Genomic DNA, 144,179 nt, shown 5'->3' on the forward strand with positions numbered 1-144,179 from the left:
CCAGAGTCGCCTTGATTTACGCCTTCTTCATTTTCCCTCCAGTAATGGTCGGCTGGTTCCCGAGCCCTCATAGGATGGTATTGAACATATGACCCTTCATAGAGGTTATTGGATTCTTCAGCACAACAAGATCCTGTAGGAATTATATGTCCCCTTTTACTTGCAGCAAAGCCAGTGTGACTTACCTTGGAGCAAATTTGTACAATCCTTTATTTGAATGTTTAAATTGGGATTTAAATGGATAAGGGCTTTCTTTTATTCATAATTGTCCCTTTTTCTGTCTGTCTTCTAATCTATCCATACATCTATCGCTTCATCTATACACCCTTTTTAAGTTTAATCAATGCAATGCAAGTCAATGGCTGCATCACAAACATCTGACAAATTGATAGAACTGCATCCACATACAATAAAGTTGGGATTCAAAAGGTCAGCTGGAAATGGGACAAAGCCCAGAGGAGTTCTCTTAAGGGCCAGTCGAGGTTTAATACACATCCATCACTTTTTATCATCTAATTAGTCGCTGGTGTGGCAGCCCCGACAACATTGGAGGGGAGCAGAATTATTGATCAGGTAAAGGATGGTATCTATCATTGCACCTCGGCATTGACATTGCAGCCATTTGGAAAACAGGGAAGACAATAAAACCGCAGCAAAGTAGGATGAGAATCAGGGGATGCCACTCCAAACAGAGGCCATTTGTCTTCAGCTGAGCCGTTGACTAATAGACTCATTCTGACTTTGCAGTGCAACGATTGGACAATTATACAACTGCTGGAAAATAGCTTTTAAATTATGAGGTGAAACAGAAAAGTGCAGTTTTTGACTATGACATTATGTCTTACAACAAGATAGCACTTAATATAAGTAAGTATAAGCGATAATCCAGGTGACCACATATATACCGATGCCCTGAGTGGTCATGATCAATATATTTTATAAAGACCAATTACATTCGAAAATAACTTAATTTTAGTGGCTTTCTCGTCCAATTAGCAGTCTGTATTGAATACATGATTCTGATTGGTCAAATCCCAACAACAACAGCGACTAATTCTCAACAACAAAAAAGACCCTAAGGACAACCACATAACCTAACTAAGGAACCTGTTGAAATGAGTCTGGCACATTTTACCTCTGCCTGTTGACACTGTGGCAAAATTGTTAATTTCCACCTCATGCTGGTCTTGAGAGTCCGGAAACCATAGCAGTTACTGAGCACAGATGTGAAAGCAGCCTGTTGACACTGTGGCAAATTGTTGGTTTCAATCGACGGCTGGTCTTGAGAGTCTGGAAATAATGACACTTATCGAGCACAGATTTGAGAGCAGCCTGTTGACACTGTGGCATAAACCTTAGTTTCCAACTCAGGCTGGTCTTGTGAGTCTGGAAATGATGTCAGTTACTGAATGCAGATGTGTGAGCAGCCTAAGGAGCAACTCTATCTGTGATGGGAAAAGTGAAGCGACATTTCCTGGTGGCAGAACTTTTAATTGTAGTAATATACTTCATACATGTATTTTATAAGACGGTCGAGAAGTCAAAAATAAATTTATGGCAACAGCTTGCACATTTTAAAGTTGTCTAATTTGGGAATTTGGACAAATATATTCTGTTTGAGTCTTTAAAGATTAAAGCTTGGAATATATGTCACTCTGTTATGTTACTTTTTAGAATTAAAAATTATACAGAGGAATGTAACATCTGTATGAAACTTAAATATTAGTTTTTAAAGTAGATTTGATTGGTGGTGACACAAAGGGTAAATAAATGCTATTCATTTGTGGGTGAGTGAGCACACTTCACGCGAGTACGCATTTAATGTATGTGTCAACTGGGGAACAAGCGAACACTGAAAAAAGCAGTGATAAATCACTTCACTGTTGTAAATGGCATTATCTGGTAATCTGACCCACAAGTGACCTCATGTGCAAAGTGCAACATGTTGAACAGCAAACTTTCTGAGTTAAGATATTATCCTATTATTGTAACCATAATTTACCATAATTTAAACAAGACAATCTCGATAACATATGTACATTGAAATAGATCTTATTTTCGGCGGCTAGAGTCCATATGAGGATTTCTCTCTGTTCAGTAAAAGACATGCAATTTAGGAATTCCTTTTCACAGTTCATATGCTCAATGGGAGACATGAATGTTGCCGTAACATGAATGAGTAGGAATGCTTGTTTCTTAACTAGAAGTTGTGTCCCAAAAAAGACAGCATCAGACAAATCAATTTAGGACAAACTTCAGCTTTACAGGCGCCACAAGTGTTGGAGTTTTTACATGTTAGAAAAAAACAGACTGCAACAATACAACAGTAAACTGCTGGCTGAGTTTGGTTCACTTCATGCTGGGGCACCTGAATTTGTTTTCTTTAAACTCTGCCAAACAAGCCTCCTGTCTTGGCCATATTTGGGGCAGCCTTTAAAATGGGACCGGCCTCTTTGTCGAGTCTCTCTTGAACTTTAGTTTTGGAAGTGTTATACAGGCTGCTCCTGAGTCAAGGACACGGCTGCATGCATCCCCTCTGAGATCTGCAATACTACAGCAAACAAACCAATGCTGTCAATCCCAGCATCAATTAGTCAATGTGACAGTTGACCCTGCTGAGTAGTGCAGGCGAGTCCAGCGATTCAAAATACAGCTTTCTAGCAACAGTTTTGGGCTAAAGTGACAGATTGGTTGTGAAGTTTCAAACGGCACACTCAGGAATTTAGAGTTTCCACAGATATGCAAGATTTTAACGAGAAGACGCTTGAAGTATCAGTGTGAGAGCGGAATATCTGCAGGTTCTGCAAAACTGGGCTCCCAGACTGCTGTTATTTGTTAATGCCAGATCAGAGGCAGAGTGAAGCAAGAAGGACCATAACACAAATCAGAACAACAACTACACACGTTTACAAAAAGAGTCCATCAATGCAAATTATTGTTGCAATATATCACAATCATGGGAAATTGAACATTGCACAGGAACAAGCTTTATAGCTAACAAATCAATATCCGTCAGCTCCGACAATTAGCTATAATTTGTTATTGCTGGAGATGCTTCTGCTTGTTTGGCCCGCAGTTCCTCTCTCACCTTATTTCTTGCTTTCAACAACAATCTGAAATATTCAAACATGTGCTGACGTTAAGAATATCATGTATAAATTCAATTTGAAGTACTTACATATCAGTAATTGATTCCTTGATTAAGTGTTTTCTCTGATGTGATCCAACATTTTGTCAAAGCAAAGTATGATAATAAAGGTTACAATGGTCAAATCTAATGTATCTATTGAAACTGTCTAAAGTAACCTTGGGATTATGTTTGAACTCACTTTCTCACTGAACTTTTACATATTCAACTCTAGTTTCACATTATTTTAGCCAAAATAATAAATTGATGACCTAAACTTTTATTTTGTTAAAAGACGTAGGTCATTCTTTACCCCAAAAATTGGTGACTTATTTAATGTTGATCGGGATCATAGATCGAGTTTCCCATCTAAGCCAAATAATATCCTTTTGGCTCTACAATCTACACAGGATGAGGAAAAAGGAAAGATTCCTTCAAATTGAGGCATCAGAGACTTCCTCATCATGACTTAATCATTCTGCAAAATCCAGTGTTACAATCAGAAGTTATGGACTCAAAACACAAAGTGTAACACTAGTCTATCACTCATAATGCACTACACTGTTAATAGAGATCACACGGCCCTACATGTTTGTTGAATTATCAAAAAACAAGCAATAACTGAGTGGACCAAAGTTATAATGGTTCTGATTTTTTTCTTCATTTTTTATTATTTTAATGTCATTTTTTTCAAGTCATATTTTTGGGGCATTTTTACCTTTTAGTGGATAAGACAGCTGGAGAGAGACAGGAAGTGTGGGGAGCAGAGAGAGAGGGAAGACATGCAGGAAGTGGACAAAGCCAGGAAATCAACACAACCCCTGTGGACTGAGGACTGCAAAAGTTGAACAACCTTGGCCATTCAAAAAAGACAAACAATCAAGATGTATGTCAGTCAGTGTGCTGGTGTTTGAGACATATAACTGGCATTATATATTTTATTTTAGTTATTTAGTTATTTGCTATAATTAGTTATCTTTTTGTTTTTTTTGTTTTTTATCCTGTTTTGAAAATTCAGCTAACAGAAATGTTTATGACGAAAAACTTTTCATGACTTTGTTAGCTTTTGTTTAAGATAACCTTGGACTGGACTATTATAACCAAACATCAATAAGATATTCATCATTTCACACACCAAAAAAAACCAACTTCTCTCTACAAACATCGCCTGATTTCTTTGTATCGTAGTACAGCTATACTGCGATACCTTTTTCACTGAACCACTGAGTATGTCTTAGTAAGTTTAATATTTTGACTACAACTTAACATTAGCATGTTAGCTTACGCAATCTAAGCACCGTTTTAACTGCGTCAACAAACCAATTCTCTCATCACTGTATGCAAAGCACTTAACTTCCCATCAAAATGTATATTGCATACCCAGGGTGCACTGCTGCAGAGTGCAACACATATTTACACACTATGTTTGTGTTAATACATCTTGGGTTGTGTTTATATGCAAGGCTCCAGGCTTCAGGTCTCTGGGTGCATGGAATTCTTGTCTTCGCTTGGCCCATATGCATTAACCAGATTTCTGATTATATTTGGTATGCTAACACAAAACTAAAGGCTCCCCTCTGAGGGTTGTGTGATACTGATCCAAATACATTTTCCAGGCACAGAAATATCTGACAGTCCTCATTGGTTGGCTGGATGTAAAGGAATGTTGTTGCAATAAATGTTTTGTTTCTGTTTGGTATTTCTGTTGAACTTCTTTTTCTGTAGAAGATTATTCTGCTCGAAATGATCATTTTTATTTTTTGGCATCTTAAAAAGCTCTTTAAGAAGTCTTTGTTTTTCCAATCTTCCTGTCGAGATGCTTCAAAGAAATTCATGAGGAAATTGCCTTCAAGTGTCACTCGAAGGCATGTTCCTCATGAATTTTGTTACCTCCATTAAACGCAGACAAGACTGTCAACTATACTGAGCCAGAGCACTGCACAGTGTCGAGTGTGGTTCATGTAACCTATTCATTTCTTTCATTCTTTCTTTTTTAACGAATAATTTCATAAAAATTTAACTAAATTTATGTACTTGATTGAGATTTTGTTAACCAATACTCATGTGGGCATTTAAATGAAAAACGGGCAATAAGTTTATCTTTTTTTAAACACTTAATTTTCATGTTTCTGCATTTCAGTCCAGAAGTGCCCCTTTTCATTTTATAATGTACACTCCTTTAATTATCTGATTCACAATTAATTATCAATTGTAGTCCACGTTGTAGTCCATAACTTCTGGAGGTTGCATTATCAACTATGTGCAATTACAAGCTTTAGGCATATATTTTCGACTGCTGATAGTTCAACTTTTCCGCATTTGGGTCCTACCAGATAACTGTTCCTTTTATTGCATGTAGTACACCCAGTCTGTTAATGTCAGGTCCCTGTTTCATACAACTGTATCTAATGCAGTTTAATGTGACTTTATAAGCAAAAAGTAATTCATAGGTATCATTACTGAAATACTCAGTGAGAAGACTTACTGCATTTGGGTCCATCCAGGAATTTGGTTCTTTTAAATTGTATGTTTTTCTTTGAATTGTCAGGGCAATCTAACATACAATGTATAACTCACTGTTATCCATTACTCATTCAAAGTCTTCAGTTGCACTGAATTTGGGTCCTACCAGAAATGTTCCATATTCTTCTGTGTACTACTTTGCCAGTTGTCTCTTAAATACTTAGCACGTCTTAAGTAGTTTGTTGTAACTGTGTGGTTTTTATCTCATTCAGAGGTTTATTATCAATATATGTACATATAGTAGCAAACAGTTTTTTTTAACCATTTAAATGTTTTGTTTTACTGCTATTGGGTCCGTCCAGAACTGTGATCCTTTTAAATTTATTTTGGACACTTCCTTCCTCATTGTCTGGGCTCCCTCATCCATATTTCACATAAATATAACACAGCTAATACACTGTCTTGTGACTGTGAAGACCATTACAATTTGCACCATTACAGACAAAAACACACATACTTGGAGTGTTATTTTTCTGCATTTGGGTCTTGCCAGAAATGTGTTTTTGTGATGTTATTTTGTACACCCTAGCTTTAATTGTCTTGGATCTCTCAAAAGTAAATTTTAACTAATGGATTTTGGCCTGTGTAGGTCCTGCCACCTAGTAAACTATCTCTGCTGTCAGCCCCACTGAAACAAAAGTGTTTAGCAGTGGCCACAGTACCCTGACTTATATTACACTGTGCAGTGTAACAGTGAGTACCTGCCAAAACCTCCCCACAATGGCCGTTCATCTCAGCTCTAGCAGACGGGCTCAGACTGTGGCAGGGTTCAGAATCAGGTCATTTCATATTAGCAGGCCCAAATCTCAAGGTGGTGCAGCAGCTTCAGAGCAGTAACTTTATTGAGAATGTGCCAGGGGCCTGGTGTATTTTGCATCAGCATCACAGTCACTGCGTGTGTGGTGCATGTACGGAACTTTGACAAGGATTATGTAGCAGTCTTTGGTTTATCATCAGAAGACTAATTTATACCAAAGAAAAAGAAACCAAGGCATTGATGGAGCTCTGTTGCTGTGTTGGTTCAACATAGAAGCAATGGGAAGTGTAGTTTAAGATGCAGTTTAGTCTTTAATCTCATCTGTGTTAACTGCCTGCAGGCTGTCCTGGCTGTATCCCCAGCTCAGTGCCACAGAACAGTACGCAGTGGCCACCAATCACTGGAGTACAGCTGCCTGGTTTACATTTAAAATCTAAATCCTCTAAAACTCTGATTATCTTTACTTGATAACAATCAGCAAGATGTTGAAAAAAAACTATTTCATTGATAAGGACTGAGTTGTTTTTAAATAGTCTTTACAGCTGTATTAATGTACAAACAGGGTAAAAACAAAGAACTTGCAGGACTGAAATAGGAACAAAATAAAATATGTTCTCTTGTGCTGCACTGGAATAAATTCAACTTATCACCTTGCAGACTTTAGAGGAAGCTGCTGTGATATTTCTAACAAATGATATGAATAATTTTGCATTAACACTGAATGGATATTGTCAGGATTGAGATTTATAATTGCAGTAGAGCTGCAGACACACTGGATGGTGGAGACATTTTTAATTCCAGGTGTAAATGTAATATGGATAATTCATATCTGAATGCAATCTGGACATGAGGTGAATGCTAATGCGAGCTGCACAGAGGCTTAGTGAGGCTCACAGTGATGAAGACTGTGGGTGTGCTGGTAGCCCATGGCTGGAAGGGTTTATTTGCGACTTATTTATATAAAACAAGAAGGTAGGAGGGGAGTTTTGAAGCCATGTGATAAAAGCTGAATACTCTTTGTTGATTTTGGGGGCAAGAAGTGATGTTTTTAAACCTTTATTAACACCTGTTGTGTGTACTTGAAGGTAGAACTGCTCATTTGTAATCGCCATGCAGCAAAAGCAATAAATTATCTCCTCAATATAACAGCTGTCGTGACTCAAACTAAACTTCAATAAACTCAATTCTTCCTGAGTGACTGCTTGTTTGTAAATGCAAATAGACGCAATCTGAGCTCTCAGCTTCCACAGGGGCCGACAATGTCTGAGCGATTTATGAATGGTTCAGATAACAGACGCAACAAAAGGGAAGATGAATCGGGTCAATATATTTTCCACAGCGCTCTGATAATAATTTATCATCAGCATTGAGTGGCGGCAACCATCTTAATACCACTCCACTTGTGTTGTCAACACTGGAGTGTTCTGCTGCACAGTCGGGGTGTCTGAGCATGCTCAGAAATCTCTGTCAGGGTGAGTCTTAGACAGACAGATAAACAGACAGACAGGTAGGACGTCTGATCACAGTGGAGATTTACAAACAGGGCAGTTCCTGTTAGAGAGCTCTCTGATTCCCCGAGTGGCAATTTACGAATGCAACAATTTCAGCAAACCCATTGAGTTCTCCCACGCTCTCTTGACTGCCAAACACCCAGTAACCATTGTTCTCCAAACACTTGTCTTCCCCCACACCCAGTCACCTGCATCACTCATATATGTACAGGTCTGGTTTGCAAATAACTTCATGTTTCATCATGACTGGGACATTAAAGTGAAACTAAATCAGATTTGACTTTTAGTAAGTTAGCATATACGACCATTTTAGTCGTGTGCTTGTCAAGATATTCAAGTTTAATGAAATAGGATACATATTACTGATACTGGACATTTATTTAGATGCCTCTTTATGATCTGCAAAAGCAATCTAAACCACCTGTAACATAATTGGTTATTTTGTTTCTGTTTGTTTTATTTTCTGTAAATGCTGCCACTGGGTAGGTTTCTGATGGGATGATTGACATTGTGCTGGAGAAACAGCTTTTGTTTACACTTTCCACTGCCATAAAAATAACCTTGGTGATACTTTAGACAGGAGGAATAGATTATCTTTTCAGAACAAGATCAGCAAAGTGATGAGAGGTAATTATTTGTCCACAGGGGGCGACAAAATCAACAAAAGTCAAAAGTTCCTCATGGGAGCTTGAGTGCTGCTGTACTGAGTATCAGTACAGCTGATGCACTGAGTATCAGTACAGCTGATGCTGTTATTCAGTATACCAGACCTCCTCCTGTAAGATATGGTTTACAGGTAACATATAGTATGTAAACTACTCTAAGCATCTAACAACTTATTTAAGGTGCATTTAATCATTTGATTCAGCCAACCCAGCTTGTAACTCAACTTAATTAAAGCCTCTATGTATTATGGATGTTTTTCTTTATATTACTTTCAGCTTCATATTTTTTATCATACAACCAGTGAAATAAGAGTTTGTTAATCACAAAAGTTTCAAAATCACACAGTCTAAATCGTAGATTTGACTACTCTTAAGGCTGATTTATACTTCTGCGTTGAATCAACGGCGTACCCTACGCCGGGGGTCCGCGTAGCTCCCGTACCTACGCCGTGGCCTACGCACGTAGCTGACGTGCACCTCCTCCAAAATGTAACTCCCCATAGAGCCGACGCGGACCGCAAGCTCTGTGATTGGTCCGCTCGGCGGCTTTGTCTTTCCCGCATTTACAACACTTCCGGGATGCCGGACATCGGCCGCACATCGGCCGTGTATTTCATCTCCTCCTCTCTATTCTTCATGTAATCATGTCTGTATGATAAACAGCAACATGTATCAGCTGTAGATTAACATAACACGCTCTGAAACTCTGTGGAAAAGTAAACAGAGATCGTAGCGGGACCGGAAGCAGGCGGCCGGCTATCAGAGAGACCGCACTGCCCTCATGCGTTTCGGCGGAGAATTGCTGCGCGACACAGACACACCGACGCACAAGTATGCGGGGCTCATGTCCGCGTCAGCCCCTGCTGCGTAGGGGAGACGCAGAAGTATAAATCAGCCTTTAAAGTGAAGTCATAACAACAAAAAAGGCCCAGTGGTGTTATACTCTATATTAGCAATAATGGAACGCCTCTTGTCCAATCGAATTACTCAGTAAGAACTGACGGTTGTATAATGTTCAACAGACCTTTTTCATACCATTAGAAAAAAAATAATTACAATAATAATTCATGCATGGCTGAAAATGTCAAATGCTGACTCATAAATTATTAGGTAACTATAACAAAACAAAGAGGCACCATACAGGCTCATCCTTATTATAATCTTATTTTTGCCTACTGTCAGTAAGTCTGAACCCATGAGCCAACAGTTTCTCAACCACACATCCAGTGATATCTGGCCACTTTGCATGTGTTGCAATGCACTTTTTGTCTTTTAGCTCAATTTTGGTCTCCACCGACTTCTGAGGAAAATAGCTGGCCAGGACCCAAATCCAGTACATTTTTTTGTGTTAAGCATACATTGTTCAGAACATGACACACCACAAGTATCAAAGTATATCAAGAAAAACGGTACATGTCCAAAAAAACGTGAAAATAATTGGGCCGTTGGTTTAGCTCAGGGGTTGAAGTGAGCCCCTTATACAGAGGCTGTAGTCCTTGTCACAGTGGTCACAGTGTTGCATGTCACCTCCCACTCCCTGTTTATACAAGCTGCAGATTTTGGCAAAAATTGACTGTATCATTGGAAACCACTTTTACGTTGATTTTGTTATAAAGAGTTCAGTTTAGCTGCTTTGATTTGAAACAGCACCTGCATTAACCATATTTCCATGTGCTTTAAAAATTAGATTTTCGTTAGGAAATTCAGAAGACATTTGCTCAGAACTGGTAGCTTCCTCTTATAGTTGATGTTCTCCGCCTGAATAAAAAAACAGCTTTTCCCTGTGTTGCTCTCCTTTGCAACACCAGAACAGAATGTCTTCATGTCAGCATTGGTTTGCATGCAGAGCCTATTATGAACAGTGGCAGAGGACACATTAAGTCAAGCAACATATATGAGTACATTTTTTCTTCATTTTAAACACAGGATTGTATGTGCATTACGTTGGATTACTGATGTGCAAGCCATGCATTGCAAATTATTCAGGACCCAGTACTTAGTGTGTCTCTGGCGCTCCTTGTGTGTTGTAGGTGTGTGATGAATGAGATTCTCTAACACAGGGAGACGTTTCAGTGGCGTGCAATTTTAAATCCCCATATTGCAGCAACAAAGTGTACAAGTTAAGGTCTGGTGAATATGCACACCACTAATTATAGTCTGCAGCCATGTATAATAAATCCAGTGTATAATATGTGCAAAGCAGTATCCTGGTCTTCAGCAGAATGCAGAACACAGGCTTGCTCTCTTGCATTTAGAAACACACAGAGGGGGATTAGACACCTCATGACTCAACATCCTAATGCCAAACAGGGTGTTGCTCATTATCCAGTTTGATTCATGTAACCTGCTTTTGCATTTATCAGATAAACTTATTCTTTTTTTTATTTTGTAAACTAACTTATGCAATTATACTCCACAGAAAACCAACAGGGTGCAGACATGAGCTTTCTGTAGAATGTTATCTCTGTCAAAATCGTCTTTCTGAGATGGACTTCTTCGTGGGAAACTTTCTACACTAAGAAACAATTTTGACTGTAATAAGCTCTCCAATATTCCAGCACTGTAATTCCAAATCTCTGCAAGTTAAACCAAGAATTGCAGCTTTCCAAAGGGGGGATTTCAGATGAGGAAATCGGACGTTTATAGCCCTACTTGTGCACGGATAGAGGAGGAAAAAAAGTGGGTGTACACAAGTTGTGCTGTGTGGCTCCACAGTGCTTCAGTTCAGATGAGCTCACCCAGCCGATGCGCACATCGTAGGAGCCGAGCAATGTGAGAAGAGCGCGAGGACGGCGAGCTGCAGCCGTGTAGACAGAGGGAAGAGTGGATGTTTTTTGCGCAAAAGGTTGCCTACTTTGCACTACACAAAGTCCACAGAGAAAGAGAGAGAGGGGGAGAGCGTAAGGGACTGCTGGAGAGAGTCAATGGATTTGTAGATTGCCTGGATGGATGTGAATCCACTCTTGTATCGCGGACTGGACTGGACGAGAAAAAGCACACTTTGAACACTTCATTTTCTTCTTGTTTATATTTCTCTTTCTTTACAAAATGCCAGGATTTCCTTCATCATCACACTCAGTCCAATTCAAGCCAGGCTGCTCATTTGGAAGGATGCCAGACCTCCAGCCTCTCAAATCTGCAAGTTCAGTCCAATAAATTGTGACATTGTCTGTCAGCCTTTGGAATAAGAAATCGATACTGAAGAAAAGGGGACGCGATATTCTTCCGGAATTTTAACGATCTGTTTCCTCAGCTATCCTTATAAATATGCGATTTTGCTTGGAATAGCTTGGTTCGGTCCAGCTTCACGCTTTTTTTTTCTTTCAAAGCTGGAGCAGCGCTGATAGTGACTGATTATTGCTGTTGATTTTTTTGTCCATGCAAGACTCGGGGTGGAAACATGTCTGGCCACTTCTTTGAGGGGATCACTGCTATCAGATATGGCATTTTGGTCCAGCACTTCAGTTTTTACGTCTAAAGTGCCCAGGAAAATCTTATTCATGTTCACCCTCTCCCTCTCTGTCACCTACTTGTTCTACAGCTTGATGAGCTGCTACAACTCGCTGCAGTTCCCCCTGCAAGAGAACTACGCGTATCAGGGGAGGCTGGTGACGGAGGAGGCAACTTTTGTGACATTGAGGGAGAAACTTTACTCAGCGTCTCCGGGCTTGAACCAATTCGCTGAGGCCGAGGGGACCACCGTGGTGTCCGGCGTGAAGGAGCATGCCGAGGCCGAGCAGAGGACCGTGGAGTGGATTAGGACTCAGGCGTCTCCGACGAAATCTGCGGCGGCGGTTTATCACACCAGCGCGCAGGAAAGGGAGCACCAGGAATTCAGCACCACGGACAGCGAACTCAGGGTGAACTGCACCATGGATTACGGAGAGAAGAAACTTCCCCAAGCCATCATCATCGGGGTGAAGAAAGGGGGGACCCGAGCCCTACTGGAGGCTCTCAGGGTGCACCCCGACGTCAGAGCCGTGGGGAACGAACCCCATTTCTTTGATAGGAACTACGAGAGGGGGCTGGACTGGTACCGGTGAGTTATCATTTGTTTAGATTTGGCACGTTTCAAAGGTTTTCTTCTGCTTCTCATCAACAAAAGAAACCCTTTTTCTTTTAAATGTTTCCCAGAAGTGAGGAGTTTGGGAATAAACTTGCATGAGGCAGAGACTTGAAAGCAGTTTGAGGGATTGATAAGCCATTAAAATGGGGAATATTTCTGACTACCTGGTTGCCAAAGTTAATGGAAACTTTGGAATCAATCTGCACTTATTTTATCAAAACATCACAGCTGCAACAACACAAAATTAAGTCTTTACATTCTGTGTCATTCCCCTAGTTTCTAATTGATTTCCATGGAAGGTAACCGGCTGGAGAAGGGGGAAAGCTCTTCAAAAAATCAGAGTCATAACAAAATTAAGAATTGATGCACACATAATTTCTGAATAACTTTGGTATAGTCCTTTAACTAAGTATTAAAATTCCCACACCTGGAACAGTGTATGAACCCAAGCAGTTGTACACTTACACACATTTTAACCCTGCTTTATCTAAATGAGAAAGTTTTTATACATAAAATATTAAACATATTAGACGATCCACTACCATCTGAATGAAATATGACATTTTTTTTGTAACATAAAAAAAAAAATGAAACCATACCACACACGTCAACTGATATGAATTTTTTATGAAGCTGGGACCTTTAGTTACACAGTAGTTGTACAATGTAGAGGCACAAAACACCAAAGGAAGAGGGCAAGATTAGTTCAAAGTCTGCTTAAATATCTTCATTGTGTCTCATTTCTATTATATTTGTCTAAATTAAGTCACTTTGTAGTGCATAAAGTAGAATTATGTGGAAATAAAATACATACCACACTAAATTTGATGTACGTTGATAGTTTTAAGATGACAAAAGGGCTTGTTAGCCAGCCAGTTATAGTATAGTATTCATTTACATTTGCAGCTTTATGTCATACCTGTCTTAGTGCATGTCACATTTATAATATTCTTGATCTTTCCTTTCCTGGTGTTAACTCTGTTTTATCGTACAAGTGCAACACTGTCACTCACAGTAGTCCACATTCAACCCAAATCTTCAATACTCAAATGTAACATGTGATAGTGCTGTCAGTTGTGTGTTTTTTAAACTCCTCTGGGTGTGTTTTGGTTCTCATATGATTCACATTGTGATTGTTGACTTTCACTTTGAGTTTATCACCCTGTGTGCTCCCCAGTTCATCATCGCCGTGTTTACAGAAGAAGGAAAAAAATCAATCTGAGGGTTCATTCATGGTCAGTTGGTCATGGCTGTGTTAGGCGCTGTTCTCACATAATGATGTTTGACTCAAGATTTCTCTAACTGAGTCAATGAGCTGATGAGAATGCTGCTGACTCAAAAGTCCCTCTTATGTTTTCCTCCCGTAGAACCGGGGGTCTGTCACACCCGGTGTTTGGCTTCTTTTTTTTTTCGGAGCATCTGCTTTCATCTTTGCTGCATAGACATGGGAGCTCTCGGCTGTTCATTTAGCTTGTGTTAATGCAAGCTGTTTCATTACGCTGTCGGTGAAAGGCTCATTAGACAGGAAGATGACATGCTTACATAAATAATAATAAGTGTGCTCGTGGGTTTCAGGGCCCTTGAGCCGAACAAATCCCCGATGGGGCCTTCATTTTTATACTGTTGTCCTGTGTGGAGGGCTGCGTTCAGGACACAAAGTCACACAGAAGCCTCAATTTGCAACCATCTAAAATTAATTGTTTAACAGTTAAGAATAATCATGAGTCAAGACTACACACTGATATCAAAATCCATTCATCCCACGTTTGTTTGTTTGTTTATTTGTATGTTCTAAATGATACATTATACTGCCTCCTGCTCGGGCTAATGTGCTCTTAATGGAAGTGAAATTATGATCAGTTACAGATATTTGCAGCCATTTGACATTGGTGGAGTATAATGAGAGCAGTCGTCTCACAGAAATGTGATTCATAAATTTGGGGGCCTATCTTCGTGAACACCTGCTTCATGTGATGACAGATGTGATAGTCTAAGTACGGTAAACGTATCCTGAAGGCATAATGTATGCCCATTAATGTTCTGAAGCACAGCTTTCAGGTTGATGTCAATACTGTGATTCCAAAGGTGTCTGTGCTTGTGCCAGTTTGTTTTGTCCTCTGCAGTTTATTAGTGATCTGGAGACAGAATCAGGATGTTTGTGATGTTGTTGTTTGCGTCTTTGGGGGACTACATTCCTGCTACTTCCATTGAGTCTTTTAGCTGTGAATTATATGGATTCATTTGATTCATTGAGCCTGGCCTGGAGCCTTTTGCCTCTGCAGTGTTGTGTGGTTCACTGGAGGTCTCGGACAGAAGAGATAGTCCACAGTTTAATCTTTAAATACAGAATTGGGAAACATTTTTCTGCCACTTTCAGCTGAACATCACCTTCTGCTCAGGACACATCATGTAAAATACGACTCCTCTCTGTCCGAGAGCTTTACAGTAAATTTCTTTTTCACTTTCACTTTTGTACAACCAAGCCAAAGCATCATAAAAAATCTGCTTCCTCCAAGGATGTTATCATTACCCTGTCTGACATGGCCAAACAGCAGTAACAGCGGTAGAAAACAGGTTATATACGTGTGCTTTTTGTAGGCAGCAGCAAACGCCCACTCCCATCTGGCAGAGACTGTATGTGAGGAGGTAAAACAACCGGCAGGCTCCTGCTGGAGTAAATAGAAGCAGAGACTTGCAAGTTCATAGAGTCAAAGAGTTGCTTTTAAGAGGGCCTGTTAAAATAAGTGTACTTAATCAAGTCTCAAGTGTCGTGACATTTAAAAAAATGAATCCAAAAGTGTCAACAGTCATCGGCATATAGAATTTCAAATTGTTGTGATTTAATCTAAAATCTACAGCTTAAAATAAAAAGAGGAGACAGATTGAAATATTAAAACACGTTCACCTTCAAGCCTGCTTATGCTTTCATTTGAAAACACAAACAGATATGCTGTCAAATTTGTAATTTAGCATTTGTTCTTAACTCCTCTTAAATTTGCAGTTAGTTCTTGACCAGAAGCAAATGTTTTACAATACTATTACTTTTTCAAAGCTCATGCTAACCAACTTAAAAATTGCTTTCATATGACTTAAAGCTCCTGCTAAGATTTTTTTCTAGCTGGCTATGAAGCATACAAAAGACAATACTGATACCTCTATGTTACCAACAAGTGCAAAGAAGTCCATTGGCGATAAGTCTCATAATTTATTTTAGGTAATTTCACACAAAACAAAAGTCCCTCACAGGAGCTTTAAGGCCCACATGAGGAGTTTTTAGCTGGTCATCAAATAGACTGTTATGAATACCAAAATGTCCTTATTATTTACTTAAGCAGAAATCAGCAGCAACATTGACTATTTCTTTATGGCTGTTGTTAAACAAACAAGTTATATATAGGACAAAGCAACTTTTAAAAAGAACAGAGAAGAAGAAGTAAAGGAGATACTCACAGGGAGTGATACATTGCATTGCTGGAAGAAAAGAGGATACTTTTTTTTTTATTCAGGAAACTGTGCTTTTATGAGTCGGACAGTTAGCGAAGGTATTAGTCACCACCTTTTTTCAGCACAGGGGGTGCCTATAATCAACCCAAACAAGCTCTTTACAGGAGCTTTAAGTTGCATGAAATTGTACTCGGATAGAAAAGATTGTACATTTTTTCTGCAACTGAGCAAAAGTTGGTAAAAAACTGTAGTTTAGGGGTGCTGGTGGCCTAGCGGTCTGAGCGCCCCACGTACGGAGGCTGCGGTCCTCGACGCAGGGATCGCTGGTTCGATTCCCAGCCGTTCGACCAATTTCTGCATGTCTTCCTCTGCTCTCTGCTCCCCACATTTACTGTCTCTCTTCAGCTGTCCAATAAAATAAAGGCAAAAGGCCAAAAAATAGAACTTAAAAAAAAGAAATAAACTGTAGTTTAAAGTACCCCCCAGTTGAGCTATTTTGGATGTAAATGTTTAATATTATGTTGTAGTTATTGTGTACTTGGTCTCAGAGGTTATTTGAACAGTTTTAATGTAGCCTGTGAAGTATTTCTTATCATCATCCCCTCTGGATGTGGCACCAGGAGGATAAAGTCTCTTCCACAAAAAAAGTTCCATTCCCATTTAAGTTCTGCAAAAGTCCAGCACATCTAAAATTCACATCAGGATCCAAAGTTTATCGAGCGTCTGCTCTGAGCCTCCTTAGACAGGCCCAGATTGGTGATTGGTGCTGCTTGCCTGTTTTTCAGCGCTCTTGGACAGTTCCTGCAGTGTGTTTTGGGCTTCCTTGAACAAGCAATTAGCAATGTAGCGCCATCATTAGCGTTCACAGAGGACTTTGAACAGCCAATTGGCGCTTCTAATGTTGTCTCTATTTTCTGAGTAAAGAGGATGAGCCACCGCCGCGAGGATTTAACTTATGTGTTCTCCTGAGTGTGCCTCAACCTGGTGTTAACGTCCGTTCTGGGACTGGAAACATTTGATGCATTATGACCAAAACAGCAAATGTTTCTCCGGCTCTGTGCCAACATTCGGGGAAAGATAATGTGCCTCATAAATTATGCTAAATGATATCATTGGTTATCGATCATACATGAGGAGTTTTAGTTCTGGGGCGGCCTAATTAGAGCTCATTAGAGAGGTTTTGTGCTTTGTTGTTGTGGCAGTTTTTCTAAAAAGTAAACTAATAGTTTTTGTGTCAGTGTTTAAAAATGATGTTTGAAATGAGAAACATTAAAAATTGAAGATAAATTGCTGTTTGACTTGCTGTCATATATTAGTAATCACTGGAAAACAAGAAAACAGGGTATCATTTCATCAAATATGAATAGAATACGTTTCTGTCAACAGATGAGCTATTTTCTGATTTAAAAAATGGTTCGACTATCACATTACAAAATGAGAAAATAGTTTCATCCAAGCACTTTAACATTTGAGTCATTTGGCAGATTAACAGTGGCAGTATCAGCCCACCACGCTGTTAAAACACCATTGTGAATAGTGTCAGATTGTCTGTTTTTAGATTAATTCCACTTGAAAAGCACGTGTGACCGGATCAAATAATACAGCGGGAGGCGTGAGGTTTCTCATCTAGTGCGACTCAATGGTTATCTGCTCTGCATTGATGTGTGAACCGGACAGTCAGCAGAGTGGGAGCAGTTCTATCAGTCTTTTCACAGAGAGGAAGAATGTTTTTTTTTCAACACTGGAAGAGTCCGGGAAGGAGCTAATGGTTTGAGAAATACAGCATGTTATAATGAAATTATGTCGCAAATATGCGACAGAGTCATCCTTAATGTTAAAGCATGAATGTCTCCTCTGAGCTAAAGTCTGATGTAATGAAAATTTAATTTCATTCTGTGTGTGTTTGTATTCTCACCTTTGACTTGTGTTACAATCAGTTGATGTGCGTGCCAGGGGCGCAAAGTTGAACTGAAAAATTCTCCACACAGGAGCCAGAAATACAGCTACATCATCTCAGAAGCAAAGACGCACTGGGTTGTATCAAAGTCCATATGAAATTCATCAAAAATCAATGCTGCTTTGAAACACTGATCTTAAAATTTGCAGGAGCTCTGCTTTTGTGTCACTTCTTTTCGCTCCAGTGTACTATATCATATATTTCCATTTTAATGAAATCCACATGGAAGACAGTCTTCTTTATGTGCAACGCAGGTGGAAATCTCACGGAAGTATGCAAAATGTGCTGCATTCAAGAAGAAAGCACGATACAGGATATTAGCTTTAAATTACGGTAAAGTTTTTCAAATTAAAAAATTTGAGAGGTGTAGATAAACGCCCTTTACGTTAATATAACACACAATGTAAGCCTTACTCGTACTCATAAAACAGTGAAATGTCCATCAGTTTAATCAAAGTGTGTGAGCAGCCCTATAAAGAGATTAACACTTGTGTCAAGTCCAACATCATTTTCCAAAAGCCATAAATTTTATCATAAAACCTCTCTGTGTAAGACATTACAGGATGTAAAACCAATTCACTGTACTTAAAAGAAAAATACACCACGGCGAGAGCTTACACTGCAAAGTAACAGATGAAAAGACGAGTCAGTGATGTAACGAACATGAGTGTAGATCCCGCATTCGAAAGCACAAGCAGCTGATCTGTCAGTGAATGCACCACAGCTGCCACCTTCAGTAGCACCGAGTCGCACCGCAGACTCTGTGGGTTTGACCCGGTGTTAAAGGATTTATTGCCAAGCTCACCTGTTTATGAGGTGAGCACATCATTTATCAAACTCACGGCACCACAGTCGGGACCTGGCAGCACTAAATTAAAAAGGATATTATAAGGAGAAAAATACGAAGCAACAGCAGGTTTGACTCAAAACAACTTTGTTGCGGGGAAGTTTTGTGACTTTCGTCGCACTGCAACAGAATCCTGATTTACAAGCTTTAAAAAAAGTGTTGTAAAAACCAATAAAAAAGGGAAGGTAGTCAACGGATATTTGGATATGTCTGGTCAAATTGGAGAAGCCTGCAAAGGTCGGCAATGCATAGTGCAGACTATGCATCCTTGTTTCCTCTGGTTGGTATTAATTCTGGAGATAAATCAGCAAACGGCGAACAGGAACCAAAGTTCTGCAGAGGTTTGCAAGCTCTAATATCTCTGTGTTATTAAAATGACATCTTAACCCCTTTGCAATAAAAGCTGAGGGGATGTTCCTATAAATCTTTGGAGTGGTGTTCTTATCCTCTCAGGCCTGTGTCCCTGTGCTGAGATATGAATTGCTGGTAGTTTCCAGCTGTGATTAGTCCCAGCAGACATTGTTTTGAACCCTGCATACTCCCAAACTTTCTTTTTTTTTGCAGCTGAGTTTTTCAAGTCATCTTTTTTTAATAATTTGTAAGATGTAGCCCGTTAAAAGAAAGTCAAAAGGAGTCCTACCATTTCCAAGGACGTCTCTCTTTGTGTGATTTGTAATGCGCTGCAATCAATAGATCCTGCACCACTACTAAACTTTTACTTCAGCCAAGGGCAGCACATTCACTCCTCACCTTAACACAAAAATGGATCCTTTCTTTAGCACTGTATTTTGAAGAATTTCGAGCTACTTTTTGTGAAATATTAAAGTCTATTCATAGAGGCAGTGTCAGTGTATCATCTGATTCAGCTGCTGGGGGACTTTAAAGGAACAGCGTGTGCTCGCAGCGCGGGCTTTTGTGTACCTTCAACCTCCGGTCGTAAGACAGGGCCACGAGGAGGTGTGTAATGTAGACACGGATCCACTGCGGAGCCCAGCAGCACAAAGTCTAAATCCAGCGTTTATCCCTTGTTTAGCCCTGCTTTCCCTCTCTCAGCTGCTCCACGGGCAGCTTAGCCCCTGACTCATGCCACCTGACTGGGAGCCTGTGACTCCACTCAGTGGGGAGATTGTGGAAAAAAGAGTAAGGTGGGCCAGATCCAGGAGTAGGCCGGATGCCATCCCTTCCAGCTGGGGCCTGGGCTGCTGCTGCTGCAGTGGCTCCCTGTCCTGCGCCTTCTCGACGTGGCAGAATCTGCCGACGCCTGATAAGACGGCGCCAAGACTCACAAGGACACACCTCCGAGTGCGCCGATGCCAGTGCTGCAGTTGTGGAATTAAACTTTTTAATTAGCAGCATACCCCTGTGCTTTCGAGAGAGTGGACCGCTTCAATTCAGTCTCTCATTCCACACCCTCTTTCCACTTGATTAAACTCCCAAGCATCGTGGAGCTCCAAGGTTCGAGCTACCACAGGAGCAATCATGTTTGTTTCTTGTTTGAGCATCTCTTTAGATGCAGCACAGCATGGGGAAATTACTCATTATATCCTTTGGCCAGATAAAGGAAGCCTTTCTCTCCAGCTCCTCCTCACAAAGTAACATACAGATCAATGTGATGAAGAAGAGTTATTCTGTACATACAAGTTGAATCATCAATATATTATGTCATCTTCTCCGGGACGTGAGTTCCTCTCTTAGTCAATCCTCAGTGATTATCAGACGTTCAGTTGATTGCTGAGTGTACTGATGGAGCAGCAGAGAGTGACAGGGCAAGGTGACATTGTTGAAGATTTCAAGTAATTGTATGAATTTATATGAGACCATAATGGTGTGTGTATGCTGCTTATTCAGCTCATACATTTATTATTTCAGTGGAAGTCAGTCTTTATGTTAATGTGCAGAAACATGTCTGAACATGTCGGTGGCTCTGCTCGGGCAGTCACGGGAAAAATTGATGAAAGGTTGCTTTTTAAAATGATCTTATATTTTACATAACTTCATTTAACGCACAGTCTTAAGTCAATGCCCTGTTATCTCTCAAGAAGTATCTTTGTACTCACAGAAGTCTCTGTTTCGCAATTCCAGCCATATTTGGCTGAGCTAAGCTACCTGGCTGCTCCCAGTAGCTAGTTAGCTAGGCTTAAAACTACAAGGACCAGGCATCACTGACTACTGTGCAAAAACACAACTTTATAACACATAGAAACCAAAAAATAATCTGAATTAAATTTACGTGTGTTTTTGTGATGAACATGCAGCTAGCTATGCTAACACTTGCACTTCTAAGTGTAGCTTTAGTAAGCTAAGTCTCTCAGTTAGCTGTGCAGCTATCGGTAGTATTAGCTGACTGCCAGCTGTCAGGCTTTGAATACAGAGTGTTGTTAGCTACAGAGCTTAGTTAGCTCTGGCGCTATGACTGGAACTTTTAAACTTCCTCATCTTAACATGAAATTCATTTCCTAGTAAGGTTTATTTATGGTTTAACTGAAGAAGAATCAGTTTCTGGTTTTCATGACTCTCTCGTCAATAATAAGCTTCGCCCCAAGAAGTTGTCACTCTCAATTTGTTTTTCTTTTGCAGTTGTTTTGCATGTATGAGTGTTCTTGGATTTGCATCATTAATATATTTGCAGCACGTCTGTTATTAATGCAGTGTTTGTCTATTTGTATCTAATCAGCAGGAGCTTTATTTAAGACTTTTGAATTTGTCAATAAATTTCCATTATTTCTGAACTTGCAGCATGCTCACCAAGATCCTTTGGGCTGTTGAAGATTGGTTTGCCTTGTGGGCCAATCTAAGGCATGGTTGCATGGGTTGAACATAAGAGAAATAATAAAATATATATCCTTCATCCACAGTTTGCATAGAGCTGAGATTTGACCATATCACAACTTGTGATATGGACTTGTACAAGTTCAAGTTCAGATTAGTTTATTAGCATGAACAGGTCAGTGGTCTTGTTGCCAAAGATGTGTACAGAACAAATTTTACAATCATAATACATATTTTCATATTTTACACCGATAATTCATATTTTATCAAAATGTTTATATCTTCATTAAAACTATCTTCTCATTTTGCATCTGCATAAAAATCAGACAGTATGGACTCATTTGCTGTGTGATATTACTGAAAATTGGAGGAGACTTTGTTGCACAACAAGCTTTCCCAATTAGCTTCCAGTTTCTACAGATGGACCATCACAGATTTCCTCAAATGCATCAATTGGTATTGAATTGATGGATCTCAGGTAGAATGCTCTTTTTCTAATGCCCAAATTTGATTTGAATTTCAACAAACGAAACCACAAAGCTTGAACTATTTCAGCACAGCTAATTAGTACAACCATTTAAGTGCTTTTCTGCAGGTTTCACTTTGTCTGCAAATTATATGGTGGATCAACACTATACAGTACAGAGTGCTGAATTACCTCGCTAGGACTTTTTTTTTTCTTTCAATGGTGTTTTGTTTTGGCTGAATAGAGGCTCCCTTTCTCATTCCATTCCAGCATTACAGATTGGTTTGATCTTATTCTAGCGACTTCTATTGTAACGTGAGAATTATGGATGAAGTAATACTGCTCCATCCTTTTAGCATATGGTGGGAGAAAAAAAAGTCTCTTGAGCAGTTAATGGGTATAGCCAATTTCATCCTGCCGTTGGTCCTGTTCAGAATTCATGTGCATTCCTCCTCTCCCTCACACACACATCTATCTCTTTCTCTTGCCCTGCTGTAGCTACACTCCGATGCTTTCAAGTGGAAGTCTATTTTACTTATGGTGAGAATTTAATTCACCATTTTTTTTCCTCCTTCCATTGCTATGAAGTGGCCTCGGGTTATGGTTCACCATCAACTCTCATATCCACTTTATTTTTGTGTCCATCAAAAGAGCCTGATAAAATTCAGAGCAGCCTTCTCCTGCATTTTTGACGGAGTGGAGGGGAGGACTTAGGCTTGTGTTTTTGTTCCACGACATGGTCAGATTGTCTGAAAATGAAAGACATTGCTTCGGCTGTTAAATTATTTATTTTGGTCCCGAAATAAAGTATAAGCTCAAGTCATTTTATGCTCAAAGGGATTCATCTCTCCCAAAAGATTATTTGCATGCAACAGAATTGCCGTGATGTGCTTTTAGTCTGGAGGAACAATGATTCTGTTCCTGCAGAGCGCTGCTTTACAGACGTCTTTAAATCTCTGCAAATAAGACTACCTAGGGACAAACACGCGTGTCAATCATACTTGTCAAGATTCCAATTTCCCTTCCACATCTCCTGGAGCACTTGCATCGCTCTTGCTCCTTATTGGCTGCGAGGGATGTGGTCTCATGACACAAGCTGATGCATTTGTTCAGTCAAAGGGAAAACCCTGACAGGAATGGTCATGGAGCCAAGATACAGGGACTGCTGGGAGTATGTTTCAAATGTGTGTCCATGAGCTGATAGGTGCCTCTGTACTGTGTTTCGCTGAGGGGAGGGGGGAACGGAAATGTTTGCCATTCCCAGTAGTATCGGCAGCATTATTTGATGACCATTATGTGAGAGACATATGCAGAAATATGCAGTATATGGCTTTTTATTCCATCAAGGAAACCATGGCTATTTTGTGTTAGAGCATAAATTAGCATCTCGCACTGGCTACTGCACACAGATGCCACTTCAGCCATTTCTTTAAAAAGTGAAAAGTTAGGACCATTTATTGAGGTGATCTTTGGAGCCACTGCATCTCGCGCTCCTCACAGCATCTACAGTTCTGCAACAACCTGACAGACTTAATTCAATTACGGGTGTGTGATGTGCTGAGACTCCGGAGGTGCGAGCTAATTCCTCTGTTTACACCCCTGAGTCACTGTCACAAACAAAGACAAACACATTCATTGGCTTCCAGGATCGTGTTTGCTGTGATTGTCCCATCGCCTTTGAAGTTTCTCATCGCTTTATGTTGTTTACTTATTCATGCTCTTTCTTTCCCTGAAATCACCATGGGGTATTCCGTTAGAATAATTTTAGCACAGTGTGAAACAATGTATGAGCCGAGTATTAGATGTGTAAACTGCACTCAACACTCTTCTTACATACTGTAGAGACACAGCCAGAGTGGATTGTCTGGCGCTTTGAGAGGAATTTATTATCAGCAAAATCCTGATTTGGTAACTTTTGTGTTGAAACATATTACTGACTTTGCATGTTGGAAGTCATTAACACACTGTGGTACACTAAACTCCTCTGAGACTTGGATTAAGCCAGTGAAATTCAAAAGGACACTCTCAGGGATTATGCTAATTGCTAACTGATATATCAAGAGGTGATTGTTTTCCCTGGGTGATTTGGATTGTTTGCGTTGGAGATTTATGAGGGAGAGTCAACGTGTTGTGACTTTCTAACAGGGTAGTTACCTGCTGCCAACCATGGAGCTAAGTCATGCCTTGTGAGGCCGCTGATATGTGTGATTTATTGTCCCCCATGCATAATGCACAAGGCAACCACTCGCAATTAAATCAGCAATGAAAAGTGATTCATACAAGGGGGAAACCTGGTTGGGTTAAAATATCGCTGATAACACAGTGTTACTGTTGCTCCAAGGCTAATGTGGCTAATAGACCATATTCCCACAGCAGCTATCTTCTATGGGTGGGAAGCTTGAATATTGTTAGCATGTCTTTCTACTGTCTCAGGTCCTTAGTTATATAAACATTGACAAACTGACGTCATTTCACTGCTCCCTAAATGATGAAGAGCTCAAACTCCACACAAACTGAGCGTTAGAGCTAACGTTAGCATTCAGCCACTTCCTATTTGGTACATGAATATATGTGAAAATCACACACTATATGTTGGGAAAGGTGACATGTTTGCTCAAGCGACATTATTTTTTTTTTATAGCTAACTACTTCAAGCTAGGGTTGGTAGTCACGGAAAACTAGCATGAATTTGAATTTAGCATTTCCTCAGGACTCCGTCTAATCCCTCCCCCCCTCCCCTCGGAGCTCCTCCAAAACAACACCCCCACTAACATGCACGAGCGCCGCTGATTAGCAACCATATGATCGTGACTGATTCAAAACCGGTCCTCAGCACATCGTTGGTGTTTTGCACTACGTCAAGTCATGTCTTACTCAGCGGTAAGAAAACACCAAAACATTATCATAGTGAAAGTTAAAAAACACAAACAAACATGGCTATTGTAGGTAATCACAACTTTCATGCTAGCATTATCCATTTGTACCGGTGACACAACATCAGGAGAAAAGCTATAATACATATAATACATCTAAATTTTCTGTAGGACTTACTAAATGTCATTAATTTTTTTGCTTGCCAGAGCCCCCGGGGTGAGAGCTTTTTAGACTCTGATCTGGACTACAGTCCTGAGCAAAGCACCTCATTGGGTCAGATGGGACAGGCCCAAGGTCCAGCGAGAGGGGCGGTATAAATAGAGGCAGGGGCAGGGGACGGGGACTCAGAGTGCATGCCGGGGAAATGTAGATGCAGAAGGCGGGCAGAATGGCAGGACGGGATTTGATTGGTTTCATGAATTGGACCCTTAAGGCAGGGATTGGTTGGTGTTTTCCCAGGTTTACTCCGGCTCTAGATAGCAGCTTTTTTTCGTTCTTTTTTAAGAGCACATTATGTATCGATTGCCATTGGGACATAAAGGTCATTTTAACCAGTATAACAAAAAGTGTATCTAAATCTGACTACCAACCCCAGCTTTAAGTAGTGCTAACATTAATGTTGCTGTCTGTTTTAACTTCTGGTACGCTCACCAAAAATACAAGGTTTCAGTTCTGTACAAGCAGACACCGTTGTAATTAGGGTTTAACCAACAGCTTCCTGTTCAGACATTTAACTTGATTCATAAGTCTTGTTTAACGAGATGTCAATGCTTATGCCATGCTTCTGTGACATCACCAATCAACTACAATGATCACTAGTAGAGACAATGACCAGAATCATCAGGTTTGTACTGTATGTATTGTCTGTGAGCCTCTACTCTCTCAGATAGATGAAATGTGGAAAATGCCTCCAAACTTTTTTTGTTAGCTTTTAAAGTTTGTCTGTAAGCAATGACTTCATTACCATGAAATATAAAAACCCGGGCCAAAATCCAGCGTGTTTTTATTTGAAGAGACTGTCAGGGACAAAAGTGAAAAAACAGAGCAGTCTGCTCTCAGGCTGCTGCAGGATTAAGATCCTTGACTTCTTCTCTCTGCTTCTTTTTTTCATAAAGAAGTTCATGTGAACTGCACTGGGTAAGTCGCTGCATGCATTTAAAGTACGTCCATGGTGAATCTCCCGATAGTCGCTTTCTACTCTGATCGACCTCTGGTTTGTCTCATGTCTACAAGAAAGGAGGAGGCAGAATCCTAAGTATGAATTGATTTTTGAGTGAGCATACATTTACTTTTAAACACCTGCAGAACACAGTGGGGGCTGTGCAGTGCAGCAAACAGGCCGTCTTAATTGATTTGAGTAATGAACAAGGACACGCTCTCTGTCTTGTGGCTCAAGGTTACCGTGCCATCACAGTCCTACGCTCTCTTGTCCTCAGGTCTTTATGAAAAAAGGACAGAGTTACCATGAATGTGTATCTGGGCCGAGGTGAGAAGGTAGCTGCTGTGACTAATGGGTTTATTTAATTCAATTTATGGCTCAGCCGCTGCATCATATGAGACATACTGGTCACTGGAAGATTGAGGTTTCTTCATGAAAGAAAGGGAGATTAACCCTCGTTTTCAAAAGGGCAGAATACACTCTCATGTCATGCTGGATTTTAATGCCACGATAGCTGGATGTAGAAATCTGCAGAACTAAATGAATATAGGTTTGTGGTGAAATTGAGGCTCTCTGGCTTATTTCGTATGAGCCTTCTAATCAGTGTCACACTGGAGCTATGCTCTCCAAGCTGGGAATCTGTAATAAATGAGAGCTTTGTCAACATGTCCACTGTTTTATGCAGGGAGGGAGTGTCTAAAGAGCATATTTGTCCATGCAGATGTTTAGCATTCACTGCTATCTCTTTCATCTATTTTGTATCTCCATGGATTCAGGGCAGCATTCTGTTTTTCCACCCTCAGCATACTACAATAATTAATAATCCTTAATGCTATTTATGCTGACTACATGTCAGACCATATCTGCCTCTTAACACATTGTCTCTATTTAACATTTCCTAAATTTCTGATATGATCTGCAGAATACAAATGAAGTCGTCCCTGCAGCAGCAGCAGCAGCAGCAGCAGCAGCCGGCTCTGCATTGTCTCACCTCTTAGCCCGTTGCTTTCTCTTAAATTTGATTTGTGGAACACCTTGTTTTACAGGAATACAGGAATAAACACCCAACCGATGCTCTGCACTTTGGGTAAACTCAAGAAAGGCCTCTGGGTTGAGAAATTTAATGTGCCATGGTAATTACTTAAGCAATGCCAGAGGAGGGAATTTCACACCTTGAGTTTAATAATATAGAGTGTGATTTGTCGTGGTTGTAATGTGCATATGTTATTTCAATGGCTTTGATGTTGCATTGTCACATTTGAACAGATGGATCTTTACACACTGGTACAATAACAGCTATGAAACATCATCCATTTGTGTCATTTAAGTGTACGTGGTACCTACCTGTATGGATTCTTTATGCAAAGTTTGGCCGTAATTACTAGACTTAGGATATTTGCATGTGTTTTATAGAGTCTGAGGTCTACTCATGCAACATACATTAACATAACGCAATAACACTTCCTCAGCATTACTTCAGAACACCCATACATATAAAAATATGCCATTAAAACCCCTTCCACAGGGTGTTTACTGCACCACTATTTTCACTGCGGAATCATTAGCTTCTCTGCTGTGGAGGCTCTAGAGCACTGCTTCCCCATGTCCTGCCAGCTAGCTGATTGCAAGTAATTGCCTTCACCTGGCGTCCCAGGTGTGCACCACTTCCTGATTACATGTTCAGAGTGAAAACCAGCAGGCATTCAGGTCCAGAGGGCTTAGATTGAGAACTACTATCTTAAACACTCATCTACTTTCAAACCGATCTACTCTAATTGCTCTCCAGCCAAATCAGCAAGTGTTTCCTTTTAAAAACACTGCTTTGTGTTATATTTCTTCACAAAGGCAGTCAGATCAGTGTCAATAAAGAATCAGAAATTATTATTCTTTTATGTTTGCTTTTCTTTAGTCCTCAGAGGAATGTCTGCAGAGGCGTGGTGGCAATTTATTCACAGTAATAATGAAACAGTGGGTTGCACCGACACTTTGACATCCAAGAGGCCGTGCCCCCTACCCTGCATAAGTGCTAACCCACAGAGTCAGACATGGCTCTTTTTCTCTATGACATCACTGCTTTTTGTTTCCACAGCCGTTTTTCCCTGACATGTGAAAGCTGAAAATCTCAAAAGCGGAACACTGTCCTCGCAAGTTCTGTCAATTTTTTCAAAGTCTGAGGAGAAATCGTGTGGTGAAAATTAATGTTATTTTTCAGACTCCCGTTGTTTGACGCAATTATAGAGAAAGAATGTACGGTCTTTGAGCTAAGAGCACAAAAAAGAGGGAGAGATTTGAGACTTCCAGCTACTACACAGTATATGATGGAATATCAGTAACCAGAGAAAGTAGAGTGTAGAGAACATAATGTCATGAGTTACTCATTTTAAGTTTTTGTATTATCTTTGTGTTGAAATCTGTCTTTGATTTCCTGTTTTATTTTTTGTTCTATTGTGTTTCCTGTTTTATTTTGTAGTTCTTACCCCTGTGTGTCTGCTTTAATTTGACTTCCTACCCTTGTGTGTTTCCCTCCACTTTGATTGCGCCTGATTAGTTTCACCTGTGTCCTGTGTCCACACCTGTTGCTCGTTACCAAGGGTGCATTTAGTCTCTGTGCGTCATCTCGTGTTCCCTGCATCTATCTAGTTCCAGTGTTCCTCTTGATTTCTTTCTCGTGTTTTTGAGTGTTTTCAACACTTTTTGGACATTTTAAAGTATATTTTGTTGATCTTTTGGCTTTTTGTTGTTTTGTAAATTAATCTCAAAGTCCTCATGTGGGTCTTCCCTCCTTGTTTTCATCCTACATGATGGACAAAAGATTCCTTATTTGGAAGGCACAGTGTGTGGTTTATAAAAATGATAAAATAAGTGTGTATTCACATTTAAATGTAGCCTCACTGTCCCACACAGACGCAATTAAACCTCCTTGCCATGGAAGAGCTTAATATGTAGTAATAAATGCCATTATTGAGGATGATTGAGCCTTTTTCGTTTAGTGAATTTGAAATCAATGCGCTGATATTTGTTCTAAATATTAAAGTGAAACACATTTATGTTTAGTTTACACATCAAAACTTGAAAACTTGCAAGATGAGATTCTTAATCAGAAGACACTCCTATACATGCACAGGACAAGTTCAGCAAAGATCAGAGAGGTTCCAGTTTGTCCACAGAGGCACCAAAACAACACTAACAAAAAGTTCCTCACGAGAAATTTTAAAGCTACTGTGAGGAGTTTTTATCTAGTTATGAAATAGATTGAAATGAACAGCAATACCTCTTTAGGAAATATTAAAGCCAACAGGACCATCAGTGACAAATTGAAAACCTCTATATTGCGAGGGGGTAGGTGTCAGACAAGGTGATTGGCGGCACTCAAAAATACCCAGTGAAGAAATATTTGACTGTTAAAAACAAAAGGATGTGATGTTTTTTTTCATGAATTAAGCATGTACAGAAGAAGATTAACAAAATATAAGCGGTATCACTTTGTCCACAGGGGGCGCCAAAATCAACACCAAATAAGAAGTTACTCACAGGAACTTTAAAATATGACATACAATGAAAAATGTGAATAAATGCTTCCTGCAAAGATTAGCGAATCTCTCACATATTTTAAAGTATGTGTTTTGCTATCATGTACCACAAAGCCTTATGCAAAATGAGATCTGCATGAAAAATCCCCACTTCATCGCAATTAGATTGTGCATAATGGGGACATTACAACTCCATGCAAATAAGACACTGCTTTATAAGCACGGGTTGGGCGCTCACACTTACCATGCAACCTTTAACAGATCGGATGAAGCCCCAATTTTTCAGCTATCTTTTTATAATGTTATAAGTTTTGGAAGTAAATGCAATAGCTAGCTTGCATGATGAGTAAGGAAGGAAAAAGATTGAAACGAAAATTTGGAGATAAGGACCCAGAGGACACACTAACACACACACATAGTGCAAAACATGCTGCGAGACAGAGGGAGGCATGGGTTTTGTCGACTAAATGATTAAAAATGGTCACCCTGGCTAGACGGCCCCAGAATTACTATTGAGAATTATTATTAATATTTACATTATCCGAGGCCTGAAATGCTGGTCATATGTTGTATTTGACTTTTAGCACAGACTACCCGCCACTAGAAGAGGCTGTAGCCTCAGTTAATGGCTACTGCTATAATGCCCTACTACCTGGATGTAAACACACATAGATGACAGATGGCTTCTAGCAGCACAGTGTAGTTTGGCAGTATTATGATTTAGAAAATCAAGAAACTTGTTCGTAAGCTGTTTCTCATAAACTGGCATGTTGCTACTGGACTGGAAAAACTAGTAAAAGCCTGTGGATGTCAAGCTGCAAGGAGAACCAAAGGCTGGTGGAGCTAGCTCTGCCAACATTAGCCACACTTGGCAAACCAATTTGACATTGTTTACCTGTAAAAGCTATGATCTTGTATTTTGTTGTGTTACATAATTTTATTTCTGATCATTTTCTAAGTTTCAGGTTTTTTTCACTTCATCACTATGTTAGTTCTCCTTCCATATCTTGTCTTATTTCAACCTATAGAGTTGACTTAATCTTCATGATGGTTTATATAACATTTTCATTAATTTCTTTCAATATGCCTTGAGCCTTGAACTCACCGTCAACTTATATATAGTGAGAACAGTGGCACTGTGTGACTACATCAAAGTGTATAGGCTTGTGCAAACATCGTGCGTTGACAGATAGATCAAATGGATGTGAGTGGGAGTCAGGAGACTGTTTGAAATTGTGGGGGTTGCAGTCTTTAGTCCATTGTTTGCTTAAAGTGATTGCTCCAAGGAAGTACAGTAAGTTCAAGATCAAGATCACAATAACAGAGAGTTTGTATAGAAGTCACACATTCCGTGTTTTCCGCCTTTGTGTATGATTTTAAGTATAATTTTGAAGATTTGAACATGACTGAATGTCTCTCAAGTCATTACTTCATCGTAATTATTTAAAACAAAGGTGATTGAGTCAATTACTCAATGATGAAAGCTCTTGCATTTGTTTTTTTTTCTCGAGTGAAGCAAACAGGGTGTCATACCTCTATCCCAGGAATAATCACAAGAGGCATATCCATCACTCGGCAGTGGTTGGTTCGATAAAGAGAGTAGGCGGAATCAGAACTGTTTTCTCTAGTCTCTGCTGAGTTGGGAGTCAGCGGTTACTATGGCAAAACAAACAAAGAAAAAAATCAATGACTAGAGGTGAGAAATCTTCAAAGCCCTGTTACGTCTTTGAACAAGAAACAAACTTGATGCAGATAAAGACTACTGGTCAAAACAAATGGGTAAAAGGTGCAAATTGTGGTTATATAGTCATATTTCCCATAATAAATAGTAACAAAATTAACAGGTGTCTTTACACTTGGGTCCTTTCGACTGTGATAATAGTGTGGCTATAGATACTACCATGCCGGATTATTAGCAGGTGGACTATTTTTCCAGATATCCCCATTGGGTCTGATGTCAGAGTGCTCAACTTTGCATAAACATGTTCACAGCTGAGTTATAGCTGGTCTGTGCAGATCATTTCTTATTCATAAACACATACTGTAACAGGGTTACTATGTAACATAAAGGATTTCATCATCAGGCTTCATAACGCCTCTTCAGAAACTAATGGGTGACGTCACAGAGACTGTGTTCATGGTTGAAGCTGTCTATGATGCTAACCAGCAGCATGTTAGCATTGTAATTGTAGGTAATGCAGTGTAAACTACCATGGCTGTGGATTTGTATTCCTTCTAAAGAAACAAAAAAGTTGTCCACATTAAAGTTCATCACATTCACATGGCGGCCATGATTGTAAGCTAAAATACTAGGTATAATCCAGCTTTGTTAATGGTTGTAAGTCATATAAATTGAGGGTCACTGCTGCTGCTTTTTAATTTATAAGCAACTACACCAATGAAAGTTGAAATCTGAATCTTATAACTCGATAGCTTCACTAAGACAGTAGCTATTGCAGCTAATCACTTGCTAATATCAATGTTATCTAGGAGATGGATAAAAGATGATATTTTAGTGTCAGAGGACACAACAAGAAAGGCATTTCTCCCAAACGTTTACCAAGATGTAGCTGAATGCTAGTTTTAGCAAATGTTAGCTAATGTAAGCTAAAGGCCTATCAAATGCTGTTTTTCCTTTGAAGTATGGCCAGATTTGCCCACAGGTTTTCACTATTCATGGATTCTGAAGCAGCAAAATTATATTGATTGCCTTCATACCCTTCACAGCACACTAGCATTTGAGCTTTCAAACCTAACAGCGACATCAGAGTAAAATGGCCACTGACTGAACATGGGGAACAGTTTTTTTCCCCCCCTGACCATCATCAGATGAAAGTGGTCTCATGTTACATGACGCCCAACTGTACAATGTTTTAACGGCTCTTGTGGTCTCTGAAACATGATACTGGACTTCCATGTTGCCTTCATGTGTTTGACAGGAACCTTTGCATATGATGTCAGCCTCCTTTTTCCAGTGTTGTGGTTTGTTTGTTTGTTTGTTTCGGAGCAAGTTCAGGGCCTTAGCTGGCCTCTTTGTTACCGCATTCCCTAATGTCTTGATTTAATGCACTCTCAGAGGTCAGATATTGTGCTGGCAGCCACAGACCACTTCCTTCAACACCGCCCCATTAATAACAGCAAATAAATCAGGGCGCACAGGGTGAATTTCCTCACTTGCATATTGGAGCTATTTGGGAGTGCTACAGGGACATCTTTATTACATGGAGGAGATATTGCCAAGCATCTGTTTACACCTCAATCCCACGTCCAAAATGGGCGGTGTATGTCCAAATTAATTAAAGGTACTATTCCCTGCGGTATACTTACATTTGCATTCCATTAGAAAACCTCAGGGGGCCACAAATTGATTTGGGAAAGATTCATAAGAGCCTGTAATGTTCACTCACTCTGCAAACTCCCGCAACCGATGATTCTTTCCTGGAAAAAAAAAAAAAGCATTTCATACTTTCTGGGAGTCATTTCCTAAAAAAGAAACACTAAAAAAACCCACCCTATTTTGAGGCTGTGCTGTGTATCTTGCAACACAAACTGAAATGTACGGTGGCCCTGAAGTGCAAATCATAACAGCATTTCAGAAAACACAACAGCAAATCAGAAAACGCTACGGCAAATCAGAAAACACAAAGGCAAATCAGAAAACACAACGTCAAATCAAAAACACAACGGCGAATCAGAAACACAACGGCAAATCAGAAAACACAATGGCAAATCAGAAACACAACGGCGAATCAGAAACACAGCGGCAAATCAGAAAACACAACGGCACCAGAAGAAGTAGGTACACTCAGTCCAATCAGCGAAGAGTCATGTACCCGGAGGGTTCCTTCTTCTTCCAGTTTGGTTAATGCCGTTGTGTTTTCTGATTTGCCGTAATGTTTTCTGATTTGCCGTAGTGTTTTTTGATTTGCCGTTGTGTTTTCTGATTTGCCGTTGTGTTTTTTGATTTGCCGTAGTGTTTTCTGTTTTGCCGTTGTGTTTTTTTATGTGTTTTTTGATTTGCCGTTGTGTTTTCTGATTTGCCGTTGTGTTTTTTGATTTGCCGTTGTGTTTTCTGATTTGCAGTAGTGTTTTTTGATTTGCCGTTGTGTTTTTTGATTTGCTTCCACTCAAGCATCTGTTTACACCTCAATCCCACGTCCAAAATGGGCGGTGTATGTCCAAATTAATTAAAGGTACTATTCCCTGCGGTATACTTACATTTGCATTCCATTAGAAAACCTCAGGGGGCCACAAATTGATTCGGGAAAGATTCATAAGAGCCTGTAATGTTCACTCACTCTGCAAACTCCCGCAACCGATGATTCTTTCCTGGAAAAAAAAAAAAAGCATTTCATACTTTCTGGGAGTCATTTCCTAAAAAAGAAACACTAAAAAAACCCACCCTATTTTGAGGCTGTGCTGTGTATCTTGCAACACAAACTGAAATGTACGGTGGCCCTGAAGTGCAAATCATAACAGCATTTCAGAAAACACAACAGCAAATCAGAAAACGCTACGGCAAATCAGAAAACACAAAGGCAAATCAGAAAACACAACGTCAAATCAAAAAACACAACGGCGAATCAGAAACACAACGGCAAATCAGAAAACACAATGGCAAATCAGAAACACAACGGCGAATCAGAAACACAGCGGCAAATCAGAAAACACAACGGCACCAGAAGAAGTAGGTACACTCAGTCCAATCAGCGAAGAGTCATGTACCCGGAGGGTTCCTTCTTCTTCCAGTTTGGTTAATACCGTTGTGTTTTCTGATTTGCCGTAATGTTTTCTGATTTGCCGTAGTGTTTCCTTTAATTTGCTGTTGTGTTTTCTGTTTTGCCGTTGTGTTTTTTGATTTGCCGTTGTGTTTTCTAATTTGCCGTTTTGTTTTTTTAATTGCCGTTGTTTTTTGATTTGCCCTAGTGTTTTCTGTTTTGCCATTGTGTTTTTTTATGTGTTTTTTGATTTGCCGTTGTGTTTTCTGATTTGCCGTTGTGTTTTTTGATTTGCCGTTGTGTTTTCTGATTTGCAGTAGTGTTTTTTGATTTGCCGTTGTGTTTTTTGATTTGCTGTTGTGTTTTCTGATTTGCTGTAGTATTCTCTGATATGCAGTTGTGATTTGCACTTCAGGGCCACCGTAGAAATGACAGTAAAGTGCTCATATGTGGAGCAGCATTAGCACTTCAGGTTTTGTAACTAACCTGTTTGAAATGAAACAAAAGGGGAAATGAGTCACTCTCAATGAGCAGTGCAGTGGCAGGGATTTGTGTTTGCAGCAGCCAGCTTCCTGCATATACATACCAGATTTGTTCTCATCCTCATTATCAGAAGAACTATTATAATTCCATGTGTGAATCTCAATACGGCCGCGTTAAATCACTCTAAAGTGACCACCTTTCCTTTTTTTTTAAATATTGTAAATGTACCATCAAAACCTGCATGTGTCTTTCGAGATTAGACTTTGAATTACACCAACATATATGAATAAATGCATGAACATACACGGGACAGTGCTTCCATGCTTACACAGTCATTTATATTGTTTATGTACCATTAATCTCCGGCAGCATTCTCCCCTTCACTTTTCACATGAAAGCATAAATTGCTGCGGGCTACTGTCATGCAACAACAGCTTCTACTGTCCACACTGTTCGCAGAAAAGCAGGCATCATAGCCACATAACTGCTCCCTTAAAGCAAAGGGATCATTCCAGAAGAGAATAATATATATACATATGACACCGCAGTTCATGGTTGGAGGGATTTTATTATACAGAATTATGATTTTGTTGAAATTTATTTTGCCTTCAGAGGAATATTAATTTCAGCGGTAATCAAAGACTCTGCATTAATTACATCCGTGAACAAAGGGATCTTGTTGATGGCGATAAACACCATCAAAGTTAGTGCAGAAACTTAATGCAAATAGGATCCTTGAGAGATAATTGTGCCTTAGTATGTGTTTGTGTGTGGGGGTGTGTGTGTGCTGGCATAGGGACAGTGGGCTATATATGGGAAGTCAATGATTCTGTGATGAATCACGCTTTTCTCAAAGAAAACCAAACATGTTGGTCTGCCCAACTGAATTATCAACATCATTAGCCATTCTATTTTTTCTCCTCCTGCTATTAAAAATGAACAAACCCACTATAGCTGCAAAACTTGGCAGCAGGGGCTTCGTCTTGATTCGTAAGGCAGCCAATGAAACATCTTGGCGGGGGCGGGCATTCTCTCAGATGTTAAGACGTATGAATTATGCAAAGAGCAGCTCTTCCAGTTATCACTATATGGGGAAGTCTTTATAGCATAGGAGGAAGCAGGTGTGATTACATGGTAGTGCGAACAATCAAGTATTACAAAAAACTGTCCAATTGTCATCTTTTTTTCACTTGTTCAATCACAGTAATCTCATTACAACCCTGCAGTCAGCTTAAGTGGATGCTAAGAATACAACTGAGAGAGTGCGAGTGAATGGATCTTATGTTTTCACTTCTATGCTCAGCTAAATTATGCACTGGAGCATTGTTTATCCATCAAACCAGGCCCTGTTCCAGCAATCCACTCACAAAGAAATTCAGAATTAATTGGCAACACCAAAGTAGAGACGGAGCAAACAGGCAACTTTTTTTTCCTCTCCTCTGTCCATGATGCAAATATTATCCTGTGTGTGGGGTAAAGAAAAAAGAAGCAAGAACTTGCATGTCTTTTGAGTCCCGTCCCCTCTCGGTTCTTATGCCAAAACTCGGTAGAGTCTTTAACCTCCCCAACCCCGGCTCCCCACGGCTCTGGCATGAATATCCTAACTAAAACGAATGCAGTAGTGAGCTGCGATTGAGAAGCTCAATGAAGGATTGTGAATGAGCAGTGTGGTAATTGAGGTCTGCTGCAGTTCTCCGTCCTCCCTCTGATCTGAGGGACAGGAAGGGAATGGGAGTCGGAGAAAAGGGGGGGAGGGCAGCGGAGCTTACTCAGCAGAAGAACCTATTTGAAGTAGTGACACACAGCACCCTTTACCTTTTGCTCCTGTAATAGCTCTTTAAAGGGACTTGCTGAGATAGATTGCGTGTGGCTTACCTATTTTTAAAAGTTACTCTTCAGCTGCGCTATCAGCAGAGTGCTGTTCAAGCCCCGAGCGTGTGTGTGTGTGTGTGTGTGTGTGTTTACTCATGAGTACTCAACACAGTGACAAATGCTTTCACTTTGACTAATAAATCATTGAAGGTCTGATGTGCATCGATGGGAGCATGGTGTCAGTTTTGATACTTGATTAGCATTTCTGTCACTTCGCCTTACGTTTAACATAACTCCAGCTGTGCGACTCAATTCACACTGCCCATGGGCGCCACTATGACGAGCCATTCCTCAAAGTGACAGCCTGTCTTAGCAGCATGTCAAAGCGTGAGTAAATTTCAATGAATATCTGAAACAAATAAGCATTCTGCACATAACGCGTATATTGAAGGTTATTTGCAGAGTTAATACAACAATTAGAATTAATTCATTAGAGAGAGAGTTTAACTGTACAAAAGTGAACAGTCTCTATGAGAGCGGAGGATAACTTACTGTTGTGTTTGTTTGTTCACTGTTTCATTTACCCTTAGTCCTTTTGTTTTAGAGAATGTTAGAACCATCTCACCCACATTGTCTTGAAGGAAGCAGATTTTCCCTGAGTATAAGAGTCAAAAACACACTTATAACTATAACTTGTTGACTGAATATTTGATTAAAGGCTCTGAGTTTTCAGAGCTGCAGTTCTTGCTTTCTCCTCTGGGCAGCTTACATTTCAGGGAGAGATAAAAAAAAATACACTTATCCATCATTTACGTTTACTCTACATTTTTTGTTTGCGAAGATGTAAAAACGTACAAACACATGCAGGGTTAGTATTACAGTGGGAATTTTTTTTCTAAAGCTTGAAACTCTTACAACTAAAACAGGATGGTGAAATAAGTGATGTTCCGGACGGGGCATATGTTACAAGCTAAATGCTGTGTTCTGAGTTTTCACAGCTTTCAACATATCAACATTTATTTGTGAGATTATTTGTTATGTTAAAAGACATGTTTTGAGTTGTTCTGCAGAATGGCAAATTGTTTAAGTCAGGTGTTCCTAAACTTTTTAGTCCAGGACCTCAAACACAACAGCACTGGAGAGACCCCTGTTGTCCTGAAATGTTGCTCACAGCTGCACACAGGAACTAATAAGCCAATCCCAAAACCTCCAGTATGTATTATATTTTAAAAAAGGCTAGAAGCAGCGTAATTTCCACAGGTATTAACATGACAGTAACATCTGTTTATTTTGGCTTCTTAGTGCTGTAGTCAGATAGATTTCAGCAAACTTTAGTGTGAGATACAGTGAAACTGAGACTCAGAAACAAAGAGAATGTATGGTTTTATCTAAAATGAAGCTTCAAATGTTGTATATATTCTTACAAAAAAGGATAAAATATGCAATTTAAAAAATTCTAAATTTATATTTTTGTTTTAGTACGGCATCTCGCAATGCTCTAATAAGTGTCTCACGACCCACAGTGGGTTCCCGACCCCCACTTTTGGACACACTGGTTTAGGTATTAAAACAAGGACTCACATAGGATTTTCTTGTCCTTTAAACATACTGTAAAAGTCAGTGAATCAGACGCACTTTTAATGCCTCAGTATACAAAGCAGAGAGGTCTATTATTGCACTATGGTATGGATGAGATTACTATCACGATGATCCAATGCAGTCTAAAAAAACATTGATTTATTGATTTATTGGAATTGAGGAGACTCCCTGCATCATTCAAGTCACCACGCTTCCCTGATTTCATGTTTGCCTCAGTTTCTCACGCCACTCCCGGTTAAATATAGACACTCCGGCATGCCAAAGTCCCTAAAGATCAGCCGTTTCCGAAAGCCTGGAACCAACAGTCATGACACGTTAAAAGCTGCAAATCACACGTCCTGCCTGTTCTAGCGTTCCATGAACAGACCTTCTTAATGCTTCCTGTATGTTTTACACTCGTGTTTTATTTATTTACAGTATGACTCATTGATTAAAGTCAGCTGTTTGCGTGCCCAGTAATGTAGAAATTGCAGCGTGTATGATGTTAAATAGCATGCAGTATGAGGCTCATACTCCCCTCAGAGTATTATGTAAACAGCATGCCGCTGTACAGATATGGGAATTAGCATCCTGCCATAGCGTATGTTAACCTGCGCTGGGCTCAGTCCTCCCCATCTGTTAAACCGCGCTCTGCAGAACAGTGAGGGAGACAAATCTGTGTGTGACACTCGCTCATATTAACAGTGTAATTTAAGTGTTACCTCTCGAACAATACCTGCCTCTCTCTGTTGACAACAAGCAGCTTTAAGTCTCACATTCATCATATTCAAGTTATTTTCTGTTTCCCTTTTGTGAATATGTCAAAAGTTATCAAATGAGAAGTGTAAATGCCATTTGAAAAGAATGAATCCTGGTTTGAGCCAAAGCACAAAGCCTGGGAAAATAATTTGAAAATGCAAACGCCCGCGCAAAAATAATGCTCACTTAGCTGATAAAATAACACCCGCACATTGTTGACCCTCTTTCTTTCAGAGTGAATATATATCACACATTGAGCATTGAAAACTGCTCTATTTGGATGTTTGAAGGATCAGAGTTAATGTACCCATGACCTTTGAATCCAACTGTTTTATTGCATTAAGTGCAGGGGCGACGTATCCATGCACACTGTTTAATATGGTAATTAGAGGATATGTTTTTGTAAACCTTCATTCTTGTCCTAATTCATGCTGGCTGTGTGATATCCGTCTGTGGTATCATCCTCCTCCTCCTGCACAGCCACTGTTAACAGTGACACTGTCACAGCAGTGCCAGAGGTGCAAATGCACTTAACCCTTTCTCAGACCTACATACCACCGTGCAATTATTTTCTCATTCACTCAGGGACTAGCACGCCCTGCATTGAATCTATAAGTTACCTTAGATTCAACACCAATCAAATCCACTCTGACTCAGTCATACCACGATTTTCCAGGCCACCTTAACAGCCTCATTTGACAGCAGCATCTCTGAAAAAGTTGCATTTATTATTATGTCTCTATGAAATTACAGTCACTGATGAATACTGAAACATTGGATGCATTCAGTAGCATTACTTTTCATTTTACAAACAGAGTTCTAGATGATAAATGCTCTACAAAAATATGCTTTAATTCTTGTATCATCTGCATATTTACAGATCCACTGACACCATTCACACATAAGTGGAAATTAGGTGTTAGTGAATAGCTAACCGTTTCAAAATCTGGAGAATTGATTTTAAAAAGTCACTTTAAGAAATCAAATTCTGTCTTTAGTAGCGTTGTAATACTGCAGAGTCTGAAAAGATTCTGTAGTATGGAGAAGGATCTAAAAATCCCTGTTGTAACGTGCATTTCATCAAGTAATGCACCTGTTTTATTTTTCTATCCATAACTCTAGCAAGGCAGTAATTAAATCTACTAACTATATTTTTATTTATTTAGAGTATGATGAGCATCTTGATCACATGATGAATATGAACCTACATAAAGTCTTGATATTTGGAGCTAAATTAATGCTGTAAAAACTTGTATAATAAACACCAATGTTGGCACACATGTCTATTGTTCCCTTTGCTGCAGGCATTTGTTTCATAAATGTTCTGATCAGTGTGATTACTTTGATCCTGTCTTCTCAGAACTTACTGGAGAAAAATAAAAAGTCCTCCTTTTGAAATGCTGAGCTGATCAATGTATGAGACCCAGTTTTCCATGGCAACAACAAAGCCACTTCCTCACTCCGCTAGCCAGCTAATCAAAATCAGCTCTTGACACTGCACAACAAATTAGCCAGAGAACTACCCTTGAATCAAGGAAAGTAATGAGTCTGGCTGCGTGCAACGATATTCAGCTGAAGAATGTTTCATGTAATTTGCCGCTCTCTGATGGCAGGGGAATGGGTCTGGATGTGAATGCAGATTGAGCTGAAAACTCCAGAAATCTCTTTTATTGTGATGACAAGACACTGACACTTTAAACCGCTGTGTAGTTTAGTAATATTTCCACATAATAGTGGGAAAGATGAACGTTAACATTTATAAGCATTTGGGGAATTAGCATAAGTACCAAGCTAATCTAAAAGTTAAATCTACTAGATAGCAAACAAGTTAACGCTAATGACTTGGAATTATATAGAAAATTAAATCTGTAGGTGTTATTCTCCTTAATGCACCACTGTGGTCTTAAAACCCACGCAATGACATTACACCTGCTCAGTGATTAATGTTTTGACATAATTCATACAATAATGTTCCCTAATGACACCAGGGACTAAAAATAGCTTTGTAAAAAGAGAATTTACAGTCCGGTCTAATATTGCAGGCTGTCTGCAAAAGCACATTCTAGACACATTATTGTTTTATTCTGATATCAGTGATGCTGTCCACACTCTACACAATCCATATTTTTAAGGCTTGAAGTCTTATTCTCTTTATTTCTTTATTTATTAGGATCCCCATTAGTTTCCACATTGTGGTTGCTAGTCTTCCTGGGGTCCAAGACTCTAAGACTGTATAATCCCTTTTTTACGCTACCAGTGCTGCAAAATGTGCAGAAAAGATTAACAGATGTACAGCAAATGTATTATAAAGTATTGGTGATAAAGTGAGCCATGATGACATATTGACGTAGTTGGGTGTCTCATAGTCGTAACAGTTGTATTTAAACAAAATCAATATAACATGAAATAACAACATGACTTTCATGGTGGTGGTTTGGTTAATTTTCAACCCCATTCAGCCATATCTGCCTATGAGTTAAAGTGAATGCCTCTCGAACGTAACATGGAAACATGGTTGAAGGCTTCTGAAAAGATGCGATCAGTGGACACAGGCCATCAGCCATATTATTCTTATTTTGCACTGGCACAAATTTTCTATCCAAAACCAGTTCACTTGTTCAAGTGCGCAAAAATGTTCTCTGGTCAGCTGACTCTGAGTTGAAGATAGTTTAACTTTTGGAATCTAGCAACAGGTAGCACTGGTGAAAAGCACACTGAAATTCAGGATCAGGGTGCCGCCAGTGCAAAAACACCAATAGTGGTCACAGGCCCTGATTGAGGCATTTCTTTTCTTAGTGGGCACAGGCCCTGATGAATTATATATTTTCTTAGTGGAAACAGGCCCTGATTGAGGAGTTCTTTTCTTAGTGGACACAGGCCCTGATGGTGGATTTTCTTTTCTTAGTGGACATTTTATAGTTCACTACTTTCAAATTTGTAGAAATATCCAAATTCATCCCCTCGTGTGAGAATGATTATTTTTGATTGATTGTAAGCATTATAGTTTCCAAAAATATATACAGTACAATTTCCAATTTCCTGACACTCTAAACCCTGATGTTTTTAGCATAACTAGCATGTTAACCCAAAGTTGAAGAGGACATTACTGTCTATCACAACTGGCACATTAAGGAAGAACAGTTACACTTACTTGAGGTCAAAGAAGTAACAGACACTGCAATAATTTCTTACATAGACCGATTAAGATTCTCTTCTGGTTTTGTTAGTCGACTTAGCAGAATGTGAAAAACCTCACCGCACACGCCTGTGGTTGGTGTTTTTTCTCTGATTTGCTTCCAGACTTGGTCAGAGAATACTCTGTGGGGCTTGACCCTTGCTTTAAGGCGTCTGACCTACATTTTATTGAACAAAGTAAATCTTCTTTGCCCTTCCCTCTGAAGGCCTCCGAATCAGAAGCATAATAGACAAAAAAGAAGAAACGGTTTTAAAGGGAATGAAAAAAGCCCTTATGTATGGTGTCCTCTTGCCGTAGCTGCATTATAATGATATCTTAGCGTGTCCTTTGTTTTGGACATGGTGCTGCAACTACAGACTGAAACACTTCATTTAAATTGTGGCCGTATCGCAGCGGCCAGCCTGTGAAGTCAGTCAGTCTGAGATGAAAGCATGACATAGCTTTCAAATCTTCTCATCTTTAGAACAAAGACACATCAGACTGCAACACAGAAGTCTGCAGTCTGTGGTAAATCACAGCGTCTTTGTGTTTCAGCAGCTTGTGCTGTCCAGACTTTACACTCAAGAGCATTGGATAATTAATCTCAAAGGTTTAAAACCATTGCAACACGGCAAAATTATACAATTAATTGAAATGTATAAAGTATACTCTGACAAAATTCAATTTCTTGTAGAGGTCATCATTTAAAAAAAAAAAAAAAGCCTTGAGTCCTCCATAAAGAAAAACAGTAAAATGTTAAATAGATTCTTTTGGACCATTTACAGTGTGTCTGCACTGCTGTTGACTGTGGCAACAGTAATAGCATTTTAGGGCTTGCAGCTGTACATCTACCCTGCTGTTCCACTCTCTGACAGGTTTACAGGCACAAATGCATTAACCCAACACTGAAAGGAAGAGCTGAGTCTGCCAGTCCTCAGTCTGATTTTCTTAAACTGATGTCATACCAGACAAAGATTCACACTTTCATGTTGAATGAGTGCTGAGATCTTTGTTGTGTCTGCTCTGCTGCCCAGACATGTTTCTGTTTTGGCGGGAACAAAAGAACAGTTGTAGGGTTTGGGGGGGAAAAAAGAAAAACATTGGCTTATTTACACTACAATTATGTAAATTAAATTATTTAATTCCCAGTCCAATGTGTAATATCACAATCTGTAAAGGTAAAAATGAAATGCCAGTTAGCTGAAGCCCCGTTCACACATGCAAATGTTACTGATAATTAGATCCTAGTCACAATAACTGGTTGCTATCCTTAAATAGTAACTGATCCTGATAAAATGAGTTAGTCATTTAGGAATGTAACTTAATCTCACTTCATTAATATACCTGTATCTCACCTGTATTTTGCTAATTATTTCCCTGAAAGCAGACTCAACGGCAGATATGAGAAGCATGTCTTCAACAACATACCACAGTCAGTCTCTTTAGTCCTTCCTGGTCTACATATTTTGGAGCTGGCAGAGATATAAAATCAAGCTTTGGTTGTTTTGATGGAGTTGTTCCTCCTTGGTCCACTGAGCTATGGTAAGCTGCTCCTGCTCTTCTGGCAACTAGCATCTTGTATGGTTAGGTCATGTTTTATGGCAAAGGGCTGCAGGTCAAATCAAACCTGGTCCACTGCATGGCCTTTGTACATGGTATGTGCAAATACACCACAAAGCCCAATTGGCTTAATTATTGTATAATAATCCTGCAAAGCAAGAATAGACATTGAAATTGGTCTTTCCATTTAGACATCATACTCTGTTATAAATCCTTACAAATATTTCAAGTTGTATTTTTACTCTCTAAATAAAACTAATAATTATTAATTTAGCATTAAAATAATATTGTTTAGGCTTTTTTTTTTGGAAGAAAACATTGCAACTAATTTAGTTTTGGTTGTGGTGCACCAATAAATAAAAGCAAAGTAAAAAAGGACCACCTTTAAAACACTTCCTCTCCCTCTGCACTCACTCTTTGTCCTTTATCATTTCAAATGGAGTATAATTTCATTATTGAATAATTTATTTCTCAGGACAGCATAGCTGTAGAGCTGCAATGCCAATTTGGTCACTGTTAACAGCACTGAAGGTCATATATTCCGAGTAATTGTTACTCAAAGTTTTTGTAATTATATTGTTGAATAGCTAATTAAAAACCCTTGTTATAGAGGCTGAGATATTCCTTTATTGACCTCCCCTCCATGGACTTCCTCTACTCCTGTCATTCATTAAAAAAAGCTTTGCAGGAATACACACACACACACGCACACACGCACACACCAGACATGTCTGCTCGCACGTCATGCTGGTTTAATAAGAGATAGCATAGAATTAGAGAAAAGACAATACTGGGTGTTTGCACTCCCCCATGCTGGGGTAATGGCCTGGGGAAGCTGATTAAATACCAGGAGAGCTGCTGTCCAACCAGCTTAATCTGGACAATACAGTATGTGGGTGAACACTATTCCATAGTGTTCACACCCGCCTATACCTAAGAATGAAATTAGCCACACATCCCACACACTCAAGTCTTCTCTGTCTCTGCAACTCCTTTACATGCTCCTTGTCTGACACAGCAATCCAACACATTGTTGAGAGCTTTAAGTGTTAACTTTGCACATTGTGTTATTCAGGGAAGAGCAGCCAATAAGCACCTTACCCGCCTAGAAGAATCCCCTGAGAACATTTCTGCCTGCACCTACAGTAGGTAGAACCAGCAGTGAGAATGTAGTCTTCCACGTAGCGGTGTGAAAAAGTGGGAGGGGATGTGAGGTTCTGAAAATAAATCTCCCGATGAGTAAAAAGACTAAGTGAACAAAGGTGGAGAGCTCACCCACTGTTTGTGACTTTTATCCAGAGAACACATGTGACAGATGATGCTCATTCAACTAGCTGTGTTTTGGAAGTGAAGTGATAATTCGGGAAGTGACAAGACTGCTGTGTATCCAATAAATTGTCTCACAGCAGCCCTGCAGCTTTCTAACTTGTGCTATTAGCTTATAATATGAAATTTTAGAGCAAACATTCCAGTACTTTAAAATACAATCAATCAGCTAAAGAGCAGCCATACTGTGTATAACATGAACTAACTTAAACCACACCTGCAAACAATGTGAGTAACACAGAGCTCTTGCTGGTTAAGGCACAAGGCATACAAGGACATCCCAAAAGTAATTATTTAAGAAGTAGTACTTTCTGCAATCAGAACTGACAATAAATGCAGCATTCAGCCAGTCCTCTTCTCCATCCTGCATCTAATCCTCACAAGCCTCCTAGTCAGCTATCACCATGTCAGCTGGTTAACATTATCATCGCTAAATCTTTTGAGACTGATAACCAGAAAAGCTGATTGGAAGTGCGTCTTCAAAATATGTTTCTGGCACTCTTCAAGAAATTCTCACACAAACACAAATGCATCTTGAAGTGTTCTGATATTTCTCAGTTAGCTAAATTACGTGGTAAATTAGCCCCATGTGTACCATTGTATAGCCTCGCTTGTGTACCAGTTCTCCATCTGGTCTTAATAATGGAGCCAAGCTTACCAGCATCACCTGTGTATACAACAAATGCTTTCAACAAGTATCTTGATCAACTTTACCTATAACAACAAAGAACTTTCCCTGTGATTACCGTAAAATTTGGCGTATAAGATGCAATTTAAATACAAAGAGAGGTATCTTATTGTGCTACGGTATATTACCCAGAAGATTCTCCCCCATTAGTACCTGATCAGGCATTTAAAGAAATACACTCCTGAATTTGAGACAACACATGACCAGTAGAGTGCAGTGACGCTAGCCTCTGGGAATTGGTCTGGGGTAGTCGGACATTGCTCGCGCGAGTTACAGCTAATATACTTGCATGACACGTCCATACCTCATAACTATACAGAGTCTACCTCTACCAAGCTCAACTACCGTACAGGTAGCTAACAGGATAGCAGAAACAGATGGTGCTATAAAGAGCTTGACAGCTGCACAGACACTGCATGTTATGGACCTTGTTGAAAGCACGTAGGAAGACAGATTAAACCTTTTGGGACATCCACAAAAACTGACTGCGGTACTTTATTAGCTTTACAACACCAAGATGCATAATAATAAACTGACAGATTTGACGATTTTAACTGCTAGACTAGATATTGTTAGAGTGGTGTACACTTTTTTAGCAATGCAATTGGACTAGCAAAGAGAGGGCCCAACAAATCATCTCTCATGTTACTGGTTTGTCATTATGAAAATGAAAAATATGATTATCCTTTTTTTTTAATATGACAGTTTGATGTCTCTGTACTTACACATAAATAGGGGAAGAAGAGGAAGCTAAAGACCCTGTTTGCCCCTCCCTCACACTGTCATGGCTCAAAGCTGCTGCTGTACTTTAAGAGGTACACTGTCCTGTTTGCCGGGCTTAACAACCACACCATATATTTCCTGTCACCGTGACCAGGGGGTTCTTTACAGACACCTCAATGTGTGTAGCCCGTGATGCTATAGAAAGAGCCAGAAAGCTGTAGCAGCTGATCCTTTTTCATTTCAGTGCACTCAGCACGTTGGGCCCATAATGCCTTGAGTGCTTGCCTGAGCTACATGACATCATTCAGCTCAGCCACTCTCCGATTCGAGTTCCCCCTCCGATTTCCAGGGTAACGAGAACAGAAAACGGGAAGAGAAAAAGGTAGAAAAGGGTTGGTTTTTTTTGGAAAGTAGGCAGGCGAAAGCTTGCCCGCGGCAGAGCACACCAGAAAGCTCTCTGTGGTACACACTAATCTGGCCACCCACTAGTTGTGACCTATGTATTCCCTGTGTGAGCGGCATACTCTGGGACAAGCCCACCCTTCCATCACTGTCATGGGCTGCACTAATGAGAGCCAGAGGGCGCGAGGTCAACGACTTAGCTGATTTGCCTGCTGATAAGTGAGCGCTAGGAGGTAGAGCAGTAAAAAAAAACTAAGAGGACTTCTCTGCATTTGCCAGACCATATCCCAATTTGCCATTTCTTAAAAAAAAAAGGTTAAAATGACTTCACACCATGGCCTTGTTTCACTACCTCCGGTGCAACCAAACTGAGCCGATAACTAAAATGCTGGTAATATTACATTTTCATTATTTAGAGAACACGATGCAGCCATCGCTGTAATCATACCTCAGATAATTTTTTTTAACTTTAAGCAGGGTTTGGTGCATTAAAGACCTTCTTCTCTGCATTACTGTTTGTTATTCTTAATGGCACAATAAGGGATTTGAGAGTTAAATTGCCACTCACTAACTTCAGCATGCCACTCACATAGGTAAGTGATAACAGCCCACAAAACTCATTTACATGTGATTATGCAGCTGTTACTGTAGGAAAGAAAGAATAGCTGTCTAACTTTAAGCTTGTAATTACAAAGCAATTTGCTTTGTATAAACTGACATGGTATACTGGAAGCTGTGTACAGAATTAATTAAAGAAAGAGGTGTTGTTGTGAGGTACTATTTTTTTCTTTGTTCACACCTCACCAATCTTCACATTTTTCTATTAAATGAAGTGTGTTTTTCACCTGCAGCCCTCTAAAGGGCACAGGTGTGACTTCTCACTTTTCTTTGAGAACATAGGACTACATTTCAACACTATGGTTGTGGATAAAGTGGGAAAAAGTGGAGCAATTATCCAATACCAGATAGTGCTGAGATTTTGTTGTTACCTACTATGGATGGCTACTAATCCTCATGTAACCATCTTGTTTTGCTCTGTTTTTACAATTTCAAGAAAATAATCAAGTTGTTAATTTATTAAAGCTTCCTAAAATTAAACACAACCGTTGAGGAAGAGAAGTTTCAGGCAGATTTGAGATGAGACTGTAGTTCACCAGCATTCACAGTGGCCATTTTCCTCTGACATCCTACTCCAGGGGGAAGCTCAAATGCCGTTATAACACTGGTACTACTGTTTTTCAGTGTTTGCAAATAGTGTACATGTAGAGAATGGAATGGAATGAAGTTAATATTAAGAAGGCCACTGGGCCATCATTGAGGAACACTAAAGGCCTTTTGAATAACTAAAGTTAACGCTAGCTTCTGTAAAACTACTCTCTCGCTTACTTTAAGGGGCTGTTGCACGACACAGCTGTAGAGGTTTCAAATTGTAGCTGATAATAAATATGCTTATAAAACTAATATTACCTAGGAATTTGTTAAATGATAAAAAATAGGTATATACTAATAGCCATTGGAACTTAGCATCAAACTGTTCTCTAGCTAGTGTCAGTGTTAGCTAGAAATGTACACCTTGCCTATTGTACTGAGTGACACAAGCAAACAGTAAAAAAACATAGCAAAGACAAATGTTAGCTAGGTATTGTTTAAATGCTATCAGTAGCTGATGACTGTTAGCATGAAAGTGGTTAAATGCTTACAACGGCAATTGGCAGTAAGCATCATAATACTCCGTGGCTAATGTTACTGTTTTCTATTGTAACAATTGGCTAGGCATATATCTGACTAACAGTAAATTAACCTAGCTAATAATAATATTAATAATAGTAATAGTAATAATAATAATACTACATTTTATTTATAAAAGCGCTTTAAAAGTTTATCTAAGAATGTATGATGAAGAGGAGGGGACCAAGCACTGAACCCTGGGGGACACCATGAGAGAGGCGGGCTGTGCGTGACTTGAACGTATGTTGGCTGAGAATTGGTTAAATGCTGACGGCAGCAAGGTGTTAATTTACCTAGATAATAAGACAGATGTGAATCACTTACAAGCTGTCATATTAACAAGGCAAGAGGCTACATTTTTTTATGGGATAAGTAAATGCAGGCTAATTTAGTGATGAACTTGTTAAATGCTGTTAGCTTTCTGGGCCTAGCTATTTTACAATTCAACATGTCCCAATTCCCTCTGATTTTAAAAACCCATTGTTTTTATAGCTGTGACTGAGAGGACGTAAAAATATTATATATATCATTATAAGAAATGATCAGATCCTCTACATCGATACAATTTGCAACCTTAGCTTTTAGCACCTGAACATTAGAATAAGCTGGGAAAATAGACAGAGGAAAAAGATGCTGTGTGAACGTGGTGTCTGATGTCATATCCTGCCATTACACACTTAATGTCTTTCTTTTGGCAAGACATTGAATATTGGCAGTTCTCAGGAAGACTGGCAGCAGCAGTGATCAATTAGGTCATGTGGTGTCAGGGGGAGACAGCCGAGCCTAGAGGCAGCCCGTCCATCAGGGAGTATGGCAGCTATCCCAGGACACACAGGACTATGTCTGCACTACCTCCACACGTGTGCATAAATAGAGCGCTTGTTTGAATTAGTTGGTGCCTCCCTTGAAGTTTATTCAATTTTTAGAGCGCTTAGTGTCATTAGAAGGTGGTTAAATAATGCAGCAGGTACACAGAGAAGAGGAGGTTTTTGTGCTGCCACTCAGAGGATTTGCAAACATCTCTGAAAGATTTAACAGTTCCCTCAGAAGCTTTTACATCAGAACTGTTTCAGCCGACTTCACAAGAAGCTCAGGCAGGCATCGTTTTTTTTGTAGCTTTTTGAGAGGGTCTCTGTTTGGTAGGGGGGCTGTGAGGGAGATGTAGTTCAAAGTTTCAATGAATAATCAAAAGATAAACTAAATAGAAAATGTCCAAAAGCCACCCATAATCAGCATAACTTACTTCACTCAGCCACGTTAACAGAGTAGACGATATGCAGTAAAAGGTGTAAACTCATTTTGGAATTAATGCTGCGATCATTGCACTGATTTATTCTTGCAGGAGGACCGAGATAACATATGCCTCTGCAGGTGGTGTTTGTTATGAACCCGCCTAGCAGCAAGACTATAAAACTAAATCCATTAAAATTGCCTCTCTGTGTTTTTTTGGTATTGAATATACAAACATGATGAAGCTGCAGCAGAGAAATTAAACACTGTCAATAAAGAATGTTTCTTTAAAATGCTTTTTAGATTTGTATCTCCACCATATTGGAATATATTTCAGATATGATTACCCTAAATATGAGCACATAGGTTATTTTGTTTTTGTTAGTTTTTTTGAACAAGAAGCTTTCCCTTAAAATCAATGATAGTTACATTTTTAAAAATGTTCTGTCCCCAAACTGCATCTGAAATTACATTTAGGTTTTGAATTTCAGGTTTCTGAACTTGAGGCCTCATTTTGCTGAAAGTGTTTTGGAAATTGCAGCACTTTTTACTTGTCAGCCATTGTAGAATGTGAGCCTCGAGATAAATATTAAATAAAATACCTTAAATACACCTATCCTTGTCACCAGAAAGGTCAGAAATATTTTTTTACCACCTGCCTGAAGAAAAAAAAGGAAATTTTAATTGTACTTCTTTTTTTGAATATTTGCAGATCAAATTTAAAAGATTAAAAATGTATTTGACCTACACATTGTTAATCAACTTAAAAAAGACCTATAAATATGTCATGTTGCTCTGGAATGCTCTGATGAATTTACAGGATTTTGTGGCATTTAATTCACTAAAGGTTAAATTAACATTATTTTTTTAAGTTCAAAATTGATAGAATATGTTCGCACATCAAGTACGAAACCTGGTAGTTGGTTCCCAAAACTTAAAAAAAGGAGATATTTAGCAATTGTGTTTAAGTACTCGTTGGTTTGGGAAAGTAACACATAGCCGAGGTACTAAAATAATAAAATAATTAATATTGCGTTTGACTCCCTAGACTGTAAGTCTATAGTGACTTTTAATCTTAACATATAGTGATATTTTCACAACCTGCCTATTGTTTTCCTGGGATCATTTTCCCTGTGTGTATGTTATTGCCAGCCCATGAATGATACATGCACATGCAGTGCTGCAGGGGCTCTTTGATAGTGACCCCACATCGCCTCGCTCCCAGGACTGGAAGGAAAGGGAGAAGAAAGTGGCAGCCTGTAACAGTGTTGACATTTTAGAGTGAGTGATCCACAACAGATGTCTGTTAATGGTGTGTTGTGTTTCATGAAAATCTGTTGTTTCCTCGCAGCCCGGCTCGGGTCAGCTGAGCCACGCTCGCAGAGGTGATGCTTCACCAAGCAGTACAAATCAGCTTTCCATTTCACTCTGCATGAAGGATGCTGTTCGAAAAAGGATTTCTGGTTGATGAGTGGCTGCTTCCCATGATGGAAATGCAAGTCAGTCATACTTCCATTTCCATGAGCAGCAGCCACACGGGCATTGTCTCACGTTGCTATCATTGTGGATTAATGTTTTGCTGGTGAAAGTCTACACAGAGCATCCCACCTGCAGAGGGTTTGGTAATCAGTGTTAAGGACAGGAGAAATGGGAGCTATTAAATGGAGTTTATTAAACATGAAGCAAAGCGCTTTTCTGCACCTCCACACCCTTTGTGAAAAGGCCATCGGTGTGAATAAACCTTTGTAGCGTTTACCTGGAGTCTCTATGTTTTCATCATTTGTCATTTTTTTATTTTAATATCATTATAATGTTATCAAAATTAACTTTTTACTTCACTTCTATTGTAGTTATCTAAAGCTGTGGATGACCCTAGATGGCTTTGCATTTAAATATGTTTTGCTCTTGTTTTACAGCAAACTCTTATTTTTGCAAATATTTTTGAATCTTATGTTATTGTATTTAAGCATTTCATGTTGAAGTGTTATACAATGTACAAAAAACTAGACCTTAAAAGGTTAGATGTTGATCTTACAGTCCTGACTGTCCTCCTAATGACAGTCTCTACAGTTCGTCCATTCAACCAGCTGATAATGACAATATTAGCATCAATTGTCACGTCTTGATCTCCAGTGGTTAGCAAAATCCCAGTGCATGAAAAGTCATGAGTGTAGGAGTACAGTGGATGGATCGGTCAAACACAAGACCCTATGACCCCAGCTCAATGACCAGTGTTTGTGTCCTGAGTGCAGCTTAACCCAAATCAAAATTCAGTAATTTAAACTCACTCTCAAATAAGTTTACTAAAATTAGGTATTTAAATGATGAAAATAAAAAATAACCTACTCTAAGTTGACATAACTTCAGTTATCATCACTTCCGTAAAATAACTTTCACGAAGGAAAAGGGACTTGTGTAATATCATGGGAATTTTACTAAAGTTAGATAGACTTATGCGAAGTTAACGTTACTAAAGTATCACTGTCATTTTTGTGAAGTTCATGGAACATGCAAAAGTAACTTCTACAAAGTTACCGTAACATACGTAGATTTAACGTAACAAATGTAAACGTAACTAATCGAAAGCAAGTGTAACTGATTCGAAGTTAACACAACTTATTTGTGAAGTTCATGGGACACTCAAAAGTAATTGTAACTGCTAAAAAAGAACCGTAACACACAAAGAGTTAACGTAACGAATGTAAACATAACTACTCAAAAGCAAGTGCAACCGATTCGAAGTAAAGGAACTTAACGTTAGTCATGTAAAAACAACTAAGCTAGCTAATCTGAAGTCAACATAATCAAATTATAACCTGTTTTTTAACCTCTAATAACGAACGAAAAATAAACTTTTCAGAAAAAAGAGGCCTTGAACACAAAACAGTCAAATAATAACTACATATAACCACAGCATACGGATGCGAGAAACATTCCTACGACGTGTATTTTTTTTTTTTAAGTTTGACCGCAGCCCCATTGAAATGAATGGGGAAGACAGAGTTTTTGGCCTATACTGCAGCCAGCCACTAGGGGGTGCAGTTTTTGTGGTGGCCTCACTTCGAGCCGAGCAAGATGACGTCCATTTTATATACAGTCTATGGTTACATTAACGGTACCCTTGACAAATAATACACTCTAGTTTTTATATTTGGAGGCATGGAAATTTGACCAACCCTATACTCTGTGTGGAAATGTTCAATAGTTGTGTAGTAAGTTGGATAATCTATTGTTTCTCCATAACGCCCCAAAAATAAATATTTTACTGTAGCTGAAGATTGTCTCTCAATTGTTACTTTAAAGAAAACAAAATTTCACAAAATGTGTGGATTGTATTAGTACATTGTACTAAGTCATATACAAAGTATCATTGCCCAAATAATGAAATGATGATCGTGGTAGAGAATGAAGATAATTTCTAATCACAATAATTGTAAGGTGTGACATAAGGCAAGTTATTCAGTCATTTGAAGTCTGTTTTTTGTCTTCATTGTATAACTATTATCACATTAGCATAACAACCTTTGTCAGTGTGAAGTCCAGTCTGGCTCTAGGTGTGCATTATCATGTCTGTGCATTTAGATTTAACTGAGTTAGGACTCTGAGAAACAACGCTAAGGGGGGAGAAGCCAAGCAATTCTTTTTTTCACCTTCCTCAACACCCACACACATGTGCCCTGGGCAATATCCTGCGTCACAGTTATACCACAAATCTTACCACTGGGTCCCTGAGCTGAGATACTCTATGAATACAAAAGCTTACCTTCTGGATTACACTTAATTTGTGCCATTTATCCTCTGGGAGAAGATGTATTTTCTTGAAGAGCATGGGATAAATCATAATGATGAGAGTAATGTCGGCAGATTGGAATAACATATGAAAGTATTCCTGCTCAGGTATTCAGGCACAATAGGGCTTAATGGATTTTTCTTCCATTGCAAACTGTGATTCTTTGCAGATTATTGGCTTTAATTAAAATTTGGGGTATTTTCTTGTTCTAATTTCTGATTGTTAACATGTTTCAGATTGCAGCTTATGAGTCTTCTCCCAGCTATCTTGTTGTGTGAAGAAGAATTCACACATTCTCTGCCTTCATGCATACAGATAAAAGCAACACAGGACATTATCCCGCCAAAGGTCCAAAATACTAATTACCTGCTGTTTACTGGGCTTTGTTCACCCCACCTTTTCTTGGGACAATCAATAATTACACACAAAGGCCAGGGGAATGAAATCGCCCTGATAACCATTAGCATGAAACTATGAAGTTCATTAGCGATTCTGCCAGCGTAGTGTGCAATATCCAATATCGGAGACGACTAGCTCTGTTATCCCTTTGTCTTTTGTTCTCAGCCCGACGTTCACGGCACACTAGACGGTATTCTGTGACAATTCATTACCTCCCCCACACAACATACAGGCTAATATATGGCCCCCTCACAGCAAGCGGAGTTGTTTTTGATACATTTTAATGCAGGGAGCACATGTTCTCTCCCTCATTCATCACTATTTTTAATACTGATGTGACAGTTTCTGCGATCTGGAGTGACGTGATTTGTGCAGATGTTACACTTCCATACTTAGAAAGGAGAATAGAATTACAGTAATGATGGTTGTGATTACAGCATGAGGTGAGGCTGGTTATTTATGTGCCTCGTGATTATTCATGTGGCTTCTGTGCATCGGTATCATCTTTTCCATGTGATGTTTACATGAAGATCACAGGAATCACACGTTTTCCTTAGTGAAACAGCCTTAAAATTACATTTTAGACATTTAAATGGATTCTTATGAGAAACTAACATGTAGTACGGAGGTAAGACTTTAAGAATAATTTAACTAATGTTTTGTTTTGTGTCTGTTTTAAAATGATAATAAAAAAAAAAAGCAGAGAGGATGATTTGATTTTGTTAAACCAGAGATGTTGCGCCTCAGCGTGCATACTGTGTACTTTCTTCTTCCTGAACTTGTTATTGTGTCACACCAGCCTGCTCCGGCTGCCTGCTCTGACATTACACTGCATGACTGGCTCCCTATGGCAGCCCACCAGAGAGCTCCTTTCAAACGGGGATGGACGACACACAAAGGGACCGAGCATGCAGAAAATAAATAAATTAAGAGATATGTTAAAAATTTACTATCCCCCCCCCCCCTTCTCCCACAAATGACCAAGGGGCCTTAAACAAGCACTATAGGCGGCAAAGTAGGCCACTGCTGAGGATCACTTGAGCCTTGCTTGTTCTTGGCCGAGTGCAACGACAGAAAACAGAGGTAGAAGCTGCACATCAGCTGCGAGACATTATCTGGACGGAGGTAAACTACTTGATTCTCTGTGTGAAAAAAAACACCAAAGCATTCATTATGTATTCAGGGCCCTTGTTTATTATGTGTGTGTGTTGTTCTTTTCACACTCTGAACATGAACCCACTGCACCACTTTAATTAGCTTGTGTGGGCACATTTACATTGACTGAATATTTATATTGAACTGCATCCTTGTCAAAATATCTGATTAATTAGAGTAATTATATGCACATGCTGCTCATTAAATCAAGTTAACTGATTCAACTCAGCTGAATCCCAATATCTGAATCCTTGGAATAATTTTACTTAGTTTTTAAGAGTGGGAATACTCTGGCAGGTTAAGGAGGAGCCTGTTTTCACTTCTTCATGTATGAAGAGTCAATTTTGCTGAGGTGGGATCAGACTCACTTCAAAGTTTTACAAGTTGTGAGATGATTCATGTGGATAAAAAAATCCACCATGAGTTTCTCTGTTTCCTTGATGTGAAGTAAAACTTTCTCATTTTGGCCACTCATTGAGTTCAATGAAGGTATCATCACAGAGCAGAGCCAGGTGTGTGCCTGATTGCTCCTGATTAGGAACAGCTGTGGGGAGCTTATATATATTCTTAGACTCCATTTCCCTGTGCTGACTCACTAGCTCACCTTCAGAGGTAGTGAGAGGCCCTTTCCACGAAACCTCTCTGTCAATTTGCCCTCTCTTTTCGTGTCTCATAAAGAGAACAGTTTTGTTGAAGTTGGGCAGGTCTTTGTTGAGGGGTTGTCCTGGATCTCCCTTATACCTTAGTTTCCTGTTAGGTGCTCTGTTGCATTGACTTAGTTTCTACCTTATCATTGTAAAGCTTTGTTTAGGTTGAGTCTCTATGTTAATTTTCTCTATTTTCTTTATTCCCTCTCCATCGCTTTAGTGGTTATTTCTTTTGGAATAACTTCAAGATCCCTCATGGTCTGCACTCGGATCCAACACCCCCTCATCTTAAGACCTCATGTTATTTATTTGGGCTGGGAACTTATGTTAAGATGAGACCAAGTAACGGCTAAATTCCACCAGATCCGTGTCCAGTACATCTCTGATCGATCACGGCACCGGATCTGAGGTTTCTATTCTAGTCAATGTGTTAACTTCCACTGGATCCACTCCGTTGCGTTCCCGCCTGCGTCTCTGATCCGGCAGGCTGGAGCCCTCCAGATCAGATATGTAAGATGTGTTCTATTTTGGCCAGATGCCGGCGCACGACACATGAATCTGCACAGAGCAGATCGAGCGGGACAGGAAGTCAGGCACCAAGACAAAATTAAAACATCCGGCTAATTTTCAGAATAAAACACTTTCGTTTTTTACATAACTACAACAGCAAACAGTCATGATGAGCTGAGCCAGGCCTGGAGTCAACAGGTCAAAGGTTTTCAGACGACCATAAAGACAATAAGGATAAAGAGAGGAGTCGGATAATTGTTGATTCAGTTTTTACGGCAGGGAAACCTCGGTCACATGACCCCAGCTGTCTGGCAGTCCTTCTCCGTGCTGCGTTTCAAAAATGCAACCGGTGGGTGTTGACGGACGAGAGAGCACAGAGCCGGACCGTAGCGGCTTGGACACGGATCTGGTGGAAGTCCAGTGTTGGAAGTTTGAGAGAGCAAGTCTCACTATGCTGGATCTGCAAGCAGTTTATAGACAACGATGCAAGACGCTAAAAACTGCTTATTGTTGAAGATGTTACGAGTCAAAAGGGTTCAAAACATCTGATTTTAGTTTTATTTTATAAGCGTGTCCTTTTTTTTCATTGAAGTAAATTGAGTATCAAAATGGTCCCTTGAAAGAATGGCTCTTCAATTTAAAAAAGTGGTTTCAAAATAGCATTTCTCTCAAGATTTCACAAACATAAATGTTACAGAATCACACAGTTTTATGAGAGAAAAAATTCTGTTCTTGTTTTTCTGAATGAAGATCTTTATCTTGGAATCATGGGAACATTTGTATGACCAAATAAAGTTATTTTCTGTCTTTTGTGAAGTGATGAGATACCAGTACCTTTTAAAAAAAAAAAAAAAAAAAAAAAATCCAAATGGAAGCTCCCATCTAGATCACTTTAGGAAGCAAACGTGCCCCACCATTGTAGTTAAATCCAACTTTATTTGGATCGGGTTTATGGAACATACTAGATGGTATTGTTATAAGTTCATTGATTTTGCACTGGCACTTCAGGGCTTTTCAGTTCTTCAGACATAAAGCCTTTTCAGATCTGGTGGATGTTGCAGTGTTTCTCCAGGATCAGCCAAGCCAATATGACTTGCTTTATGGATATAAGATGATGCATTCTAGCTGGCTAGCTACCAGTGGTTGCTTGGGTGAAACATTTTGGAGGGGGTTGCAGTAGTTAGGAGGACTAACAGCCAAGGAACTTTCCACTAGCTTAGCTACCGAAACTTTGAAACAGCAAACAGGGAAAACACAACACATCCAGTTAGCAGGAGTGAGCCCCAGGTGGAAGATTGTCCTCTATGACACACCACTGCTACTTCTGTGGGTGTGCTTAAAGTTTTCATATCTACTGCCAGCTGTGCCGCTGTTTAGCTGTACCAGTATGTGCATAAAGGACCAATCAGGTTAGAGAATGGTGACACTTAGAGAGCTGTGCAGAAGGCTGTTGTTCGCCTGGTGCAAAACTGAAGGCAGCCAATGAAAGAGAAGCCTCAGGCCAGCTGACTGGCGAAAGTTTCAGAACTTGCATACACAACTTTTTTGGCCGGCACCTTGCAACCAGCAAGTAAATGACCAATAGAGCATTTTAGCGGTGAAACGCCACTGCTAGTTGGGCAGTGACTTCAGAGATAATTAATTACTTACATTTCTGGATACTGAGGGAGGCGATCTGAGGGCTTGCATCTCTTTAATTCAGAAAGACAAAGCAGATTTCCATTACTTGAAAAAATAAAAAATTCTCGGAATAACGAGATGCATATCTTTTTAATGCAGAAAGAGAGAGCACATTTTTTCCCGAAGTGTGCTTTAATATGTCTGAACTGAGACAGATAAATTGATGCATCACATGCAAACAACAAGTTTACAAGTGTGAAATATCCAGTAGAGAACTGAGGATTAAAACTCTTGTTCTATGTTAAGGTCTGCCTTTTACATTTATTTTTAAAGCAGCATTCATGCACTTCCCCCTCTTCTTTCCATCCTCTGCTGTCTGAAGGGATAAAGACATTTTCTGTACGTGGTAATGCTCTGCTGGTTTTTCCTTTTTCTTTCTCCTTCTTTTTTTCTTGAATGCCTCTAACTCCCGGAAAACCTATTGGAAGGCACGGTCCGTGTAAAGTGTTAAATGTGGTGAATGTTTCTCAGAGAACCACATGTCAGAAGCACAGAGAGGAATCTTAATTTATCACAAGGGGAAGGCCTTTTCACCTCTTTATCAGCCGCTGAAGGGATATTAAAGAACTTGTACTTTATTACCAGCAACTTAAGGAGAGAATAAATCTTTGTCAGTCAATTAATGTTACTTTGTACTGTTTAGATACTTCTCAGACAAGATTCTGGCTGTTTTCGAAATCGCCTACTATACTAGTAGTATGTGCTGATTTGGCCAAAATTCAGTAAGTAGTATGTGAACAAGAGCAAAATCTGCAGTATGCCCAAACTACCCGGACTACTACTGATTCAAGAATATTTCTCAGTATGCATCAGACCAGTCTCCCTCGAGTACTGTTTCCCACAATGCACAGCGCTAACGTCTTGCTTCTTTTTTTGAAGGGGGGTACTCAGTTTTAGGTGAATGAAATGATTGAATTCCATATAAACCACTTTTTAATTATAAATCACGCTAAAGAAGCAGTTTAGCTATCAGCTTGGTTGTTGTTTACTTCCGTTTTCCCGATACCGGAAATCCAGCGATGCCTGTCCCAGCATACTGCAGAACAGATCCAACAGAACAGTCAAACTACATATTACTCTTCAAATATACTTACTGCATACTACATTCGTAGTACATAGCAGGCGGTTAAATAGCACACAAGTGAACAATCCAATTGTTATGCGTTTGTAATTTTTTAAAGGTGCTACCTTGAGCTGCAGAACAAGTTAAAATGTCATCATAACAAGAGTAAGATATGAAAAAGTAGCGAGGTCAACAATTAGAAGTGTGAGACTGTGTTGATGCCCCGAGGCCTTTTGGTCTGGGTTTGAAAAATGTGTCCTGAATTCAACTCCTGAACATGCTTAAGCAAGAACTCCACACCCTAATTAAGAAACACTTTCTATGTAAAGCAGGAAAAAACAATACTTTCCAGCAGAAATATATCACTCCAAACAGATGTCCATCTTTGCCCCCCAAAGGCTGTTTTCCTAGTTCTAGCTCTGCTTCTAACTTTCAAAGTGAAAAAGATAATTTAGTGAGTGCCAGGGGAAGCCTTGCCTCACTCTAGTAAACCTGTGTCTTTCAAGTTTCCCTCTTCGCAGTCTCTGCACTAAATCAAATGAGCACACTTCTCTTCTTCGCCTCTCCTGAGACATATTTTGTTTCACTTTTCTGAAAATCACTCAGTTTAGTCAGGGTTTGAGAGTGTTGTTTACTGCTCCAGCAACACTGCTTGGGAAGAAAACCCTGTTACGGAACAAATGTACACGTTCAAACAGAATTAAGCAACCAAATCAGCCTTTCCTTTTTCTTTGTGTTTTTGCAGAAGCAGCCAGTGAAGTCTGCTTTGGGTGTTATCACTAATGACCGTATGGGATGCCCAAAGATAACCTTTAGTTGTCTTTGTCTGGTTGCATACTTGATGAGAGACAAAGAGTGTCTCAAGAACAGAGGAGATGTTAAAGTGCTCAGCATACCCTTCCTCTGACACTATCTCAAGTGAGACTTACGGCAAGTGGCCAAGAACAGAGTGTTCAAAACATGGCGGCAAACGGAGAGATAACATTCATCAAGGAGAAAAATAGGAGCCTCCTTCAGAGTCGTTCATCATCACCTCGCCGTGCTACTTAGAGTCCAGACGACACTGATTACTGTTTGCTAAGAGCGTTTGAAACCTGAAACCAGAATAATTAAATGATTCTATCTCTCTATCTGAAAATCTTTTCAATTTCTCCATTACTGCAGAGCCACTGAAGTAAACAGTCATGTTAAAACAGTCTGGAGTCTGCCTGCTGAGGATCATGGTGGGCTTGCATTTTGGACCATATTAACACAGTATGTCAGGTTGTATGCTAAACAACCCTCCTCCCTTGATTCCTGTTGCTCTTAGCTACAAATAGCTACAACATTTTGGTGTTAAAGCCACTGTTACCTTAAAGAACTTGTTGCCTCATACTTAAAGTTAACTGTTGGGAGTGAAGTCTCGACCCCCGAGCCAGGTTCCCAGCTTGCCCAGGTTCACATCCTTCTTAGGAATTGTTTAGCTAAGTGAGTGGTTGAATGCTAATGTTAGCTGTTGTGTAGTACCTAATGAGATAAAGTATGATGTTTTACACCACAATGTAATCACAATTGCATTTTCTTTTCAGTTGTCAAAAAAATGGATGGAAAATGATACCAATGTGACAAAGTAGTCAGACATTACAACACTATTTGAGCTCCTCATTCGAGTGTGATGTCAGAAAAAAATGGCCGCCATTTGAGTATGATGAATGGACACCAAGAGACCTCAAAACTGGTGGGTAGCATTGGTTAAGATGTAGTATATGAGGATTAAAATGGTGGGGCCATAGGGGATGTAAAAAAAAAAAAAAGTATTCAGCCATCTTATATTGTTACAAATTAAAACTCTAAAATTGAAATGAATCGACTAAATGTACACCATATATACTAAATAATAATAAAAATAAAATTAATTAATTAATTAAATAAATAAATAAATAAATAAATAAATACATTAACCTCCATTGCATTTGCAAGTGCTCAAAAAGCTAGCAAACATATGAAAACCTCAAAGATTTGTTAATATTTCAATTAAGAGACGGCACTCATGGACTCACAATTCAAGACAAAATATGTCTTACTTATTTGAAATAGGAGTAGAGGAGCTTTTTAAGAAAAATTAAGCCAAATCAGATTTCAAAGTGCTTGTGCCAATATATGTTTTGCTTGGTTTTAGCGATTGCATGGCTTTAGGACAGTGATGATGATGCAGTGTTAAGGTTTATGAATTCTAAAAGCAACTTGAAGCAAAAAATACTGTGAATTATTTCAACACAGGAAGATGTACAATAAAAAAGTCAACCAAAACCCAAATAATAGATGAGAGAAATAGAGAAGTACATCAAAACTTCAATTTTAAATTCATTCCTCATGAATTTTAAGGCAATGTTGTCAAGCTTAAAGGGAATGCAAAACCTCTGTAGTCCCACAGAGACGTTTTTGTGCAGTCGTGTTCTTAAAAAATGTTATACGAAAATTGTAAATATTTAATACAGGAAGAAGAATTTGACAGTTATTGAGAACTTTTATACCCATAAAGGATTCGAGGGTAGGCAATGAAAAGACGCTATATTCTTTTATCTGAAATCCTCTTCAGATGGAAAAAGAGAACTACACTTCGATCCTGTGACCTCATTAATTACTCGAGCACATATCAGCTAAGATGCGCGACCATTACCAACACAAACATAAAGACACACCAGTCCTGACCCGAGTGCTTCCATGCCATTAAGCATACTGGGGATCAGAGAGGAGCGTGGAGCAGCCCTTTGCTTTTAGCGCCTTTTCACCCCAGGCATATTGTTACAATGGCAGAACACTATTTTTTTTTTAGTCCCCGTCATATTCAAGGGATATTTTCAGCTGAACTGAGAGGAAGTATCTCTGTGAAAACACTCCCTGTTCTGTAAAAACTAAAGCAATGCAATAAATAAATAAAACCACATACTGGTTTGCAGTCCCCCCCAGTCTGAAGTTAAATGACTGTACTGTAGTACATCTCATGTTTGCAGGTAGGACAATGTAGGAACCCTCTTTTGACGAAGCAATGAGATGTTGATGGCTTGAGCAGCAGCTAAAATTGCTTACTTGCTCACTTCTTTTCAGTGTTTATCCATTCAGTCTCCCCATCCCACCTGGATAAACCGGGAATCTATGTGCCAGTTTGAAGAGGGGTTAGCCCTGCTTGACAGTTTTCCTATGGCTTTTTAAAATGACAAATGCCATGAAAGAATCTGGGGGCTCTAACAGGTAATTAAAATAGGAGGGCAGCTCGCTCCCTGATGTCAGAGGGATTTGGTTATCAGCTCAGCAAGGTGCAATGAAAAGAGTCTCAGAGCGCCATAGTCTTAACCGTTCCCTCCTTGCACTCGGGCATGAGTTGCAGTTTTCAGACAAGGTTGCCATCCCGGTGCCCATGACTCGATCATTAGAAGGTCAGACGCACACAAGACGAGACAGATTGTGCAGCCACCTCTCAACAGGACTCATCTCATCTCGTTTACAGCACAGTGGGTTGCTTTCACAGTGCTATGCCCAGGAATGTGACATGGCTAACACTGACAACTGGAAATGTACATAAAACGCAGTGAGAAACCAGGCGTTCCGTTCCGCCCGGTGGAAAAAAAAAAAAAATCCGTTTTGAGATGCAAATTTTCCTCTCCCTCACATTTCTGACAGTGTTGTCACATGGCTGAGTTCTGCTCCTGGAGCTTTCTGCCTAATGATGCTGCCGCTGATGAGGTAGAGTTTGATGACATACTAGTTAGTGTCCACTGAACGTGAGCACTTTACATTCGACAGTATATGCAGAGAGCTGATAATGAAAGGGTGATAAGTTTTCCAACATGCATTTGAAAACCTACTGGGGGCATTTGATTCAGGTGGAAAGGCGGTAGAATGGTTGTAGATTTTACTCTAAAATGGCTGAGAAGTGGCTAAAAGCTAACATTAACATGTGTAGAATAAAATGAGACAAGAGTCCTCTGTCCTGCTAATTGCCAACTGTAACTGTAAGAAATCAGGTATTTGTTGTATCTGACCAAGTCTTTAAACACTGCCATGAAACACACTTTATACATGTCTTCTTCGGAGTTGTCACTTTCTCTATCCTGTGGCTTTTTCGGTCCTGTTTTAGCTGAGCTATTTTCCTCCCCTCCTTTTCTTAAATTCTTTTTTGCCACTATAGACAGACTGGAGTTGACTATACCAGACCTCCTTTTTCAGATTGTTATAGTTGTGTTTAGTCTTCTAGTTTGAGGTTATAGCTGCAAGCTGTTCATAAGAGCAGTCTGCTATTAAGAGATAACAGACTGCAGAATGTTGTAATTGGCCAATCAAAATTGAGTTTTTAATACAGCCATGCAATATGAAGAAAACAGCATAGAATGCATCAAATCATCAATAAAAAAGTTGTATTAAGTCTAGTAAGTTTAAAAGAGTTAAGTTAAGTATTGTGAGTTTGCCTGCATCAGCCCTTTAAATTGAACAAATGTTTGAGGAGGGCACAACATCCTTGAAGATTTTCAAAGACACACTTGACTCAGACTTCAGTGATGTGGGTACTGTGTCAGGTGTGCGGGGGCGTACACTGTAGTGTCTCACAGCAGGACTAAAGTTCATCAGCCCTGCATCTCAGTGATTGTTTGATATTCCACCTTCACGCTAGATCACAAAATATCGCCGAGTGTTTCCCTGACAGTTTCCTGTGAAGGATGGACATGTGAGGTAAAAAGGTCTCCCCGGTGTATCAGACTATTTGTGGAAGCAAAGCTGTGATTCAGACTCCTGATTCAACCCTCCATTTGCATGTCTTTGAAGGGAAAAGAGACACTCTTATTTTGTTGAGGATTCATGCTTGCACTTACAATGATCTGAAACATCCTGAGTGTTCTTTTTTTTAACCTGACCAACTCTTAGCAAGTGGTTTTGGTTGTTAGGATTTACTCTGCAGTGACTCAGTGTATGAAGCACACACATGACACTGCACTCTGTAAATTACAAAGCAGGGTGTCATAAGAAAAGTGCTACATCACCAAGAAGAGAAAAAAAGTGGTGCTCTGTTCATGGATACCTTTGGGGAGTAATTAAATCCATGCGAATGAAGCGACTAAGTATTTAATTATAACGGTTGTACACCACAAGGCACTACTCCTTCTAACTGAATTGATGTTTAAATAAATTCAATGTCTGGTGTTTAACACAGACTGTTTGTTTCTCATCAATTTCCATCCTCATGTCCTGGTCTGATTTTGACTATTGTCTCTTTCTGCGTCAGTTTTGTTATATCAGCATGACCCAAACTGTCCTAGATGAATGTACCATTAAAGTTTATAGAAAAGAGGCTTTAAAAGATGGGGAAGGGAACAAAAAATACCTCCTTTTCTATCCAGTTTTTATTCCCCAAACCCTCCCTCTAATACTTTTTTTTTTCTCTCTCTCTTGCTTTTAGTTTTTATATGACAACCCCCTCTTCTGCCTCTCCCCGCTTATAAAGCTTTTAAACGAGGATAGCGCCTGCCCAGGGCACGGATGGCCCATGTGGGAGCAGGGTTTGGTGACCTCAGGTGATTTTGAGCACCTGGCTCTCAGAGGAGACGTGCAAGGGGCAGCGGCTGTAAAAAAAAAAAATGTTTTCTCCCCGTTGCTTTTCGACAGACGTGAGTGAGCAGCAGACCCACTTTTCTGTGACTGCTACTGATGAATTCTTTTTCTTCTCAACCAGTCCCTCATGAGCCTTTGATCACTGTGTCTATTTTTACAGTCTTTCATTGTCACCAAGAAGTAAAACCAATAGAACACATAAAGAGACCATTATTTTTGCAGTATGGAAATAAAGTGGATCTCAGGCTTATCTGGGATGTTTGACATCAGCCATGTAAATTAGTGATGGTATATTCATCTATATTTCCTGTCTCGGACTGCCTTCAGGGTCTGTTTGATGCCAAGCAGACAGAACATCACAGCGTCATGAAAGACACAGCGCATGGCTTATTCAGGATCTCCATCAGAAGATATTTTGAAATCATGAGGTTGTTTCTTGGCGTCAAGTTTTCTGCTGATTGCGGAATTTATGTATCTGGCACAAAACCATATTACTTGCACGCTGCTATGTTTTGGTAGAGAATATTTGTTTTCAAAAACTGAATCCATATTTTCCTAGGATTCATTTAGTTACACCTCATTTGTTTGAGGACACATAACGCGCTCAATTAGTTGGTATTTTTCTGCTATCATTTATTTACGAGTACACTATGAGGCTATGAAAGAGCCGTCATTAAAATACACCACTATAGTAAAGACTGCAAGAACCCTTGGACTCATCCTGTAAGCACCTTACCCCTCATTGTGTTCCAGCTGACAGTGATGCATGCCGGGAATTTTTTGTCCACACTGATAAAGCAGAGTCCATCAGACCTTCTGTTATCCCCTATGGTAGGTACTCTGTCCATCACAGTACTCTGGACACTTTTCTCCTATTACTGGGTCTAAGCTTTCAGAAATAGTATCAAAGATGAAAGCGTCTATGTCTTGTGTCTGAGTTAATTATGGCAACTATTTCAGATTCAGTGTTAGTCTCGGTCTTTTAGATGAAAATGCATCAGTTGAGTCACATTTTTATGATTTTTGCCCTTTTTCGTTATTTCAGCTTTAGTTGACGTCAGCTAAAAATATTTTAGTCATTACATTTTAGTCATTACCTCCAGTCAACATGTTTTCTCTCTTTAAACTAATAAACATTTCTCATTTAAAATTGGTATGCATTTTTTACTAAGTGTTTAAATCTGCAGAGCAACATTTCACTGTCAACACATTTAATTGTATAATATCTAGATTCAATACCTTAGTTGGGAGCCTAGACTGTTCCACAAGAAAAACTCCTAACTTGTCCTAACAACAAAACTACATAACATATTATAGTAAGACAACGCATTTTGTAAAAGGCATTTGTCTTGTGATATTTTTCCTGCAATAGCTTTACAGACGTCCTGGCAAATTTTGTTACTTTGGAACAGAGGAATGCCACAAACAACACACTGAACCATTTTCAACACATAGTAGGAGCTGGTATTTTTATAAAGTAAAATCCAAGCATAGAAACCACTCTTCTTAGAGTTACCAACAACCTTTTAATGGCTTCTGCTGATTGGTTCTGTCAGTTGTTCTTCTGGATCTCAATGATTCCTCTTACATTGACGATCACAGCATTTTGCAGTTTGAAGGACTGAGTGGGTATTTCAGGGATGCCTTTACAATGGTTCTTCCCATTCTTGTTTAACAGGAAGTTCTGTGTCTCTATTAATAACCTCATGTCATATTTTCACACCTATCAATTGCGGTGTCCCTTTTGGTGTCAGTTTTGGGACCCATTCTAATTTCCCTGTTCATGCTCCCCCTAGGAATATTAAAAGGCACTTGAGGAGTTGTCATGATGTGTTGAATCTGGTGACCCATATGGATAAGGTTGGTAGTGTTTTTCTGGGCTAAAGACTACATTTCCCATGAGCATCGTCACCCACTGCAATCAATTTATGTCTCTTGCCAAAGTGTGCATTTGTTGTGGAAGCAAATTAATAAAAACAGATCTTCTTTTCAATACCACCTTCCTTTTTTTGAGATGACCTGTTACAGGAGTGATGAAGTAATGTACTGATTTGTACTTTTGTACCACTCCTTACTACCAAGCTCTACCAGACACTTTTATTTTTGCTGTTTTGTCCTCATAAGCGCTTTGTAATGAGAGTTTGTAAAAGAATCCACCCCCTAATGTTTTCCACTTGTTGTTCAACATTATACCTGACTGTCTCACCACATGGGAGCTGACAAAACCCTGATTTAGATGTCATAACCAGCTGTGTTCACTATGCTTTGGTGCTAAAGCAGCATTGGCATATCAAAGCGGTCAAGCGTGGCATTAGTTTCCCAAATTCCCCTGAATTTGTCGGGTTTTAAAGGATTACAAGGAAGTACACAGCTCAATGTTGCTCTAAAAAAAGAAATCCAGATTTTGAATTTGTAATGATACAGCCCCCTCTTTAAATCTGTGGCTGCAATTTAATGTCTTGTAATCTTCTCAGGTTATGTATCACTGGTAAGACCCAGACTCCCAAATACTGTCAAGCAGTGCCCTAAAAGTAAAGCATGAGATTCTCAGAGAAACCTCGCCGTAAAGAGGAAAGCAAAATCAGTGTTTGTAATGAGTCTCCTGCTATCTGTCTAGACAAAATGCTATCAAAGATTAATAAAAAAACTCATAGGGTAAGCTGTGATTTTTGGCCGAAAAGGATAAGCCATCAATTCATGACTCATCTGCATGACACTCTCATTTCTTTTATTGTGAGACGAGATTATTTCCATAATAGCACAAGTTAGGAGGAAATGATGGTATTTCCCTTCAGGCTTTTCAAATAAAGCCTTTCCCTGTGAAAATGTAAACACATGACTTAATGTACATTATCCTTCATAGCCAGGCTCATAAATAAACTCATGAAGGTTTACAGCTCCACAACGATCCATTAAAAGCTACCCCTCTCTCTCGAAGCTACTCCTCATTAATACTTGCTGAAAATTTTCATAGCGTTAGCATTTAAGCAGCAGTTAGCAATTAAGGTCAATGTAGGGACAGGCACAGTAAATTAGCTTGTGGCTCTGAGAGGTGTGATATGTTGCTTCAGTCCAATCAATGAATATTCTGTGTTGACGTTCCAGAAAACAAACAAACAATTCATCATATTGATCTGTTCCTCATTAACACATTAGCTTTGCCTGGTGCTACATTTTGTTTTTATGAAATATTGCACCTCTCAAACATGGTTCAAAATGTCTGTTGGCTCCGTATGAAGATGCTTCAATTATATTCTGGATATAGTCTTAGAATTATAGCTGTCAGCAGGAGCTTAGGTTACTTACTGCCATCTTGATTGCAGCCAAATACTGCTCTAGTATTCCTCCATTGATGGAGCTATTTGTTGTATGCTTGTAAAAGTAATGATTTTTTTAAGCAGGCACTAAACTGAGGACGTATCAACTGTTAGGGACAAACAATAAAAAACACTGCAGTGGAAATTAATGGCAGACTGTCATTGTTGTAATAAAACTCAAAGGAATTCACTCTTTACTGATTTTTTTAATGTCATGTTATGATCTTATGAGGTTGTTTCTCATTTTCAGTCATGCAAAAGCCAACTAAGTTGTTGCAGCAACAGCTAATTGTAGAATAATGAGCTCAGAATATCTGTGAATATTGTTTGACAAAACTTGATTAAATACATAAGTGAATGTGCATAAAGTTTGTATTTCATGTTTCTGCAAACATCACATCCATTCCTTAACACGTTAAAACGGTCCTTTTAATGAACTGATTGAGTTCATAATATAAAAGATCATTTAAAAGGATGTAAACATTTAAGACCATTAATTCACAATATTTTAAAATCATACTTGTACTGTTTAAGTGTATTTGTGTAGATTTTAAAGATACAATTTAGTTGAAATCGAGGTGAATTCAGTTTGGTACATCCAAGACCTGATTTCACCCACATTTTAGCCAGCTAACTTATGGTCATGACATCAACATATTTCTAAATGTGATTAATCACTTAAAGCTGGGGTTGGTAGTCCCGGAAAACTAGCATGAATTTGAATGTAGCATTTCCTCAGGACTCCAGCTAACCCCTCCCCTCCTCCCTCTGAGCTCCTCCAAAACGACCCCCCCACCCCCACACTCACATGCACGAGCGCCGCTGACTTGCGACCATATGATCGTGACTGATTCAAAACCGGTCCTCACCAAAAAATTATCGTAGTGAAAGTTAAAAACACAAACAAATATGGCTGCTGTTAGTACTCACAACTGTCATGCTAGCATTATCTAGTTGTACTGGTGACACGATATCAGGAGAAAAGCTATAATAATATAACACTGTAACAGCTCTACTGTTTGTTAAACGTGTTCAGTGTAGATGCTCTTGATTCCTACAGTGTCAACAGTCAGTGAAGGCATCAGGAGACTGAGGTGTAGAGAGTGCGAGCGGGAGAGAGGAGAGACAAGAGAAGTTTTTCATCATTCAAACATTGATTGTTGCTTTGTTGGTTGGCGTGATCACGGCCGACAGTGACCGGTTATTAAAACTAAACGTGTTCACGAATCGGCTCGTCATCACTACAGCGTCTGGACGGATGCTACAGTACATATACTGTTCTGTAGGACTTACTATATGTCATTCATTCTTCTGCTTGTCAGAGCCCCCGTGGTGAGAGCTTTTTAGACTCTGATCCGGACTACAGTCCTGAGCAAAGCACCTCATCGGGTCGGAGGGGACAGGCCCGAGGTCGAGCGAGAGGGGCAGTCAGTTGAGTCAGGGGAAGCAGAGGCAGGAGACGGGGACGAGGAGTGAACGCCGGGGAAATGTACGCGCAGGAGGCGGGCAGAACGGCAGGATGGGATTTGAATGGTTTAAAATTTTGGCACCCAAAAAACGGTGATTTGTTGGTGTTTTCCCAGGTTTACTCCGGCTGTAGATAGCAGCTTTTTTTGGTTCTTTTTTAAGAACACATTATGTATTGATTGCCATCAGGACATAAAGATCATTTTAACCAGTATAACAAAAAGTGGATCTAAATCTGATTACCAACCCCAGCTTTAATTTCAATACTTAATATTGATTATCCCATTTTTAATTGCATGTTTAAAATTCCTTTTATTATTAATTTTAGAACAGTTTTAAGTCTATATTAACAATATCAAGCAATTATATATTTCTTGGTTTGGGAATTAAATACTATGAAATATCCTTAACGGACTTGACTTCCAAATTTATTATCACATAGATACTGAAGTGCTTCATCAGCGTGGTCTGAAACCATGACTTGGAGTTAAGCTTGAAAGTTCTCATTCTATGAGATACAGTGTTAAATATATCGGCACTGTTGGGCAAAATCCTGTATCTCCATATCAAATCATTTAACAGTGACGATATATTGCAATATATTCTGCAGGAGTACATGTTTGAAATGTTCAGCACATTTAATGAAGAGAGTGCAAACAAACAACATCAACCCATTACCGCCTTTGACTTTGGGTGTTGTTAAAGATTGGGGAATGTGAAGTTAACAAGAAAACAAAATGGATGAATCTGAAATATCATTGTTACTAAAGCCCAAGATCCACAGGATGCGTCGCGTTACGTTACGGCTTAGCCGCGCACGTCGCAGCAAATAGGTTCCCATTCAAGTCAATGCTCTAGAGTCCACAGGGCGCGCTGCGGCGCGTCTCAGCTCCGTCTCTGGGAGCTACAGGGGAGCTGCTTTCAACATTCAAGAAGAAGAAAGTGGACTGCACATGCTCAGGTACTTAGACGGCATGGCAAAAAAAATATGAAGGTGGAAAGACTCAATGCCGATAAAGTTAATAAATGTGTTGCAAAATAAGAGCTTGAATAGGTCTCAGTGGCTGGCTTTAATTAATTTTAAAATGTTCAGTGGGTAATTTGAAAGCAACAACCTTTAAACCTCACATCTGCTGATTTTTCACAACCATACAACACATCTATACATGAACCTGTTTTTATATCCTTTATTTCTATTCAAGTAATTTTTTCCTCCAGTAAACAGATGGCCCTGGTATAAACCTTTCTTAATGTCACCATGGTAACCACATAGCAAAGGTGCAAACTTATCCCTCCGCCTGGTCTTGGTGGATATGAGGTTTGTGCAGGTTTATATACACAGGATATGGACATATATTGCTTCGTCTTCTTTCTTCTTCTTCTTTTTTTTTTTTTTTAAATATGGCCACAATTGTCTGCAGACATGTCAGCGACTGTGTGTTCACACGCCTTTTATCATGGCTGCCAAGCACATTTTTCATTTTGCCATGCCATTTAATTTCTGCCAGATGATGTGATAAGAGTTTAAAAGTGCTTTTGACAACCCCATGATGGATGAGAGGAGTAAATAAGCCCTGTGGCACACTTCCGGAATGGAAGTCTGGAGTGACTTGCAAAGAAAAATGCAGAAAACAGCATTGTTGCAAAGAAGATCAGTGATTTAATCACCAACTTCTGACCTCAAGAGTCACTCGATTAAACCAGCTCAACTCAGGCGAACTGCATGAAGACAGAGTTTAAATTAAAAGCAGCATTCAAGATGTTCTTTATTTTACAGCTCTGTTTCATATTCAATCAAGTGAGCAGATCTCCCACAAATATTCACGCCTTTTACTGTCATCACAGTAACAGAAAAATCAATGCATTCACATCTATTAGTGTCACTGCTGCAGCGGATTATTTACTTACACCAATTAGCAGACTGAGAGGGAAATGGAAGAGGCCCATCAAACAAAAGCACACGTCCAACCAAGTGTGGCTCAGTCAAAGATGATTTTTAGCTACAGGCTCGGACGTCAGAATAAAACATCAAAGAAAAGTAGTTTGTGACAAGTACAAACACCGCTGTAGACAAATCTTAAGAGTGTACGTGCAGTTTTCCAGAGCACTCCTGCTACTGTACCGCCCTCCTGCTGAGTCAAAACGTAATCTTTAAGATATGCACCGTTTTCCTGCGATCATACCCTCTCAAAGGGCCATATTGTTTTGCTTGAATAGCCCACGTCTTTGTGTCTCTATCGCTATGTGAACAATCCATTACTTGGTCAAATGCGCTGTTTTGGAAGAGAAGACAAACATCTATTTTTAATGATATTGTTTGTTTCCAGCTCTCTCTATCGTTCCTTCTCTGGAGTGCTATCCCTGCTGGTGTGTTGTACGTATGGCATCATATAATCCACATGCAAGTTGTTGTTTTTTGTATGAAAATCTGTCTTTTAATGTGGCTGAGTGATTAACCTGTGAAGCTCCAGGCAGAGGGAGATGATTGTCTTACTGAACTGACAAACGGCATCAATTATTCAGTATCTGCTGTGTTGACTGCTACAGGCTGGAGATCACTGTTGCATTCTTTGTTTAGTTGTAGCTTTTACTGCACATAAACTCAGTGCTGCACAAAGAACATCAGATATCTAAGAAAATAGCCTCTGGAGCATCTGGGATCCCAAAAGTATCTTTTTTTGAAGAACCAATACAAAGACAAAGCCTTTTTAATTATTCAGGACTATATAACCATATCATTTGCAACCATAATGATTTGATTTAGATACTCAGTGAGTCGGAGCTTAGAAAATAAAGGCACACAGACAGTGTGTGTACATTAGTGCATTTCAGCAGAACTGTCAAATGACTTCTAGCACCAGCCAAACCAATAAGAACACTCAATTTGAATATTGACATCCCACTGTGTAAACAATCTACACACTTAGCCTTTGTTAAGTCCGTTTTAATCTCAAAAAGGCAGCAACTCCTCAGTCTAAATGATCCAGCTAGCTTAGCTCCCTAATCACCTTATTTTCTCAATATAAAGATGGACAATGCACCTATTTCCCCTCTTAATGTACAAAAATGAAGCCAAATACCCTTGAGACACTGACATATTGCATGCCGTGGGTAAAGACGTTTGTGACTAGAGTATGCGGTTGTAGAGCAGCAGTATTGATAACCCGCCTCTATCAGCTATCCTAAACCATACTTGACTTAGCATCAAACAGTAAAGATCCGTTGAGTCGGCACAGTCCACACCAGAACAAAGCCCCCACAATCCATTTGAGGCAGACACCCACGGTTGTGGAAATTTCAATGACCTGTGTGTTATTGTTACGTCTCTCTTGCTGTTCCTCTTTTGTTCTGCTAATCTGGTAAACAGAGCACAGCAGGAGTCACATTTTGTCAACAACGCTGTTAATCAAGACTCTTTTATATAGCATTAAATAGCAAATTAAGCCAAGGACTGACAAAACACCAATTGTTTTTCAATGTGGTTGTTGTTAAACAGAACTTTGATAGTTAATCGGGATTCATCTCATTGCATGTTTGCGACATCCATGTGCGGTCAGTCTGATTAGCTGCCCCTGTATGCTTAGCTCATAGGTGTTAGCTGAAACAGGAAGTACCTTGGTGATACTTAAATTCTGTTTGTATCACCAGTGCATATCAGTTTTTAAAAAAAAAGTCCTAGATGACAGTTGATGATTTAAAACAAAAAAGTGCCATTGAAAAGTTTGGTAGTATCATTATTTTCCATAATGGCAGCAGCAGGCAGCAGGAAGACACTGAGGCAGCTGAACTACAGTGCACCAAAAAGGACAAAATTGCACACTATGTTAAAGTTAATATGACATTTATTTCATCGGGATGAATATTTGAAGGCTGACAGACCTCATTAAAACTACATGTCTGCGAAAAATAAACACTCAGACATAAATCAGCACGAGAAGAACAAAGTCTAGAGACAGAAATATGTTTGGATATATAGTTGTGCTGTATTTTTATTACATAGTTTGATCCATGAATAAACTGTTGGATAAGAGCCAGTCAGAAGGGGAATTCATTGTTTTGGCTTCACTTTTCAGGAACTACCATGTCGCCCATTGTTTATACTGTATATATGGAGAATAGATAACCTAATTTTTCTGTACCTCTAGCTCTTACTTTTTTCCTTTAAGTGCTCACTATATGCCAGATTTTAGCTTTAATATAACCAAGCATTAGAATAAGTTAAGATTCTCTGCAGACAGAATATTAATGTCAGAGAAGTATAAATATGAGATAACTTCTACGCCATTCATTATTTCAGGAGTGTGCAGAACAAGAACTGAGGGTACATGTTAAATTGGTCTTGCTAGTTAGAACAAATTGTACAAATTTAATTCACTGTGGCTGTGTCTATATTGGCAGTGTTAGCAGTTGATTTTAAACCTGAACAAAGGTTAATCAAGCACAGGGCTGTATGGTTTGCATGACAGTCCCTGATATTAAGATTCATTACACATTGTTTGCTGTAAATGAGTCAATCAACCTCTGTTATAAATTTGATTGATTGTGCATTCATTGATATATGTTTTTTTTTTTAAGATCTTAGTGCCCCTTACCTGTTATTTTTCTCAGCTGGAAAACAAGAGAGACAAATACCTAGGACCAGTGGTCTGTTTTAATGGCCAGGAAAGGGCACGCTTGGTATTTCTTTATTTTTCTACCTTATAAAGGCCATGTGTTGCGCAAAATGAAGGGCACCAACAAGCAAGCGAGATAAAAAAGTGACCGAGAGGTCACGGGAAGTGCTCCCTCTGTGATATGTACATGTTATGACCATAGGAAGCACTGTAGTGAAAAGACTTGACAATCGTTGAGGCTGGAAAGGTCAGAGGCTTTGATTTGAGCTAACTGATGTCGTGTGCCAGGTCTGCAGAGTTCCTCAAACTCACAGCTCTGACTGTACGGCTGATTAATTGCAACAAAATGGAAGTGACCTGATAACCTAATGTCTCTAGTATCACTCTCTGGCATATTTATCTTTAATTGGCTGGAATGAAGTTCGGGCCTTGATCCATGATGTATTTAAGGTGACATTTAACTCCTTTGACTGACATTTTTCTTCACAAGATTTTATGAACTGGTCCTATCAGAACATCTATCAAAACACTTCTGCCTATGCAGGTAATAGCCTCCCCACCTCCTTTGTGCAATCCATGAAATAGCTCTACTGTGAAGAACTGACAGCTGTTAAGACAAGATATATTCTAATGTGAACGTACAACAAGTAGTTCATGCAAGTGCAGGGGAGAATGAAAACACAGGATAACCTTTAACAAAATAAAGACAGATTTATTTCCTCTGTGGCCTGCGGATATACCAAAGAGGTGGAACGTCAATCTGCTGCAAAAACATGGCTGCAAGACAGGAGCATAAGCATTTGTCCTCCTTTCTTACCATCATCTTCTTACCAGGCCTTGACAGATTTAAAAATACCCTTGGATTTGTAATTGTAATGCAGAACAGGAAGGCTATTTCATCTCTTTATGTGGAGAGAGCTATTCCCTATAGAAATCCTCAGTACGTTGATCAGTCTCTGCTGGCTCTTATTCTAATGACTATGAGTCTCTGTGACATGTTCAGTCAATCTGCTGAAATAACAAGGTAAGAAAGTAATGTGCACAACTCTTATCTTTGGCAGAGCAAGCTACAGCTGTGGCGCTAATGAGAGAATACATAAAACTCTTAGACTCGGTGAGAGGCAGCTGGTTGATTAGTACAACAGCAGTGACCTTGGTCTGGTGGCTGCTTTAAGTGGACAAAAGATGCATGTTCAACAACAGGCAAAGGCCACAGCCATTAGTTTGAGAGTGAAATATTGTCACTAGTTATTTTGTCAGCTCACAAAAACAATCTAATATCTCAGACAAGTTTGACATTTGGAGGGAAAACTTTGTATTGCCTTCTTGACAAATTTCAGTTGAGATTGATTGATTGAGTTATGTTTTTATTTTAAACATGTAAATGAAAACAAGGATAAAAAGTCAACAAGTTCCACCATTAAAACACTGAAACATTTCAGATCTATCTGTAAGCGTAGCTTAGCATAAGGTGCGGAAATGCTAAACAAAGCTGGCCTGGTATAGTTGATACAAGATACCCAGACACACTGGTGAAATTTCTCTTCCTAACAAATAAAGTGTTATATTTTTTTATTTTTCAGAATAATGGAAGCTTAAGCTTGGCTTAGCTTAACTTACCTTAGCATAAAGTCTGGAAAAATGGATAAGCCATACAAGCTTTCATACCAAAGTTAACCAAAGCTACTTAAAACTTCCCTTTTAAGTGGACTTATTAACAAATTAAACATGTTTCTGTGATAATAAAGACAAAACAGAAGCATTTGGTTAGCTTAGCTTAGCTATAAGTTAAATCGGTTTAAATACAGGCACATTTCCGTAGCCTAGCTTAGCTTAAAGGTTTTAAGTGCTCTTGAAGAGCTAACCTGGCTTTTTCCAAAGGATACAAAAGCCACCCAGCACAACTTTTTGAAACTTTCTTAAAGTAAGATGGGTTTAATATGTACAAACAGACGTGTCAACATTGAAGGTGTGGGGTTTGGGTGCAAAAATGACACTTCTTGTTGTTTCAACACTTTAAGTTGGTAGGTGTTCATTGCAGCTCATGTGACTCCATGTTCATCTGTGTTATTCATTCTAACATAGAAGCAAAAAATGTCCAATGATTTAATCCGACACTGTTCAGTTCCCCCTAAAAACAAGAGCACTCTATGACATCATATTACTTATTTTGGAATTGACATAAGCCATGTCAATGTGGCTAAATGTTTACAATTTCCTGTTTGATCTCAGAGGAGATGACACAACTAAATGATTTGGACACAGATAATGAAAGCAGAGCAATGCCACAGATTTAAGTGTCAGCACAGCTGTTAATTATTGAAAGCATTGTCCCTGGGGGGATATTGAAGAAGACTAGTGTTCAGCATATTTAGGACAGCTTATGTTAATTGAAACAAAACAGTGACAGTTAGCTTGGTGCTACTCCCTTGCCAAGAATGGAGATTGTCTTGGCAGATGATGTATTACATTTAAATCAAATTTAGAGGTCACTAAAACAACTTCATTCATGTTGTCCCAGCATAAACTTGGCTGGCTTGGTTACAATAAAGAAGTGCTTTTATTGTATTTACAATCAAGTCCAATGCCAGATTATAAAAAGAAAAAGTTTAATTTAAAAAATGTTCTGTCAGCTGGGAGTCAGGGTGCTCTGCTGTGAGAGCTTATAGTGTGTCTTTTGTGTTATTGCTATAGTTGAATACTGCCAAAAGGAACAACAATGATGTGTCCTAACAGGTATTCAGAACAAAATCAGAACTCCTTCTATTACTAACAGTACCGTTGGCATTCGGGACCTAAACACAGCTCATTCCAGCTGAGACAGAGTGTCAGTGTCACAGGCAGATTGGGCGCAGAGGAATATGTATTCAGCCCGCAGCCATGTGCTTCTCTGTCACGGTCAGGCCAGATGACAGCCAGACGGGACACTCTGTCATTCAGCTCACAGCGGAGGTGGAGGATTGTCTGGGGCCAAGAAACACGCTCTTATAATACAGCAATAAGGAGTGTCATATCATCAAAACACCACAAAACAATCGCTCTGCAAATGAAAGTTACCTTGAACAGAACTTTAAAGATGTAATGGTGGAGGAAAGGGGGTAGTTTGATTTGCATAATTGGTGGAAGTTATTTGGGTGGAGGCAGCGACCTCTGATTCATTGTTTCTAAAACTCGTCCCCAAAATAGTTTATGTCCAATCATGGTTTAGCAAATATAGGGAGGGCAACCCTGTGGTGCTTTACATTTTTATGATATCAGAAAAACAGAACTGAGGAAGAACTGACAGAGTTCGCATTAGCTTAAACTTGCAAAAACGTCAGGCTAGCTAGCACAAGCAGATCTGTTAGCCCATAGCAGCCAATTTTGATGACAATGTCAGCTTTGTTTACTTCTATGTGAAAAATTTGGAAGCACTGGTCCAAATATGACTGTGATTGTCCAGTTAAATCTGCAACTGTTCAATCTGCATATGCTAAGAATAAAGCATGATACGCATTTAAATAAAAGGGCTGCATGGCTTTGCAGGCTTTGCAAAGCCATGCTTTGAGGCCATGCTTTGAGGCTGTTTGCTTTCTGTGGTTTGCAACCACAGAAAGCAAACAGCCTCAATTATCAGGAGATACATTTAAATGATGAGTAGTGAACAGGTGTTTCTGCAGATTAGAATCCTGACAGGGTGAGCAGGACCCCAACACTGATTTGAAAATGCTTTATTTATACAGCTAAAAAAAATGAAGTTGCCCTTTATTTTCCAAGGCTGGTACACTTCCATGGCAACAGTATTAACATATCAGCCCACGTGCAATTAACATCTGACTTAACATTTAATTCCCCTCACAGTGAAAACATAAGCCTGCTCACCTGTAATAAATCACACTAAACTTGACATTTACATTCACAGCAAAAATTAAACAGCATTTTTTTCATTTGCATTTGTAACTGATGCATGAAAAGACTGCAATACCTAATTTAAGGTCTTTAAATCAGTTCACTATTTTTTTCCCCTCAACCAGTCCGACAACACAAAGCCAATTTTGCCCTCTTTTATTTGTGTTTGCTGCAGTTCGGTCCTCTGTTATTTGATCGATGTCTCTTTCACCGAGCTCTCCATGTCTTTTAACCTCTCTTGCTGCTTCTGCGCTCTTTTCCTCCTCCTCTTATTCTTTTTTTGCTGGTGACTGGTCCGCAATTATCCACAAGAGTAATATTACCACCACGTTTTTGCCACAGTGTCAACAGGAAGGGGGGAATATGCCAAATTCCTTTCTGTGAATTGATTTGATGTACATGATCAGGCTGTTTGCTTTGTTGTTGAGCAGTGATCACAGTTGTTGTGAGGTTTTGACCAAAAAGAATCAAATGTATATATAGAATCTTTCTTTTTGGTATTAAACTATAGTTTAACACACTGCATGCAGGAAGTTGCAATGAGACAAAATTTTGATTACTGCAAAATTGTCATGAGTTACTTTAGTTTAGTTTGTTTTCTTTGTATTGTAATCTGTCATTCACTTCTTCTTTTATTTTGTAGATTTACTTGTGTTTTATTTCTTGTAATCTCCCTTTTTGTATTTGTAATGAGTTGTTTGTCTTTTATTTTGTAGTTCTTGATCACTGTGTGTCTGCTGTAGTTTTAATTCCTGTCCTTGTGTGTTTCCCTCCACTACCCTCGTTAGTTTCACCTGTGTCTACACCTGTTGCTCGTTACCTCGTGTGTTGAGGGTGCTTCTCAAAGCTCTAAACTGCAGTCTCCTCACTCCTCGCTCCTCTGCCGAACCGGAAGTACTTACTGACGCGCCATTTTAACTTGTGTCCCAAAGCTCTTAACGTTGCTGGAGGAGTGAGGAGCGAGGAGCAAGGAGACTGATCCGAGGAGGGATAATCGAGGAAACACGAGAGCAGACTTTGCAGAAGTCTTTTCTCTGACAGACACGCCCCCTTATCGGATATCACTCACTGATTGGATGCTGCAGTGGCTCGGACTTAACCGAAACTTAACATCAGCTGAGTTTAATAACAGAGAAAGACGGACCTAAAAACGGTCTCTAAGGGTGTCCTGAAACAGATCAGAAACATACGTCGGTTTCTAAACAGCCTGTATGTGAGGAGCTGAGATTAAAAAGTGTTTGATGTGAGTTTTAAAAACAAAATACTGATTGCAAAATCAGAAATTCAATATAACAGAGGATGGATTATGTTATATCTGATTGTTTTTGTCAGATTCACTGTCTAACGAAATAGAGTAATAGAGTCTAACATCATTGATAGAATATATATCAATGATCAGTTATTCCTCCTGTTAGTTTCCCCATTTGTTCTCATTTTCTTCATGAAGAGAAGTCTGACAGTAGTTTGTCTGTTAGTAAAAACACTTGTTATATTTCCTATCAGGTTAATACAGTTTCATACGAGGCTGATCATTAATGAGCACGAGGTTTGAAAAGAGTTGGATGGTTTATATTTTCCCTTGAAATAATAAATTAATTTAATAATGAGGCATTTTACTGGTGAATCGATCCGTGATGCTTTAGGACAGAATAAACAGAGAGCAGATTCTCTTCATGTGCAGGTGTGTGTTAAACAGGTAAACACAGAGACAGAGCTCTGTTACTGTTTATATTTATCAGAGTTATTACAGTGAACATGTGTGCAGACACAAACAGCTGTTAAAGCCGTCATGTGACGCTCTGGAGGAGAGGATGTCTCATTTCTCTAAATACAAATATCCTCTCTCCTCTCGTTTCATTTTCTCGCATCTCTGGTGGGCGGGACTAAGACGCGAGGAAAAGACGCGAGGATGGACGTTTAGAGCTTTGAGAAGCACCCTTAGTCTCTTTTTTTCTCCCTTGTGTTGTTGGATCTTGTGTCTTTATCTGCAGCTTCCTCATGTTTTTCCTCGTGCGCCCTATGGCTTTTGTTCGTTTGGACCATTTTGGATTTTGCTTATGGACATTTTTTTTAATCAGTTTTAGTTTATCTTTTGCCTTTTTGTTCTTTTGTTTGACAAACCTAGACAATTCTGCACATGGGTCCTCCTATGTTTTTTTATGTTATGTGACGAAAAATGAAGCTGATTGGTTCTTAATTATATCCTCTAAATGTTTTTTTTATATGTATATTCTTACAAATGCACCACATATAGAATTGCTGCATACTATTTGACCCTTTTTACTGCTCCTTTAGACTAAACTCAACATCTGCTCTGAGAATAACAAGGAAATATCATGGGCACGCTATATTTCTAAATACTTATCTAACCAGCATGCTAAGTGTCTCATTTGATTACTGGCATGACATCAAAAAATACAGTTTAGGATTACAAAATTAACCTTTTGAGGTATACAAACACACTTGTTCGACATTTTAATTACATGCAGCATTCAGTGTGTGTGCTATAAACCCAGCAGCTCAAAAAGTTCCTGGGTTTGTCAGCGACTTGGGTTTGGCCTCAAGTAGCACTTTTGATATTTAAAAGGATTCTGCCTGCGTTTCAGAGAAAACGAACCCAATTTCATTCGAGCAAGCTGCCTCTCTTAGTAAATAAAGTAAAGAGAACATTTTTAAGCGTGGGAGCACTTAAAGAACATAAATAATTACAGGCTTTGTCAGGAATGTCTGACAATGTGGTCATGAGATGGGGTTTGCTTGTCACAAGCTGCACATTAAGTCGTTTGGAAAGAGACTTGCACCATATCTTTATCCATCATATAAGTCTCTTTTTCAGACTGAATCAGTGAGTCCTAAAAATGTCTAAAGCGTCAGTATGGATAATTTAATTCCCTTGTTTTTTAGGTTATAGACGAGGCCAGTGTGAGTAACAAAATGTAGAAAAGAAGTGTGCTTGTTTGCAGACATGCCGTTATCATGATGGGAGCGCACATTTTTTGCTCAAACGCTCAAACGAATACAAACAGAGGAAAAGCTAAATTCATATGAGGCTTATCTTAACTCCCTCTGACAGGCCTGAGGCTGGTCACTTCAAGGCTTTTTGTTTGAGGCGTCAACATCCTCAGCTGAGAGAAATAATGAACATCCAGAAGGAGAATAAAGCATCATTTAATAGCCTTCTGTCTTGCTGAGGTAAAAGTCAATGTGGAGGCTATTTATAATGAGGCAATCATCAGGTGGACCTCGTGATAATATTGTTTCTCATAATGTGCCCTGAAATTCTCCCCTGGCTCACAAATCCTCCCCCCAAACGAGCTGCAGTACTCTTACCGAGCTCGTTACAAAAAGGGGGAAAAAAAACAAACATGCAACACACTCAACACACTGCATGCCTCTGCTGTGTGTGTGTGTGTGTGTGTGTGTGTGTGTGTGTGTGTGTGTGTGTGTGTGTGTGTGTGTGTGTGTGTGTGTGTGTGTGTGTGTGTGTGAGTGTGTGAGAGAGTGTGAGAGTCTGTGAATACCAACATGAATCATGCAAATTGCCGAAGGTTGTGCTCACGACATTCAGCTCGGCCTGTAAAGATTAGTGGTGCCTGTTGACTTGACAACGTACATTTTAAATGTGATCACGTGATCGACTAAGCAGAGGATTAATTGAGGAGAAAATTCTTTCTGACAGGCTTTTAACTGCTTCGCTCCGATATAAAAACTGTCCATTAAAAGCATTAATAACTCTATACCCCCCGTTTGAGTTCATCTGAGATTATCCCTGTTGAAAAACACTCTTAGTTTTATAATTTCTTCGAGACACAAGTGGTGGCGGAGGCCAACTGTTTGAAATTTCCTGTTTCAAGCGTGAAGCATTAATCCTTGTTGTGTGAAAGATGACTGCAGTGTGTAATGATATTAATTACAACAACATCTGCTCAGAGAAACTGCACGAACTGACAAAAAATGAACGCTCTGTGAATCCAATTCTTCTAAAATGAAACAAATACACCGAATTATGTTCTGCAGTAGTAATAGTGTGAAGAACACTGAGGAGTATGATTCAAAACACTGTCTGGTGCTCTTTTTATTCCACGATTCAAGACTCAAACTCTGTGGACACTTGCACATTTCATCCAAAACTTTCCTTACCTAAACTGCAAGTGTTAATCTGTCGCAATAACAGCTTCTGGGAAGGATTTTCACAAGATTTCTGGGATTAAGCTGCAGGGATTTTGTCCCAATCAGCCACAAGAGTTTGATGTTGGTCTCTGATGTTGGGTGATAAGGTCAGGCTTCCAGTTGTCCAGTTCTGGCCATCCAAAAGGCATTGGATAGGGCTGAGATGAAGGTTCTGTGCTCACCAGTCAACTGGATCTGATTTTCTGGATTGTAGAACAATGATTTGGAACAATAATTTGCTGCCTGCTTTAGTCCAAAAAGTTAATGTCCTTAGAAAACTTCTCATAGACCAGCACTCAGAATGAAATGTTACATTTTGACATCCAAAACTAGCGCCATTACTCTCTCTTAGACAAACAAATGTTGGTACCTCATGTTTGTTCCATCCATGTTCTTGGGCCAATCCTACCATAACAGCTTTTCTCATTATACTCTGTTTCATTGTTCTTTATTCATTTCTGTTAAAAACACTTTCTGATGTTTTAAGGATCTATTTTCTTGAATGCACATTTTACCATTAACATCTCTAAAACCTGAGAGGAGCTCAGTATACATAAAAAGGAAAACCGTATGGTCCAAGTAGCACCACTCAAAAGAACATAAACAACAGTCCTCCTGTCAACAGATTCCTCAGGAAAAAAAAGGTGTTACACCCCACGCTTAGATCATTTTCAACCTGCTGAAGATAATTATACATCACATGCAAAAAAACAGACTGTTATCCATTTACACATTTGTGGTGTTTGCTGGATCTTACTGGGGAGGTTGTTTCATTTTCTCCCTCATATTCATTGCTGAGACAGATCCTTATTGTTGCATAAAACATGCAGTCCTGTTGTGTTGTGCTTCTAAAAGAAGTGGACATGGTTTAGAAAGTAAAAGCCAATGTAGCAGTCCTGTTGGAAGCAGATGAGAAAAACAAGCAATGTTCAGAGTCAGTTTATGACCTCAGGAAACATTTTCCTTTTATTTTTCAGCGTCCTTGCTAGTTTTAAGTCCTTAAAAATACAGCCAAAGACGCCAAAGAATGGTTAACTTTAGGGTGTCCAATCTGTAATCAACAAGTCACAATCAAGAAGTCCTGTAAGAGCACACAAAACCTTTGGAGCTCCTACTAGTGACTGGCTGAAGTGTATAGAGTAGGTCTTCTTTGTAACCATTTGTTTTTTAAAGGTCATATACGAATAAAGTTATTATTATATAATTATATGGGGTGGGCTTCGACGGCTAGGCAACCAGCGCCCAATCCCTCTCCATTCTAACAGATAGGACTTGAGTCTTACTGGGAAATCAAAACTGACGTCACTAGAGTTGAAGTTTTCTCTTCTATAGTTTAGATGCCATCATGCTGGTTTATTTAAAAGCTTATTTTTTGGGGGGAGAAGTTACATTTTGATTGGATGTTAAAAAGCAAGGGTGTGACATCATGGTTGACAGCTCTGTTTGACAAATGAGGCTCCTGCACTGTTCTTTACCGTGTTTGCAGAGTAGAGTTGGAACTGTGAGTGGAAGTGGTTAGCTATGGTGTAGCTAACACCAACATGGGAGTCATTGAGCTTCCATTACCAACCATGATCACCTCAAATCAGCACAATAATCTGCTCTGCTTTGGAATGGGCCAACCTGAGAGATCTGATATTTTAAATGTTTGCTTCTGTTAGTGGAAAAAGGTGTGACGTCGGCCCTACTACACCAGCAGCCAGATCACTTATGCGCATGTCTTGTCTCCACCAGTGCAATATGTCAGCATGCACTGAGGTGGAATTTTGGCTTCACTTCTCACAATGGGGAAGATGGAGGCACACCATCCATAGTTACATACAGTCAATGATTCAGTCAACCCTGTCGTCAGAACTTGGTCACTCTCTGCTCCAAAAAGAGAGATGGCCACACTCGAAATGCTGCCATCAAGACGCCAAAATGTCATGACAGCTGTATTGATTTCTCTTGAACTGTCTGTCGTTGGTAATGGGATCTAAACTGCCATTGCAAGATTGCCATTGCAAACCCAGCTGCCAACAGGTAGCTCTGATAGGCTCTTGTTCACTGCTTTTGTAAGCTCTCGACTCAAGTGTGAGCCTTTCAGAAGTCCTCCATTCAACCACTGCTTTCATGAGAATATATTGCTTGTATGTGCAAGAGTCATTAGGCAATTAATTTGTTGTATAACTTCATACACCCTGGTGTCCAATTGGGTTTATGAGGGCGGATTGATGGTGAAATTACTTTCTTCAAATGACCGGAGCATCAGGGGAGGGGTCCACACCCACTGCAGCGGAACATGGAGAGTTCAATGGCTGGTTGCTCGCTGGTGTACACACCAAAGACAGGTTTTTCTTCCCCTTTTTTTTCTTAGATGATAAATCAGTAAAGAGCCAGCAGTGGTTAATGATGGACAGCCACGCCGAACTCACTGCCTCGCTGAAGGAAGCCTGAACACTGGCAGAGATGAGTCGACTGTTTAAAGTCTATTTTCCCTGTTTTAAAGAATTAAAGTAAGAAAAGGCCTGGACTGGCTTTTGGAACTGAAAATGAGATTCCTTTTGATTTAAACGCGGGCACAAGTTTTGACTTATTCACTGGAAGAAAAAAAAGTTGTCTTTGTAATGTAGCTTCGGTGTAAGATTCTCTTGTGTTACAAGCAGTGAAAAAGCCGCAATGCAGTTTGCTCTGCCAAATCATCTGATCACAGTGCTTAATTGAATACTGATGTGAAATGCAGACAGCAAGAGATAGCAGAGCAGGTTTCACAAGTAATTAAAACACGGTACTCAGCCCATATGGATAATTTGCTTTAACTCGTTTATCCTCTGTGCTGCATGTGTACCTGCTTTAAGTGTTGCTTGTTGATAAGGGAATTTCGTGGTCAGCAATATGTTTGCATCCTAAAAAAATGTGCGCACACCTGCCAACTACGCAGCTCTATAGTCTAAAAGGTTTTAATCAGGTAGTCTTTCTGAAGCATGTTCAGAAAACAAAATCAGAGCTGCTCCCCCATTTTGGCTCCAGGAAATACCCAGATACAATCAATGTAGAGGAATTGCAGACAAATTCACTGTAAATAAACATTTTTTATGGATTAAAGACAAACGAGGTACAAGGACGACAGAAAGTAAGGTTCAGTCGACCATAGACGCTGCACATTGCTTTGCAAATATTAATCTATCAGTTAATAAGTCTGTGCCTGCGGATAATGTGGTGCACAGTGTGTCTCTTGGTGCATTATCCAGTCAGCAAGTTTTCTTTGGCAGAGAAAAGGGCCAAACAAACACCCAAGCTGTGGCACAGCTTTGGTGGGGATGGATGTCAAATTTTGCAGCCAAGATGAACCAGAGAAAAACGCCTGGGAATCATTAATTGTGCTTTTCAGAATTCAACCAGAAGTAAGATGCAGTTCAGGATAATGCTCATGTTGCATCCTGTGGCATTATTGACCATGTTGTGTTACAGTATACGTCACTACTGATGCAGGTGTAATTGATGCAGCTGCAGCTGTTTTCGAAGCATGAACCATATGTCAACCAGGAATGACTGGTTTCCATAGTGATACAGTCCCACAAACACAGTCTGACTCTTTTAGTTTTTAAAGGCTGTTAAATTTAATCCTGTCCCTCACTCTGACTGGCAGGTATGGTGAAAACTCATGCTGAAGGCCCCAATGTGTTAAGTCATTCCTGAGCCAACTGTGCCAGAAAATTGTCTTGTGTGGCACAAAGCACACGCTATCCCCCAGTCCACCATGTGTCAGCTATCAGCGCAGCTTTCACGCAAAACATCACAAGAAACCAAGTGTTTTTTTCTTGGTTGTTTTTAAGGTTTTATTTCTCTGACTCGCTGTCACAGAAGATGTGTTCTCATAATGCTCAGAGCAGTTTGTGGGAGCAATCAAGTGTGACTGTTTCGGCTAAGGAGTTAATGATTGGCTGTATTTTGAAATTCATTCCCTTTTTTCCCCCTGAACATGCCCTCTTCTCATAAATGGTTTTTGTATGCAGAATACCAAAACATCAGCAATCATAGTCACAGAAGCATGTTATTATGCATGTTAAAATCCTGTAACGCACATAAACATTTACATAATGGACGTTGTTTTCCATTTCAAACAAGCACAGAAAATGAACCCTGCATTAGGGGGTATTAGAAATGTCAAAATTATTGCAAGAACAGAGCCAAATGTATTCATGTTTGTTTCCATAGTTCAAGTAAATGAGAATTGAAATGGGCTATTTTCATCATCTATGCTTGTTGTCAAAGCAGTGAGGTGGCCAAGAAAAAAAAAAGGGCTTCTTTTCTTTCATATAGCACCTATTATAAAATGTATTACATGAAAGTGGTGAAGAAAACAGTCTCTTAAGGCAGAAATCTCTAGCAGAACCAAACTTAATGGTGAACAGCCGTGTAATGTTTAACATCCATTTCTTGAAAACAAAGAAACAAATAAATTAAAATGACAACTTAGCTAGGCTGTGCTGTAGTTGTTGCACTGTTGCCTTACAGCAAGAATGTTCTTGATTTGAATCCCTGTCTGGGAAAGAGCCTTTCTTTGTGGGGTTTGGATGTTTTACCTATGCATGCGTCAGTTCTCCTGCTCCTCCCATGGTCCAGAAACAAGTTTGTCAGGTGATGTTTGCTTCGTCCAGGATGTATCATGGCTCTCGCCCAATGACAGCTGAGATACCCCGACTGGGTATAGATAATGAATGGTTGGATGGAACTTCATTAGCTAAGGGTTATTATTGGCAAATATATACTGATGCCTCTATATGACATCAACAAACCAGACCATTAGCAACTTCTTTATACAATACTTAAAGCTAGGGTTGGCAGTCTTGGAAAACCAGCATGAATTTGAATGTAGCATTTCCTCAGGACTCCGTCTAACCCCTCCCCCCCTCCCCTCTGAGCTCCTCTGAAATGACGCCCCCCCCCCGGCTCACATGCATGAGCACCACTGACTTGCGACCATATGATGGTGACTGATTCAAAACCGGTCCTCACCAAAACATTATCATAGTGAAAGTTAAAAACACAAACAAACATGGCTGCTGTTAGTACTCACAACTGTCATTCTAGAATTATCCAGTTGTACTGGTGACACGAGATCAGGAGAAAAGTTATAACACATATAATACTGTAACAACCATGCTGTTTGTTAAACGTGTTCAGTGTAGATGCTCTTAATTCCTACAGTGTTGACAGTCAGTGAAGGCATCAGGAGAGGTGTAGAGTGTGTGAGCTGGAGAGCGGAGAGGCAAGCAGGAGAAGTTCTTCATTCATTCAAACATTGATTGTTGTTTTGTTGGTTGTCGTGATCACGGCCGACAGTGACCAGTTATTAAAACTCAACGTGTTCACGAATCGGCTCGTCATCCCTACAGCGTCCGGACGGACGCTACAGTACATCTACATTTTCTGTAGGACTTAGTAAATGTCATTCATTCTTCTGCTTGTCAGAGCCCCCGTGGTGAGAGCTTTTTAGACTCTGATCCGGACTACAGTCCTGAGCAAAGCACCTCATCGGGTCAGAGGGGACAGGCCCGAGGTGGAGCGAGAGGAGCAGGAAATAGAGTCAGGGGAAGCAGCGGCAGGAGACAGGGACTCAGAGTGCACGCCGGGGGAATGTACGCGCAGGAGGCGGGCAGAACGGCAGGACGGGATTTGAATGGTTTAAAATTTTGCACCCAAAAAATGGTGATTGGTTGGTGTTTTCCCAGGTTTACTCCGGCTGTAGATAGCAACTTTTTTTTGTTTTTTTTTAAGAACACATTATGTATTGATTGCCATCAGGACATAAAGATCATTTTAACCAGTATTACAAAAACTGCTTCGTCCACAGGGGGCGCCAAAAACTCAACAAAACTGAAAGTTCCTCACTGGAGCATTAAGTAAAACTTACTATTTTATTTTTACAATAATTCAATTACTTTCAGACTTGTCAGATTGTTCTGCAGTAGACTTATGGATTTGAAGTGATTTATGAAAAGATGTCTTATTTACGTTACTTTTATTTCATAGTGACCTCCAAGTTTTCTTCCTTTTACTCTAAGAATAGTTCAGAACATGTGAAGCCAACAATAGAAAAAAGAAGCCTTTAGAGATTACACTTTAATATTTGGTTTTATTCTATCTACAAACATTTGACACATTTCTTTTTAATCTCTCCCTCTGGCAGCTTGGATTATACATGTTATCTCAGAGACATTATCCCGCATTTGTGATCTGTGTGTTTATGGCACATTCACTTGCTGTGTCAAACTACCTCTGCTGGGGAGATTAAGGGTGTGTACAGGGCTTTACAGGAAGTGCTCAAACAAGCTGCTCAAAGGGCTGAGGGCTATACCCAGATCCATTCAAGTATTACATCCTCATATCTCCTCCCATCTTGAGTATTAAAAACCAGCGAGACGTTCAATGACTTGCGACAGCCATTTCACAGCTGAGGTGTTGTCTGTCCATCTTCTCGACAATAGAGAATATCTTTCTGTTTGTTCGGGCTGTAAGCAGCAGAAATAATGCGGAACAGCCACAATAAGCAAGTTAGAGGACCTAGACAGAGTTCACCCAGAGTTGTTGTTGGTGTGTATTTTTTTTTTATTTCCCTCTTAAGTATCTCCCTCTATCCCATTTTCTCAGCATTTCTTATCATGGCAGATGGCTTTCCACAAATGAGTCCGGCTCTGTTTGATGTTTCTACTTGTCTACCTGTTAAAGGTTTCCTTGACACTGTTGCAAAGTGCAGTCCAATTGGTGGACTACAGTTGTATAGCTTTAAAAAGAGTTCAGCTTGGTCCTGTGTATTGGTAAAGTGCCATGGGATTCAGTGTTGGGCAGCAATGGCAGTACAAAACAGCAGCATGAGTAGTTCCCACTAACTCCATTTCTCCTGATGTGTACCCAAAACTAAACCAAAGTAATAAGAGAGGAACAAACACACATTGGAGCATCAGTTTGACTTGACTGGAATCTCTCTTGGGTAGACTCAGGTCAATTAACAAACACTTGATGTACTGATACCCATGAATATCTCTGGCTATTTTCTGAGTTCAGGTATAAGATTGCATTCTCAAATGTTATAAGTGTTTGACTTTGAACTTCTGCTAACACTGTCGGGTACGGACAGCAAGCCTCAGGCATAACAAGCTTTGTTTAAGACATTATAACCAAGTAACAAGCTCTGAGCTGAGTTGAACTTCTGTTGATTCTATCAGGGATAGACGTGTAGCTATGAGTTTCTAAAAGTTAAAGACTGTTAACTGAATACTTCCTGCTCAGGTATGAATTTGTAGCTTTATGCTAACTTTACTTAGTGTTGTGAAGAAAGCAGTGTACATGAAAAAAATGGACAGCGTTGCACCGCCTTTTCCCGTGGTATGGTTTTGAAGCCAAAAAACCCCAGCTCGAATGTGCAGCCATTTTGCAGCCAGAATCTGCTCAGTAGAGAATTTCAGTGTTGGTCCCGAGATCCTATGGAGTTTCTCTCTACGGCAGCTGTCAATCAAAGTGAATCCGGAAGTAAAACCTGTTTTTTAACCTCTAATAACTAACGGAAAATACATTTTTCAGAAAATAGAGGCCTTGAACACAAACAGTCAAATAATAGCTACATATCACCAAAGTATACAAATGTGAGAAACATTCGTACGACGTGTATTTATTTTTTAAAAGTTTGACCGCAGCCCCATTCAAATGAATGGGGGAGACTGAGTTTTTGACCTATACTGCAGCCAGCCACCAGGGGGAGAAGCTTTTTGTGGAAGCCTCACTTCCAGCCGAGCGATCAGACGTCCATTTTTTTTACAGTCTATGACATGACCTGATAACGCTGTAACAAACCCTGATAGCCATCAAGCTAACCATGCTAGCCTAGAAGAAAGAAAAGTAGCACAGAACACTTAAGGCTGATTTATACTTCTGCGTCGCCCTACGCAGCAGGGGCTGACACGGACATGAGCCCCTCATACTTCTGCGTCGGTGTGTCTGTGTCGCGCAGCAATTCTCCGCCGAAACGCCTGAGGGCAGTGCGGTCTCTCTGATAGCCGGTCGCCTGCTTCCGGTCCCGCTACGATCTCTGTTTACTTTTCCACATCGATTCAGAGCGTGTTATGTTAATCTACAGCTGATACATGTTGCTGTTTATCATACAGACATGATTACATGAAGAATAGAGAGGAGGAGATGAAATACACGGCCGATGTGTGGCCGATGTCCGGGACCCCGGAAGTGCTGTGAATGCGGGAAAGACAAAGCCGTCGAGCGGACCAATCACAGGGCTTGCGGTCCGCGTCGGCTCTACGCGTAGTTACATTTTGGAGGAGGTGCACGTCAGCTACGTGCGTAGGCCTCTGCGTAGGTACGGGAGCTACGCGGACCTACGGCGTAGGTTACGCCGTCGATTCGACGCAGAAGTATAAATCAGCCTTTAGGACAAGCTAGCCACATTAGCATGGAAGAGCAGCGTAAACACATTTATATGTAGTCCGGAGATTAGAGACTCTTTTGTGGGTTTTCTGCCAAACAGCTCAGTGAACCACTTACACCGCAGAGTCCTCTTCTTAGCAAACTTTGCCTTTAATCCCTCCAGGTATGAAACTCCAGGAGGAGAAGCAACCCAATGAGATTAAGGTGTTAGATTAAATCTAACAGTGATTAAATAACCAACCATTATATGACTGTAGCAAATTAATTTCCCCAGTGTAGTGTCAGCCAGGCTTACACAGTGTGAGCTGCTGATATTAGCTGCACTCACACAAGCTTTTGGAAATAAAACAGTCATAACCTAGTGGCTGCCCCTTTTGTGAGGAAGTCACATTAAAAATAAAAAGTCCCTGAAGACAAACAAGATTTTAAGGATGCCAGAAATCTGATTTGCATTCCCCAAAATGACACCCTAAACACCCTCAAAGAGTGTAATGTCAGATGTCAGAGAAAACAGTCGTGTGCATCTACAAGTAAACACAGAAAATCTTGCATTATAGAACCTTTCTGTTTGTCCCCATGTCTACAGTTGTAAATATAACTGTCACTCAGCACATTTGAGTGTGATGTCAGTGTAGCAGCTGGCGTTGTTAAGCTTGTGTCAAACAAACGCATGCTTAAGGCACTCTGAACTGGTCATAGCTGGCATTTATCTGGTGAGCGAATAAAAAATGCTGCAGAAATTGTTCTGCTTTTATGCACATGTAAGATAAACATCTTTTATATGATAGCAGCTCGCATGGCAGGTGAACCATCTTTTTTTTTTCTCGCAGTAACTGTCTGAATTGAGCAATCTCTGCCAGCTAAAGCACAATTTGGATTAAGCAAAAAGCTCCACTGATAGGTCAGCTTAGCCCGTAATGGAGCAGCTTAGGCCTTGTCTGCGTGATTATAACATTCTTAGCAGCCTATTTCCATGCAGCCAGATGTTACAGCACAAACATTGCTGCCTCCCTCTTAGCCTCAGATCACGGAGACAGAAAACATTTCACTTTCAAAGCATTCCTGCATTAGTGGTGTATTTTGACAACAAACCTAATTACTCACATTCAGAATGAATGAATGTCCAAATTTTCTTTTGCGGCTGTGAAAGCGCTCCAGAAATATTCATTTATCATTTGTTTGCAATGTTTCATTAATTGCAGAAGCTATTATTTTGGACAAGATCATGCTGTTTCATCTGTTTGTGTATAAATGTCGACTTTAAAAGTTTTCGGCTACTTCAAAGAAACCCTGTGAGGAGTTTTTAGCTGCTCATGAAAAAATCTCAAATTGACCTTGATGCCTTTTTATGACATACAAAAGCAAAAAGGACCATCAGCAACAGGATCGACAATTTCTATGGTGTGATTTTTTATGCCGGTAACCACTGTAGGGGGGTTAGATAAAGAATGATTTTTTGGATAAAACACAAAAATAAAGTTGCTAACAGGAACTTTTAAAAATTACTTCAACTGTTTCAGGAATGCTGTCATAAAAGGATCACTTCTGTGTCAGCAGCTTTTTAAAATTTCTTGTTAAAGCTCCTGTAAGTAGCCTCTGGTTTATGGTGATTTTCACGCCCCTTCCCTGTTATGTTATTGCTAATCTTGCCTGCTATGCATACATGAAAGTCATCTTCTTAAACAAAAATGATAATCCAGTTAAATATATCACTAACTGAGAATCTTTGCTGTGAAAAATGTCTGTTTTTGCAGTGTGCTGTTTATCTTTGTATGATACCTACCCAACAGCAGCAAGTCCAGACATTAAAAATAACTGCACAGAAACAGTCAATCTTTATGCTGATGGTCTGGTTTGCTTTTGTAGCTCATAAAGAGGCAACCACATTAAACTCAGTCTGTTTCATAACTACTCAACTGCTCCTCACAGGAGCTTTAAAGAGGACTTCTCCAACCTTTCAGCAGTCGTTTCTTTTAGAAGTTCAGTTTGTGGCTGAACTTGTAAACTGATCCAGCTGCTCTGATTTAACACTTAACTGAATTATCCCTGGAGTTATTGACACTATACACATGTCTGTGCATGCATGTCAACCTTATCCTGCTAACCTATGTGATAGATTCAAGTAAGTATTGTTTATAACACCTATAGTGGTTCTCAGCAGCAATCTTTACAATCAATAAGCAGCTGCAACAGGCCAACACAGGGTTAAAGGCTTTAACGGTTCATAAGTGCTGCTGTCAATGATGGAAACAAGTTGAAAAGAAGATTACCAGAAAAATCAATCTTTTTATTTTTCTGCAAATGACAGTCCAGATGTTGTTGGGTAAACTGCTGGACGATGGTTTAGTCATTTAAAAACCCAGCCAGGCTTAGAATATGTTGTGTTGTCTTGTTATCACACCCTGCAGACCAAACGCACGCTCTTCTGCTATTACTATCAATCGTGAGTCATTATATCAAGCTACTTTTCGTGCACAGGTTTATTTCCTTGGCCATAAGTAAGTTTTGTTTGCAGGATTGAAACATTAAAGTCAGAGTTTATGAGCGTCACATGCAGGCTGGAACACTTTCTCCAGAGATTGCTGCAGGGCAGCTCACAGCTTTATGAATGCACAACATCCAGGAGGCAGGGAGATACATATCATCTCTGAATGCACTAAGTAAAACATGAAGTAACCTTTTATAGATATTATTATTTGTGACCAATTCTTAAACAAAAAGCATTCACTTCTTTTATGGGAGCTACATTAGCAAAGAGTAGATGTGTTGTGATGATGGACCTTTAAATAAATGTTGAAAACTGTGAATTCTCAACACTCTTTGTGGTTGGAATAATTTCTCTTGATCCTGAATTCAAGATTCTCCTAACCTGACTCCTCCCAACGTCAGTTCCACCACCTTGTTCCCGGTTCCCAGCCTCCCCCTCTTCTCCAGCTCCAGCCAACATCAATATTTTACAGTGAGCACTGCCCAGATGACCACATGCAGCTGACAGGAACTGAACTGGTGCTACACTGTTTGATTGGAAAATGAACACTACACATGATTGTGCATTCTCTGTGTGTAAACATGTGGGCATGACTCTTGTCTGCTCAGACCCCCCTCAATCCAGGACTGCTCAATCTCAATTTTGTATGACCTACAGAGAAACAAAATGCTGCTGTCAGGCAGAAACCTCATATCTCTGTATTTCATTACTTAATTATTTTTTTCAAATTTGATATTTTTAATCACCCTTAGTGTCAGTTGGCATCACAAAATTTCAGCCAATGAAAAGCATTAGAAAAGCTTGTGACTGAATCATGTTCAGTGTGTTTTAAATTTCCTGCAAAGCTGTATTTTTGGAGATATGATGTTTCAGCGAAAAGTATTTCTCACTTTAATTTTACTTTATTTAGTTTGTCATGATATAATATTTATTAAAAAGCTGAAATCAGTTCTTTTAAACAATCATTAACACCCAGCTTTGTTAAATACTTGATCCTGATTGGTCGGAACCCATAGCAACAGTATTTATCTACTTAAAAGCGGATCCCCCTCATCAAATCAAATTAATCACTGAAAACATGAAAGAAATACTATCCCTGCTTTGTTTCGGTTTTGTCTTCTCCCCCCTCTCATTGGCCACAGTAGCAGCACACCTGTGAGCTGTTACTTCATCAGGCTCCAGAGCTCACAGCTGAGGCAGATCAGTAATCGTAGGTTATATAGGTTGGGAGAACATCACAGCTCTTTGTCAGGGTAACTTAGCAGCAGATATTTACTGTCTTTGCCTGCAAATGTTGCAGCACAGGTGTAGCCTCTCGCTTTTGAGTTAAAGCTTTAGTTAGCAGTGAGAGGATTTTTTGTTTTGTACACTTACCTGCTCCTGTGTGTGAGTCTGCTTCTGCTTCGGTCCTCCAACCTACCTTGTGTCATAAATAGAGGGATGAAACAGTGCAGAAACAGTGAGGGGGTTTAAAAAACATGAAAGACAGAATAAAAGTGATGTCCCATTTGCAAGGGGACACATAGAGAGAAAAGGTCCACAGACTTTATAGGTTACAAGGCAGATGTAGCATGAGTTGGCAGAGGGGTTAGATGTGATTAAGCTTCACATTGGGGTCTTGCTCACTCTACCAAGATTTCAATCTGCTGTAACAACATGCTCTCTAAACATTGTCCTTTGCATATTTTCTGTTTGGAATGTTTATCATTTCACCTGACTCCTACCCCAATGCCAGAATTTTCAGAAAACAAAGTAGCCAGTCTTTAAACTCATGGTTTTGTTTGCTTTTGTCAGCCATAAAAAGTTATCAGTTTTCATTTCAGTCTGTTTCATACCAACTAAACTCTCCTTGCAAGGGCTTTACAGTCTTACATCTGCCAAAACATATGAAACAGTAGCCCTTTGTGACGGTACAATGTTATTTATTTGCGACATACTTACACTTGCGTATAAATATTTAATACAATACACGCTACATGTGAGCTAAAGTAGGCTGTATGGATTTTTTTCCTTTTGTTTCTTAGATATTAGACTAAAACTATGAATCTCAGTAAGGTGTACTCGTGCTAACAGTCATTATGCATTCACTTCTATAACTATTCCTTTTAATATTCTGCTTGGAGTATGCTACTCTACAAGCCCCTGGCGGGTTTTTAGGCTATTCTCCCTCACATTCTCATGTAATCAGAATTTTGATTTTCTTAAATGATTCTCTGTGTATGAATAAAAAATGGTAATATACGTGGAAGAGAGAAATAGAGGAAAGTAAGGTAGCAAATATCTTACACAAAGGCAACATCTTTATGTCTCCTTTTTCTCTCTGTTTGTCTTTAGGGAGCAAAAATCTTTGAAGCTTTTTGTAAGCAAAGACAGAGGTATGACACATTTCAATACTGTCCGTGGGAGATGTGTATAAAAATATCAAATATACCTGGAAACTGTGTAATATTTAAAAAGATTAAGTCATTCTTGCAGTGCTCAGGAATACTCTGACAGCTCACTGACAGTATCAGCATGCTGTACTGTTACTCCCCCCCGTGTGATTCACATCATGTTTAAATTGAAAAACACAGTTTGCTCAGGATCATAAATATCGTGGTGGATGGTCTGAAATGATCTAGAGTCAACACACCAGCAGGCGTCCACTATAACCCACTGGAAAGAGAGAGAAAATCATCCCCGTTTGTCACGTTTATTTGCTTGCCCGTTGCAGTTGTAAACTGCTGACCAAACACTTCAAGCACATTTTGCTTTTCAGGACTCATTTTAAAACCCCTCAAGTTGTGCCACTGTTTAAATAGCTGGATCGATACACATCCACACTGATATTCCATGTCGGTGTGCTGCTGCATGTGTGGGGCTGTTATAGCAAGGGGTCAAACGGGGGTTACGAGGCATTGGTGGCACTATACTGCAGAGGAACCCAACGAGAGTTTTATTCAGTTATTGCTCCTCCGCTGCTTCAGTTAATCAACCCAATGATTCAATTTAGTACAAAGAAATTATAATAGACAATTTCTGAGCAGGTAGACTCAGGCTTTTATTCGTAATGGCCTTAATGGATGCATGACACTGAGGGAACACACATCATTACAGGGACTTCTTAGCCTTTCTTTAAAGATGGGAAAGAATTACACTCAATCTGTGTGTCGAAGGAGAGCCTGACCTCGTCTCCCCAAGCTAGGGAATACATGCAGAGTTCATGCTTGTCTATTTTAAAGGTTAAATATTTAAAACATGTGATTAACAAGTGAGGAAATCAACCGAAAGCCACATGACACTTTATCGAAAGTTAAGGATAAGGAAGTAGAAACTAAACTTCTTCCTCCTGCTGGTTAAAGAAACATGTTGGAGCTTTGAATATATTTTTTCTTTGTCATTTCCATTTCTTTTTTTTATTTTTATTCATGACACCGTACAAAGACTCCCACATGCATCCCTCCCAAGGAATTTCCAGCTGAGCTTCAAAATAGCCTGTTAGCAAGACGCCATGAAGTCTTAACTGTTTAATAACTCTCATTAATAGTTTTATTGTTTCAAACAGGGAGAAAAGGAATGTTAACAAAGTCTTTGAAAAGTATGTCATCAAGTGTATACCTATGTCTGTATTTGTTGTAATCATTTTTCATTATGTTGCTGTGTTTTGAACATTCCTGTGTGTCAGTCATTGTGCAGAGGTGCAGAGCTCTCAAACGGTCCACATAACAGGTTTAAGAGGTCAAAAACATAGTGAGCAGGTGACATTACCTTCCCCTGTGCACTTTGTCAGTCTGCAACAGACACAAATGTAACTTGTGTATCTTAATAAGATGCTAATCTAACTTATGAAGATGCCTACTTGTGTAAGAGCTGGTCGTGTGATGGAGAGCAGAGCAGAGACGCACATAGTGGGCAGTAAGAGCAGCTGCAAACAAACCACATGTTTGTATGTTCCAAGCTATGGACATGCGTAACAGCTGTGAAAAATAACAATAAGTAACATCTTTCATTGTTGAATCCATTTGTTTTCATTAGCAGTGCTAGCTCTCCTTACTCCTCTGTGTCTCTTGACCATTGCTGCTCTCTCTCTCTTGCTTGCAGCTTCCTTAGGCTCAACGAGGCAGCCTTTGGGCCAAACAGGAAACAGAGGCTGTTGTAAGGACAGGAATTTAAGGGACTGAAAACCCATTTTATGTATTATGCAGGGTGGGGAAATTGTTATACTATTGTGAAAACAAACAGCGTGATACTTTGCTGTGTCAAGATTATTGTTACTAATTTTGAATGCTAATGTGGAGCTTATTAGCCAAAGAGAAGTGGTTCGATTTGATTTGCATACAGAAAACGCTGATTAGCACATTCTTCCTTAATAGTTATTCTGTCATGAAATATTTCAGAGTTTAGCTTATAGAACAGAAGATCTGATGAGGAATCATAAGGACTGAAATGTCCATTCTGGCTCATTTGGTGTGGTTTTATATTTGCAATGAAACTATTTTACTTACTTTAGCTCGAGGAGATTCTTAACAAACACATAATGGATACCAGTGGTCAAACTAAACACGAGCCACGCTTGAAAGAATGTCTAAATACGAGCTTGATCAAATATGTAGACTTGGTTATAATGTTGATGTTCTCTGGCAGAGACTGTCTCTGACATTTTCCAACAGCTTTATGGCACACATTACCAATTTATAGTCTTTGTGAAATGGCAGAAGTAACACATTTGCCTGCCATCATTTTGCATCTGATATTCAACCTGACATTTTGTGAGTAACCTTAAATCTCTGCTGGATTCTCAGATTCCAGTTCCTTCTGTGTTATTACTGGATGTATGCGCTAATGTCTTTCACGGAGAGTGGAAAGAGTTTGTGCAGCCTCCTCCTCCTTTGTCGTGTCACACTGACCTACAGCTCCGTAATGAATTGGGAAAAATTTGAGAAAAAAGTGGCTGTGATAGGTAATTTCCTGCAAAAGGTTCATGCTCAGGTATTTAACTGATAGTGCTGCCAAAAAATAACTGCTTGGTATGAAACAAGAAAGGAAAAGACAGACAAGCTCTCTTCTTTTAGAAGCGTCTGCTCTTGGTTCAACACTCAGCAAGCAGGAAGAAACAGGTTTCAATGGATAACATTTCAAATGTAAGAATAAGGATTTGTGCGTGAAGTTGCTAAGGACAAAATCAAGGGTGGATGCTCTTTAATTTGTGTTTTTAATGACCTTTTTCTCTCCGTTTTCTTCAGCCATATGGCTCTTCTTTAATAGAAAGCAGTTTATATTCTCTGTAGCCACTTGTTTATCCACACAGTAATTGATGCCCTTCAATCTTGTCATCTTGTCAGCTGCTGTATCACTGCAGGCTCCCAGCACAGTGTGTGATTAGAAATGGAAAAATACCAAATGCTAGGAATGCTCTCAAAAAAAAAAACACGCGCATGTATAAATATTAAAAATACTGTTGGGCTAAGTTACCTCAGACGAACCCATTTAACAGCAGCATGCCTCATCAAATCTCATGAATATGTCATGTAAGGAATGAGCTCGAATGAGCTTGAATGAGCCATATCCGTGTAAAACGTTGCTTCACATGCTGCGGTCACACAGAACAGTTTTTATCTGCTTCAAACTTCACTGGAATGACTGGATGCCCAAATTTCAGCCATTTTTTTCCCCTCTCTGCACGAAAATCTATCATGTTCAAACTGTCATATTAATTGGTTCTGCTTAACTGAGCTGGATCTGCAACATTTCCTGGATGTAAATTTTAGCCTTTGACTTTAACGTACTCAGGTGTGACTTCCAATTACAGCCAGCTGATTTTCACAGAGTCTTGAAAGAACTCTTATGGAAGACATAAAGATGAATGCAAAAGCTTTCGCCGTTCACACTTAGAAGTCAACGGGATATTTATGTGAACTGGAGAAAAACATGTTAATACTCTTTTTATCTGAAATGAATATGACTCAACTCCATGATTGCTCTGTTCCAGGTTCCTTTCTCTCGCTTCCAACTTCGTCCATAAATGACACTGACAGAAGCACATATTTTTTCAGCGTGAGCGTGTTTATACTGCTTGTTTTTGTAGTGGCAACATCAATACTCAAATATTGAGGGCAATTGTGATCAAATTGAATGAGTGTAGCCTCGAGTGCTCTCATCAGCTCATCCAAAGGCGAAACAACAAACAAGAAAAGAACAAAAAAAGAAGAAAATGGTCTTTCAGAAGAGTGCCAGACTGCTGTTGTTTTATACGAGAACAGATGAGACATTACGTAAGGACTTTATTTCGGGTTTAATGTTTGTACTGTATATTTATTTTGAGGTTTCTGAAGACAAATCAGCGCCTTCTTTTAAAGACAGTAATGCTTAAACTTCTCAAGTCGAAAAAAGGCGATATCCTCCTTTGAGGCCGCAGTTAGAGATAAGATTGCTTCCATTTTCTCTATGGACTTTATTCTCTTAAAAATAGACTGACTCTCCAGCTCATATTCACTGTTATGGACTAATGATGCCGGGTGGTTCAGCATTCCAAACATCCCCACAGTTTCCCCCTCGTTGCTGCGCTTTATTTCATGATGTTTTATGTCTAAAGGGTGTCTGAACACAGCTTCAGATCTCAGCGCTGCAGTCTGGTGATGTGGGGAAAGAGGTACCTGGCTCGCCCACTGTTGGAAGTGGGACAGTCTTTAGGGGATCTCTGGAAGGGAGCAGGGAATAAGGTTTTGATCAGGACCAGCTGTCACTTCTGTCCTCAACAATTCTGTTGAAGCCCACATTCCTGCATGAGTATAATGGGCCTTCTTTTAAAGAGTGGGGAGTTGTGTTTTAATTAGTCACATCGTCTCCATTCAGCAGACATGCTTTACTTGATGGTAGAACTTAATGTCCCAGGAGAGACAGACAGTGATAATGTAGATTAATTATTTTATTTGTTTATGACTCGATCATTTGGCTTAAGTCCCACTGTCATGTTCAATTAATGAGAAGTGGGAAGATGAGTTTGTGTAGGTGTGATGATGAACTCTGTGATCCATCAATGTTTTGAACACTGAAATGTTGGAAAACAGAGCAGCGTGGTTTAATGACAGGAAGCACAATAAGCATATATGTGCTATAAGTACGGGTGGCAATCCCCAGATGACTCACGATACGATACCTCCATAACGATGATATCACAAAATTATTTCAAGACAATTATGTAATGATACATTACAATGTCTGATGAACTGAAGAATACCAAATGGCCCTAAAAAGGCCAGAATCTGATTTGCCACCATGAAATCCTAAACTAAATCCCAAATTGAAATAGACTATTTGGGTTGTGTTTCAACAGGCTGCGAGAAGATGTAGACCATTTTATTTTGCTGGTTCTTTAAATGGTGACTTTGGACAAATGTTTTCATTTTGAATCCTTTAAAAGGGTGAATTTTAGCAGATTTAAATGTTGCCGCTTTGTTAAGTTACCTTTTAAAGCTCATTATATTAGAGTGGATGTGATAGGTGGAGATAATTCTACTTGATTTGGGGTTAGCTCCTAATGGTTTCCACACCAGGCACCCCTAAAAAGGTCAGTGGCTGGGTTTGGCCTCCGCAGTCAAAAAAGTCTGGTTCCCCCCTGACCCAAGATCTTTTTCTTAAAACAATGAAATTAGTTTGATTGTTAAACATAACTAAACTGCACCTCCTGTTCAATAATGTAATTTAGACTTCAAACTTTAAAAACTTGGAACAACCAGATCAGACACGTCATATCAAACCAATCCGCAAAATGAGAGCCTGGCACCTTTCACCTCTGCCTGTTGACACTGTGTCAAAAACGTTGGTTCCTGTTTTCATTCTGAATCAGTAGACTAAACAATATGTGGGATGTTTCAATGTCAGATCCTGTCCTGCAATCCAGGCAATGACAACATAACTCTAAATTGACGATCACTATGAATTAAGTCAAATTATAAGCTGTAGTGATAATAACAATGTTAAAAGTTGTGACATTTGCATCATTCGTTTTTTAGAAGTCCTTTTCACCTCGCCTATGCAAATGCTCACTTTGATGCGAATTATAACAATAAAGCATGCTTCTGATTTTATTTCACTGTGACTTGCAATGTTAAGTCAACTGTTTCTTGTCCCACAAGACAGCTGATTAGACTGTGTTCCCAAGGAAGTGCTACTGACCGTGGAATCAGGAGGGACTGGAATCATTTTTAAATCTATGAAATCATCTTTAAATTGATTATTTGGTAAACGTGAGCTTTACATGGACTGTTTTATTGTTGGTATAGTTGCGTAAGAGGAGGGATAGTGAACAGAGGGCAGGTGTTTATGCAAATTAGAAACTTGGACAGGGTGAGAAGGACCTTGACATGAAGCAAAGAGGTCTTACTCACCCTAAAGGATGCTGCTTACACATCATCCCTTACTTAAATGTTGCAGGTGGAAAAATAGGTTGCATCCTCAGTTGTACATTGATAGACATATTTTGAAGCTTGAGGCCACAGAGCTGTCTCCCATACTGGACAAGATTGGAGTGAGAATATGTTGCAATAAAACATGCGGAGCCTCAGCACGGAGTCAAGGAAAGCCCACCTGTAGGATCCTTCACCTGCTCTCTGGCATAAAGGTCAGATTCAGTGAGAGAAAACAGAAACAATCTCTCCACCTTTCCTCAACAAAGATCAGATCGCTGAGAACAGCAGCATTCTGTGGATTTGTTTTGCACCTTACCCGTGACAACACAATGCCTCCCACTCCAAAACAGACCCACTAAGACCCTTTGCTGTGGCCTGTGGGCTTGTTGTTTATGTCTGCCAAACATGTATGCGTATCCACTTGTTGAGAGCCGGGTGCAGAATGACTCATTTGACTTTTTTTTTTCTTTTTATCATCTTTTCCACTTCTCAGTAAACCAATGTCTTTGTTCTTTGAGCTGCGGTAATCACAAACATGTCACTCAGAGTGTAATAACAGGATTATTCATTGCGAACTGACCACAGTATCTCTCACTTCAAATGTCCTGACTGACTGTTGTTGATGAATAGCCGCTTACACCCTCGATTGATATTTGCAATGAGACTCAGAGTTACACCTCAATACAATTACCTTTTGTCATCCCTTTTATTATCAGCCTGCTGTGACAGTGAAGGTGCCGGGTTACTGGGAAAATGTCCAAACATTTATGAAAGAATACTTGCGCATAAAATTGTCTGTAGCCTTTATCTTTTATCATTAATTTTATAAAACCTGAATGAAATATGTTCCCGCTGCAAAATGCGATGATTCACTCAAACAATATTGACGGAAAACAAAAAGATGACACATTCCTATTATTCACACCTCTGTGTCATGATATATTATGTTTTTAGGGATTGTTCAAAAGGATCGCAGCAGTAGTCAACACTTTGGTGGAGCTGTCTTCAACAGGCTCTCTCTGAGGACTCAGAAGCTTATTATGAGTGGACTTATTTAGAATAATTGATTGTATTTGACGTGAAATGGAGGAAGCCGGTGCGGACTGATACTCCGGGCAGTGATCAATCCAAATGAGAGACTATGGGGGAGCTTTTATTTTCTCTGCCAGACTTTATTAGGGAGAACTGATCTTCTCTGGAGACACTTTTCCTCCCAAAACAGCTTGGACCTATTAGCATCTGCAATCGGAAGGAGTGTGATCCCTCACCTCATCATGCCTCAAAATATCCCCCCTTCACAGCTCTATCAGAGCATATTGAAACATGTAGTGAACATACCCGAGCATGTTCCAGAGCACTTTCCTTCTTTCTGCTGCGGGCTCTTCAGGCATGAGGAGTTGTGATTATCTGCGGAGATTAGTTTCTGTTTTAACAAACACAAAGATTTGCTGTGATTCGGGGCACTGCACGTTCTGAATGATGAATCCACCTTTTAAGAGACGGCTGGACATGCTGCGGATTTGGAATTTTTATGTGGAGTGGGTGTGAAATGAAATTTCTCTACTCGTACTGAGGTCATGTACTCTAAGTCAGGTAGGAAATGTGTTTTAAAGGTTGATTTTCTCCTTTTTTATTCATCTGTCTGACTCAGATAATTTTTTTGCTGCACTGAATGGATGGTAGCGCCTGATTTTGTTTGCACTTTTAGGAATTACCAAGGTTTTAATACCTCAACACACTCACATTCTGCTATTAGTCAGTCTGCCTTGCATCTTTCTCTCCATACAACACAGATAAATCTCCCTTTACTCACTGTATCCCTCCTCTCATTGTAGAATCTCCAAAATGAGGCACACTTCCCTTTAATACAGCTTTCGGCGTGAATTGCGATGCAGGAAAGTGAGTGTTGTGTAGAATGTCCTCAGTCTGAGGCAGTAAACAGCAGATGGTTTGTGGGGCCTCTTTAGCGCTATGGATTTCATTTACCTACCCACCTGAATGACCTGTGTTGAGTTGTGCAGCTGATGCAGACACACACACTAAAAAAAAAAGCATGAGTTTGCTGTTGTTTACTCCGGCTCCACAACACTGCAAGGCCAGAGGAGTCGTTCGCCAAGCGCAGAGAAATTAGCTTGTTTATCAGCATTTTGATTTCCGTCCCGCCTCGCCATCCCGCTGACATTTTAGACGTACATGATCCATGACTGATTCCCAATCAGAGCGGGGAGCCTCGGAAACACAACAAAGCATTTGGCTTGCGCAGTTTCCATTGTTTTCTAATTAAGTGTAGGACGATTAGCATTGAGCCAAACAGGGACAATAGCTTCTCATGTTGAGGTAACCTTGAACATTGTACATCTGTCCTGTCAATTGGATATGCTCCAAAGATGCACGGCACATTAGTGGAGATGCTGCGGCTCATGTCCGAACAGTATGTTTCAAGGTGATTTCCTGTGGAGTGTGTGGAGTGTTTGTTCAATATACTACTCGTGTCGGACCCTCTGATCACCAGCTGCTCTTTGGAGTTGACTTAAAGCTTGAAGTCCTTGAAAGGTTACACAAAAATCTTTAGCCATTTATTACTGAAAGAGAAGAAGTGTGGAGAAAAGATGGATTATAATGAAAACTAATACTCTTTCTAGTCACCATGCTATCTGTAGATATGTTTAATATCCCATTACAGGCCCAGAAGTAACCACAGTTCTACACTGTCAAGAGACAAACATAATCCAGAGGGAAATTACCCATCAGGAAGGCAATACTGTTACTGAGATGCAATTACCAGGCCACTTGTGAGACTTTCAGGCCCGGCATCCATGGGTGCACGGCTGTGTGTGAGGGTGGTCGATATGTGCATAACAGCTCTTGTGTTTTGCAGAGTAAATTGGATTCTTTGCCGGAGAACAGTTAATTTAGAATATGTCCAAGATGCAAATGATTGATGTGACTATATCATTACAACTGTAGGTTTGGGGTGCAGGGCAGATTGGTGGGGGAAAAAATACATACAGCAGGAAAGGAAGGAAAGGAAGGGAGGAAAGGAAGGGGGAAATAGCTTTTAGAGCAGAATTATGGAGAAAGCTCCAGCTCTAAATCTGAGTCTCTGGATGGAATAATTTGGATTTTGGCCAGCTGTTGCTGCGTTAATTCCCAAGCCAACATTACTTAATTTGAGGGGGGGAGGAACAGCGTGCATGCTTGGATTCTGTCTCACTTTACATTATATTGTGGAGCTCCTGAGCTCCTATTTGTGAGTCGTTAAATACACGGTGCGTCTCACAGAGGATTTAATGTACCAATTTAGCACTGAATCACATAGCCTACAAACAAAGAAAACAGCATGGATTGGAATGAGCATCAGTGTAAACATTTGATAAGGATTTGCTCAAGGCGCATGCTATGCTTTATTATTGATATGAAAATAGAAACTGTAGAAACAAGCCCTGCCTCTGTGCGTGTGATAAACTTGCCTCTGCACTGTCACATGCTACAACTCATCCCCACGTCGAGGGTAATTTTGTAGCGGTGGCGAATGGCGTCCTGATAAATTTCTCAGGTGTGGGGATACGTTTCTATTGTGCTGCAAATCATCACATTGAATCTGATAATGAATCTCTGCTGCCTTCAATGGACAGCCCCTGACCTTACACACTGTTCAGAGAGGAGAAGAAAAGAGCCGCCTGTGCCCATTGGATTGGAAGTGCGCGTGCATAAGGAATCAGACTGCCTGCACAGAGTGTGAGCCATGCATGCATAATAAATGTATGACAAAACAATACCCCAGGCACCCCGGTATTAATGATATGCAGCGTACTCATTATTAAAGTTCCAAAACAGCTCCTGGAGTAACACAGATGGAGTCAATTAAGCAATGAGCATACTTGCTTTGCCTGCCGTTTCATCTGCTTTCTTTTATCTCTTGAATATTACTCCGTGGATGTAATTAGCTGTATGTTTCTCCTTGCAACATAATGTCCAGTGATAATAACAGCTATTTTCACTTGTAATTTCAAATAATGCACTGCTTAATAAATGTACCTAATTTGCTCACACTGTGTCCTTGGGTATTTCATTTGCACAGCGAGAGGTGTGGAGGATAAGACCGTGCTAAGCTGATTCCTTCTCTCTCTCTCTTCCCTCTTGTTTGTGTTCACAGAGACCTGATGCCTTCAACGCTGGAGGGGCAGATCACCATGGAGAAGACACCCAGCTACTTTGTGACTAACCATGCCCCGAAGCGCATCCACACCATGGCCAGGGACATCAAGCTTATTATTGTGGTGCGTAATCCTGTCACCAGAGCCATTTCAGACTACACGCAGACTTTGTCCAAGAAACCAGAGATCCCCACCTTTGAGGTTCTGGCTTTCAAGAACCGGACGCTGGGTCTTATAGATGCTTCGTGGAGCGCGCTGCGTATCGGAATATATGCGCTCCACTTGGAGAGCTGGATGCAGTATTTCCCTCTATCTCAAATGCACTTTGTAAGCGGGGAGAGGCTTATCGTGGATCCCGCTGGGGAGATGGCCAAAGTGCAGGACTTCTTGGGCCTCAAACGGATTGTCACGGACAAACACTTTTACTTCAATAAGACTAAAGGATTTCCTTGTCTGAAGAAGCCTGAGGACAGCAGCACTCCCAGATGCCTCGGCAAATCGAAAGGGAGAACTCACCCTAAAATCGACCCGGATGTGATCCGCCGTCTGCACAAGTTCTACAAACCCTTTAACATGATGTTCTACCAAATGACCGGCCAGAACTTTGAGTGGGAGCTGGAGGAGGACAGTGAACCTCACAGCTCTCAGGACTAAGCGGCAGACTGCGGCATGGCAACGGCTTTTCGCCACACCACCAGCCTTCAAAACTAAAACTATTGTCTCACTCCGTCTACAGAGAGAGTGCTCGAGCACGCCAATCAATCATGGCCGTCTTTGCAGTGTCTGTATCCATTAGCAAGAGTTTACTGAAATGCTTTTTCTCTCCTTCAATACTAATGTCGTTGATGATGGCGAATCGTTATTGTACATACCAAACATAAAATATATTTATATTTGTGAAAAGGAGATGATTTATTCATTTTGTTTTTAAAAGCATAGAGCTGATATAAAAATCCTGTCGACTATGGCAATGCATGCGATGAGTTAAGTGTCCTTACCTCATGAGCCCTAAGGGCAAATCTGCCTGTTTCTTCTCCCTTTACTTTCCTGCAGTTTGTTGCCCTCACGCCCACTCACCAGCACTCAGTACAAAAAGATATTCTATTTCAATGGCTGAGGCCATGAAGAGCTCTGTATTATGTCTTTTCACACTGTCCAGCTGCTTTAGAAGAGAGAGAAAATCATAGACACACAGTCCAGTAATCCTTTGACATGTGCTCATCCCTTCGTTCGTCCATAATGTGAGTGGAGACAATCCTTTTCTTTTTGTCAGTCTGAGTTTACCAAAGTGTTAATTTCCTCTGTGTCAGTCCTCTGGTTGCTCTGCGCTCATTAATTGCACACATATTCAATAAGGGAGCTGATGTACAGTGACCATCAGTCAATAATTGGATTGTTTCGCTGCATAGCTGCACATTAGCATACTGATGACCACGCACTCAGATGTGCTGCAGTATCAGTGGTTTTGGCATAATTTGACAAATGAATCCATGTCCTACAAATATCAAGGGTTAGCTGTGGATCAAAACAATGCCGCATCTTGACAAAAACAATTTCCTGTCGCCACCCGCAAAACTGTCCGTTAACTCCTCCAGTCCTTGACTGTTTCTCCCGGGCGACCCTCCCCCTTGTCGCAGTAATACATGTCAATGAGGGTGAAGAACAACAGTGCAGGACCGAGCAGAAGTTTGTTAAGCAACATCTGCTGCCACGCGGTCTTCTGTCGTTAGAGATTAATGGCGTGTTAAATAAACTGCTGCTGCTGGAACAATGTCAATGTCAGAGAGAATTTGCTGTGAAGGAAAAAAACAAAGCTACATACATGCCCAGGTAGATTACAAAGCCATTACTGTTTGTACTTAACTTGAATGAGATGATGTGTGCTAGGGAAATGTGCTGTAACCAGAGGTTTACTACCAAACACTTGGGGTGGATGTTTGTGTGGAAAACACTTGCAGGGTTTTTCTGCTGTGAAATGCTCCTTTACAACGTCATATCTGCTCTATTATTTTTCATTCTGCATAACTCGCTGTGCGTCTGTCTGTTGTCTCTGGACTTTTCATCAATTGAGACAATCAATACAGTCAATGAGTCAATAAATACAGTCTGCTCCACATCACTGCTTGCTACAGCTATGATGCATTGCTCTGTTAATCCTCCCTGTTCTCCGGCCATGGATGGCTGGATTGGTTCACTCTCTGCAGACCTCTCTGTCACCCTGGGGAGGCCCTGCACCAGCAGCTACTTACACAGAGCCATTGATTCAATCAAAGTAAGCACTATACTGCTCTTTGTAGCGCCAAGCCTCAACACTTACCTCAGAGTCTCTCTCTCGGAGTCACTACTTTCACTTTGAGTTTTTTTTGTTCCGTGCAACCTCTGGTGTTCTCCTGACGATCTCTCTCTCTCTGCACTTTTCTGCTTCCTGTCTTTCTCTCTCAGAAAAAACCCTCTGGTATTCTGCAGTAAAAAAAAGCTGTTTCACAAAAAGTGCAGCTAGATGTTTTAATCATACAGTCAAGAGATGCTTTAATCTGTCTAATAGTTCACCATTTCCCCTAGAACACGTATAATCCACCTTCCAAACCAGACAGTCCCTCCTACTTAGTGTAGAGACGCTCAAAGAAATCCTCAAAAGGTTTCCTGCAGGGTTATTAAGCACATGAGGACTCCATTCGCCATCTATGAATATGCACCCTGCTGTCATTTGCATTTCCAGGATCACACACGCGAGGGAATTTCCCCCCAATGTTCAAACTTGGATCCAGCCTCTCATTAGCAGAAACACACAGCACCTTTCCCTTTTGTACCTCTTGCTTGTTTGGGTGCAGGCGGGGTTGTGTCTGTGATATCTCCTGTGAGAGTTACGTTGCATGAAAGACATGCTAAGCTGTCCTTCATGTGTTTCTCCCGCTGGGGGTCACACTGAGTTATGTGGTTGCTGCATTCGAGTGAAGAAGATGATGAACAAGCGTTGCCGCCTCATCAAGCTGTCACTGCTTAAGTGCCACTTCAAAATAAAGCACAAATTCATATTCATCTGTCATTACTGACGATTGGGCGAGGAGATTTAACCGTTATTTATGTCGGTGGGAAAAAGGTATCTTTATGTACACTCAAGTTATTTGAAATTTCAATCTTTGTTTGAAAGGGGATTTCAAAGGGTGCTATTTAGTACTTCTATATCTAGAATTACACATCTGAGAAGGTAAAGAAAAATTGTGCTATGGTTTGAAATTAAATACTTAGGCAGTAGAACAGTTGGAAAAGGAAGTGAAGTCTCCTTTAAAGCTAACTAACTGGTTTTTCACTCCATTTAATGTAAATGATTACAACGAGCACACACATGGTGTCAACGTGGCGCAGAGAGCTACTCTGAATTAGTCAGCATATGTGTTTTTTAATATGCACTAATATGCGCTATTCAAAAATTATTAAAGACCATTAGAGGTGTGGAGCTATATAGGGGAAAAGAAGATCGATCAAAAGCGCATTTTAAGCAAAACCTGCAAAAATCAGCTGATTGAGGCTGGCTGCAGAATCACCGGAAACCATATGCACACACCCATTAAAAAAAGACGATCTTTACAGCAATAATAAACATGTTTACAGTCTGGTTCAAAAACGGTTTAGCTCTGAATAGCTAATTTCTCTCTCCATACACACTGTATGGGGGATTCATTTTTTATAACTTGTCATTTTTTAAGATATTAAACTTGTGAGTTTTGCCCAAATAAGGACATGGCTGACTTGATTGACAGATGGGCACCCTGTAGCTGTTAGCAAAAAGGGTAAAGACACACCTCTTTATCTGTACCTCACACTAGCTTTGACAAAGTTAGGTTGAGTTCAGCATTTCAATATGGCACCTACTGATGATCGGTTTCAAAACAGGGCTTCTGGCTTATTATATAGTCGATGGTTTTGAAGCCCAATGATAGCAGTCACAATATTAAAAAAGATGACTCAAGCTAACCTTCTGTTAAACCTAGAAACAGGCAAAGAGGTGGAGCTGAGTTGGACTTTAACCTGTCATTCAACTCTCCCCAAATCATGCAAATCCATGAACACGTCTTCCCGTGAATATCTTAAAAAAAAAAGGAGTTATAAAAAAAAGAATCCCATGTCAAGTGGTTGGGAATAAATACTTGAGCAATTCAAGTCAAAACTGTTTGTGTACCAGGTTGTGAGCATGTTTAATTTTGTTCTGAAGGTGATCACTTTAACATGAGATCATATGGGGATTACTTGGCATTTGGGGCCAGCCTTGAATGGACACTTGAGGAACTGCAGTTTTTTTTGCACTTCTGCATTGGCTCCATTTTTCAACACTGGAGGTTGCCATTAGGAGTAAACAGAAGTAATGAACAGATATACATATGCCTTAGCAGTTCTTTAACATTTTATTGTTAACATTTATTTTATATAATTTTTTATATCAACATAGTTTTGTTTGTACTTTCAGATCTGTAATTGTCTCATGAATTTAATTTTACACTCTTATTTATATTACCATATCTTTTTTTATTTGATAACCATTTTTAAATGCAGATTTTTCTTATTTTGGCACTCCTGTGACTTCATACCATACCTGACATCAAAATTCATAAAGTGGCTGCTTCACAACTTGCTTAGACTGCATTTTGTGCAGGTTCGAAAGTCTGTTATCACAGACTGTTTATTGGTTCTTTTACACTTACTCAACAGCTCTGAAGAATTTTAAAAGAGAAGTTAAAAAAAAGCTAAGGATGCTACTTTAAACTCTTCCTACACTCTAATCTTTCTAATCCCAAATGAAATCACTCATTTAACCGTACTGAAATTATATCTGCATGGAAATGTTAAAAAAAAAAACGGCTTAGTCACTCACTGAATTTAGCCGCAACCAATTCACCAGAATCTTATTCTCTACACTCATTCTTGGTCTCTCATTTCTTTTTTCTTTGTCCTCAGGTGTAAGGGGGGGTGTCAATGCATCCAATGGTTGCCAAGGACAACCTGTACATTGATGTCTGCACATTTTGAGATACACGACCCAAAGAAATAAAACATTTATCTGGTCTGTTTCATCAGAAAGACACTCATCATTTACATATTTGTTGAATATTTCCATGAATTTAAGTGCTGCTCTGCAATCACGCAAGCTCCCTGAGTCCTGGTGTCAACAGTTCCTGCAATTTCCACAGACCAGAGTGGGTATCAGGCGTAATCATTTCATCTTCTACGGCTTCCTGAATCAGGAACTTCCTCTTCAACCACCTCTGGAGAGGAAAAGCACCCTCTCATAAATCTGCACTCAAAACCTTTTCCTCTTCTCTGCACTGTTATGGTGATCCACAATCCCGACTGCCACTGACTCATCTGTGGCGGCTCTGTGCGGTGACTGAAACTTGATTCATATGTGCACATGCAGGCTTCAAAATGCCTCTATCGGTTCTAAGATCCAAATTAATCCAACAGTTTAAGCCGAAAATAAAGAAACTGCTCAATAAGAAGGTCAAAATAAAAATGTGATAGTCAGAAAAAAGGGTCAACTCATTATTGCAAATAAAAGTCCAGCACACTTATAATTAGCTCTTTTTTTTTTTTTTTTTTTACTTCCTTGGTGTTGTTTACCATTATTTCTCTGTTCTGTTAATTAATGAGCTGCTGTGTTTAAAGGTCCGTATGAGCAAAGATAATTTCAAAAGCCAAAAAAAAAAGAGAAGCCACTTGGCGTCAGTGCTCACAGTTATCATCTTATCACCAATTAAACAGTAATCAGTGAAAGATAAACCTGTTGATAATGTAGACCAATAAATGAGGCATTCATAATTAATGTATGTTTAATGAAATCAGTGGAAAATCACATCGGTCGCTCACACTGTGCTATGATAATGTGCACTAATCCACTCACAGCTGAATAGTATTAACCCAGAATTCTACCCACCAGCCCATCCGGCTTTAATGATGCTCACAACAACAACAACAAAAACAAAAACACCTCGGACACGTGTACAGAGGAAGTGATTTTCGATTTTGAGGTATGATATAAATCAGATTACTCCTTGCAGAATTTTGGAATTGCTCACTCTTTCAGTCTGCACAGCTTAAAATGCAGGGAAAGATCTTGAGTACAAATATGTGAGTTTGTGTGATGCCCATTATTGTATCCATGTTTTTTTTGTACTGTAATGAAACACTCCAACTCACTCTCTTAGGATGGGAGAAGTCCCTCTGAAGAAATCTTGAGGTATTAATACCTTTGCAAATTAAAACTGGGAAACATGACAAAAGACATGTTGCATTTCTCTATTGGGATGAATTAAACCTGCCTACCTCTCCAGCTGCTGGCCACATAAATGTGGTCCTCTGGTGTCCTGCAAATGTTTGATCCATCCTATTAGTCAACCAACTCTGTATCTTGTTGGCACCTTGTATGGCACATTAACTATCAAGGAGGATCAGATCTAGGATCAGAAACCTGAAGGACAGCAGGCCTGGAGGAGCGGGATTGAGTGTCTAGGCTGTAGGCCAGAGCAGGGACTTGTCATGACGCCCAGCACTCCACTCTGCTGGCAGATAGGCTCTATAAGGTGGTCCTCTGTCACCTTGAATCAAGGGCCATCATACAGCAGAGTGGAAGTACCAGGGCAATGGTGTCAAATTTTTTCAAGGTCTTGTGAAAAGACAAATGCAGAAAAAGAAACACGAGGGAACTTGAGGGCTGTTTTTTTAATAGATTTTTAAACACAAGTGTAGACCAAGTCCGTTTGACACTGTGACGGGAAAGCCAATCAGAGTTTAGATTTACCAGCGTCTATGAATTCAGAAAATACATCAGAAATTATCAACCAGATCTCCATAGAAAAGAGAACAACTTTTTGATAGGTATTTTTTTATGTATTACCCTCCTAAGGACAGACCTGATGAAGCTTCCATTTTTAACTTTTAAAAAATCTGCATCATTATGTTATTTCTCAATCTCTCTCAAAAAATGTTAAATGCAGATGATTGCAAAAAGTCTATTCATTTTGGAGGTTTGTACAGCAGAAGTAAACCAGACTATGGCCTCTGTGTAACCTATTATTTACAGTGAAACTGAGACTCACCAGAAACAGATGAAGGGGGCTATTCTAGGGGGTAGATGAACTTGAAATAGATGAGCTGACACTACGTGGGATATATGATGAACCAAGAAATAATAGGGTTTAATTTGCTGACAAATCTGAGGGGAAGAGTCTTCTTTCACTTCTGATTGGACTAATATTTACAGTGAAACCGCAACTGACCAGAAACAGATGAGGGGGAACTACTACATTGGAGATATAATGAACTTAGAAATAATTGTGTTAATGTCTAGACAAATCTGAGGACAACAGTCTTCTTTAACTACTGATTTGACTTCTATTTACAGTGAAACTGCAACTCATCAGAAAAGATGAGCAGGACTGCATTGAAGACATAATGATCCAAGAAATAATGGTGTTTAATTTGCAGACAAATCTGAGGGGAAGAGTCTTCTTTCACTACTGATTGGACTAATATTCACAGTGAAACTATGACTCACTAGAAACAAATGAGCGGGCACTACAATGGGGATGTATTGTACCAAGAAATAACTGTGGATATTTTGCAAACATATCTGGCTGCAGACATATCAGGCTTCACTGTTAATCTGAGCAGACAATTGCCTCCCAAGTTGCTAGTTTGACTGTAAACAATACAGCCCACAGAAGAAGAAATCCTGTCAGTATGCCATTTATTTCTAACAGCTGGCTACACCAGAGTGCCCAAAAAGTTGGCCATCATTCCCAGAGGTACGTATTATCATCACAGGATAGTTGATGGGTTGCAAGATTGGATGTGTGCAGTCTGTCAATTTGTGATTTCGACCATTTTGGACCAGACAAGTTGTCTGAAATGATAAATATTATGCGAATAAAGGAAGGAAAAGTGTGAAAATTGCAGAACTGAGCTTTACAAAATATTTCCTTTTTGTTTATTTTAATTCTGATAGAGATGTGCCCTCTGCAGGCTTTAAGAGCAGGCCTGCAGCAGCTTACGTCATACTTGGATGCATTTGGATTCTTATCCAGAAGCCAAGCCTCGGTGTTAATGAACATAGTCAGGGACTTCTGAGTTGGCTGAAGGACAGCGAGATATATTTATGAGATGTGGTGTTGGAAAATCCAAGCCAGAGGACAAACAAGCAAACAGCAATGTCATAAAATGGTACATTTTGAAGCTGCTACTTATAATGAGAGCAAATACGGCATTAAACAGTGTGATGTATGTGTGCATAAACAAGCCGAGAATGATCAGTGGTATCATGATGAGCTGTGTTGTTTGTTGAAAATACTGATGGTAGAAAACTGGAAAGAAACAAATGATGTTTCTTCTCAGAAATTGGGATCTCAACAAACATTAAAAAATGGGAAACATTTGCATAACTGAGTCATTCAGATTCATAAAGAGAATCAAAACAAATCCTCAGATAAACCAGTGTAATATAAAAGTCTGGTGTCAGAGAAAGATTAGAGATTTGATGGCACACAACGGTAGTAGGAATAATAACTCAGACAGAAGCAGAATGCAGCACAAAAGGGAGTAGGCCAAAATAAAGTTGTGAAACAAAGAAAAGAACAAGGTGCAGTCTTTGATCCTCTCAAAAAGACACACTGACAAGCATTCAGTCAATATTGACAACAATAATACAGTTGATTTGCTTCTTCCGCCATTGTTCCCTTCCCCAGCTATGAGATCTAACATCTAGTTCTCAAGATGTCAGTACAATTTCACTAAACGACAGTGTCTGATACACACACTGAAACTTTAATGCAACCTCAGTCCGACCTCTCTGTTTTCTGCTTTTAACTTTTAAACCCTTTAAAAATGAATTCACCTTTTGACACATCAGCTTTTCCTTTCCTTGAAAGCTCCTTATTATGAATAGAGAGGAGCAGACGCAGCAGACAGAGTCCCTGCTCCCATCACAAAGCATCGCCACAGCTCAGCTGCTGCTCTGCCAGAGTGTGTGTGTGCTCTGTTACATCATTTGCATAAATACTCACAATAGGATGAGCTGTAGCAGGCGGAGAAACCAGCATGGACAACAGCGAAGATCTCTGCTTGTCGTAAAAAAAACACTACAACTGATGCACATAAATGTTTAAAGGATATGAAAAAATCTAAGACTACAGCTGAGGCAGAACAGAGTAATGATGAGAAATAACACAAGGCAATAAAACTTGTGAGGCCTTGGCTTATTTTGTTTTGTTGGTAACACCCATTAGATTGGTACAATTTATTCATGCAGCAATCAATATTGATATTTGATACTTTTGTTGCACCAATCTACGTTTACTTGGTGTTGAATTTTCAAAGAATAAAGAAGTACTAATGACACAGCTTCTGCTCAAAGTTTTAATAAAAACACAGCCATCTTCAAGCAGCATTACGACACCTAAATTGTTGTAATCACATATTTTTGTATCAACAGTAACTGATTTCTAGCTGCTTTGGTAATTGTAACCTTAGTAAAGGGAGATGTCAAAGATGTGGTCCAAAAAAGCATTTTAAGTCCATTTATGGAGCCAGCTAGGCTGGATGGAAAGATCAGACAGACTAAAGACTCTCGTCTACTTTTCACAGACAATGCGCATGTCCTGTGCGTAGCGAAACACAGCTAAATAATATGCAATCATTGATATTTACTCTTCCTGAAGAAGTGCTTTTCTAATATTCTGCCACAAAGGAACAGGAGAAGGATATTGCAGGATTGAGGTAGAAAAAGCAAGGAGAGAAAAGAAGGCCAGAGAAGCAAGTAAGAGCAAGACTTAACAGAAAAAGCTAGCTAGCTAATTAGTTAAAGCTGGGGTTGGTAGTCTTGGAAACTAGCATGAATTTGAATGTAGCATTTCCTCAGGCCTCCGTCTAAGCCCTCCCCTCCTCCCTCGGAGCTCCTCCAAAATGACGCCACCCCCCCGCTCACATGCACGGGCGCCGCTTACTTGCGACCATATGATGGTGACTGATTCAAAACCGGTCCTCACCAAAACATTATCATAGTGAAAGTTAAAACACAAACAAATATGGCTATTGTTAGTACTCACAACTGTCATGCTAGCATTATCCAGTTGTACTGGTGGAACGATATCAGGAGAAAAGTTATAAACATATAATACAGTACCAGCTCTACTGTTTGTTAAACGTGTTCAGTGTAGATGTTCTTAATTCCTTGATGGTCAGTGAAGGCATCAGGAGACTGAGGTATACAGTGTGCGAGCGGGAGAGAGGAGAGACAAGAGGAGAAGTTCATCATTCAAACATTGATTGTTGCTTTGATGGTTGGCGTGATCACAGCCGACAGTGACCGGTTAGTAAAACTCAACGTGTTCACGAATCGGCTCGTCATCCCTACAGCGTCCGGACGGACGCTACAGTACATATACATTTCTGTAGGACTTACTAAGTGCCATTCATTCTTCTGCTTGTCAGAGCCCCCGTAGTAGACTCTGATCCGGACTACAGTCCTGAGCAAAGCACCTCATCGGGTCAGAGGGACAGGCCCGAGGTCGAACGAGAGGGGCAGTCAGTAGAGTGGGGAAGCAGAGGCAGGAGACGGGGACTCCTGCTGGGGAAATGTACGCGCAGGAGGCGGGCAGAACGGCAGGACGGGATTTGAATGGTTTAAAATTTTGGCACCCAAAAAACGGTGATTGGTTGGTGTTTTCCCAGGTTTACTCTGGCTGTAGATAGCAGCTCTTTTTCGTTCCTTTTTAAGAACACATTATGTATTGATTGCCATCAGGACATAAAGATCACCAAATCTGATTACCAACCCCAGCTTTAACGCAACCTTAAAATGTAAAAATAGAAATAAAATGTGCATTGATGGTGAAGCATATGAATCAATTATCCAGAAACATCCATTAAACTGAAACATTTCAAAAGTTTTTCATCAAACATCCAAATATGAAGTAAATGTTAAAACAACTAACTAGTAGGTAAGGTGCAGTTAGCTGTATTTAGCAAAACAGACAGTAGAAATATGATGTAATATTCATTACTATGTTTAAATTGGTGTATAATTTCCTTTTGTTAACTTACAATGAGCCTTTCATGCAACATAGGAGTGGGTCCCCTTCCACGGAGCCCGCCATGTTGCAACCGCCATGTTTCAGTAGCACCGAATGGACAAACTAGTAACATGTGTGTTTTTTGGATTCATTGGGTCGCTTTTAAAAATGCACTGGTAGGAAGAAGAAGAAGAAGGTAGGGTTTGTTGTTGTGTGTGAAATAATTTGAATTAATATAATTTCTTGACAGTAAAAACTTGACAAATTGAGAATCTTGGCATGCACGAAGAAGCTTAAGTCCTTGAAGGACTATTGACTGGGATTTCCCCAATGGGAGGGGTGAGTAAGGGGGCGTTTCCACAACTATCCCTTGCTTTTTAAACTTTTTTTAAGTAGGGTTCTATGGGACACTTTTGTCAATAATTGTATCACCCACACTTTGTTAATAAACCAGCCAGAGAGCCGGAACAGAAGACAGGCAATTAGTGCAGAGACAGTCAACTCTGCTATGCGGTACAGCTAATTTTAAGAAACTGCTATCCAAAAACCAATACATTTTCATATTTTGCATATCAAAATTGCAAGCAACAAATATCAAACTTTATGTTTTCCCATAGACGTAATATGATTGTTTGATACTAACTGAGGGTTAAACAGGGAGAAACAGAGGCTACCTTGTGTATCTGAACTATAAGGAGTAGACATCATCATGGGCATCTATATGAGGCAGCAAAGGGCTGTGACAAAGGTTTTATATTGTATTAAATTTCCATTTTAGCGACATGTTTCTGGTACAATTGTTGGTGGTATTTTTACTAAAATATTAAATACTGCCTTATTTGTGTGTTATTTCATTGGAAAAAGTAATAAAATTCACCATAACCTCTGCAAGGTTGCTAAAGAATGAAAAATGATCATTGAAAATGACTTTTAAAAGAAGTAATCATAGACCCGCTGGGAAGTTGTGCTGCTTGAATGTCCTGCAATAGAAGACTGAAGGTGACCAGCTGTCTCTCTTGCAGACGTTTGGTTTATGTGTATAATCTCGTTGAAAGTATAAAGCACACTCCAGCTATAGCCTGGTCCTAATAAGAAATTTCAGTTCTGTTGCAGATTCAGTTTGACTGGTTAGCTTTGAGGTGCTGTTCAAATGACGAATTGATACATGAATCAACTCATCTCCAGAGTCCTCCCTAAGTACTGTCTGACTCCCTGCCAATTAATAACCCAGTACGATTTTCTGCAGAGACATATTTCACGCGCATGAATCACTCCTGAAATTACTGGGGACCTGCTGATAGTTTAGCTTCTCCAGATTGCAAAAAACAGGCTGATGTCGAACAAGACAAAACAAAACCGGTAGTTTTCTTCATTTGAGCGAGTAATATAACATCAAGAGTGTTGGAGGAAAGAGACATTTCTTTTATATATGTGAAATTTAGATCCTAACATTGCAGCCTTTTTACTTCTTGGGATCAGTTGAATATATTTTAGTACAAACACTGTAGATCTGACTGATCACCTGATATTATTTATAGGTAGAAAGGACATTTCATCCATTGGAACATCTTCAGTCAGTCAGTCAGCTTCACTCCAAGCAGGCCATCTGGTCAAGGGCTTCACCAGCCCATGCATTATTTTTCAAATCAATACCTCCACATCCCAGAAAGTCCTGCTCTGACAGAAGACTAATTTCGTGATCAATCCATGCAGGTAATGATCTCATTAATTCACTGTTGATGCATTTTCAGCTGAGTGGATATTAACCTTTTGCCAGTAATCATTAATTTTCTGTGGGGAGAGGTGTGGTATGTTGTGATTGGAGCCGCATAAACAAAACAATTAATAGGCGCCCAACGTTAGAGGTTCTTCATGTTGTCCAGCTGACATCTTACACCCATATGATCGATCTGTACAACCACCACCAGAGCCACTCTGATCTGGAACCTTGCATGGGGTATGTTTTGCTCCAGAAGTGACAAGGGGGATTATTTGTGTTGGTTGGTGTAGTCATGCATGTATTATGAGGACAATTATCATGCTCTGAATACTTAACTATGCAGCCGGCAATCAGGGAAAAGTGTCCACCATCACTGTTTCCAGTACATATATACCTCATTCCAATAATGCTACTACTACTACTACTACTACTACTACTACCATCATCATCATCATCATCATCATCAGTAGTAGTAGTAGTACTAGTAGTAGTAGTAGTAGTAGTAGCATTATAATGATTGTATTAATATTATTATTATTATTAGTAGTATTATTATTATTGTTATTTATAATAATATGAATTGTAATAATACTAATGTTTATTATTATTATTATTATTATTATTATTATTATTATTATTATTATTATTATGTATAATAATGTGGATCATAATAATACTAGTGTTTATTATTTTATTTTTTTTCATTATTATTTATAATATTTTTATTATTGTTATTATTATTATTGTTATTATTATTATTATTATTATTATTATTGCCTTCATTAATCATAATGCTAATAATAGTGTTCTTATTATTATTACTACTACAACTGTACTAATACTACTTATTATAATAATAATTATAATAACAATTATACAAAAACTAATACAAATAAAAATCACTACAATAATAATAAAAAAACAATAATAATATAATGATAATGATACGTCAAACATTTTTTTTTTATAAATTAGTAAATGTATTTATATATATATATATATATATATATATATATATATATATATATTCAGCAGATATTTAAAGGTGACATCATGCAAAATTGACTTTTTAATGGTTCTCTACCTGAAATATGTGTCCCTGGCATGTCTACAAACCCCCCGAGAATAAAAAAAATCCATTCTGCCCGTTTTGATTTCTACCTTTCTGTAAATGTGTGTGAAACGAGCCGTTTCAGACTTCCGTGTTTTTGTTACGTAACAACAATATCCGGTCTGTCACGGAGTCAGAGCTCGGAGCTTGTTCAGCCCATAGACTGTATAAAATAATACTGAATCCCCCCTCCGTTTTTCACTACCTGCACAAATGTGTGCTAACAAGGAGCTTAGGAGGGAGGCATGCTAGTTGTAGGCTGTCTTAATATACACAAAGGTCGGTTTTACTCCCCACGTCTGCAGATTTGAAGATCTAGTGGATAATTTTTATTTATCATGGATAAGTGCTAGCGCTAGTTAGCATAGCTACATGTCGTAGCTGTGTACCAAGACACACATCTACATACTGATAAATAAAACAACAAGAAACACTAAATCTGTGACCAATCGTTCAGAAAGGTCCTGCTACAGGCGCCTCTCCGTCAGGATCAGATTCTGGATCAGATTCAGAGGGTTGAAGTAACGTGATCTCTGAGCAGCCGTGTATATTCAGCCAACATGTAAACATTAGATCAACGTGCTGGACAGCCGAGGCACATCCACTTCCTGAGGGGGCGTGGTCAGAGGGAAAACAGAGTGTTCTGAGGAGGACTGAAGAAGAGGGCTTTTCAGGCATGCCAAAATCTGATTTCAAAGTGTTTTTTTTGAACATAAACTTTAAAGACATGTTTTGGGGATCTCTTAGACCAATATATATTGATGAAAAAAGCGTGATATGTCACCTTTAATGTTGCCACTCTGTCAAGTTACCCTTTAAAATGTTAAATTATATACAAGAATATAACATTTTCTTTATTCTTTCATATCAGAAGTTAAAAACAATATGATCATTGGGGATAATCCTCCTAGGTTTTGAGTAAGTCCCTAATGTTCACCACTGCCAGCCACCCCTTCAAAAGTCTTGGCTATTCCAGTCAAAAAGTCTGGCTCCATCACTTTCTGCAGTTCTGTGTTCACAGAGTTAGCAGAGAAGCAATCATTATCTTTCATCGTCTGGCAACAAGAGGCAATATATACTTCCTGGAACGGATGCCAACTTTTCACAGTAATTCTGTTGTAGGCCAGTGGTTACAAAAAGGACTTTCAGCCAAGACTTCCTTTTCCATGCTGTGTACATCTGCAACGTAAACGCTGTCATTTCTTAGTCCATTACATCCCCAAGGATAGTGCCCACTCTTTTAGAATATAGATCTGAGTTCAACTGTAGACACACAGAGGCGTCACTGTGGCTTACTTAAGTGGTATGAACCCAAAAAAGGCACAGGCCTTCACTTTGTAGAAATGACAAAACCCTGTCAGGTTTGTCCTCAAGAGGAAAAGAAAACAACTTTTAAAACTATTGTTGAATTGGAGGTCAGACTGATCACTTCTGATGCCTTCAAGTAGTCGGGAAAAATAACCCAAGACGGCTTTTGCAATACAAGGTAGCAGATGTGTGTCTGTAGGTGAAATGTTAGAGATAGACCTGGTTGTTAGCTGAAGATACATGAAGATATCTGTCTGAAGAGGTAAACTAATCATCATCGAGTTACTGCTGATGGGAGTTGGGATGTCATTGAAGCAATTTTTCTTGCATACACCAAAAGCCTGCTGATACGACAGACCCCTGTGTAGACAGAGATCAGCAGAGAAAAACAAGAGAAGATGCAGGAAACACAAAAGTCAATGAACTTTCCAAGGTAGTGAGTAACCAGATTTTAGATTATGGTAACCTGGAGAATCATCACTTTGACAAGCTGCAACAAACATTAATCCAATTAAGAATCTTTTACATTTAAGAATGCATTAAAGTTCTGTTAATCTGTACCCTCTCTGATGCTGTTGTCGCCACCTCTCTAAAAGTAAACTACACGTCTTGTGAGTGATTCTTAAAGTGATTGAAATTGCAGCTGCCACAGTTGCTCAGTGAAAATTTCATCCTATATACAACCGCTCCTTACGTCTCTTTCTGTCTACACACTTCACTCTTCAGAGACCTTGGGTTCTTTGTAGAGCAAAATGCTTCTTTACATCCAATGTTTTTGCTTTCAGCACTTCTCACATGAGCCTCGATTCCGGTTTATGGGCTCCTGCAGCAGAATATAACACTCTATCTTTTTTACTGACTGCTCTGAAAGACAACAAGAGTCCTGTAAATCCTTCAAAACGAAGAGTTTTACAGAAATACAACTGAGGGGATAAAAACGGTACATAAAATGTACGCACTCAAAATGGAAAGGCTGATACGGGGCAGTCTAGTTTAGCACCAGTGAAGTGGTTTGACGAGCAAGTTTTGAGGAGATGAAAAATGAGTGCACATTTCAGTTAGAATCCAAATTAAGTTTACTGCTCAAGCAGTGTTCTTGTGGAGGAAGAAAACTCTGCGTAGGTAGAAGAAAGAAGTGAGTGTGTAGCTTTACAGCGAGACTAAAGAGAGGCAGAAACTTTCACACTTCGGGAATCAACACCCAGTGGCCCATTGTCTGGCACTAATGAGGCTATTTTGTGCGAGGGAAGAGTGTCACAAGTGTATGCATTCGTTTTCCATTTCCCAATTTTTGTTATGCAATAATGTAGAAATGCTAAAATAATGGTGAGATTTCAGAATACTGAGAGTAAGAATTGTCCAGAAATCAGTATTTGTTCCAGATTTATTGAGGAGTGTTGGAAGATATGAAAGGATGATAATTGAATGTTGTCATCAGACAGAGGACTTCTCTATGCACCATTTTCAGTTAGATTTAGTTTGGCATGTTCATGTCCACATCCTATCACAAGGACCAGACTACAAGGACCCACCCCTATCTGCTCTGTCCTCTCCGTCTAAAATTTAAGCATGAAGATCTGTGGAGCTAGCTCCAGTTTTGCACCTGATTGTAAGTGAGATGAGCTGCAATAACTCACCTCAGTCTGCAGAGTTGTCAATCAATCCATCAGTCCATTCACCAATCTGTCAATGATTCCATCTACCATTAATTTAAGATCTGTCCATCCATCCATCCATGCACCAATCAGTTTACCATTCTGTCCATCCATCCATCCATCCATGGATCCACCAATCCATCCTTCCCTCAATAGATCCACAATCCGTCCATCCATCCATGGATCAATGCATGGATCCATCAATCCATCAATCAATGGATCCATCAATCAATGGATCCATCAATCAATGGATCCATCCATCCATCCATCCATCCATCCATCCATCCATCCATCCATCCATCCATCCATCCATCCATCCATCCATCCATCCATCCATCCATCCATCCATCTTATTAATTATAATTATGGAAAGAAACAAGGTGTTTAAATATGGATTAATGTCTTTTCATTAACAAACTTTCCTCTCTCAAAGTTCCGCTGCACCTTTTTATCATGTTTGATTGCTCACTGTTGCAGCCTGTCATGACAACGCTTTACATTTCCTGTCAACATAAATTTTCCACCTAAATGTTAGTAAATGATATCCTATCCGCTCCTGCAGCACACTGCCTCTGTCAGCCTGCAGATAAAGTTTGAAGGAGTACACTGACCCTACATGTGGCATGCATAAATCTTCGGATGATGAACGGCACGCGGCTGAACAGCAAGCTTGAATGCAAATAAGACCCGAGTCATACCAGTACGCTGTGAGAGATGCAGGAAATGTCACATCTGAATCATCTGCATTTTTCAGACAGCTGCAGTGATGAGCTTATTCCTCTCTCCACCTTTCCTGGGGCTTGTTATGTGTCATATAATTCACACCTTATTGCCCGTTGTCATTGCAGGCAACATTTTTGAAACCAGAGAGCAGCTTATTAAATTTGTCTGAGGTCAGCCAAAAGTCTTAAAAATGAGCAGTGAAATTTACCATCCTGATCATCTGTGTCCTAGCTTCAATATCAGAAAGAACTGTTAGTATTTCTGCTCAAGTATATTCTTCATTTTCCCTTTGGTGAATATAAATTACAGAAGAGTTCAGAAACTAGAGCAAAAACCTGCTCCATAATCTGACAGTCAACAGGGGTGTGTCTAGAATTTGGGACTTTGGTGGCCCAACTCCAAAATGCTTCTTCAAAAGCCGCGGTTTTGCCTCAATTAAATCATATTTATTATATCATTTCCATACCTTACACACTAATATGATAGAAGCAATGTTTGGTTAATTTTATATGATGCCATCAGGGCAGTGTTTTGATTTAAATATGTTTCAGTGCTAACATTGCAGAAGACAGAAGCCCACCATCTCCACATCTCCTTCTACAATAGGGGAGGTGGGGGGTAACCAATCGTTATGGCCTCTCACAGGTAAGACATGCCTAAACATTGTCGCTGCTATGAGATCCTAACATACAGAGCCAATCATGGTCTCAATAAGTCCAATGCCACTATTGAAATAACAAAGGTGGATTCTAAATCCTTAAAAAATAAAGATACATATAGATAAATATCCAAGATATTTATGTATTATCACCAAGCAGCAACCTCGGTCTAAAAATATGAGTCCAATGCGGAAGTGCTAAAAACTGCAGTTCATCGAGGATCCGCTTTAGGCTGGCTCCAGAAGACCGGAAACCACATACACACCAATTCAAAAAAGCCGATCTTTACAGCAGCAACAGTTTTACAGCCTGGTACAAAAGACGAGCATAGTCTGGAAAGCTCATTTCTCGATCAGCTCACACTGTGAGGGGGGTGAATCTTTTTACAACACAGCAATTTCGAAGATAGTTGAGATTACGAGTCTTCTAATGAGAGGCACAGCTGACTTGATTGCCAGGCGGGAACACTGTAGCTGTTGGCCAGGAGGCTCAAAGCCTGCCTCTTTACGTCCCAATCGCTCGACAGCAGCAATATGGCTGCTGTTGACGAACTGGCCCTTAAAACAACTCCTTCAGAAACAGATGGGTGACGTCACAGATCTATGTCCATATTTTATACAGTCTATGATTATGACAAAAGAAATACACGCTCACAGCAGGTCTTACAGATTTTCCACTACAACACTCTACAAGACATGACTACTGAATATTTATTATTATATAATTTACATAAATAGTCATTCATGATGGATATGACTTCAAACTGACAGTCTATACAAATTGTTAAAGCTGACATAAAAATTCTGAAAAAGAAGCTCAAAACGTACTAGAGAAAATAAATGCGTCAAGGAACAATTCCAAAAATGTCCTCTTGAAGCAAAGTACCTTCCGTAAAGCTCTTTTTGTACCAAAGTTCATCAAAAATTTTGTGTATTCTTAAGGTCTAGACCATAAGCTGAAACCGATCACTTTCAAGGCATTATGATGTGTTCACTAAACATGCAGAGCTGTGTTTATTTTTCTGTCTGGGGCATAATTGTGTGCCTCATCCATAGCGGACTTAAACCCCTTTTTGCTTCATCACTTGTTTCCAGCCAGAGATGATGAAGACTTTGTTGTGAAATAAACTTTAAATAGAAATTTGTTTCTATTGGGTGATAGGGAGCAAGCAGTGGTTTCAGTTTAATCTTTCAGTGAGCGGCAACACGTCAATATGTTTGTTCAGTGGACTGAGTCTGGCTGCAAACGCTGCATCCTGATGTTGACAATGCATAAATGATGCAGGAATCAAAGTTATGTCAGGGTTTTTTGCCTGGAGCCATCCAACTCCTGACAAAGCAGTGCTGCCAAAGCTGAGGAGGAAAACTGGTCTGGTGCATGAAACATCATTATCACATGCTGAGTTATATGAAGTGCACTGTTCAGTAGACAGCATCATGTGTTGTGATGTAATGACAATGAGAGAATACCACAAAAAGTAAAAGGAAGCAGCTTCAAATATTGAGCAGTGTGTGTGTGTGTTTAAGCGTGCTTGTAATGTTTCTTAGCCGTACTCTCTTGGGAGTCGAAGGTTTGTGCAGTTTAGTGTAATAAACCGTCTTGGGATTACGCTTCTGTGTGGCAGGGGTTATTCCCAGCCTGCTGGTCCATGCTGTCAAACACAAGCGATATGTTAAGGTTGTTGAACAAACAAGACCGTCTCCCCGTCTCTGAAGCACCAATTTGTGTATTTACTGCAGGGAAACCGGCTCTCAAAGACCTAGTTCACAATCTAGAAGAAAAGAGGATCCTTGGTGCCACACAGATTCTGCAAACACATCGATTTTACTTTTCCCTGAGACAGAGAAACTGATTTTTAAAAGGTCAGAAAATGTGAAACTTTTAGGGTTTACATGTAAATCTTTTTTAACAAAATACTTATAAAATGTACGACAACCCCAATCACAAAAAGTTGTTAATAGTCTATTTAAATCAGAAGTGGATTGTTTATAAATCACTTTACACCTTTTATTTATTTGGAAATAGAGACAACAAAACACTGAAAAGTTGTGTTACATTAAACTAAAATAACCTGAAAGTGCATCTCCCAACTAATTAGGTTAATTGCAACAGCTGAGAAACATGACTAAGAATAAAAAGGGGCATTCAAGGGAGGCAGGGTTTCACAGAAGTAAAAATCATCATGAGTTTTTTTGTTAAGTTTTGTATTTTATTTGTATTCCTTGAGTATGTGTGTTTCTTAGTCAGGTCTGTTGTGTGTCCTGTTTTATTTTGTAGATATTGCACACTTGTGTCTGCTTTAGTTTTACTTCCTGCCCTCGTGGTTCCACTTTGATTACCCTGATTAGTTTCACCTGTGTCTCGTTGTCACACCTGTGTCTGATTATCTTGTGTGTATTTAGCCTCTGCGTTTCTCCATTCTCTGTTGATCATTGTGTGGTCTCATATCTTTCCCTGCATCTCCCTGCTAGAAGTACCTTTTTGGATTTGGCTTTCTTGACTTTTGTAGCAAGGTTTTTGTGCCATTCTTTGCCTTCTATCTTTTGTTTACAAATCTCATCTCTGTACATGGGGTCCGTCCTTTTGCTTTTACCCTTGTGACAAAAATGGGAAGATTGACCCCTCTGTAAGAGACTGCGTGAACAAATACTGTCTCACAATCTACATCATTAAAAGATTTAGTGAATCTGGACAAAAGGGACACAGCCAAAAAACTTACAGTGGATGGCAGTGATTACATAACAAACAGAAATGACTCTGTAGTGGAATCACTGCATTGGCTCAAACAGAAATGTCTTTGATAACATGTTGTTTCTGCATCCATATATGCAGGTTAAAATGATGCCATACAAAGACAAAACCATTATAACACAATCCGGAAACACTGACCACTATAATCTGGGTCAAAACCAAATCAAGATGGACTGAGGCAAAGTGGAAACTGTCCTGTGGTCTGAAAAAAAATTGAAATTTGACATTAATTTGGAAATGAATTCAGCGACCTCCACTCTGAAGTGGAGATTGAAACGTGGTTAACCTGGATAACCTTGTTATCAGTACACAGTTAAAAGCTAGCACCCCTCATGGTAATAGATGCAATAAAAGACCATGGCATGGTTAGCTTACACTTCTGGGAAGGCACCATTAACGCTGAACAATATATACAGATTTGGAGCAACATATCCTGCCATCTATACAATGCTTTTTGATGACTTTTTGCGTATTTTTCAGCAAGACAATGCAAAACCACATTTTGCACTTATCACACAGCATGGCTCTGTAGTAGAAGAGTCCAGTTGCTAAACTGGCCTGCTTACAGTCCTGACCTGGTCATATAACAAAAAAAATGGAGCATTATGAAACATAAAAATGCAACAACAGGCAAAAAATGGAAAAACATTTGGCTTACAAAGCCTTAAGAAACTGGTCCCCTGGGTTCCCAACATTTGCAGAGTGTTATTAAAAGAAGACATGATGCAAAAGGATGGTAAACAGGCCCTTGTTCCAATTCCTGAAAAGTTGTTTCTGGCATCAAATTCAATGAGTGTATATTTTTCATTAAACAATTTTTTTTTCTGTTAAAAAATGTACTACTACTTGAATTAAATGTTGGGTTTATATGATTTAAAACCATTTAAATCTGCTTTTATCAACATTTCACAGCATCTCAACTTCTCTAGAATTGGGGTTGTAGAAAAGTCTGTGCTCCCGAAGACAGCTTGGACACTTCTCTTTCATTTGACTGGTGAAATAAAAGGCTTATCATTTAATTGAATAGAAAATTGACAGAAGATATGAGAAACACTGTGCACAGAACACAAAATAACTGCATCCCACAAGCGTCTAATGAAAAAATCCGTCTGGGAGTCATTGTGGAGGAATGCTGTTGAGTTTTTGTGATGCATAGCTGGTAGAAACTCCACTGAGGAAGATTCATTTGTTACAGAAATATGTGGCCAGAGTGTTTTCCACAGTAAAGCTACAGTATGTGTACCTCCCAATTATAATTTAGATGCATAGCTTTCAGAGTCTGAGCCATTGATCTGCTGCAGAAGGAGGAGATTTGTTATGCAGAGGCTAGCCGGCGAAAAAATCCTCATTCCGAGCATAAAAACACTCCTTGTTGTTTCACTGATATGCAAACCAGACACACAGTGAGCAGAATGTGTCCCTAAATTGAGCCTAAATTCATTTAGAGAAAGTCAGCCTGCAGAGAACTGAATATAGCTCACCACAATGACTGAACGTCCAAAGGCATTCGCAGTGTTGTGACTTGAATCAAATGGAAGCCCGAGGCCATGCACGGACAAACTAAAACATTTTGAAAACCATTTCAGCTACTAAAAAATGAAGAACCCTTCAACATTGCACCTCAGATGTGTTTTATTTCTGACCTGTTTTTTTTGACAGAAGCAAAGAAAAACAACAGTATGTTCAAGGCTACCTGAGGACGACACTGTTTTAAATGCAACACCATGTCCGCGTATGAAAATGAATAATCATATGGTGAATTTAATGTTGTTTCTCCCTGTGATCCATGATTAAGAATGATATTAATAACTCAATGAGTCACGATCCAGTAATTAATAGCGATGTTGTTGGCACTGCATGTGAACAAACAGGTCAGCAGGACTATCACCTTTCTATTTTAACACTGTTTCCCAGGAAGCAGCGTCTAATTTTGCATTTGTTTGATTTGGCAGAGAATCAAAGCTCATGACTTCTTCTTCAGATGAACACCGCCTGCTGTTTGGTCCCCCAGATTCTTCTCCACAAGTCATGAAAGTTCATAATCATACATCAACAAATACTCTCACAGCTGACCGCTGAGCATGTTCCACCTGTTTGTACTGAAGATGTAGATTCTATATGTGAAAATGAGGCCGTTGTTAAATCTAAAAAGGCATTCATTGAGAGGAAGTCAGGATGATTTCCAGGAAAAGATGGGGAGAGGGCAGATGAGAGGAGGAAGTAACAGAAAAAGATGAAGATGATGTAGAAAAAAAAAGAATATGACCAATAAAGAGGACGAACTGAAGAAGAATAAATAGAAGAGAAGAACTGAAAGGCTCACAAGAAACTGAAGACATAGATGTACAAAAAACAAGAAGAAAAGGGAGGAGAAATAGAAGATGGACAAGAAGAAAATGAAGAAGAAAAAGAGGAGAGTAATATTTTTTTAAAAGATGAGGTAAGGAAGAAGAGGATAAGAAATAGGAAGGGGGAAAGAAAAAACGTAAAGAGGTGAAGAAGAAGAAAAGGAGACAAGAAGGAGGAGTGGGAAAAGAAGAACAGAAAGTGAAAAAGACGAAAAGAAAGAGAAGACGGAAAGGATGTGAGGAAAGTGGGGTGGTGAAGAATAAAGAAAGTGGAGAAGTAATTAGGAGGCATACAAAGAAGGGGTAAGAAGAAGGAGGATGTGAGGAAGGAGGGGAAAATGAGGAGGTGAAAAAGTAGGAGATAAAGGAAGGAGGTGATGAAGCAGGGGATAAGAAGAAGGAGGAGGTGAAGAAGAAGGTGATAAGAATAAGGAGGGGTGAAGAAGAAGGGGGTAAGAAGGTAGAAGGAAGTGAAGAAGGAGGGGATGTGAAGAAGGAGGGGATAATAAGAAGTAGGAGGAGGTGAAGAAGGAGGGGATAAAAGAAGGAGGAGGTAAAGAAGAATGGGATAAGAAGAAGGACTAGGTGGAGGAGGGGATACGAAGAAGAAGAAGGAGGAAGCGAAGAAGGGAATGATAAGAAGCAGGAGGTGAAGAAGAAGGGGGGTAATAAGAAGCAGGAGGAAGTGAAGAAGAATGGATAAGAAGAAGGAGGTGATGAAGGGGAAAAGAAGGAAGAGGTAAATAAGTAGGGGATAAAGAAGGAGGAGGTAAGAGTAGGGGAACGAATAAAGTGGGATAAGAAGAAGTAGAATAAGAAGAATGAGGGATAAGAAGAAGAAGAGGTGAGAAGAAAGAAGGGGAGAATATGAGTGTAGGGGAGAAGAGCAAGCAGGAGGAGATGTAGAAGAAGCTGCAGAGGAGAAAAAGAAGGAGAAGAAGAGGTGTGTGTTTTGGCATACTGTGTCTTTGTGGGGTAAATATGGTTGATAAATTTGCTTGTTTGGTTAACATTTAAACAATTGAACTCCTTCATCTCCAGTTCTTTTCATCTCAGTTACGTGTGTACGTGTGTGGATTCTTTGTGTTGCTCATGCGTGAAAATGTTTAATCTTCATGATAAATTTAGCTCATGATGCAGACATGCAGTTCAGGGTCGTGACTGAAATATGTGCAAATGTAAATATATGATACATTAATATTAACACTGAGATAAATATTCAGAGATTGCTGTCATTAAATGTAGTAGACAATTAAATAAAAACAAACAAATCTCTGAATAATTCAGCTACTCAAAATGACAGCGGTTTGTTTTGAACAACACTCAGTTTGTGAATGAAATGATGGGACGAGAGAGACAATCTATCTGTCTTTCAAACCCTGCGTCTTTGAAAAGCTGTTTTCACCAGTGAAAGGGTGTGCAAGTGAACATGGATGTTTAAATGTTTAAATTTGTCCGGGAGCCCAAATCAAATGTTTGAGAAGGAAGCCCCAAAACAGTCCATCTGTTGTTTGTGAGGCTCAGAAACGTGAGTGCCGAGCTGCTTCTCAAGATCCAAAGAAACCGCTGTGTGCATACAAGAATGTGTTTATACTGCCGCTGTTACAAAATAATATTTGATTTCAAGGCAGAGGGTTTTTTTTATCTGCCTTACAAATCAAGGTTATACTGAGCGACAGAGGATAACTCATCCAATTTCTGTGCAAGAGGCGTCCGCTCTTGGGCTGACAATAAAGTCAGCTCTCATTGGCTGCGGTGTGTGATATAGATGACGAGGTCAGGAGGGGACGACGGAGGAGTCTTAATTAAAAGTCACTGGTGATAGGACCCAAATTCAGACTGTCCGGTCATTTCTTTAGTGACAAAGAATCATTACATTAGACGTCAGAGAGGATCAATATTCTGACAGGGTGAGGTACCCTCATTCTCTTCTCCCTCCTCAGAAACCTGTGCGCTGACTGCAAACCTGCTGCAGAAAAGCAGGCTGAGGTCAAAGATTTGTTCAAATCAGCACCTCCAGCCCCGCAGCTAAGACAGGGGGAATCACTCTTCGTTTGTTGAGGCAGACTGTACAAGCGAGGCATCATTAAATTCCTTCTCACTGCTTATTGTGCATAATTCATATTCAGCCGCTGAAATATGAATGTTGCTGTGTTGCAGAAAGTCTGCCAGGCCGAGGCACAGGACCAAACCTCGAGTGGGATTTCAGGCAGAAGGAGAAATGTGCGGGTGAGGAGTCATTTGGACAGTTCTAGATCACCTGCAGCAAAAATCTATGCTGACTGCTTTCCTCAGCCGCGGCAGGAACAGATAAACAAAGAGGGCCATTGAACGGGTCATTGTGTGAATCATTTTTCACTCTGATAATGCTGTGTGAAATATTTAAAGTAGGCGATTTATAAAACTCACATAAATATTCTGTTTGCTGGGATAGACAGGTTGAAACTCATGTCAATTCAACTGGACAAAAAAGGCTCAGTTTTGTTTTCAACACACTTTTGCATAAAACCTTTGAGTTCTTTAATCATATCGGTCTAGTATAATAGGAGAAAACATTACCAGGCTTGTTGGGAAGGTTGAATCCAGGGAAATAAATCCATTTTGGCAGAGCAAAGAAAAAGGAGAGCACAAAACGCTGCAGCTTGTGAAGTCTAACCATGAAAGAAGTTCATACTCCTGACCTAAGTTGCAACAATATTAAATAGTAAATCTGAATAAAAGAAAAACACATTGATCACACATTCTCTTTAGTTTAAGAAGAACACATGTTCCTTGCTACATTAACTACAATGAAAGAGCTAGTGAAGAGCCTCCTGCACAAATTTGACCAATCAGAAACAATGACATTTTATAACTCTGTACAACTTAGATATATTTTGTGTCACTTTCTGAATATTATGTTTCTGTAATACCTGCATGCATGGTGCATTTCATTTCTTTGGCAAATGTACGGTTAATAACAATACTTAATCATTCGACTGGGTTCAATACTTGGCTCTGATTGGTCGAAACCCCCATAACAATGGTAACTCTTAAGCAAGAAAGGTAGATCTAAACAGTGAAAGCTTCCCCGATAGCAGCCTGATCACGTCATATCTGATCAATCTGCATAAAAGAGTGCTGTACATTTCTGCTCTGCCTATTGACACCATGGCAAAAAATGAAGCTTCATGGTGCGTTCACACCAAACGCGAATAATATCATTCGCGCAAACTAATTACATGTAAAGTCAATGTAGAGACGCGAATAGCACAAATTAATTCGCAAGACTTGAAATATCTGAACTCTAGCGAATTTATCCCGCCGCGATAGCCAATCAGCGTGCAGGTCCATACGTTGTGTGACGTATGGACCAGCGGAGATGCATTCATCTGGAACACATTGATTATATTTCTGTATGCACAGCTTCCCCAAACTCTGTGACTCTACCTAATTTTTATGGGATCAGGAATAAACAGGAGCTCACTGTGAGGACAGAGTTACAATGTTAAGATGTAACAATGTCATTTAGCACACTTTTATCAAAAGTGACATACATACGAGTGAAGAGGATTATATGGTGAGTTGTGAAAACTTTGTCACTTGAATCCTGCTTTGGGTTGTAGTAGGAAGTTAGCCCTGCCCCCTTTAGCATAACCGGCTTCCTCATTCAATGTCCGCAAGCTCAACCTTGTTTGATAACAACGGACTAGTGAGGCTTGGGAATCCCCCCTCCCTCTTGCAATATTTGCGTCTTGGGCACTCGTGTACATGCGAGTCATTTGTGCGAATTGAGCGAGTGAACACGAAACATTCTCACGTCTGTATTCGTGCGAATAGCGCGATCGTTCGCGTTTGGTGTGAACGCACCATCAGTCCCCTTTCAGTCTCATAGGAGGAGCTACTAGGCCCCAACCATCTCCCTTGGGGGTGAGACAAGACTCCTCCACTTCACATCTGGGTCTTGTCTCAACCTGTTGGGATTTTGCTTAATCACCTGCTAGCCATTCATCATCCCTCACTAAATCTATATTTATCATGTTAGCAGTGGGCTATAGGACAATCTGTTAAGATCTCATGCTTGGCCTGGCAGCATCTATTTCCTGCTCTAACCACAGGAAGTGTAGTGTTTTCAGCACCCAGCGTCCTTTGTGCACAAACACCCTCAGTGCCACTTGTTTGAAGGTGGTATGGAGGAGAGAGTTACCATATTTGTTTTCTTTAGCTACAATTTCCAGGTCCAGAGTAGCTGCTTAGAAATGTTTTTTTACAATAACTTTGTCCCTTTTCTTTGTAAAATACTATTGAATAAAAGCAGAACTGAAGCAAATATATAATTTTACAACATCCTTAACAGTCACAACTAAGGGAAACAGAACTGCAATGGGACAACTTTGCTAACATCCACTGAAGGTGAGGTGTTAAAAAGTTGCAGTCCTCCCTGCATCTAGTGTTCCAGTGGATTTGAGCTCATTGTTTAGATTATCTGTCAATCATCTTTACTCAATTCTCACATCAGGATCATGTCAGTATAACGCAGTGATTTTCCATTAAAAAAAATCTCTGATAAACTCAGTGCACACTTTCTGTACATCCCCGAACAGCAGACGGACAGAGTCTGTGACTGGCTGGTGAACACAGAGGAGCATTTAGCTGCTACAGAGCCAGATATTCCTCTCAGGAGTTGGTGGAAACAAGCCAGAGCTAAAAGGAGGTTGGAAATTGGACTGGACAAACATGATTTCATATAAATGCTGATGTTGTTTTGCTGAATGTGTAACTAGGCAAACTGCTGGCTCATAAATTTGGATTTAAATGCTGATAATATGTCAGTGTTGTGTTCACTGTCTGTTACGCTGCTCCCTTGTGGCTGAAGCAAATCAAGTACTCTAGGTTTAAACAGCTCAACACTACCAGTTTCTTATTATGCTTACTGTAAAGAGAAGAAAATATATAGTGAATCGGTTGTCATGAGGTATAGAATCTTAATCAGGTGAGGAGGAATCCTGCAATTTTTTTTAAATAAAAGTAATATTTCCGTTGAGAAAAGTCTGTTTCACTCACATTTAACCCACGTATAGCAACGGTTCACTCTGCAGCCTTTTCAAAATGAGCAGCGTTATCTGCTTTTACTCACATTAAAACAAGGTGAACAGGTCAGCATGAGTCAGCGCCCCGCCATTGAATTTTCTGCCTCGTAACTGTCAGACTCTGTGACATTTTCTTTTCCATTTATCAGTCCTTCAGCACCATTGTATCCCAAACTATGTTCTGTGAAATGCTTACTTCATTTAACATCTTCAGTTTTGTAAGTTTCTCTTAAGTTGTCCTGCTTTCAGATCCTCCTGCCTTCTCTCTGCCATCTCATGTCTCATTTCGTAGTTGTCAGCACTGTAACAAACCAGCTTCAAACTTTTCCAGACTTATTTTTCGCGTTAATATGATTACAGCTAGTCCGCCAAAATAAGACCCACATTCCTACAACAGTCCATTCCTCAGGGCAACGATCTGCTATCCAGAGGCTGACCAATCAGAATCAAGCACTTAACACAGCCTTATCCCTTAGACCAGCGGCGTCAAACGCAGTTCAGTTCAGGGGCCACATACACCACAAGTTGATCTGAAGTGGGCCGGACCAGTAAAATCATAACATAATAACCTGTGAATAGCAACAACTCCAAATTGTTCCCTTTGTTTTAGTGCAAAACATTACAAGTACATTCTGTAAATGTTCACATTTAATGAACTATCTTTCTACAAAAACAGCTGTTGTATTTTTTGCCATGATGAGTCTCATAGTGGGGGCTGAATATTTTACTCTTTCAGCAGCGCTGAAACCTGCTGCGAACACACCAAACACCCGGGTTACCCATTCATCTGACACAGAGTGTAATGTTTACTGCAAAAGAACAGAGATTATAATAATGAACAAGGTAAAGTTGATTATTTTGGAGCCCTCAGCTCCAGCATGACAAGTTTGCTTGCTGGACAGTTTTGTATGCAATTAAACAACATTAAAACATTTTTTTTTTTTTTTATGTGTCTGAAGGAAAAATTTTGACAATTTTCATGCAGATCAAATCTTTGTCTTTCAATCTGGTTGTAAAATGTTCCCCTCCTCTTCTTTTCTTTTCTCTCCCTTTTAGCTACTGTAAAATTAAAGGTATCCAACAACTGATGTCCTCAGTCTGCTCAGAGCTGCGAGAATAAAAACACTGCGCAGTACAGATTTGGCAACTGCATATGCAATAAGGATTAAGTATTCAACAAAGCCACGTCATAAACATAAGCGGTACATGTTTTTATCTACTGTATGTACATCAAACTTGTAACACAACATATTTTTTAGTTTCCACATTTCCATTTGGACCCTTTTCTCTTTCTTCCCCTGTTTGGTATAACGATTTGTCACATCTCCGCTGTGTGCTTTATCCACTGCAGGGATCACATGTGGATCAATACAATGTGGATGTATTCCAGCCTTATTCACAAGGCTCTGTCTCCCCCAGCTTTGCTTGCATTTAGGTGAGCTGCGCCTCTTGTGCAGTGATCCCTACAGAGTGATTCACTGTCCCATCTCGCTGCTACATCCTCCCAAATCCCTCTTTGTTGGCCCGCTCTCAACCCCTCCCGAAACATTATCAGTCTGCAAGCATCCTGTTCACCATCAAGAGGGAAACATTACATTTTCAGCTGTTGGTGCTTTCCGGCACAAAAATGAAAAAACTTCTAAGAATGAAGTGCCACCTGTACGGGCAATAACAGACTGGAGTTTTATCTTTGCAGCGTGATGTGAACAGAAGATTTCAGAGATTTGTTTTTATCACAGACTTGTATTGTAGGAGCCATCATGTGCTCTCATTGTTATATTGCTGATGTTTAGAGTATGTTTTTGTGTGTGCATCTGTGAGCGGTCACTTAGCATCGGCCTTGAGAGCAGGTTACATCCAGACTGAAGCGTAGTATTAATGATGCAAGTGCAGGATGATCCTATCTATGGCACTCATTCATTTTACCTTTCCTGTCACAACACTGAGCCGAGTGTGTATGTGATGACTAATATACCAGAAGACTAACAGCAGGGTAATTACGGGATAATGAATGCACCTGCATTTTACCTACAATGTCAGGGGGAAAAAAACACTTGCAATAAACGGAAGGAAGGCTTGTGCTTTTCAGCGTGGAGCCACTTTGTGTTTATACATTCAGCCGGGCAGTTGTTGGTCAAAGCAGCATTTTCCAGCCTGCTGCCACACAACAGTTATTTCTCCTGATGCATTGGCTTCGTAAACATTCTGCAGCTTTAAAAAAATCCATTTTTGTATTGCAACCTTTAAGTATTGATGAAGAGGTTGTAAAAGGGTGACCAGAACCCGCAGCAATATAAGCAGAAGCAATACAGTTAAACTATATCGACAAAGATGTTAAGTTTTATTTAAGGGCTCTGTCCTCTGGGTGTTCAGGTCACTGGATTTAATAGAAGGTCCTCCATCCATACGCCACTGCATTAATGTCCGACATAAACAGACTCCCAGGTTTACTAGTAATTAAAAAAGGTTCATTTAAATAAAACTGTTGTGAAGCATTGGTCAGGTCGATGATGATTTATGGCAAAGAAAGAAACAGGAAATTATGGTTTAGCCATTATACTGTACTGAATCAAAAGCTTCTGTCCTGTGCACACAGCTCATCAGTCAAATGGAATGGTCACACAAAAATAGCTGTGATATATGTATTTTAAAACGTGTTTTAAATGCTCAAAACACAAGATTCCAATAAAATCAGAAGTGGACAAGTGCTGATTGTACATGGGGAGCACCAGGGCATTTCCCTGTCTGAATGAGTCAATAGGTCTCTCTGGTGGCATGCATCATCCTATGGGAGTGTGACTCGTGGGGTTGACTCGAGTGCTTAGCCAGTTGAAACAGTGTTGCAGCTGCCGTCTGTAAAATAAGACATCAAAGCATCCCTCGTGACGCAAATAGCAAGTCGTCAGGTGACATATGAAGAAAGTAAAGGAAAGGTGCAGCGGGGAAGGGAGATAATTAGAAAGAGGAAGGCCCTAGCCGTAGATGTGGTGAAATGCAACAAATAAGTGATGTGTTCGCCAGTGAGGGGCTTGGTTAGTCTACAAACCCTGTTAGCATGGTTAGCTAAGTAGCCATGCTAATAACATTGCAACAAAACAGCCCTTAGGCTACACAGTGAGTATGTGTCTCTGTGGAGGAATTTAATCATAGCAATAATGAGTGCAACACTGCAGGCAGCGTTTCAACCAGTCAACCATTCTTTGTCCTTTGCCGCCCTCCCTGTGTGTCTGGGCGTGGCTCTTAATCACACACATGCTGCCAATCAACCTGCACACATGAGACCAATGAACTAATCAATCAGTTGGTCACTGGGTAATGGGAAAATATATTTTTTGTAAGAATCTGAAAAACAAAAATAGACAATAGTTTTATTTATTTTTAATTTGTTTTAGTAGTAGTATTTAAGTAGGAAAACATCAAATTGAAATTGAATACATTTGTAAAATTATACAACACAAACCAGATCTGTTGTATCACTGCCTTTATTTTAAAAACAGTGTTCTTTTAGTTCGCAGCATGAGAACTGTTAATGATCCAATAGCTGCAAACCAAGAACCAGCACCAGAGCACACAAAAGAGCAAAATCCCTGTGGCTTCTTAAATCGATGCATATTTTATTTTAGTGCAGACACTGCAGCCGCAGTCGCCATCACAGAAGGGCTGAGATGGTGAGATATGGACATTTTGTGGCCTCCTGTGAACATTTCACAGCATAATTTGCTGCAAACATATAGATCATATAGAAGAAAGTCACTGTATGCAACCTTTGTTCCTATGGATCTGTTTAATAGAGGGAGAGTTGGCATCATTACCCCTGAGTGCAGTCCCTGCTTCACTCCGGCGACATGAAGCCACTGCTGGGAAATTGAGTGTTTCTCTATGTACCAGAGGCACAGTGTGCTATTCATGTTTACACTCCCAATGATTTAATCCCAGTCAATAAAAAGTGATTTTTTTTCTCCCAATCTATTTTCAATCCACTCTGTTCCTGCTCTGCCATCTCCCTTTTTGTCTGATATACTGTATATACTGCTAATCCATGTTTGTTGGAATCAGACACGACTGACGTGCCTGTTTTGTGTGCCACTGTAGGATTAAAGGGACGCACATCAGGGCTTTAAATAGGCAGGAATATGCACAATACTTAAAAATATAATCCATGAATTTAGAGTTTTATGTTAAACCAGAATAAACACACAGAAAAATGTGTATGTACCACGCAGGCAGCCAGTACTCTCCCCAGTGTTGTTGTTCTCTACTGTATGCTGTACTGTTAAACTTCACTGAAGACTGCAAACAGAACGGTAAATGACAGGACTGAAGTGAGCTTATTTTAGCTGTGGCCTCTTTTTTTGAGACGATTAAATCTCATCAGACAGTTGTAGATTACTGACAAACAGCACCGCAGGGGATTTTTTTGCATGTAAAGTCAGCATGAATCACTTTTTATTTCATTAGGACGTTAATTTAAGACTGCATTTCATTTGAGGAGCCTTCCTGTCAGTTTGCCATCAGGCCATACAAACAGCACTTTCAAAAGATAATGAAATACAGCATCACATTCAGAAGATTATTTTCCCTATTAAGTCCTATTCAAACACTACAGGAACACCTTTGATACTTTGAGTTGGAAGTATAAAAAATGTAATTTAAAAAATGTAAGCTTTAGTAAGTGTTTCTACAGTGTTGTGTAAGGAATAACTGTAAAGCCAGGTTTATAATTCAGCTTCAAAAATCGATGCCGTACGTCCGCCTAGCCCTTTTCCGACGCAGTTACCTGACGTGCACCTCCTTCCAAATGTATTTACCCATCACAATGATGTGGATCGCTAGCCCTGTTTTTTCCAGAATCGCCCTAGATACATCTGCTCCATCGTCTTGTCTCTTGTTATTTGTAAAAATTGCTGTATGATTAACATCAACATGTATCAGATCCAATTTAACATAAGAGAATAGAAGCAAGCAGAAAATGAAGCGTGACTGGAAACAGGAGATCTGATTAGCATAGAAATCACACTACCCACAAGCCTTTCAGCTGAGTATTGCAGAGAGACGTGGATGCATTGACGCACAAGTACGTAGTGCTCACGACCGATTCTCCAATTCTGCTCAGGATTGACACAGATGCAGAAACCATGCTTAACTCCTCTACTATTTGTGGTGACTGATATCTGGTTCCATTCAATGTAACAATGCCATTAAAATGACTCATTACTCATTATTTTATGAGGTCACAACTATACAGTGGGGCAAAAAAGTATTTAGTCAGCCACTGATTTTGCAAGTTCTCCAACTTAGAAAGATGAGAGAGGTCTGTAATTTTCATCAGAGGTACACTTCAACTATGAGGGACAAAATGAGAAAAAAAAATCCAGGAAATCACATTGTAGGATTTTTAAAGAATTTATTTGTAAATTATGGTGGAAAATAAGTATTTGGTCAATAACAAAAGTTCAACTCAATACTTTGTAACATAACCTTTGTTGGCAATGACAGAGGTCAAACGTTTCCTGTAAGTCTTCACCAGGTTTGCACACACTCGCTGGTATTTTGGCCCATTCCTCCATGCAGATCTCCTCTAGGGCAGTGATGTTTTGGGGCTGTCGCTGGACAACACGGACTTTCAACTCCCTCCACAAATTTTCTATGGGGTTGAGGTCTGGAGACTGGCTTGGCCACTCCAGGACCTTAAAATGCTTTTTATGGAGCCACTCCTTCGTTGCCCGAGCGGTGTGTTTGGGATCATTGTCATGCTGGAAGACCCAGCCACGTTCCATCTTCAATGCTCTCACTGATGGAAGGAGGTTTTGGCTTAAAATCACACGAAACATGGCCTCGTTCTTTCTTCCCTTAACACGGATCCGTCATCCTGTCCCCTTAACAGAAAAACGGCCCCAAAGCATGAGGTTTCCACCCCCATGCTTCACAGTAGGTATGGTGTTCTTGGGATGCAACTCAGCATTCTTCTTCCTCCAAACACGACAAGTTGAGTTTTTACCAAAAAGTTCTATTATGGTTTCATCTGACCACATGATATTCTCCCAATCCTCTTCTGGATCATCCATATGCTCTCTGGCAAACTTCAGACAGGCCTGGACATGTACTGGCTTAAGCAGGGGGACACGCCTGGCGCTGCAGGATTTGAGTCCCTCTCGGCGTAGTGTTACTGATGGTAGCCTTTGTTACTTTGGCCCCAGCTCTCTGCAGGTCATTCATCAGGTCCCTCCGTGTAGTTCTGGGATTTTTGCTCACCGTTCTCATGATCATTTTGACCCCACAGGATGAGATCTTGCGTGGGGCTCCAGATCGAGGGAGATTATTAATGATCTTGTATGTCTTCCATTTTCTTACAATTGCTCCCACAGTTGATTTATTCACACCAACCTGCTTGCCTATTGTAGATTCACTCTTCCCAGCCTGGTGCAGGTCCACAATTTTCTTCCTGGTGTCCTTTGACAGCTCTTTGGTCTTGGCCATGGTTGAGTCTGACTGTTTGAGGCTGTGGACAGGTGTCTTTTATACCGATAACAAGTTCAAACAGGTGCCATTAATACAGGTAATGAGTGGAGGACAGAAGAGCTTCTTAAAGGTGACATATCATGCAAAATTGACTTTTTAATGGTTCTTTACCTGAAATATGTGTCCCTGGCATGTCTACAAACCCCCCGAGAATGAAAAAAATCCATTCTGCCCGTTTTGATTTCTACACCTTTCTGTAAATGTGTGTGAAACGAGCCGTTTCAGACTTCCGTGTTTTTGTTACGTAACAACAATATCCGGTCTGTCACGGAGTCAGAGCTCGGAGCTTGTTCAGCCCATAGACTGTATAAAATAATACTGAATCCCTCCCCCGTTTTTCATTACCTGCACAAATGTGTGCTAACAAGGAGCTTAGGAGGGAGGCATGCTAGTTGTAGGCTGTCTTAATAAACACAAAGGTCGGTTTTACTCCCCACGTCTGCAGATTTGAAGATATAGTGGATGATTTTTATTTGTCATGGATAAGTGCTAGCGCTAATTAGCATAGCCACATAGCTATATGTTCATAGCTGTAGCTGTAGCTGTAGCTGTAGCTGTGTACCAGACACACGTTGACATACTGACAAATAAAACAACAAGAAACACTAAATCTGTGACCAATCCTTCATAAAAGGTCCTGCTGCCTTTCTGGCAGAGGTTGGTTCTACTCCCCACGTCTGCAGATTTGAAGATCTAGTGGATGATTTTTATTTATCATGGATAAGTGCTAGCGCTAGTTAGCATAGCCACATAGCTACATGTTCGTAGCTGTGTACCAAGACACACGTCTACATACTGATAAATAAAACAACAAGAAACACTAAATCTATGACCAATCGTTCAGAAAGGTCCTGCTACAGGCGCCTCTCCGTCAGGATCAGATTCAAAGGGTTGAAGTAACGCGATCTCTGAGCAGCCGTGTATATTCAGCCAACATGTAAACATTAGATCAACGTGCTGGAGAGCCGAGGCACATCCACTTCCGGAGGGGGCGTGGTCAGAGGGAAAACAGAGTGTTCTGATGAGGAATGAAGAAGAGGACTTTTCAGGCATGCCAAAATCTGATTTTAAAGTGTTTTTTTGAGCATAAACTTTAAAGACATGTTTTGGGGACCTCTTAGACCAATATATTGATGAAAAAAGCGTGATATGTCCCCTTTAAAGAAAAGGTTACAGGTCTGTGAGAGCCAGAAATCTAGCTTGTTTTGGGTGACCAAATACTTATTTTCCACCATAATTTACAAATAAATTCTTTAAAAATCCTACAATGTGATTTCCTGGATTTTTTTTCTACTTTGTCATAGTTGAAGTGTACCTCTGATGAAAATTACAGATCTCTCTCATCTTTCTAAGTTGGAGAACTTGCAAAATCAGTGGCTGACTAAATACTTGTTTGCCCCACTGTATATGCATGACAGCAATTTTGGAGAAAGAATGTTTCGTTAACACCAACAATGACTGATGATCATTTAGGATCATTTCTGTCTTGGAAACACCTGCATTATTTTCCCTCTTAAAGGTACAGGACATGAATGTACGTAGAAGTAAATTGTAGTCGAAGTGCAGGTGGTACAACTTTGTAGTAATTCTATTCTCAGGAAGCACCGACCAAACAACAAATTTCTGCAAAGCTAGCTGCAGCTCACGTTAGCTCAGCAGACCAAGAAGAGTCGCTCCATCCAAGTAGCAAAGGCTAGATTTTAAATATCTGCAAGCCAGGAAGGAATAAACAGACTGATTACAAGGCGTGTTGTTCAAGACACGCTTCCCATAACAACTGCCGAGTCTGCTTCCTTTAGAAATCTAATATAATAATGTGTACAATGTTAAATTTTTGTTGATTCTGTATCAGTAGGAAAAATAAATCACAAGTTTGTATAGTAATTACACATCAAGATATTTATATAGAGAGAGATCTGTAAGCAATATATATGACCTTTGCAGTTAATAAAGTCTTGTGTTGTGATATTTTGTCTTATTTCTTCCTCTGTCTGTTTATCCAAATCTGCTTCCCCCGCTGTGACATTATTGAAGCATATGTTCGATCATCCCAGCCTCCTTCGCTGCTTTCAGCTCCCTGTGATTGCATTAGATCAGCTGGAAACTACTGGGACACGGTGACTGAGGACTGACCTTGTCCAGGACGATCTTTCAAAGTTATCGAGCTGGGCTGATTATGACAGTTGAGAAATGCTGGGCTGCAGTGCAGAGGATACATCACTGGCTAAAATTGTCTTCATATTGACCTCCTTGAAAAGAATGAACTCATTCTCGCAGTGGCTGGGGCGGAGAGAGCCTAAGAGCTGGGGAGGGATACGAGAGCACCCAGAAACAGCTGCTAAGTGTGTGTTTGTACTTGTGTGTGGAATATTTGGAGGTTTTTAGTAACGTTGTATCAACAGACCACAAAAAAACCCTAAAAACACTGCACATTTAAGACATAAATCAAGCCCTATATTTAAAATACAATTAAAAATAGCTTCCACATTAAGGCCATTAAAACAAGTAAACTACATGAATGTGGTTTTATTGTAATGTCGGAAAATTGCGTTAACACAAGGACATGCAGTCTGTGTTGGCCTTTACAGCTCATCGTTTTTAGTACTCAGCTGATTTCCCTGTAGTGTCAACAAGATGGAGCTTATTTGCAAGTGGGCAAAAGTAAGCGCTGTGAATATGTGTGAAAGTTATGAGTCATTATTTGTACCTATATATTTAAACATATATGCTTGAAGTTTGTGAAGGTACACAAACACTAACAGCTTTGCCTTGGAATGATTGCATTTAAAAGGAGTGAAAGAAATAAAAGAAGCAAAGACATGATGGATACTGGATTTTAAATGGTTTCGGTTTTGATCTTAGTATGATTGCTTTCCTTTGCTGTTTACCGTAAGTAACTTTTCTTTTCTTTTTTTTTTAACCCGTAATATCAACTGTGCTGATATACAACCAAGCGGCAACCTCCGGTCTCAAACGATGAAGCCCATGCGGAAGTGTTATAAACTGCAATACATCGAGAATCCGCTTGAGGCTGGCTGCAGAAACCACATAGACATGAATGGGAAAAAGACGATCTTTGCAACATTAATAAACATGTTTACAGCCTGGTTCAAAAAACGGCTTGGCCCTACAACGCTAATCTCTCTATGGGCACACACTGTACGGGGGGTGACATTTTTTCTAACGCAACAGTTCAGAAGATATTAAGATTCTGAGTTTTTGCCCAATTAAGGACATGATCGACGTGACTCCCGGTCGGAAACACATAGCTATTGGCTAGGAGGCTCACACTGACACACCCTGCCTGGTTGAGTTCTGCATTTCCAATATGGCTGCCGCCGTCGATTGGCTTCAAAGCAGCTCTCAGGAACAGATGGGTGACGTCACAGATACTACGTCCATATTTTATACAGTCTATGTATACAACACAGTCTGTTTTGGAGGTCTTCCAGTGACAAACAAGATCTAAACTCCTCCTGCTTGATGATTTCCATTTTCAAGTCCACAATTCTCAGTTTCTGTACAGCTATGAATCTCTTCAATCTGTTTTCACCATGTGGAGTTTTCAATCCTGCTAGCCGCCGGTAACTTTGATAGCTGTAAGGTGCAAATCTACTGCCCACAACCAATTTAACCTGGACTCACAC

The 144,179-nt window shown here is 39.7% G+C and overlaps 1 protein-coding gene across 1 annotated transcript; it reads left to right on the top strand.

Moving 5' to 3' along the window:
* The first annotated feature begins 11,201 nt into the window (after positions 1-11,201).
* hs3st4 (heparan sulfate (glucosamine) 3-O-sulfotransferase 4) lies at positions 11,202-107,724 on the top strand. The gene is made up of 2 exons (XM_034711586.1): positions 11,202-12,622; positions 105,609-107,724. Exons 1-2 carry the CDS (start codon positions 12,024-12,026, stop codon positions 106,261-106,263), a joined length of 1,254 nt encoding a protein of 417 aa, XP_034567477.1. The 5' UTR covers positions 11,202-12,023; the 3' UTR covers positions 106,264-107,724.
* The last annotated feature ends 36,455 nt before the right edge of the window (positions 107,725-144,179 follow it).

This window comes from Notolabrus celidotus, chromosome 20 (genome assembly GCF_009762535.1).
Source record: "Notolabrus celidotus isolate fNotCel1 chromosome 20, fNotCel1.pri, whole genome shotgun sequence".
NCBI classification, from domain to species: Eukaryota; Metazoa; Chordata; class Actinopteri; order Labriformes; family Labridae; genus Notolabrus; species Notolabrus celidotus.

Excerpts from the sequence above, each read along its gene's own strand:
- hs3st4 (XM_034711586.1), top strand. The coding sequence starts at position 12,024 with ATGGCATTTTGGTCCAGCACTTCAGTTTTTACGTCTAAAGTGCCCAGG. Across the intron at positions 12,623-105,608 it reads AGGGGGCTGGACTGGTACCG|AGACCTGATGCCTTCAACGC; the intron begins GTGAGTTATCAT and ends TTGTGTTCACAG.